Genomic DNA, 122,797 nt, shown 5'->3' on the forward strand with positions numbered 1-122,797 from the left:
TTAAATTGTGCCCTTGTAGTTTTAGTCTTCCCTACCCTTGAGAAAAGATGTTTACTATCTAGCTGATCTATACCCCTCATTATTTTACAGACCCCTATAACATCACCCCTCAGCCTCCTATGCTCCAGAGAAAAAAATCACAGTCTATCCAGCCTCTCCTTATAACTCAATCCATCAAGTCCCAGTAGCATTCGAGTAAATCTTTTCTGTACTCTTTCTAGTTTAATAATATCCTTTCTATAATAGGGTGACCAGAACTGTACACAGTATTCCAAGTGTGGCCTTTAGTAGATTGAACCAGGGCAGAACTTACTCAGTTAATGGTAGGACATTGGGGAGATCATAGAATCTACAGTGCGGAAAGAGGCCATTGGGCCCATCGAGTCTACACTGACATCAATCCCACCCATGCCCTATTCCCTTCACCCCTCATATTTACCCTACTAATACCCCTGACACTAAGGTTAATTTAATATGACCAATCAATCTAACCCACACATCTTTGGACTGTAGAAGGAAACTGGAGCACTCGGAGGAAACCCACACAGATGCAGGGAGAAAGTGCGAACCCCACACAGACAGTGACCCGAGGATGGAATTGAACCTGGATCCTTGGTGTTGTGAGGCAGCAGTGCTAACCACTAGAAGGTTACAGAGCAAAGAGATCCAGATGTGCAGGTTCATAGCTCCTTGAAAGTAGAGTCACAGGTGGACAGAGTGGTTAAGAAGGCATTCAGTATGCTTGGTTTCATTGGGCAGAAATTGAATACATGAGTTGGGATGTCTTGTTGAAGTCATACAAGACATTGGTAAGACCACACTTGGAATACTGTGTACAGTTCTAGTCACCCTATTATAGAAAGGATATTATTAAACTAGAAAGAGTGCAGAAAAGATTTACTAAGATATTACCGGGACTTGATGGTTTGAGTTATAAGGAGAGGCTAGATAGACTGGACTTTTTTCTATGGAGCATAGAAGGCTGAGGGGTGATATTATAAAATAATGAGGGGCGTAGTATAAAATAATGAGGGATATAGATCAGCTAGATAGTCAATATCTTTTCCCAAAGGTAGGGGAGTCTAAAACTAGAGGGCATAGGTTTAAGGTGAGAGGAGAGAGATACAGAAGTGTCCAGAGGAGCAATTTTTTCACACAGAGGGTGGTGAGTGTCTGGAACAAGCTGCCAGAGGTAGTAGCAGAGACGAGTACAATTTTGTCTTTTAAAAAGCATTTAGACAGTTACATTGGTAAGGTGGGTATAGAAGGTTATGGGCCAAATGCAGGCAATTGGGACTAGCTTAGGGGTTTAAGAAAAAGGCAGCATTGACAAGTTGGGCCAAAGGGCCTGTTTCCATGCTGTAAACCTCTATGACTCTTTACTATTGCAGTCCATCGAAATTATCCTTCAAAAATATAAATTACCCTTCAATATCCTGACCTTGGTCATCTTGTAACAGGTCTCAAACGACTATCAGGTCATATACATTCATTTCTATTTGCGTTGTCAGTTCATCCATTTTGATGCTTTGATAGATTTCAGAACCCACAGTGCTTTAGGGAGGGTGGAACCCTCACAACATTTAAGCAGCATTTAGATAAGCACTTGAAATGCAATTACATGCAAGGCTACAGACAAAGTGTTGGAAAATGGGATTAGAACAAATAGATGTTGATGGCCAACATGGACATTGGGCCAAAGATCCTCTTTCTATGCTGTAAAATTCGATGTGGAGATGCCGGCGTTGGACTGGGGTAAACACACTAAGAAGTCTCACAACGCCAGGATAAAGTACAACAGGTTTATTTTATAGTAATCCCACAAGCTTTCGGAAATGCTGTTCCTTCGTCAAGTGTGTGGAAGGTTCTGATCAGAGAGGGGCTGGTGTTGTGAAACTTCTTACTGTAAAATTCTATGGCCAGAATTTTACCGGCATGCCAGCCCCGATTCCGGGGGCAGGCTTGGCTTGGAGAACAGCATTCTCCATTGGCCTCCAGCGAGATCATGCGAATCTTGGGCAGATGTGCCAGTAAAATTCCACCCTATGACTCTGCTTGAGGTTTAAAAGCTGTAACTGTGTCAGGAGGAATCCCCGTTGAGGGCGGGTCCTGGGAAATGGATAGTTATTGAACATAGAACATAGAACACTACAGCACAAACAGGCCCTTTGGCCCACAAGTTGCGCCGATCATATCCATACCTACCAAGCCATAGAACTATCTGTAACTCCCAATCCCATTAAATCCCATGTACTCATCCAGAAGTCTTTTAAAAGACCCCAGTGAGTTTGCCTCCACCACCACTGACGGCAGCCGATTCCACTCACTCACCACCCTCTGAGTGAAAAACTTACCCCTAACATCTCCTCTGTACTTGCTTCCCAGCACCTTAAACCTGTGTCCTCTCATAGCGACCATTTCAGCCCTGGGAAATAGCCTCCTAGAATCCACCCTATCTATTCTTCTCAACATTTTATAAACCTCTATCAGGTTGCTTCTCAATCTTTGTCTCTCCAGGGAGAAGACACCTAGCTCCCTCAACCTATCTTCATAAGGCATGCCACCCAATCCAGGCAACATCCTCGTAAATCTCCTCTGCACCCTTTCAATAGCTTCCACATCCTTCCTGTAGTACTCCAAGTGGGGTCTGACAAGGGTCTTATAATTGGAATAAACACAATTTCTAATTGAAGATAGGCTGGCATTGTGTATGAAGCAATAATATCAATAATGTTCAGTAAGGAGAGCAATCTGTTATGTGTGTGTGTAATGGGCTGATGTAGCAGCAGGAGGCGCTGCTGCCACCAGCTGCACCATCCAGCTGCTCGACAGGCGCTGAAATTTCGGCTAAACGCCGATCCCTTTAACAGCGGCGTGCTGACGTCAGGGGGGCTGGGTCACAAAGAGGCCGATGACGGGGCAGGTGCCGCCAGCGCCGTCACTGGTCAGAGCAGGGACAGCAGCCTGTGCTGCCGGGGAACAGCAGCACCACCCCATGGCCGTACCGTGAATGGCAGCAGCTTCCCACAGTCTGGGCGGCGGGCGCCCAGTACCAGTGCCAGAGGCTCGGATAGCCCTGGCTACTCGCTACACAGACTTCAAAGACCAGATCCAGCAGGTCCTGGGCTGGAAGAAAGGGATAAAACACCAGACATCAGCAGCAGAATCACGGTCAGAGCAGGGCACCCACCTTGTCCTGGGGAAGGGTGCTGGGTTAGACCAGGGCACCCACTCTGTCCTGGGGAAAGGTGCTGGGTCAGAGCAGGGCACCCACTCTGTCCTGGGGAAAGGTGCTGGGTCAGAGCAGGGCACCCACTCTGTCCTGGGGAAAGGTGCTGGGTCAGAGCAGGGCACCCACTCTGTCCTGGGGAAGGGTGCTGGGTTAGACCAGGGCACCCACTCTGTCCTGGGAAAAGGTGCTGGGTCAGAGCAGGGCACCCACTCTGTCCTGGGGAAGGGTGCTGGGTTAGAGCAGGGCACCCACTCTGTCCTGGGGAAGGGTGCTCGGTTAGAGCAGAATATTCAACCTTCCCTGGGTAAGGTTCCAACATCAGACATGAACAGCCAGCCAGTGGCCATTGGTGATTCAAAAGTTGAACAAAAAATCCAAGCAATAAATTGGAATTCTGAATTGGAACCAACCAACTATCAAACCATGGATTCAGGATCAGAACAGGTTACTCCAGGCTTTGACTGGAGAAACAGATCAAAGCAGGGCACCCAGTCAGTACTGGGAGAGGGTGCTGTATTGCAACAGGGCACCCAGTCAGTACTGGGAGAGAGTGTTGTATTGCAACAGGGCACCCAGTCAGTACTGGGAGAGAGTGCTGTATTGCAACAGGGCACCCAGTCTGTACTGGGAGAGAGTGCTGTATTGCAACAGGGCACCCAGTCTGTACTGGGAGAGAGTGTTGTATTGCAACAGGGCACCCAGTCAGTACTGGGAGAGAGTGCTGTATTGCAACAGGGCACCCAGTCTGTACTGGGAGAGAGTGCTGTATTGCAACAGGGCACCCAGTCTGTACTGGGAGAGGGTGCTGTATTGCAACAGGGCACCCAGTCAGTACTGGGAGAGGGTGCTGCATTGCAACAGGGCACCCAGTCAGTACTGGGAGAGGGTGCTGTATTGCAACAGGGCACCCAGTCAGTACTGGGAGAGGGTGCTGCATTGCAACAGGGCACCCAGTCAGTACTGGGAGAGGGTGCTGCATTGCAACAGGGCACCCAGTCTGTACTGGGAGAGGGTGCTGTATTGCAACAGGGCACCCAGTCAGTACTGGGAGAGGGTGCTGCATTGCAACAGGGCACCCAGTCTGTACTGGGAGAGGGTGCTGTATTGCAACAGGGCACCCAGTCAGTACTGGGAGAGGGTGCTGCATTGCAACAGGGCACCCAGTCTGTACTGGGAGAGAGTGCTGTATTGCAACAGGGCACCCAGTCTGTACTGGGAGAAAGTGCTGGGCTAGATCAGGGTGCCCACCCTGTTCTGACAGGGGATGCTGAGCTAGATCAGGTCACCCAATCTTTTGTTAGTTGCAATTTAGGATCAGAAAGAATGATTCAGTTTGTTGTTGAAAATCCAATTACGGAAAAATATGTTCTTCTGAAATGTATGGGTGAGGGGAGAGGGTCCGAGCAGGGGGCCCAGCCTGTCCTGAGTGAGGGGAGAGGGTCCGAGCAGGCGGCCCAGCCTGTCCTGAGTGAGGGGAGAGGGTCCGAGCAGGGGGCCCAGCCTGTCCTGAGTGAGGGGAGAGGGTCCGAGCAGGGGGCCCAGCCTGTCCTGAGTGAGGGGAGAGGGTCCGAGCAGGGGGCCCAGCCTGTCCTGAGTGAGGGGAGAGGGTCCGAGCAGGGGGTCCAACCTGTCCTGAGTGAGGGGAGATGGTCCGAGCAGGGGGTCCAACCTGTCCTGAGTGAGGGGAAAGGGTCCGAGCAGGGGGCCCAGCCTGTCCTGAGTGAGGGGAGAGGGTCCGAGCAGGGGGCCCAGCCTGTCCTGAGTGAGGGGAAAGGGTCCGAGCAGGGGGTCCAACCTGTCCTGAGTGAGGGGAAAGGGTCCGAGCAGGGGGCCCAGCCTGTCCTGAGTGAGGGGAGAGGGTCCGAGCAGGGGGTCCAACCTGTCCTGAGTGAGGGGAAAGGGTCCGAGCAGGGGGCCCAGCCTGTCCTGAGTGAGGGGAGAGGGTCCAAGCAGGGGGCCCAGCCTGTCCTGAGTGAGGGGAGAGGGTTTGAGCAGGGGGCCCAGCCTGTCCTGAGTGAGGGGAGGGAGTTCGAGCAGGAAGTCAGAATGAATCTGGGATCCAGTCCAAGGATTCCGAATGTGGATGTGAAGTTGGGATCAGATGAAAAGCCACAAGCAGCTACAGATTCTCAATGTACACAGCCAACTGTAGACCGAGACGCACAGTCAAAGCAGCGAACCAAACCTGTTGTACTTCGCGATGTGAGGTCAGCACAGCACATACAATCGTTTCTGTCCTGGGAGAAGAGGTCAGAACACTGCATTCATCTCCCTTTGGATGTGAATAGGATCAGCAAACAGCACAAGCAACCGCTCAAGTGCCATAGTATGATCGGATTGGAGCCTTGGGTGCAGCCTGCACCCAATGAGAATGCAGGTCTGGAGCGACAAATCTTCATTAGTCTCACTCGAAACCTGAGCTACATTTCAGGTCTGTACGATAGTGTCCGCCTGGCTGATGGATTCGGCCCACCTGAGGAGCACAGTTCTCCAGATGGATCGCACCTTGGTCCAGGTAAGAAGGATTTGCTACCACAGCCAATTGTGCGGAAGAGGGCAAAATCCTGCCCAGGTTCCCCAACAGAAAGACAGGCACGTAAGGATAGCATAAAACATAACAATAACAGAGTGAGATTTGCTGATTCACTCGGCTTAGAGTTAACTGAAGTTCGAAGCTTTAACTCAACAGATGAGCCAAATGTACCTGATTACGCATTCAACAGCCTTACTAACCGGGAGCCTATTACACAGCTGATTTGGGTGCAGAATTTTAAAAGGGAATTTACCAATCCCAAGGAAGATGTAAATTTTGATGAGCGTGTGAATAGGCAGAAGGTGTGCCTGGAGGCAGTGACAGACACAGAATTGGTTCTTAATGGTACTATCCTGGTGCTAAATCTGGCATATCATAAGGAAGTGATAATCCGTTACACCTGCAATGATTGGAATATGTTCACTGATGTTCCAGCATTATTTGAAAGCAGCATTGAAGACAAAACTGACCGCTTCACCTTCACTTTGAACTTATCAGTTCATGTTCTGAAGCCAGGCTCCTGTGTCCAGTTTGCTATTAAGTACACAGTCAATGGAGTAGACTTCTGGGACAACAATTACAGTAACAATTATAAGATGATTTACCAGCCTTTTCAGATCACAGTTCCTGTCAGTGATGACAGCTTGGTTAATTCCAACTGACCATTATCGTTTGTGAACTGAGAACAGTGAGGCAAGCACACACCAGGAAAAACTTCTAGCCTTCAGGAAAATCCACCCCAGATGGCCACAGCGCACAAAGCAGCCCGAAACAGGCACAGGCAGAATTCACTCAGGGCTGTCATGTGTGTTAATTGAAGGCCCACGGACAACTCAACTTACAATCAACTCAACAAAAAAGAGCAAGATACGGTTGACTGGCTTGGCTGAAATTGTCTGGGACCTTGCGACAACAGCAGAATGCACTTTTGTCTCAGACTCTGTTGAAAGTGTGGCCACATTCAAATTGCTGATCAGCATAATTACCACGCAGCAATATTTGGTTCCAGGATATGTCTCACTTGGAGATCTCAGTACTGGTGTCAATACATACGCTGTTCTGCACCTTAAGTAACAGACCCGATCTGGGGAATGATGGGAAAAGCCATTCTGTGCACCTGTCAATAATATTTGGATAAGCTCTCATAATGACCTCTGAACTATGGCACATTCTGACCTTGAATTGATGATTAAACTCTTAGTTGATATTCAGGACTGACAGAATCATTATTATACAAGAGAAATGTGAAAGAGCGTTTCAAGCTCCAATTTCTGGACTGATTGGTAAATATCTCCTATTTTTGAGATATCATTTGCATCAGATTTCACCCTGACATTGGGTGAAGAATTCTCCATGTCCCTAATAAGACAATAAGATTTTGGAGCAAACATAGGCCATTCGGCCCATCAAGTCTGCTCTGCCATTCAATCATGGCTGATATGATTCTGATCCCCATTCTTTTGCCTTCTCCCCATAACCCTTGATCCCCTTATCTCTTCCTTAAAACCACTCCACAGCCCCCTGTTGCAATGAATTCCACAGATTCATCACCCTCTGGCTGAAGAAATTCCTCCTCATCTCAGTTTTAAAGGAGCGTCCCTTCACTCTGAGGTTTTACCTTCGAGTTCTAGTCTCTCCCACTAGTGAAAACATCCTCTTCACATCCTATCTGGGCCTCTCAGTATTTTGTAAATTTCAATTAGATCCCCCCTCATCCTTCTAAGCTCCATCAAGTATAGACAAAGATACCTCAACCGTTCCTCATATGACAAACCCTTCATTCCTGAGATCATTCTTGTGAAAGTCCTCTGGACCCCCCTCCAAGGCCAGAACTTACTTCCTTAGGTATGGAGCCCAAAACTGTTCACAATATTCCAAATAGGTTCTGACCAGAGCCTTATATATAATGTATAATCCCATTTTCAGGGTGTTTGTTGCACATGTCCATTCCTTTGGACACTGGGAAGTGGGTGTTTAAAACCCCAGGTATTTTATATATATTTAAAAATAAGTTATTAGCAGCTTCATAAGGTGTTGCAACATGGCAGGGATCTGGTTACAATGGGCACTTAATTGTTCCATAGAATTTTGCGATATTAAGCAATCTGATAAAATCAATATTAGCATGAGCAGAGAGAGTGAATGAAATCTTGTAAAACATCAGCAATAAATGTTAAAAAATTAAATGATTAAATTGCTTGTAAACAAAGCAGCAAGTTGGGAATGACAGTGAACAGTGACACAGAAATATAAACGACAGGCAACACATGTTTCTAATCTGAGCTAGTTAATTTTAGCACAGGCAGCATTTGCTGTTTTGACTCAATGTCAGTACACTCGCCTCAGACATCAGAGTTTGCTTTGAGGAGCTCAGACCATAATCCAAGCTGAAACATGTGGAGTACTGAGGGAGTACAGTACTGTTTCAGTCAGGATGTTGAGCTGAAGTCCAGATTGTCGGCCCAAGTGGACGATACTATCAATATTTTAAAATATAAGTAGAAGCAGGAGTAGATCAGTCAGCCTTTTGAGCTGCTTCCCCATTTACTATGCTGACATCTGCTCTTTGTCCTCAGTTCAATTTCAATATTAAAACAGTGACGCCATACACTTCAAAAGTAATTCATTAAAATCATTACCCTGTCCATTTCCCTTAATTCTCTGAGACAAAAAACTGTTTATCACAGCATCAAATTTATTATGGAGCGTCTGCTGGGGCAGAGAATTCCAAAGATTCACAAACCCCCTCTAAGAGTGATGAATTTTCTCCTTATCTCGGTCCTAAACGATCGGCTCCTGATTCTGTGCCTCTGTGTTTTAGATTCCCTAACCAGCGGAAACAATCTCTCAGCATCCACCCTATCAAACCCCTTCAGAATAGTGTAGATTTCAATGAAATCACCTCTCAGTCTCCTAAATATAATCCCATTTACTCAGCCTGTTCTGAACAGGTGAGAAGAGGTGAAATGGCTCCTCTCTATTTGTCCTCCTCATTGGTCACAACAAAATTTTAAGCATCTGTTTCACGAGGAAAAACCTGCTCCAAATTAGACTGTATTTAACTATTAGCGTGGATAGAGGACTGGTTGTCAAATAGGAGGCAGAGAATCGGGGTCAATGGGTGCTATTCGGATTGGCGGATGGTGACTAGTGGAGTGCCCCAGGGGTCGGTGCTGGGGCCTCAGCTATTTACCATTTATATAGATGATCTGGAGGAGGGAACCGAGTGTAGGGTGTCGAAATTTGCTGATGACACCAAGATTGGGGGAACGGCAAATTGTGCGGAGGGTGTGGAGAGTCTGCAGAAGGATCTAGATAGGCTGGGCGAATGGGCCAGGAAATGGCAAATGGAATTTAACGTTAGCAAGTGCGAGATGGTCCACTTTGGTAGGAATAATGGTAGGAAGGATTATTACTTACGTGGCGAAAAACTGCAGCAGGCGACGGTGCAGAGGGACCTCGGGGTCCTTGTGCATGAGTCGCAAAAACCCAGCTTGCAGGTGCAGCAGGTGGTCAGGAAGGCGAATGGGATGCTGGCCTTCATAGCGAGGGGGATTGAATATAAAAGTAGGGAGGTCTTGCTGCGGCTGTAAAGGGCATTGGTGAGGCCGCAGCTGGAGTACTGTGTGCAGTTTTGGGCGCCGTACTTACGCAAGGATATTTTGGCCTTGGAGGGAGTGCAGAGGAGGTTTACTAGGCTGATGCCGGAGTTGAGGGGGTTGAGCTATGAGGAGAGGCTGAATAAACTAGGCTTGTACTCGTTAGAGTTTAGAAGAATGAGGGGAGATCTCATTGAGACGTATAAGATGATGAATGGGATGGATAGGATAGAGGTGGAGAGACTCTTCCCGCTCAGAAAGGATATTAGGACTAGGGGGCACAGCCTCAAGATAAAGGGGGGGCGGTTTAGAATGGAATTGAGGAGGAACTTCTTCACTCAAAGGGTGGTGAATCTCTGGAATTCTCTGCCCGTTGAAGTGGTGGAGGCTGCCTCGCTAAATATTTTTAAGACGCGGGTTGATGAGTTTTTGATAAGAGAGGGGATTAAGGGTTATGGGGAGAGGGCGGGAAAGTGGAACTGAGCCACGACAGATCAGCCATGATCTTATTGAATGGCGGGGCAGGCTCGAAGGGCTGGATGGCCTACTCCTGCTCCTGTTTCTTATGTTCTTATGTTCTAATGCATTGTGCAATAACAAATGATCAAACACCATTTTCTCAAGTTAAAGAGCAAATTTATTAACCACTAAACCTGAGGAAAAAAAAGAATGCAATGTCTCACAAACACACATACTCACCATACGCTGTCTCTCACAAACACACACACTCACACACACGTACTTACAGATACACTCACACTTTCGCACACTCCTGCACACAATCTCTCACATACAGTCTCTTGCACACGTGCACACACACATACTCTCGCAAACACGCTCCCCACACACATATATTCTCGCAAACACACCACACACATGCTGTCTCACATCCACGCTTCCCCTTGCTCACACAGAGAAATACATATGATCTCTCAGGGACAGGTAATGTGTGTAGATGGAGGAGTTGGAATCCTTGAAAGTGGAAAGGTCACCAGGATCGGATGGATTCATCCCTAGGATGTTTAAGGAGGTCAGGGAGGAAATAACAGATGCTCTGAAGATTATTTTCTAATCTTCACGAGACAAAAGTGAGGTACTGGACAAATTGAGGACTGCAAAAATGGTTGCTTAAAAACGGTATGAAGGAAATGCCAAATAATTATAGGGCAGTTAGTCTTACTTCAGTGGTAGGCAAATTGTTAGAATCAATCCTGTCACTGAGACATGGAATAGTCAGGGATAGTCAAAATGGCTTTGTTGAGGAAAGGCCATGCATTACCAATTTGATTGAATTTTTCGAGGAAGTGACCAAGAGGATCGATGAAGATAGTGCAATGGATGTTGTCTACGTGGATTTTAGTAAGGCATTTGACAAGGTTCCACATGGCAGACTAATCAAAAAACTACAAGCCCATAAGACACAAGGTAATGTGGTGAATTGGATCGAAAATTGACTTTGTAACAGGAATCAAAGATTAATGGTTGTCCTTGCGAATGGAAAGATGTTTCAAGTGGTGTTGCGCAGGGCTTGGTGTTGGGACCGCTGTTGTTATTTTATATATTAACAATTTGGGCTAAAACATGGGGACACAATTGGAAAATTTGCACACAACACAAAAATTGGCAGTGTGCACAACACACTGAACCCTGTCCTGATTTATAGTGTGTCACACTGAACACTATCCTGATTTACAGTGCATTACACTGGCCACTGTACTGATCTACAGTGTCACACTGGGCACCGTCCTGATTTATAGTGTGTCATGTTGAACACTGTCCTGATTTAGAGTGTGCCATACTGGATACTGTCCTGATTTACAGTGCATCCCACACATACTGTCGTAATTTACAGTGCATCACTGCCCTAATTTAGTGTGTCCCACTGACCACTGTCCTGATTCACAGTGGGTCCAAATGAGCACTATCCTGAATTATGGTGTTTCACACAAGAAAATGTCCTGATATACAGTATATCACACTGGAAAATGTCCTAATTTACAGTGTGTCACACTGTGGATTGTTCTGATTTATGGTGTCATAGTGCACACAATCCTGATTTGCAGTGCATTACACTGAACACTCCTGATTAACAGTGCGTCACACTGGAAACTGTCCTGATTTACAGTGCATCACATTGGACATTGTCCTGATTTACAGTATCACACTCAGCACTATTCTGATTTATAGTGTATCACACTGAGCACTGCCCTGATTTAGTGTGTCCCACTGACCACTGTTTGATTTACAGTGTGTCAGTCTGGGCTTGGCCTGAATTACAGTATGTCACACTGGGACATGCACTGACTGACAGCGTGTCACACTGGGCACTGTCCTGATTTGCAGTGTGTTACTCTGGGCACTGTCCTGATTTACAATGCATCACACTCAGCACTGTCCTGTTTTACAGTGTATCACACTCAGCACTGCACTGATTTACAATGCGTCACATTGAGCACTGCACTGATTTACAGTGTGGCACACTGGTCACTGTCTGAGTTGCAGTGTGTCACACCGCGACTTGTCTTCATTTAGTGTGCCATTCTGGGCACTGACCTGATTTACAGTGCATCACAAAGAACATAGAACAAAAACAGCTCGGGAAACAGGCCCTTCGGCCCAACGAGCCCGCGCCACTATTTTAATATTACCAGGCCCCCCCCTCCACCCATGACCCCTATTTATTGTTTTATGGCAATTCACATTGAGGGAAACTAATTTAGGGACAATTTATTACTTCCAATCAGCCTAACAGCACATCTTTGGGGTGTGGGAAGAAACCGGAGCACCCGGAGAAAACCCACGCAAGCACGGGGAGAATGCGCAAACTCCCACAGACACCGGCCCAAATCCATGTATCTGCACAGCAAACAGTGATAGTCACTGAGCTGTCGTCTTGCCCAGCATCTGGTCCAGTTTAAGCACACACTAACGACATGAAGCACTAGGCCAATCTCGAACATCCAAGAGTAGCCCCAAGTACGACCCATCGCGTGTATGCCCCTCGTTGGACAACAAGGCGGACCAATTTAAAACCTGTGAATTAAAAGAGAAAAAACATTATTATCATACCATATCCTTTTCCATTACCAGGGTCGTCCCACTGTTTATGAACTTTATTTAAAACAATCTCCTATATTCTCCCATCTCCAACCCACTCATGTGCCTGTCTAAGTTACTCTTAAACAAATCTAGCGTGCCTGCCTCCACCACCTTACTTGGCAGAGCATTCCATACCCCCACTACCCTCTGTGTGAAAAACCTCCCTCTAATATCTGTGTTATTACCTCTCCCCCCTCACCTAAAGCCCGTGGCCCCTCGTACTGTGTGTCTCTAACATAGAACAAACATAGAACATAGAACATTACAGCGCAGAACAGGCCCTTCGGCCCACGATGTTGCGCCGACCAGTTACAAAACAATGACCCACTAACCTAAACCAATCCCTTCTCGTCCATAAACCTATCCACGGATCTCTTAAACGCCCCCAAACTAGGCGCATTTACAACTGCAGCAGGCAGGGCATTCCAATCCCTCACCACCGTCTGGGTAAAGAACCTACCCCTGACATCCGTCCTATAACTACCATCCCTCAATTTAAAGCCATGCCCCCTCGTGCTAGATTTCTCCATCAGAGGAAAAAGGCTATCACTGTCCACCCTATCTAAACCTCTAATCATCTTATATGTTTCAATAAGATCCCCTTTTAGCCGCCTTCTTTCCAGCGAAAACAACCCCAAATCCCTCAGCCTCTCCTCATAGGACCTCCCCTCCATACCAGGCAACATCCTGGTAAACCTCCTCTGCACCCTCTCCAAAGCCTCCACATCCTTCCTATAATGTGGGGACCAGAACTGCACACAGTACTCCAAGTGCGGCCGCACCAGAGTTGTGTACAGTTGCAACATGACGCTGCGACTCCTAAATTCAATCCCCCTACCAATAAACGCCAAGACACCGTATGCCTTCTTAACAACCTTATCTACTTGACTCCCAACTTTCAGGGATCTATGTACACATACACCTAGATCCCTCTGCTCATCCACACTATTCAAAGTCCTCCCGTTAGCCCTATACTCGACACATCTGTTATTCCTACCAAAGTGAATTACCTCACACTTCTCCGCATTAAACTCCATCCGCCACCTCTCGGCCCAGCTCTGCAACCTGTCTAAGTCTTCCTGCAAACTATGACACCCTTCATCACTATCTACCACACCTCCGACTTTGGTGTCATCAGCAAACTTACTAATCCACCCAACTATACCCTCATCCAGATCATTAATAAAAATTACAAACAGCAGTGGCCCCAAAACAGATCCCTGAGGCACACCACTCGAAACCGAACTCCATGATGAATATTTACCATCAACCACCACCCTCTGTCTCCTATCCGCTAGCCAATTCCTGATCCAATTCCCTAGATCACCCCCAATCCCATACATCTGCATTTTCTGCAGAAGCCTACCATGGTGAACCTTATCAAACGCCTTACTAAAATCCATATACACCACGTTCACTGCCTTACCCCCATCCACCTCTTTGGTCACTTTCTCAAAAAACTCAATAAGGTTAGTAAGGCACGACCTACCCGCCACAAAACCATGCTGACTATCTCCAATCAATTCTTTACTCTCCAAATAACTATAAATCCTATCCCGAATAATTTTTTCTAAAACCTTGCCCACAACAGAAGTGAGACTCACCGGTCTATAATTCCCGGGGAAGTCTCTGTTCCCCTTCTTAAACAATGGGACAACATTCGCTAACCTCCAATCTTCCGGTACTATACCAGAGGCCAACGACGACCTGAAGATCAGAGCCAGAGGCTCTGCAATCACTTCTCTTGCCTCCCAGAGAATCCTGGGGTAAATCCCATCCGGACCAGGGGACTTGTCTATTTTCAGACCCTCCAGAATATCTAGCACATCCTCCTTATCAACTGCAACACTGTCAATTCTACTCCCCTGCAATCCAGTGTCCTCCTCAGCTATATCCATGTCCCCCTGCGTGAACACCGAAGAGAAATATTGGTTCAATGCCTCTCCAATCTCCTCCGGTTCCACACATAACTTCCCTCTGCTGTCTATAACTGGCCCTAATCTTGCCCTAACCAACCTTCTGTTCTTAACATACCTATAGAACGCCTTAGGATTCTCCTTAACCCGATCAGCCAAAGTCTTCTCATGTCCTCTTTTAGCCCTTCTTAGCTCACTCTTCAACTCCCTCCTAGCCAATCTAAAGTTTTCTAGTGCACTACCCGAGCCCTCACGTCTCATCCGAACATAAGCCTCCTTTTTCCTCTTAACCAACGAAAAAACTTTTTTGGTGCACCACGGTTCCCTAGCCCTACCAATTCCTCCTTGCCTGACAGGGACATACCTATCACGGACTCGCAGTAGCTGCTCCTTGAAAAAACTCCAGATTTCAGACGTTCCCAGTCCCTGTAATCTCCTAGTCCAACCTATGCTTCCTAATTCTCTCCTAATAGCCTCATAATTACCCTTCCCCCAGCTAAAACCACCAGCCCGAGGTTCATTCCTATCCCTTTCCATCACTAAGGTGAACGTAACCGAATTGTGGTCACTATCACCAAAATGCACACCAACTTCCAAATCCAACACCTGATCTGGCTCATTTCCCAGCACCAAATCCAATATAGCCTCACCTCTAGTTGGCCTATCTACATACTGAGTCAAAAAACCTTCCTGCACGCTTTGTACAAAAACTGACCCCTCTAACGAGCTAGAGCTATAACAATTCCAATCAATATTAGTAAAGTTAAAATCCCCCATAACAATTACCCTATTACTTTCACTCCTAACCAGGATCGTCTCCGCAATCCTTTCCTCAACCTCTCTAGAACTTTTAGGAGGTCTATAAAAGACTCCCAACAGGGTGACCTCTCCTCTCCTATTTCTAATCTCCGCCCATACTACCTCAACAGACAAGTCCTCATCAAACTTCCTCTCTGACACTGTGATACAATCCCTGACCAATAAAGCTACCCCTCCCCCCCTCCTACCTCCTTCTCTACTCTGACTAAAACATTTGAACCCCGGGACCTGCAGCAACCATTCCTGCCCCTGCTCTATCCATGTCTCTGAAATGGCCACAACATCGAAGTCCCAGGTACTGATCCACGCTGCAAGTTCATCCACTTTATTGCGAATACTCCTCGCATTAAAGTATACACATTTCAAACCCTGCTCCACCCCACCCCTGCGATGCTGTGCATTGCAGTCCCCATCTATGCCCCCCTCACTTTCAACCCCTCTACTCAGGATCCCACCCCCCCTCCGAATCAGTTTAAACCTCCCTGCATAGCCTTAGCAAATTTACCCCCCAGGATATTGGTCCCCCTCTGATTCAGGTGCAGACCATCCCTCATATAGAGGTCCCACCTTCCCCAGAATGAGCCCCAATTGCTCAAGTACCTGAACCCCTCCCTCCTGCACCAACCCCTCAGCCACGAGTTCAAACTTTCCCTCTCCCTATTCCTCTCTAAACTATCCCGTGGCACAGGCAAGAGTCCGGAGATAACCACTCTTTCTGACTTGGCCTTCAGTTTCCACCCCAACTCCATAAATCTCTGCTTAATATCCCCTTCCCTTAACCTCCCTATGTCATGTGTCCCCACATGAACTATAACTTGGGGTTGATCTCCCTCTCCCTTAAGAGTCCTGAATACCCTTTCCGATACATCCCGGACCCCAGCCCCTGGTAGGCAACACACCAGCCCTGAGTCCCTACCTTTACTTCCAACTCTCTTATCTGTCCCTTTAACTGTGGAGTCCCCAATCACGAGGCCCAATCTTTTACAGCCCCTAACCACCTGAGCTTTCACACTAGGCTCTCCCCCAGCAGCCTGCTCCCTTTGGCTATCCCCAGTTGATTCCTCCTCAACTGTAGCCTCCAGGACCGAAAACCTATTTTGGAGGGGAACAGCCCCAGGGGATAGTCCCCCCACCTGCTTCTTTCCCCTCCTCTTGGCAGTGACCCAAGACTCATTTCTAGGAGTGACAATCTCCTTATAACTCCTATCAATGTCCTCCTCCGCCTCCCGAATTATGCGGAGTTCCTCTAACTCCACCTCCAGCTCCTTTACACGCTCCTCCAGAAGCTGCAATCGAACACACTTCTTACAAGTAAAATCACCTGAAACACTACTAGATTCCCTCACCACATACATCCCACAGGAGATGCAGCACACTGCCTGAACTGCCATCCCTGAAACAATTACCAGCAGAAAAATAAAAAATATAATAAAAAAAACTTCCCCCACACTTATAATTAGGTTAGAGGAGGTGGGAGGGTGGGATTCTCTACCAGTGTAGAGGATCGGGTATCCTCTCTACACTAATTTATAGGGTTAGGGGCCCGAGAAAAAAAACTACAAATACCAGCAAGCGTCCTAGTGACGACTTCCTATTTCTAACTGATTTTAAAAAAACCGCCGAAACTCGCAACTTTGAAACTATAAATAAAACGTTAAACAATAAAAACAGAAAAATGTACCTGTTTGCTGCCTCCTCTCACGCCCAAAAATCGCTGCCTCTCGATACTGCTCCTCAGGAACAATGAGGCCGATACACGGAGGTAGGTGCTCATAAACCCGAGAAAAAAAAACTACAAATACCAGCAAGCGTCCTAGTGACGACTTCCTGTTTCTAACTAATTTAAAAAAATACCGCCGAAACTCGCAACTTTGAAACTATAAATAAAACTATAAATAAAACATAGGAAATAGCTTACCTCTGTTTACTCTATCTATACCCTTCATAATCTTATATACCTCTATTAGATCCCCCCTCAGTCACCGTCTTTCAAAGGAAAACAGCCCCAATTTGCTCAATCTTTCCTCATAACCCAGTCCTTCCATACCAAGCAACATCCTGGTAAACCTCCTCTGCACTCTCTCCAGGGTCTCCATGTCCTTCCGGTAGTAAGGCGACCAGAACTGGACGCAGTACTCCAAATGCGGCCTAACCAACGTTCTATACAACTGCAACATTAGACTCCAGCTCTTATATTCTATACCCCTTCCTATAAAGGCTAACATACCATAGGCTTTCTTCACAACCTTCTCCACTTGTACTGCCACCTTCAACGACTTTTGCACTTGCACCCCCAGGTCTCGCTGCGTTTCTATACTCCTTATGGGCTTTCCCTTTATCATATAACACCCCCCTACATTATTCTGGCCAAAATGTATCACCTCACATTTATCCGGATTAAACTCCATTTGCCATGTATCTGCCCAATCAACCAGCCTATCTATATCCCGTTGTATTGCCAGACACTGCTCCTCACTGCCCGCCAATCCAGCCATCTTGGTGTCATCAGCAAATTTGCTGATCACACCACCTACTCCCTCTTCCAAATCATTTATATACACTACAAAGAGAAGAGGTCCCAGTACTGAGCCCTGCGGCACACCACTAGTAAAAAGTCTGACAACACCAGGTTTTAGTCCAACCTATTTATTTAATAATATACTCGCAAGCTTTCGGGTTAGCCCCTTCGTCAGGTGAATGGAGAGTTCTGGCCTCAGACAGAGCATATAAAGCACAGACAGTTTAGAGATTACTGATTAGAATGCGAATCCTTACACCTAACCTGCTGTTCAAGACCTGAAGTGGCTGATAATGTGAGTGGAAGGAGCACTGATCACAGGTTAAAGAGATGTGTATTGTCTCCAGACAGTACAGTAAGTGAGGTTTTGCAAACCCAGGCAAGTCACGGGGGTTACAGATAGTGCGACATGAACCCAAGATCCCTGTTGAGACCATCCTCATGTGTGCGGAACTTGGCTATCAGTCTCTGTTCAGCGACTCTGCGCTGTCGTGTGTCGTGAAGGCCGCCTTGGAGAATGCTTACCCGAAGGTCAGAGGCTGAATGCCCGTGACCACTGAAGTGTTCGCCAACAGGAAGGGAACAGTCTTGCCTGGTGACTGTCGAGCGATGTTCATTCATCCGTTGTCGTAGCGTCTGCATGGTCTCCCCAATGTACCATGCTTTGGGACAACGGATGAATGAACATCGCTCGACAGTCACCAGGCAAGACTGTTCCCTTCCTGTTGGCGAACACTTCAGTGGTCACGGGCATTCAGCCTCTGACCTTCGGGTAAGCATTCTCCAAGGCGGCCTTCACGACACACGACAGCGCAGAGTCGCTGAGCAGAGACTGATAGCCAAGTTCTGCACACGAGGATGGTCTCAACAGGGATCTTGGGTTCATGTCGCACTATCTGTAACCCCCGTGACTTGCCTGGGTTTGCAAAACCTCACTTACTGTACTGTCTGGAGACAATACACATCTCTGTAACCTGTGATCAGTGCTCCTTCCACTCACATTATCAGCCACTTCAGGTCTTGAACAGCAGGTTAGGTGTAAGGATTCGCATTCTAATCAGTAATCTCTAAACTGTCTGTGCTTTATATGCTCTGTCTGAGGCCAGAACTCTCCATTCACCTGACGAAGGGGCTAACCCGAAAGCTTGCGAGTATATTATCAAATAAATAGGTTGGACTAAAACCTGGTGTTGTCAGACTTTTTACTGTGTTTATCCCAGTCCAACGCCGGCATACCCACATCATGCACACCACTAGTGACAGACCTCCAGCTAGAAAAGGACCCCTCCACTACTACTCTCTGACTCCTCTTAGCAAGCCAGTTCTCTACCCATCTAGATAGAACAAAGAACAAAGAACAAAACAGCCTGGGAAACAGGCCCTTCGGCCCAACAAGCCTGCGCCGCCATTTTTATACCTGGGCTCGTATCCCATGAGCCTTAATCTTTTCTACCAACCTACCATGAGGGACTTTGTCAAACGCCTTACTAAAATCCATATAGATGACATCAACGGCTCGTCGTTCGTCGACCGTTTTTGTCTCCTCCTCAAAAAATTTTACTAGGTTCGTAAGGCAAGACTTCCCCTTTACAAAGCCATGCTGTGTATCCTTAATCAGATCACAACGCTCTAAGTGCTCGTACATCCTATCCCTAAGAATCCTCTCCATCAACTTGCCTACCACTGAAGTCAAACTCACCGGCCTATAGTTACCCGGGTTATCCCTCCTACCCTTTTTAAACAACGGTACCACGTTCGCTATCCTCCAGTCCTCTGGCACCTCACCTGTGTCCAAAGAAGAGACAAAGATTTGTGTCAGAGGCCCAGCAATATCATCTCTCGCCTCCCTAAGCAGCCTAGGATAAATGCCATCAGGCCCTGGAGATTTATCAGTTTTAATGCTACCTAAAAGCCCTAACACTTCTTCCCTTGTAATCGATAGATCTTTCAATTGGTCTACAGCTCCCTATCACACCAATCACTGGCCTGATTTACAATGTGTCACACTGAAAAATGTCCTGAATAATTGTGTGTCACATTGGAAAATGTCCTGATTTACAGTGTGGCATAGTGGGCACTGTCCTGATTTACAGTGCATCATATTGGACACTGTCTTGATTTACAATCTGTAATACTGAACACTGTCCTGATTTACAGTGTGCCATACTGGGCACTGTATTGATTTATAGTGTGCCACACTGGATACTGTCCTGATTTACAGTGTGTCACACTGGACACAGTCCTGATTTATGGTGGGTCCAACTGTGTATGAACTGATTTACAGTGTGTCACACTGGGCACTGTCTGAGTTACAGTGCGTCACACTGGGCCTTGTCCTCATTGACAGTGTGCCACTTATTTACACTGATTACTGTCCTGGTTTACATTACACAACATTAAATACGGTCCTGATTTACCATGCATCACACCGAACACTGTCCTGATTTACAATTTGCCACACTGAACACTGTCCTGATTTACAGTGCGTCACACTGAACACTCTCCTGTTTTACAGTATGCCATTCTGGACACTCTTGATTTACAGTGCATCACACTGAGCACTGTTTTGATTTACAGTGTGTCACACTGAGTACTGTCACAAGAACTGTCACTGAACACAAGAAAGATGTGGAGGCATTGGAAAAGGTGCAGAGGAGGTTTATAGAACATAGAACATAGAACATTACAGCGCAGAACAGGCCCTTCGGCCCACGATGTTGCGCCGACCAGTTACAAAAACAATGACCCACTAGCCTATACCAATCCCTTTTCGTCCATAAACCTATCCAGAGATCTCTTAAACGCCCCCAAACTAGACGCATTTACAACTGCAGCAGGCAGGGCATTCCAATCCCTCACCACCCGCTGGGTAAAGAACCTACCCCTGACATCCGTCCTGTAGCTACCCCCCCTTAATTTAAAGTCATGCCCCCTCGTGCTAGCTTTCTCCATCCGAGGAAAAAGGCTATCACTATCCACCCTATCTAAACCTCTAATCATCTTATATGTTTCAATAAGATCCCCTCTTAGCCGCCTTCTTTCCAACGAAAACAACCCTAAATCCCTCAGTCTCTCCTCATAGGACCTCCCCACCATACCAGGCAACATCCTAGTAAACCTCCTCTGCACCCTCTCCAACGCCTCCACATCCTTCTTGTAATGCGGGGACCAGAACTGCACACAGTACTCCAAGTGCGGCCGCACTAGAGTAGTGTACAGTTGCAACATTACACTGCGATTAATACTGTTTACCAGGATGTTGCCTGGTATGGTGGGAAGGTCTTACGAGGAAAGGCTGAGGGACTTGAGGTTATTTTCGTTAGAGAGAAGAAGGTTAAGAGGTGACCTAATTGAGGCATACAAGATGATCAGAGGGTTAGATAGGCTGGACAGTGAGAGCCTTTTTCCTCAGATGGTGATGGCTAACACGAGGGGACATAGCTTTAAATTAAGGGGTGGTAATTATAGGATGGATGTCAGAGGTAGGTTCTTTACTCAGAGGGTAGTAAGGGCGTGGAATGCCCTGCCTGCAGCAGCTGTGGACTCGCCAACTTTAAGGGCGTTCAAATGGTCAGTGGATAGGCATATGGATAACATTGGAATAGTTTAGGTTAGAGGGTCATTAGATTGGTTCCACTGGTCGGCGCAACATCGAGGGCCGAAGGGCCTGTACTGCACTGTAATGTTCTATGTTCACTGTCCTGATTTACAGTGCATAACACTAGGCCCTGTCCTGATTTACAGTGTGTCACTGTGGGCTTGGCCTGATTTACAATGTGTCACACTGGGACATACGCTGATTGACAGTGCATTATACTGGGCATGTCCTGATTTACAGTGCGTCACACTGGGCACTGTCTGAGTTAGTGTGTCGCACTGGACCTTGTCTTCATTTATAATGTGTCACTCTGGGCGCAGTCCTGATTTACAGTGCATGACACTGAACATTCTCCTGCTTTACAGTCCCTCACACTGAGCACTCTCCTGATTTACAATGTTTCGCACAGGGCTCTGTCCTGATTTATAGTGCGTCGTACAGAACACTATCCTGCTTTACATTGCTTAACACTAAATACTGTCCTCATTTACCACACATCACACTGAGCACTGTCCTGATTTACAGTTCACCGCACTGAACACTGTCCTGATTTACAGTGTGCCACACTAAACACTGTCCTGATTTACAGTGTGCCACACTAAACACTGTCCTGATTTACAGTGTGCCACACTGGGCACTATCTTGATTTATAGTGCGCCACACTATGCACTGTTCTGATTTACAGTGCATCACACTGAACACTGTCCTGGTTTACAGTGTGCCACACAGGCACTATCCTGATTTACAGTGCGTCACATCAAGCACTGTCCTGATTTATTGTGTGCAATACTGAGCACTGTCCTGATTTACAATGTGTCACACTGGGCACTGTCCTGGTTTACACTGCATCATATAGGCATGGTCCTGATTTACAGTGTTTGATTCTGAACACTGTCCTGACTTACAGTGCATCACACTGAGCACTAATTTAGATTCAGTAACTGCTGATTTATTATGTTTGTCAGAGGCAAGAGAAGTCTTTATATTTTATTGTTTTACTGTGGTGCTTGGCAGGACCCAGACCTGGGATTAATCTAAGGTCCTGGAATCCATCAAAATGGGCTGTTCCATTGCTTATGGAAGCAGATTGAGTATAGTGCAGCTCTGGCCAATTCAGACTGAAAATAGGATTCATGGGTGGCACGGTGGCACAGTGGTTAGCACTGCTGCCTCATAGCACCAGGGACCTGGGTTCAATTCTGGGCTCAGGAGACTGTCTGAGTGGAATCTGCACGTTCTCTCCGTGTCTGCGTGGGTTTCCTCCCACAGTCCAAATATGTATGGGTTAACTTGATTGGCCATGTTAAATTGCCCCTTCGTATCAGGGGATTAACAGAATACAAAGAACAAACAAAGAGAACAAAGAAAATTACAGCACAGGAACAGGCCTTTGGCCCTCCAAGCCTGCACCGACCATGCTGCCCCCATAAATACGTGGGATTAAGGGAATAGGGCCTAGGTGCAATTGTTGTCAGCGCAAGTTCGATGGGCCAAATGGCCTCCTTCTGCACTGTAAGGATTCTACGATCTGATTCATATTGCTTGACTCAGTTTCCATACTAAAATAGTACACTACTGTGCAGAAAGAGGCCCTTCGGCCCATCGAGTCTGCACTGACCACAATCCCACCCAGGCCCTACCCCCATATCCCTACATATTTTACCTGCTAATCCCTCTAACCTAAGCATCCTAGTACACTAAAGGGCAATTTTTTAGCATGGCTAATCAACCTAACCCACACATCTTTGGGCTGTGGGACAAAACCCATGCAGACACAAGGAGAATGTGCAAACTCCACACAGACAGTGACCCAAACCGGGAATCGAACCCAGGTCCCTGGAGCTGTGAAGCAGCAGTGCTAACCACTGTGCTACCATGCCGCCCCACAGTTAAGTTGATTAAAGGAGTTGATTGCTTGAAAAAGACACTGAGATGGGGATGTGGTTGGACACCTATTTGAAAATCATCACTGTTGATGAAGTGCGAAGGCCACCCATTCCACTGTGAGACATTAACCATTAACAGCAGACTATGGCAGAGACATCCAGCTCACCCTAAGATGTCGTATAAAATCTATCTTGTCTAAACATGGTGTCCAGGTGTGTGTTACAGTCTGGGTACAGACTGAATCATGAATACAACACTGTCCTGTCTCTATAAACAGTGAATGCTCCACATTCCTGGGATTTTGATTCCCAGCTCCAATCTACCACTGAAACCTCCATGTGATCCTCCTTAGACCTGGTTATATTTTTCCAATATATTCAGGCTTGAGTGATCATCCGTTCATAAACCCAGAGTGGGTCATGCTAAGTATTTGCAATCTACTAACACACTGCAGTGAACAACAAATTGGGCGAACTGCAGTGAAACTGAAGTTAACCTGCAGAAGCTAAGTACAGCATCTGCTATGTATCATCTTGCAGAAGTTAGATTGAGTCTGCAGTGTGATACCGGGCAGGATACAGACTGATAAACAGGTACACACAAACAATTGTAGACAGGCTGCCTTGTCCTGTATTACAGTTCAGATACAAGGGTACTACAGCATATGCATTCTCCATCAGTTCCTACATTGCTGCTCATTGCTGCTGTTTCTTCTGTGTAATCAGTGGTTTAAAGAGATGCCACAACTGTTTCTTCCGGTCATTGATGCAGCCTGCAAATAAAACATAACCAAATGAGACATAGGCTGCAGTCAGCGTTAGGGACAGTTACTAAGGAGAACATGCACTCGAGATTTCTCACATCATTTAACATCATTTGCTTTGAACAGCATTCATTTGATGCCAACTGCACCCAATTGCAAGAATTTTACCATCATTTACTCTGGGCCAAATGTGAGAAATTGGCACCAGCTTAGGGGTTTAAAAAAAAGGGCATGGACAAGTTAGGCCAAAGGGCCTGTTTCCATGCTGTAAACCTCTATGACTCTATGACTATATGACTTGCATTCAGGAGCAATCATCTGGTTATCATTCTACTCCATTTTCACCAGAACCATATTGCGATGTCAACTGACATAATGTTCATCAGTCTTCCGTCTTGCAGTGATCACAATGAAATGTGACTATATACAGCCAAAAGCATTCTCAACTCCCAGCTGATTATGAATGCACTATGTAGGGACACACTCTTCCTCCTGCTACTATAAACACCCCAATCCAATTCTTCATCTCCCCCTCTCCTACAACCTTATTCCCCTTTCCTTCTCCTCTTTCCCCCATCTTCCTTTTGCCTTCCACTCTTTTGCGTCCCCTCCAACCCCTCTTACCCTCTTCCCTACTTCTCCCATTTTCCCCATTCACTCCCTTCTCTTTCTCTATCCCTTCTCCTCTTTCCTATTTTCTCCCTCACCTCTTTCACCCACCTCTGACCCTCCCCTCGTTTCCTTCTCTTCATCCCCCACTAACCCCCCAGCCAGAGGTTGCTGATCTCAGGGAAGTGATGTTTTTGTGGTGAAGATCTGAAACTAGAGCAGGAGCAGTGAGGATTGTGGTGAAGAGGAAGTATTGGGGAATGCAGGAGCAGAGGGGTGACGTTGAGGTGTCATCTATATAGAGTTTGGGTGGGTGGGGGAAGGTTGTTTGAGAGAAGTCGGTGAGTCCTGAAGCACGGAGGCTGGTAGGAGAGGAAGAAGGGGGAGCATTTGGGGCCATGGTTTGGAGGCTGGAAAGAGGCAGTAGATACAGGAAGGAGACTTTAGACCCCTGATATTGGAGGCGCAGGGTGCAGACTGGAGGAGTTTAGGCTCAGAGATTTGGGAGATTTGGACCCTGAGACCTGGGCGGTGGGTGGGTGGAAAGTCTAGATCCTGATATTAAAGTGAATTAAGCAACTGGGAATCAATTAAAAGCACTTGAAAGTGGAATGATTTATTTTGACAAAATGAAAATCTAAATACATTCAGATATTACTTAAGTAATTAATTTCCTTGCATTTTTCAATATAAACTGCTTAGTGCATTTGATAGCTTTAAGCATGCTGGATAACTGACAAGCAAAAACTGGAAGGAATCCTCACTCAATTTGGGTACTTTAACGAGTTTTAATGTCAGTGAAGGCCCTGATGTAAAAGCTACTGGTCTGCCATTCTGGACATAAACTATGCAGGTACGTGGGAGTACAGGTCAAAATATTGTCATACCAGTGGGGCTGATTGTGCCTATTTGAGCTTGTTGAATGCAATAGTGTGGTGCTCCTGCTAACAGCATTCATCAGCTTGATGAAGAGCTGATGAAGGGGTTCGGTGAGATCACTGCACCATTGTACTTGGAAAGATAATTTGTCATACCAAGGAAACACTGTAAAGCATGCTCATTCACAGGAATGGCCATTTGTTGTATAGCCATTATCTTGAATGGATTTGGCTTCACACCATCAGCTGTGAGTCAGTGACTCTTGTAGACTGGTTGACTTTGAATCTGCACTTAGCATGGTTGAGCTTTAACTATATGGTCCCGATTCTGTTAAGGACTCCACGAAGACATACGACGATTTTTCAGGGGTTGGCCTGCGAAGAGTTGCTACAAACACCATTGGAAAACCTCACTGCCAGTGGTGATCTCATAAGTATATGTAGAAAACTGTATTTGCTTTCTGGAATGTGCTGAGTTTTGAGTGTTCTTCATCCAGCAGGATTTGCCAGAACCCGCAGAACCCAAGGTGAAAACCTTGTCATTGACTATGTCAGCTATAACATGTTCAACCATTTTCACAGGGTGATGAGTACTGGGTTGATGCAAATCCTGACAGTTTTACTTACTGCAGCCACCGCTGCTGAAACCCACTGTGTGGCCTTGTCTATGGCGGCTATGATACCCAGTGTTGTCATCTGGTCCAGCTCATCCACTAATTCTGCTTCATCGCTACAGGAACACTTCTCACATCACACACTGCTGGTGGAATTAAGTGATCTAACCTCATATGATTACAGGTAGCTTCCCACTGACAACATAGTTCAACTTGTGTTTATATTCTATCATTTCCGGGGCCTGGTGCTGCAGACTGTGTACACCTGCACCATGGTAGATTAGCCCCAACTGTTCCAAAGGCCCAAGAGTGGCTTACATTTTGGTCAATGACATGAAGCTCGATGCATGCAGTGGAAAGTGACCACACCTTCCATATGGGTAGTTTGTCTGCCATATGCCGTGAAGTCCAGTTGAGCATTCGGGTCTGGTGCTGCATATGAGTCAATTCTTGTAACATCTTTCTGGGCAGTACATTGCACTTTGCTCCAACGTCGACATTTACTATTAGCTTTGTATTGCTGTAGGCAACGTTTAACATGGTAAAATCTCACTTCCTCGTAATGGTATCAACACTCTCACAGTAGAGTGCTGTTAGAGAGACTCAGTGGTTTGGTTGCTCTGAGCTCCAATTTGTTTACCTTATTCATGCTTTGAACCCTGGAATAGCGACTGGCTGCAATGCGACTGATGGCTTAAGCAGGCTGATGTGGCTTTGATATGCAGCATTTCACAAAATGGTTCCATTTGCCACATTTGTTACAGCATTTACCAAATGCCAAACATGCAATTCTGTTCTGAGTGATGGCCCGCACAGTTGGGGCAGGGTGTGCCTTGTACCACAAAAACTTCTGTTTCCAACTTAGTTCTTTGCTGTTTCTTCCTGACTGCTCATTCAGTATTACAGATGCTGATGGCTGATTCCAGTGTTAAATCTTTCTCATGAAGAAGCTGCTTGCAGACAACATCAATATGGACCCCACACACAACATGATCTCTCTCAGATTGTTGAGGGGGTCAAATGCACATTTCTTTGCAAGGATTTTAGAGTTGTGGTATGTGACTGAAACATCAAACTTTTGGTTGGTAGTATTGAATGCGTTTCTATCCAACATGATGTTTTTTGTTGACGTGGATATGTACTCGGACATTTTTAACAATTTCTGAGTCCTCCTCTTTTTCCTATTGATAAATAAAAGATTCAAATTTCTCAACGGCCTCAAGGCCTGATAAGTTTGATAAAGTGTATGCCTGTACCTGCCTGGATTTGTCTGACAGACTGGCACCACAGTAAATATGCCACTCTTTCTCAAATTTTGTCCAATTGTCTGCGATGTTTTTGCCCAATACAAGTGGGTCAATGCAGTGAAGTTGCTATGTCATTCTGCCAAGTCCTGACATCATGTACAAGTGCCACGTACCCAAAGACTGGTGATCAAGACTGAGAACAACCATACTTAGCTGAATAATTTGAGCAGTTGTTACTTGCTGTGTATATGCCCACTCCACGGAGAATCGCTGTGCTCCCATACGTGAATCCGCCTGTACCTTTCATCACCCTGGCGTTCACATGAACACGCAGTCTACCCCCCCACCCCCGGTACTAAATAATATTTGAGATGGCTGAGTGGTTTATTTGTATCTTTTTATCTCTCACAGATTCAACTACTTTTTACCTCCAACTTATTAATTTATATCTCCTCATTTGAAATCCAAAACTCAATGTGAAGAATTCCAAGTTAATACAATAGTCCTCTTTACCCTCTGTAAGTAACTGATCTATATAACCTCCCACAGAAATGTTACAGTGCAGAATAAGACCATTCGGCCCGTCTGACTGCACCAGCTCTCTAAATGAGTTTTTCACTTGCGGCCATTCAAACTGCCATCCTTTTCTAAATAAGTTATAATTAATTACCTTGGATTTCATTTCCAGATGAAACATCATCAGCCCAACTTCAAATCCTGCCAGGTACTTCTAGTCCGGCATCCACAATCTGGTCACCTCATTGTCTCTTTCTGAACTTCTCTCCTCTTCCATTTATTGGCCTTCGCCTAAAGGGTTTCTCAAGAAGTTACTGGGCACCTGCATCATGTCCTTTCCTTGTATTTTATCTAATACAGTGACTATTGGCAGCTATCTTGCCTGTGGAGAGCATCAGAGTCTAGGATACAGGGGTAACTAGGTAGTGATCAGGTTTGAGAATAGCCCTGACTGGGATTACCCTTTGTTACCATTATAGCCAACCAACATACAAAGTTGGAGCAGGAGGCCGCTAATATGGCCATTCAAATCTGCTCCTATGGCCATGATTTCCTTAACAAGCAAACTGGGAACTGAATCTGAATCTGCTCTGCTGGCTCAGTCACATAATGTCTTGACAACTGAATTATCAGGGAACACTTTTTCTCATTATAGCTGTCAATTCTGGCAACTGTTCCCTCACTGGTAGCTCCTGCCCTGTCTAAAAATGTTAACATTGTTTTTGCTTTCATGTGTATTTAATGTTCTCAATTACAATTTGACATCAAAAGTTCTAATTTGGAAGTAATTTGACATCAAATTTGATAGCACACTCAAAGCTATTCAGTACACTGATAATTATCCAGCACAGTTAAATTTATCCAGTACGCTGATAATTATCCAGAACAGTTAAATTTATTCAGTACGCTGATAATTATCCAGCACTGTTAAATTTATTCAGTATGCTGACAAATATCCATCACAGTTAAATTTATTCAGTATGCTGATAATTATCCATCACAGTTAAATTTATTCAGTATGCTGACAAATATCCATCACAGTTAAATTTATTCAGTACGCTGATAATTATCCAGAACAGTTAAATTTATTCAGTACGCTGACAATTATCCATCAAAGTTAAATTTATTCAGTATGCTGACAAATATCCATCACAGTTAAATTTATTCAGTACGCTGACAATTATCCATCACAGTTAAAGTTATCCGTCACAGCTGAAATTATCCAACATGCTGACAATTATCCAGCACAGTCAGAGACACCCAGCTCACTCAAAACTATCCAGCATAGTTAAAGTTATCCAGTATGCTCACAATTATCCAGCACAGTTAGAGATACCCAGCACACTCAAAGTTATCCAGTCATGCTCAAACTATCACTTGTCAGAAACTGCATGCCTTCATCCTGTAAGTGTTGGAACTGAAAATCAGCCACTCATAACTGTTCTAAAAGAAGTTTCTTCACACTGTGTCTGCACAGCCGCCACTGCACCTACATGAAGCCTGGACCTCCCATGGTCACTTACGGCAGCTGATATTTTCGAATACAGTCCTGGTCAGCGCACATTCTGGGCAGTTTGAACTATAAAGATTGCTCAGGGATAACAATAAACCTTTATTGTTCTAAGTCCTTGGATGCCAGTCATTGCAACCAGTACATCATTAGGGCTTGTTATACACAATGAAATTGGTATAAGATGGACTGTCCAATCAATAAAGGGATGAAAGGATATATAAAAATAAGGAAATTATTTTAATGGAAGACTTCTTTCAACCTTATTCAGTTATTCAAAGCAGTAGAGAACCCAAGTTGGTAAATGTAACAAACTATTTCATGCATCAGGGAAACATGGAAGACATCATTCAACTGAACTTAAACAAGCTTAACACGTTAAAGTTACATAGAGATGAAATTCTTTGGAGACGTTCACATTTCAGATCAAGATTCTGGAAAGTTTTGCCTGCAATAACCATAATCTGCTTGATGAACTCAGGGCTGGAGTAGTCAGCTTCAGTAAGTGGCTGGCCTCATATCTGAATATCAGGGAGGGATAGGTTTAATAGATATATTAGAGAATGAAGGTGGGAGTGGGAGAGGAGACCCCAATATCTGGAGAGGGAGAGAGGGCTGCTGTTAGGAAAGTGAAAAGGATTCATGGTCAGGTAGTGTGGCAGTGCTATCCTTAGTATTCTTCAATAGTGCCTGCCTCTAGAAATGGTGTGGAAAGATGAGATAGCTGCAAACACAAGGCTGAGCCACTGGGGCAATGCAGGGGTATCAGAGGAGCATCTGCAATTCGCTGGCACAAGGAAGGAGTCTCAAGTGAGGATATGCCATGAGCTAGGGGAATGCAGAGGGAGTAGGTAAAAACATAGCAAAGCAAATGCTGCATCAATGGATCTGATTATTCAGTTTACAGGTAAAAGTCTGAGATTTTTGTGTCAGTCTCGATCAAGCCTTTGTCAAGTTAACAACTATTTAATAAACCTGTGTTGTTGCTTGCACCCAATTCTACATGCTACAGCTCCAAGTTCTTTTATCCTACAAGTGCAGTTTCTAACAGTACGATATCTAGATTTCTATTGCTGCATCTACCTGCCCACCCTTTAGGCAAAAGCTGCATTGTTTTAAGTTCTGGTATGTACTATGTGTGTGATTTGATTCTAAAATCCTTACCCTCTCCCAAGCCCCAACCATAGTCCCTCAACTTTGGACTTGAATGATGTGAATTAGCATGCTATTACACCCACATTCAATGACAGAAAAATAAGTTATTTATAACACAAAGGGTTATCCAGACTCGAAATGTTGGCTATATTTTCTCTCGATGTGGAGATGCCGGCGTTGGATTGGTGTAAACACAGTAAGAAGTCTCACAACACCAGGTTAAAGTCCAACAGGTTTATTTGATAGTAAACGCCACAGTAAAAGCTTGTGGTGTTTACTATCAAATAAACCTGTTGGACTTTAACCTGGTGTTGTGAGACTTCTTACTCTATTTTCTCTCCACAGATGCTGTCAGACCTGTTAAGATTTTTCAGCGTTTTCTGTTTTTGTGTTAGATTCCAGTAGTTGCAGTGTTTTGCTCTTATATTATTAAAGTTATGTATAAAACTTCCACAAGCATAAAATAAAACAGTAATAAATAGAAGAAAGAATATCATTGTGCTATTACCTAAGCGAGTGTTAGCAATGAGATTGATGCCTCCATCGAAGTTCCCATCGTCACTGTACACAGGACCATCATTCCACATCAGGTCAAATCCTCCAATCTGTTTCTCCTTCCCAGACAGTCTGTCATGTGAAGTACATGCCACATCAATAAAGATTCTTCTGCAGTAGGAACATTTTTGACAATATGTTCCATCACAAATTCATTAGCACTTCTCTCCTGCCCTTTATGGTCTTCATTGCATCACCTTTTTCTCCTGCTTACTCTCAGTGCATCATTCCTGACTGAGATTCACTAACAAAGTCTCGACCAATTAGTTTCACTTGAAAGTTAATGGTTGAATATTGGGGATTCTGTGGCTGAGGGCTTGTGTCATGTAATGTACTTCTCTCATGTGCTACAAAACCTACTCAGGTCCCAAAATAGCAGTAAGGAACAGACACACACTTTCACCACACTGATAGAGTGAAGAAGGTAGCACCTGTGTCAGTGCACTCACCAGTTGTATTTAAACTCAGTCTTGGGGGTATTAGGCCCACTCCACTGCGACCCCTTCTTCAGAGCAGAACTCAGCCCTATAGGCTCACCAAGACTCTGGCAACTGTTCATTTAAGTGTTGCTGAAGGTTCTCAATGCAGGTTTTGAGCTGCCTCTTGTCATGGTATTTGAGGAGGAGGTGTGGCTATACCATTGCAGAGTGGAGGAAATGGTCAGGACATCTGGTGGACACTAGAATCTATTCAAACCTTCTGGGTCTTGGAGATAGGGTCCAGTCTGAAGGCAATAATATTGATCATAATGAGAGAGGTGGAATCTATGGAACTGCTAAAGGGTACAAAACGCCTTCTGTGAAGGAGTTCCCTTTTTACATTATCCGCAATCTTATTTGGTGATTAACAAAGGCTGTGCAGACGCTTGGTAGAAAACCTCAAGAGTTACGACATCCATTTTACTTGAAGGCCAGGAACCATACATGATTCCTCAATCCAAATCCTTCAATAGCATCTTCCAAATGCACAAACTCTCCAACCTAGAAAGACAGGAGCAGCAGACACCTGGGAACACCACTACCTGCAAGTTCTCCTCCAAGTCACTCACCTTCTTGACTTAGAAATATATCAGCTGTTCCTTCACTATCGATAGGTCAAAATCCTGGAAGTCCCTCCCCAACAGCACCATGCGGGTACCTACACCTCAGGAACTTCAATGGTTTAAGAAGGCAGCTCACCACCATCTGAAGGGCAATTAGGGATGGACAATAAATGCTGCCTTAGCCAGCAATGTCCAAATCTCATAAACAAAAAATAGGCTGTTTACTGTTCATGCTCCACATTTGGGAGGCTCAATCCCTTATTTCCATTTTGGAAACTGAATATGCTTGAGGTATTTTCATGTCATTATATGGTGTTGTATTCAACTCCGTCCTTTATATGATCTCAAGTATTGCGTACTAACAGCTCACAGGTTTGCATATTTAAAATTGGGAGAAATGTGAAGGCCTCAGAACACTGTGACTGATAACATTTCCTTAGCATTTCTCTACAATTAGTTCATTCCTGTTCCTATATTACAAATCACAGGCTTGATGTAATAGCTTCTGACACTCCTGTGCAGTACCAGGAGAGTGCTGAATTGTTGGTAAGTTCCACCTTCTGGATCATCTGGATGGTGAAAAGTTATGGGTTTTTTTGAAGATTTTCAAGACTTGTGTTCTGGGCCACCTCCCCGACTTAGGGGGAGATGGTGGCATAGTGATAATGTCATTGAACAAGTAACCCAGAGGGCCAGGTTAATGCTCTGGGTCATGGATTCACTTCCCACCATGGCAGCTGGTGGAATTTCAATTCCGTCAATAAACATGAAATATAAAGCTAGCCTCAGTAATGGTGATGATTGTTGTAAAAACCACTTTTGACATTCATTTCATCCTTCAAAGAAGGAAATCTGCTATCCTTACCTGGTCTGGCGGCCTACATGTGACTTCAAAACCACAGTAATGTATTTGACTCTTAAACATCTGAGCAAACCAAGGATGGACAACACAGTCATTCCTGTGTGCAAATTGGCCACTCCATCTGTCTACAACTCCACAAGAATGATTCATCAGCTAGGAAGCATTTTAGAATAATCTGAGGACTTGGGAGACTTGATATAAACGCAAAGCCTTCCAGTACTCACCTTCCTTCCATGTCTACAACATGCACTGTATCCTCCAGCAAACGGCACTTCAGCTCATAATCTTCCTGGCTGCTAGCTATCAGTGAAGGGGAAGCATTCACCTCCAAAAGCCACCTGAAGAAACAGAAAGACATTAAAGATGTTTGTCAGATTGGCTAAAGGGAGGAGATAGGGACTTTGTTTGCTGGAGCAGAAGAGTGAAGGAGCAGAGAGAGAGATAAGAATTTACCTGTTAAAACTGTCTAAATAAGTTTAAAGCACTTTGTTCCTTGTTGAACTGTTTAAATCATTTAAAAGCATTTTTGTGGGCTTTTTGTATTTACCGCTTTAAGAATTCTGAGGGAGTGTTTAGAAGGGAGTTGTGGGCCAGCAAGCTTTAAATCAGCGCCAGGTTTAAAAGGAGGCCTGATATAGACAGCGGGCAGCGTCAAAGCGGGCAGCGGAGTGAGTGGGAAGCAGAGTGAGCTAATAGGGCTTAATATCAAAAAGGGCTTGAGTGAAAAACGGCCAGGTGAGTTTGTTTGAAAAAACAAGGAAAAAAAAAATATTTTTCAATACTACTACAGTGAATAATGGAGGGGCATGTGATGTGTGGTTTCTGTATGATGTGGGAACTGGTGGACCCCAGGGTCCTTCCCAGTGACCATGTCTGTAGTAAGTGCAGGTTGCTGGAGGAGCTCCAGCTCAAAGTGGATGAGCTGGCCTCTGAGCTACAGACACTGAGGCTCATCAGGGGGAGAGAGGGTGCCAATGTCAATGGGGTGCAAGTCACATCCACCCCCCCCTAGACTGGCTAACTCTAAGGGTCAGGGACAAGAGGGGGCTGCTGGGAGGAGGAAGGGGGGTGAGGAGCGGAGGCCTCAGCCTCTTAATCTGCATAACAGGTCTGAGGTTCTTGCTTCCAGTCTGGAAGAGGACGAGGCAGGTGAGGTTGGTGAGCAAACTGCACACGGTACAGTGATGCAGCAGGACATAGGCAAAGAGAAGGGGAAAAGGAACGTAGTAGTGATTGGGGATAGTGGGGTGAAGGGTATTGACACTGCCCTTTGTCACAATGACAAAGTGCACAGAAGGGTGTGTTGTCTGCCTGGTGCTCGGGTACAGGATGTCGCAGCTGGGCTGCATAGGAACCTGGAGTGGGAGGGTGAGAATCCGGTCGTTGTGGTACATGTGGGTGCCAACAAGGTAGGCAAAATGCGAACTGAGGATCTGGGGAGGGAGTATGAAAAGCTGGGAATGGAATTAAAAAGTAGAACCGACAAGGTGGTTGTCTCTGGGCTACTGCCTGAACCGAGTGCAGACGGGCGTAGGGTTGATAGGATTAAGGAAGTGAATGGGTGGCTCAGGGAAGGAATCGGTTTGAATTTATGGGGCATTGGCATCAGTATTGGGGTAGGTGGGACCTGTTCGGGCGGGATGGGGTTGGTCTGAACCGTGCTGGGACCAGAGTCCTGGCGAATCGAGTAAAGAGGACTGTAGACAGGGCTTTAAACTAATTAGGGGGGGGAGGGTGAGGGTGCGAGGGTAGGTGACATTACGAGGTCTAAAGTTAAGGAGAGGGTACAGGTAAGGGAAGAGGCCGAGGATGTCCCAATAATGAAGGGAGGAGGGGGCATGAGTATGGTTGGTGGCGTTCCGGCAGATAGGGTCCAGGTGAAGGCTGGGATGAAAGTACTTTATCTGAATGCACGAAGCATTCGGAATAAAGTGGATGAGCTGGTGGCGCAGATCAGCACAAATGGATATGATCTGGTGGCCATTACAGAGATGTGGCTGCAAGGTGACAGGGACTGGGAGCTGAATGTCCAGGGGTATCAAGTGTTTAGGAAGGATAGGCGGGAGGAAAGAGGGGGTGGCGTAGCTCTGCTGATTAAGGATAGCATCAGGGTGGTAGCAAGGGATGATATTGGAGCCAAAGAGCAGAAAGTGGAATCGTTGTGGGTGGAGATTAGGAACAACAAAGGGAGGAAGACGCTGGAGGGTGTCATCTATAGGCCCCCGAATAATGATCTGGAGGTGGGGCGGGCTGTTAACGTGCAAATAAGTGCGGCGTGCAGGAATGGGATGGCCGTAGTTATGGGGGATTTCAATCTGCATATTGATTGGTCGACCCATGTTAGACGCGGTGGGCTCGAGGAGGAGTTCTTGGAATGCTGCCGGGATAATTTCCTTGAACAGTGTGTGTTGGAGCTGACGAGGGAGCGAGCTATCTTGGATCTGGTGTTATGTAATGAGGCAGGTAGAATTAAGGACCTTGCGGTGAAGGATCCTCTTGGAGAGAGTGATCATTGTATGGTGGAGTTTCTGGTGCAGATGGAGGAGGAGAAAGTGGGTTCCCGGACACGCGTACTTTGTTTGAATAGAGGGGAGCACGGTAGGATGAGAGAAGAATTGGCGAATGTTGACTGGGGGAGCGCGTTGGAAGGTAGGTCTGCTGAGGAGCAGTGGAGGATCTTTAAGGAGATCTTTCTTGGTGCTCAGCAGAAATTTATTCCGATGGTCAAAAAGGACCGTAGGAGGAGAGGTAATAAGCCGTGGATAACGAAGGAGGTGAAGGAAAGTGTTAAATTAAAAGCGGAGGCGTTTAGAGTAGCTAAGAGTAGTGGGCGAGAAGAGGATTGGGAGAGGTTTAAATGTCAACAAAGATTGACAAAGAAGTTGATAAAGAAGGGTAGGAGAAACTATGAAGCTGGGCTAGCGCTTAATATAAAAAAGGATAGCAAGAGTTTTTATAAATATATAAAAAGGAAGAGGCTGGCTAGGGTGAACGTTGGTCCTTTAGAGGATGAGAAAAGGAACCTAGTGGTAGGGGATGGGGATATGGCTAAGGTCTTGAATAACTTTTTTGTTTCTGTCTTCACGGAGGAGGACGTGAATAATTTGCCGGGTGTTAGCGATGGAAAGGTGGTAGCACTGGAGGGTCTTAATGACATTAATGTTACTAGAGAGGCGGTGCTCGACAGACTGGAGGGGCTGATTGTGGACAAGTCCCCAGGACCGGATGGAATGCATCCGAGGGTTCTGAAAGAAATGGCGGAGGTGATAGTGGATGCCTTGGTGGATATTTTCCAGACGTCGCTGGATTCCGGGGAAGTGCCGGAAGATTGGAAAAAGGCTAATTTTACGCCGTTGTTTAAGAAGGGTGCCAGGCAGAAGGCGGGGAATTATAGGCCGGTTAGTTTAACGTCTGTGGTAGGTAAAATGTTAGAATCTGTCATTAAGGAGGAAATTGCGAGGCATCTAGAAGGGAATTGCTTGATAGAGCAGACGCAGCACGGTTTCATTAAAGGGAAGTCATGTCTGACAAATTTACTGGAGTTCTATGAGGATGTGTCTAGGGCGGTGGATAGAGGAGAGCCGGTGGATGTGGTCTTTCTGGATTTTCAGAAGGCGTTTGACAAAGTACCTCACAAGAGGTTATTGCAGAAGGTCGGGGGACATGGAATTGGGGGTAGGGTGTTAGCGTGGATAGAGGATTGGTTGTCAAATAGGAGGCAGAGAGTGGGGGTCAACGGGTGCTATTCGGATTGGCGGATGGTGACTAGTGGAGTGCCCCAGGGGTCAGTGCTGGGGCCTCAGCTATTTACCATTTATATAGATGATCTGGAGGAGGGAACCGAGTGTAGGGTGTCGAAATTTGCTGATGACACCAAGATTGGGGGAAAGGCAAATTGTGCGGAGGGTGTGGAGAGTCTGCAGAAGGATCTAGATAGGCTGGGCGAATGGGCCAGGAAATGGCAAATGGAATTTAATGTTGGCAAGTGTGAGGTGGTCCACTTTGGTAGGAATAATGGTAGGAAGGATTATTACTTACGTGGCGAAAAACTGCAGCAGGCGACGGTGCAGAGGGACCTCGGGGTCCTTGTGCATGAGTCGCAAAAACCCAGCAAAAACCTAGCTATGGTTGATTCAACTTTCCTGTTTGATTGTTGTGTTTAAAAGCAGAGACGTTGGTCAGACTTTTGCCATTTCGCCAGAGAGTTCAGCTGGAGAGAGTGCAGAGGAGGTTTACCAGGATGCTGCCTGGTATGGAAGGACTGGGTTATGAGGAAAGATTGGGTAAACTGGGGCTCTTTTTCTTAGAAAGACGGAGATTGAGGGGGGATCTGATAGAGGCGTATAAAATAATGAAGGGTATAGATAGAGTAAACAGTGGCAGGCTTTTTCCGAGATTGGAGACAAATATCACGAGGGGCCACGAGCTTAGGGTGAGGGGGGAGAGGTGTAATTTGGATACTAGAGGGAGGTTTTTCACACAGAAAGTCATGGGGGTATGGAATACACTACCAAGTAAGGTGGTGGAGGCAGGCACACTGGACTTGTTTAAGGTTTACTTAGATAGGCACATGAGCGAAACAGGGATGGAGGGTTATAGGAGACGGTTTTAAATAAGGGTCAGAGCCTCGGGACATTACTGGAAATCTAATGCTACATGTGTTGATGTTTTGTCTCTTTTACTGTGAAGGTGCTTCGGTCCACCTTGTTGTCTAACGAGGGGCATACACACGGTGGGTCATGCGTGGGCTGCTCTTGGATGTTTCGAGGGTAGCCCAGTACTTCACGTCGATGTGTGTGTTTAAAACTGGACCAGCAGATGGGCACCACAACAGCTCAGTGACTATCACTGCTAACTGTGCAGATACATGGATTTGGGCCAGTGTCTGTGGGAGTTTGCGCATTCTCCCTGTGGTTGCGTGGGTTTCCTCCGGGTGCTCCGGTTTCCTCCCATACCCCAAAGATGTGCTCTTAGGCTGATTGGTGTAACAAATTGTCCCTAAATCATTCTCCCCGAATCTGGTTTCCAATGGTGGTACCATAAGCATAGACACGGGTCGAGGGAGGTGTAGGAAAAATGCATTGTTAATATGGCGGCGCGGGCTCGTTGGGCCGAAGGGCCTGTTTCCTGTGCTGTGTTGTTCTTTGTTCTTTGTTCTCTCAGTGCATTGGATTGTCAACCTTAACTTTTACGCTCAAGTGGGATTTGAACTGAGAAACTTGTGATCCAGCTGAGTTGCAATGGGCACTCAATTTAATACTCGTATTTCTTCATTCTTTTCACGGGATGAGATTTATTGCCCTTGAACTGAGTTGCTTGCTGGGCCATTTCATAGGGCAGTTAAGAATCAACCATTGAGTCTCATGTCATACGTAGGACAAACTTGTTAAGAAACTAGGTGAGTCCAAAGATACGCGAGCTAGATGGATTGGCCAAACTAAATTGTCCCTTCGTGTCAGGGGGACTCACTAGGATAAATGCATGGGGTTATGGGGATAGAGCCTGGGTGGCATTGTGGTTGGTGCAGACTCAATAGGACGAATGGCCTCTTTCTGCACTGTAAGATTCTATGATCTATGAACATTAGCAAGCCAAATGCTTTATTTTTAAAAACAATCAATGATGGTTTCGTGGCAACAATTACTCATGGTTAACTTTGTATTCCAAATTTGGATTTAAATTCCACCAGCTGTCTTTGAATTAGGGCATTAGCCTGGGCTTCAGGACTGAAAGTTAGTGGATCACCACGACATCACCAACTCCTCAATAACAAGTCATACAAAACCACACAATATTTATAGACGCACAGATACAGGGAAACAGATGGAAACAACGCCTATAGTTATACACGTTTACAACTAATAACACAATCACACCAGATTTGATTCACACAGTAACACACACTCAGTGTCCTCACGGTTTCAGGCTCCGGTCGATCAGAATGTCGTATCCATACAATTCAAAGCAGTGCTTGTCATTAATGATCACTGTTTGGACGCTCTGCAAACTTTTGATGAAGATATTGTCCATGTCTTTAAAGAGCATTTCCACGGCCTCAGTTCCATGTTTTGCGGTCAGGTACTGTCGCAGATGTTGCATCAACCACTTGCAGCCCTACAAGAGAGTGCAGTGTTGTGTAGAGTATCGCAGTATATCACAGTTTCATGTATATTTCACAATGAGACACAGTATATAACACAGCCTCAATGTGTCACAGTATATCAGTGTCACAGTGAGGCTCAATATGTTACACAGATTCAATTCACTGAACACTATCCGTGTGCACCCCTAAATCAGTGTCCCTCCCATCAGTGTGTCCCTCTCCCATCAACGTGCCGCCCTCATCAGTATGCACCCCCATATCAGTGTACACCACCACATCTGTGCCCCCTCCCATCAGTGTGCCCCCCAAGTGTGTCCCCAATCAGTGTGCCAGCCCCCCACATCAGTGTGCCCACCACATCAGGGTGCCCCCCACATCAGGGTGCACCCCCACATCAGTGTGCATCCCCACATCAGTGTGCACCACCACATCAGTGTGCACCACCACATCAGTGCCCCCTTCCATCAGTGTGCCCCCCACAGTGTGCCCCTCATATCAGTATGCACCCCCACATCAGTCTTCCCCCCCGACATCAGTGTGCCCCCAAGTGTGCCAGCTCCCCCATCAGTGTGCCCACATCAGTGTGCCCCCCATCAATGTCCCCTCCACATCATTGTGCCCCACATCAGTGTCCTCCCCACATCAGTGTACTCCCACATCACTGCCCCCTCACATTGGTGAGCTCCCACCCCCATCAGTGTGCTCCCCACAGTGTACCTGCGCCACATCAATGTGTCCCCCTGACATCAGTATGTCCCTCCCATCAGTGCCCTCCCCTCAGGTTTTCCTCCCTCTATGTAACTGCACATTAGTGTGCTCCCATTAATGCCCTCCTTCCCTGTCCTAGGACCATATTTCCATTTCATTGATGAATGCTTTTTACCTTTTCTGGATCGTAGTCAGGCGCAGTTTTCTGCACTGCCACATTTGTTAGATGTATAACTGCATAAGGAACTCGTTATGGAAGAAAATGGAGTCATAGTATAAACAACAATGCCTTCATATACATCAACCACTTCAATTAACTGCAGAAATACTTGTACTTTATCTGTCAAATTCACTCCCGGTTAGAATGGTGGAGACAAAAGCTTAGAGATATTTAGTTCCGACAATATAGAAATATACGGGTCTCTCTACAAGGCTTGAGTTATCTTCCTTGTCCAAAATTGTTTTGTGATCTCACATAAAATGTTGGCCCATAATTACCAGTGAAGGATCCCTGCGGCAGGTTTGAGTGTGTCAGCGCTATAGTACCAGAAGTTAGAAGTGGTTTCAGTTCTGCTAATTTTTCTTTGGGTAACTATCATTTTAACCGAAACAGCAAATGCTAGAAAATCTCAGCAGGTCTGATGGTATCTGTGCAGAGAGAATAAAGCCAATGTTTTGAGGCTGGGTAACTCTCCGTTCTCTCTCCACAGATGCTGTCAGACCTGCTGAGATTTTCCAACATTTTCTCTTTTTGTTTCAGATTCCAGCTTTTGCAGTATTTTACCTTTTCTTTAACCCAGTTGGAATCACCTCAAATTTGCAATATTAATCATATTTTTGGATTGTCCCCAGCACAGGGCAATATCCGAGAGGAAGCTTGAAATTCTTAGGCAATTGCCTAAATTAAATTAGGGAGGGGAGGGTGCAGGGGTGGGAGAAATTACAAAATCTAAAGTAAAGGAGAGGGTATGGGTGCAGGAAAATGTTGACGATGTACCAATAATGAAAGGAGTAGGGGGCATGAGAGAGGTTAGTAGTGTTTCTACAAATAAGGTCCAGATAAAGGCTGGTATAAAGACACTTTACCTGAATGCACGAAGCGTTTGGAACAAAGTGAATGAGCTGATGGCGCAAATCAGCACAAATGGATATGATCCAGTGGCCATTACGGAAACGTGGTTGCAGGGTGACGGACTGGGAGCTGAATGTCCAGGGGTATCAAGTGTTTAGGAAGGATAGATGGGAGGAAAAAGGGGGTGGGGTAGCTCGGTTAATTAAGGATAATATCAGGGCGGTAGTAAGGGAAGATATAGGCTCCGAAGAGCAAAACATGGAATCGTTGTGGGTGGAGATAAGGAATAGTAAGGAATAGTAAGACACTGGTGGGTGTGGTGTATAGGCCCCCAAATAATAATGTTGAGGTGGGGCGGGCTATAAACAAGCAAATAATTGATGCATGCAGAAACGGAACGGTGATAATTACGGGGGATTTTAATCTGCATATTGATTGGATGACCCAAGTCGGACGCGGTGGGCTTGAGGAAGAGTTCTTGGAATGCTGTCGGGATAGTTTCCTTGAACAGTATGTGACAGAACTTACAAGGGAGCGAGCTATCTTAGATCTGGTGTTGTGTAACGAGGCAGGTAGAATTAGGGATCTTCTTGTGAGGGATCCTCTTGGGACGAATGATCATAGTATGGTTGAATTTTTGATGCAGATGGAGGATGAGAAAGTCGGGTTCTGAATCTGTGTCCTCTGTTTGAACAGAGGGGAGTATGATAGGATGAGAGCGGAATTGGCGAATGCAGACTGGAGGCGCAGATTGGTTGGTACGATGGCTGAGGAACAGTGGAGGATTTTTAAGATCTTTTTTGGTACTCAGCAGAAATATATACCAATGGTAAAGAAGGTCAGCTGTGGTTATCGAAGCAAATAAAGGAATGTATTAAATTAAAAGTTGATGCGTTCAGAGTGGCTAAAAATAGTGGGCAATTAGAAGATTGGGAAAGATTTAAAAATCAACAAAGAATGACTAAGAAGGTGATAAAGAAAGGAAAGATAGACTATGAAGCTAAACTAGCACTAAATATAAAAAATGACAGTAAAAGGTTTTACAAATATATAAAGAAGAGGAGGCTGGCTAGAGTGAATGTTGGACCCTTGGAGGATGAGAGAGGGGGATTTAGCGGTGGGCGATGGGGAAATGGCTGAGGCTTTAAATAAGTTTTTTGCCTTGGTCTTCATGGAGGAGGACACGAATAGTTTGCCAGGTATTAAAGATAGAAGAATGGTAGGAGTTGAGGGCCTAAATGCGATTACTGTCACTAGAGAGGTAGTGCTTGATAGACTAATGGGACTGAAGGTGGACAAGTCCCCAGGACCGGATGGAATGCATCCCAGGGTTCTGAAAGAAATGGCAGAGGTGATAGTGGACGCCTTAGTAATTATTTATCAAAATTCGCTGGACTCCGGGAAAGTGCCGGAAGATTGGAAAATGGCTAATGTTACGCTGCTGTTTAAAAAAGGTAGCAGACAAAAGGCAGGGAATTATAGGCCGGTTAGTTTAACGTCTGTAGTTGGAAAAATGCTAGAATCCGTCATCAAAAAAAGAAATAGTGAGGCACCTAGAAAAGAATGGTTTGATCGAGCAGACGCAGCACGGATTTGTTAAGGGGAAGTCGTGTTTGACGAATTTATTGGATTTCTATGAGGATGTGACTAGTGCGATAGACAGAGGGGAACCGGTGGATGTGGTGTTTTTAGATTTCCAAAAGGCGTTTGATAAGGTGCCTCATAAAAGGTTGCTGCAGAAGGTTAGGGTGCACGGAGTTGGGGGTAAGGTGTTAGCGTGGATAGAGGATTGGCTGTCTAATAGGAAGCAGAGAGTTGGAATCAATGGGTGCTATTCTGGTTGGCGTTTAGTGACTAGTGGAGTGCCGCAGGGATCGGTGCTGGGGCCTCAACTATTTACCATTTATATAGATGATCTGGAGGAGGGGGCTGATTGTAGGGCGACGAAATTTGCTGATGACACGAAGATGGGTGGAAAAGCAAATTGCGTGGAGGGTGTGGAAAGTCTGCAGAGAGATCTGGATAGGCTGAGCGAGTGGGCGAGGACCTGGCAGATGGAGTATAATGTTAGCAAGTGTGAGATTATCCACTTTGGCAGAAATAATGGTAGGAGGGATTATTATTTAAAAGGCGAAAAGCTGCAGCATGCTACGGTTCAGAGGGACCTGGGGGTCCTTGTGCACGAGTTGCAAAAACCCAGTCTGCTGGTGCAGCAGGTGATCAAGAAGGCGAATGGAATGTTGGCCTTTATAGCGAGGGGGATAGAATATAAAAGTAGGGAGGTCTTGCTGCAACTGTACAGGGTACTGGTGAGGCCGCAGCTGGAGTACTGTGTGCAGTTTTGCTCACCGCACTTGCGGAAGGATATATTGGCCTTGGAGGGAGTGCAGAGGAGGTTCACTAGGCTGATACCAGAGATGAGGGGGTTGGACTATGAAGAGGGACTAGGTCTGCAATTGTTGGAGTTTAGAAGGATGAGGGGGGATCTAATAGAGACGTATAAGATAATGAAGGGGATGGATAGAGGTAGAGGTAGAGAGATTCTTCCCACTTAGAAAGGATAGCAGGACTAGAGGACACAGCCTCAAGGTAAGGGGGGAGGGCAGTTTAGATCAGAGTTGAGGAACTTCTTCACTTAAAAGGTGGTGAATCTCTGAAATTCTCTGCCCGTTGAAGTGGTGGAGGCTACTTTGCTAAATATATTTAAGTCACGGGTAGATAGATTTTTGATAGACAGGGGAATTAAGGGTTATGGGGAGAAAGTGGGAAAGTGGAACTTATCCACTTCAGATCAGCCATGATCTTATTGAATGGCGGGGCAGGCTCGAAGGGCTAGATGGCCTACTCCTGCTCCTATTTCTTATGTTTGCCAGATTATTCTTAGCTGGAAACTGAAATACCTTACAGGAGGAGAAACAAGCACCAAGATTGGAGATTAAATCATCATTTTTATCACATACAAATGAGATTCTAAAAGAGGGAATCATTTTGTTAAGATTGTGTTAGGACAGCTGAGACCTGATATTTGTGATTCCTGCGGCAAGTCGGAATCTCAGGACATGTGCAGAACAGTGTTGCAAGAGTGAAGTCCAGAATATCTGAACCTGAGTGGCAGCTGGAATCAATGCAGAATACCATGGAGGACTGAACATTCCAGGAGTAAGAGATATGCAGAAGAGTCAACAGGACTGGGACAATGTTCCCATGGGAAGCTCCATTAAAGTCGCAAATTTAGAGTCACATTAGACTCACAAATTTGATTGAGTTTTTTGAAGTGGTAACCAAGAAGATTGATGAGGGCAATGCAGTTGATGTTGTCCACGTGGACTTTAGCAAGGCCTCTGAAAAGGTACCGCATGGTAGGTTGCTGCATAAGATTAAATCTCACGGGATCCAGGGTGAGGTATTTAAATAGATACAAAATTGGCTTCTTGACAGAAGCCACCTTGACAGAAGCCACAGGGTGGTTGTAGAGCATTGTTTTTCAAATGGGAGACCTTTAACCAGCAGTGTGCCTCAGGGATGAGTGCTGGATCCACTGTTATTTGTCATTTATATTAATGATTTGGATGAGAATACAGAAGGCATGGTTAGTGAGTTTGCAGATGACACTAAGATTGTGGCATAGTGGACAGTGAAGCAAGTTATCTCCAATTGCAACGGGATCTTGATCAATTGGGCCAGTGGGCTGACAAATGGCAGATGGAGTTTAATTTAGACAAATGCAAGGTGATGCATTTTGGTAGATTGAACCAGCGTAGGACTTACTTAGTTAATAGTAGGACACTGGGGAGAGTTACAGAACAAAGAGATCTAGGGGTACATGTTCATAGCTCCTTGAAAGTGGAATCACAGGTGGACAGAGTGGTGAAGAAGGCATTTGGCATGCTTGGTTTCATTGGTCAGAAAATTGAATAAAGGAGTTGGAATGTCTTGTTGAAGTTGTACAAGACATTGGTAAGGCCGCACTTGGAATATTGTATGCAAATCTGGTCACCCTATTATTGAAAGAATATTATTTAATTAGAAAGAGTGCAGAAAAGATTTACTGGGATGCTAGTGGCACTTGATGGATTGAGTTACAAGGAGAGGCTGGATAGATTGGTACTTTTTTCTCTGGAGCATAGGAGGCTGAGGGGTGATCTTATAGAGGTCTACAAAATAATGAGGAGCATACTCAAGGTAGATAGTCAATATCTTTTCCCGAAGGTAGGGGAGTCTAAAACTAGAGGCCATAGGTTTAAGGTGAGAAGGGAGAGATACAAAAGTATCCAGAGCGGCACTTTTTTCACACAGAGGGTGGTGAGTGTCTGGAAGAAGCTGCCAGAGGTGATAGTACAGGTGGTTACAATTTTGTCTTTTAAAAAGCATTTAGACAGTTACATGGATAAGATGGGTATAGAGGGATATGGGCTAAATATGGGCAATTGGGATTAGCTTAGGGGTTTTGAAAAAAGGGTGGCATGGACAAGTTGGGCTGAAGGGCCTGTTTCCATGCTGTAAACCTCAATGATTGTATGGATGGGGAAGGTTGAAAGTAAATTGAGCACCAGAATATTGAAGCAAAACAGAGGAATAAGGTGAATAAATGTCACGCAGTGCAATGAACCAGGTTCGATTCTGGCCTTGAATCACTGTCTATGTGGAGTTTGCACATTCTCACTGTGTCTGCGTGGCTTTAATCCAGATGCTCTAGTTCCCTCCTACAGTCCAAAGATGTGCAGGTTAAGTGTTTTGGTCGTGCTAATTTTGTCCTTTAGTATCCCAAAATAATTATGTTAGATAGATTAGCTGTGGTAAATGCGTGGATTTGTTTCAGAGATTCGGTTCAGTCTCCTTGAAGTGAATGGCCTCCTGCACCTTAGGGATGCTATGGTCCGATAATTACAATAAGCAACAGAGGTTACTGTGGGTTACAGTTAGTCACACAGAGGTTAATGTGGGTTAGTGATTTACGCACGGGTCACTGTGGGTTACAGTGAGTTATGATTTGGAGATGCCAGCATTGGACTAGGATAAGCATAGTAAGGAGTCTCACAACACCAAGTTAAAGTCCAACAGGTTTATTTTTCAGCACTAGCTTTCAATATCTCAGGCTCCTTCATCAGGTGAGTGAGGACTTGTGTTCTCAAACAGGTCATTTCCAGACACAAACTCAATTTACAAGCTAATAGTGGAATGCGAGTCTTTACAGGTAATCAAGTCTTAAAGGTACAGACAATGTGAGTGGAGAGAGGGCCAAGCACAAGTTAAAGAGATGTGTATTGTCTCCAGCCAGGTCAGTTAGTGAGATTTTGCAAGCCTAGGCAAGTTGTGGGATTGCAGGCAAGTCTGAGACTCCGAAAGCTGGTTCTGCTAAATAAACCTGTTGAACTTTAACTTGGTGTTGTGAGATTTCTTACTATGTTTTCAGTGAGTTACACAGAGGTTACTGTATTACATTGGGTTAACACAGCAAGAAGTCTCACAACATCAGGTTAAAGTCCAACAGGTTTATTTGGTAGCAAAAGCTACTGGCTTTCGGAGCGCTTGCTGCCCCTTCGTCAGGTGAGTGGGAGTTCTATTCACAAACAGGGCACATAAAGACGCAAACTCAATTTATAAGATAATGTTTGCGAATAGAACTCCCGCTCACCTGACGAACGGGTAGCATGCGCTCCGAAAGTTGGTGGCTTTTGTGACCAAATAACCTCTTGCACTTTAACTGGTATTATGAGGCTTCTTACTGTGTTTACCCCAGTCCAGCGCTGGCATCTTCACATCATGACTTACATTCGGTTTCCCCACTCACCTGACGAAGGGGCAGAACCCCAAAAGCTAGTGGCATTTGCTACCAAATAAACCTATTGGACTTTAACCTGGTGCTGTGAGACTTCTTACTTAGAGTGAGTTACACAGGTTACTGTGGGTTACAGTGAGCTATACAGAGGTTACTGCAGGTTACAGTGAGGTACACATAGGTTACTGTGGCTTGTACTGAGTTAGTAAAAAGTCTGACAACACCAGGTTTTAGTCCAACCGATTTATTTGATAGTAAACTCACTAGCTTTCGAGGGGATTCCCTCTTCTTCAGGTGAATGGAGAGTTCTGGCCTTAGACAGAGAATATAAAGCACAGACAGTTTAGAGATTACTGATTAGAATGTGAATCTTTACACCTAACCTGCTGTTCAAGTCCTAAAGTGGCTGACAATGTATGTGGAAGGAGCACTGATCACAGGTTAAAGAGATGTGAGCGCGGGCTCAACAGGGATCTTGGGTTCATGTCGCACTATCTGTAACCCCTGTGACTTGCCTGGGTTTGCAAAACCTCACTTACTGTACTGTCTGGAGACCATACACATCTCTTTAACCTGTGATCAGTGCTCCTTCCACATACATTGTCAGCCACTTTAGGACTTGAACAGCAGGTTAGGTGTAAAGATTCACATTCTAATCAGTAATCTCTAAACTGTCTGTGCTTTATATGCTCTGTCTGAGGCCAGAACTCTCCATTCACCTGAAGAAGAGGGAATCCCCTCGAAAGCTAGTGAGTTTACTATCAAATAAATCGGTTGGACTAAAACCTGGTGTTGTCAGACTTTTTACTGTGTTTACCCCAGTCCAGCGCCGGCATATCCACATCATTGTACTGAGTTACACAGTAGTGGGTTATAATGAGGTATGCAGAGGTTACTGTAGGTTATAGTGAGTTACACATAGGTCACTGTGGGTTACAGTGAGTTATACAGAGGTCACTACAGGTTACAGTGAGGTACACATAGATTACTGGGAGTTACAGTGAGTTACACAGAGGCCTTTGTGTGTTACAGAGAGGTACACAGGGGTTACTGAGGATTGCAGTGAGTTACACAGGTTACTGTGGGTTACAGTAAGTTACACAGGTTACTGTGGGTTACAGTAAGTTACACAGGTTACTGTGGGTTACAGTGAGTTAGAGAGAGGTTACTGTAGTTAACAGTGACTTACTCAGAGGTTAATGTGGGTTACAGTGCGTTACAGAGAGGTTACAGTGCGTTACAGAGAGGTTACTGTGGGTTACTGTGAGTTACAGAGAGGTTACTGTGGGTTACTGTGAGTTACAGAGAAGTTACTGTGGGTTACAATGAGTTACGGAGAAGTTACAGTGGGTTACAATGAGTTACATAGGCGTTACTGTGGTTTGCAGTGAGTTACACAGGCATTACTGTGGGTTACAGTGAGTTAACAGGCATTACTGTGGGTTACACAGTGAATTATATGTGGGTTACATGAGTTACATAGCATAGAACATAGAACATAGAACATAGAACATTACAGCGCAGAACAGACCCTTCGGCCCACAATGTTGCGCCGACCAGTTACAAAAACAATGACCCACTAGCCTATACCAATCCCTTTTCGTCCATAAACCTATCCATAGATCTCTTAAACGCCCCCAAACTAGGCGCATTTACAACTGCAGCAGGCAGGGCATTCCAATCCCTCACCACCCTCTGGGTAAAGAACCTACCCCTGACATCCGTCCTGTAGCTACCCCCCCTTAATTTAAAGCCATGCACCAACCTCCTCAGAAGACAAGCACGGGATGTGGAGGACAGAGTACTCTTCGTTGTCCAGTACTTCCCCAGAGCGGAGAAGCTGCGACATCTTCTCCGGAGTCTTCAACATGTCACTGATGAAGATGAACATCTCACCAAGGCCATCCCCACACCCCCACTTCTTTCCTTCAAACAACCGCACAACCTCAATCAGACCATTGTTGGCAGCAAACTACCCAGCCTTCAGGAGAACAGTGACCACAACATCACACAACCCTGCCACAGCAACCTCTGCAAGACATGCTGGATCATCAACATGGATGCCATCATCTCACGTGAGAACGGGTAGCAAGGATAACCCGGATAATTATGGGACGGTGAGCTTGATGTCCGTGGTAGGGAAATTGTTGGAGAGGATTCTTAGAGATACGATGTATGCACGTTTAGAATGGAATAATCTCATTAGCGATAGACAGCATGGTTTTGTAAGAAGGAGGTCATGCCTCACAAATTTTGTTGAGTTTTTTGAGGAGGTAACAAAAACGATTGATGAGGGAAGGGCCGTGGATGGCGTCTACATGGATTTTAGTAAAGTGTTTGACAAAGTCCCTCATGGCAAGTTGGTGCAAAAGGTTAAATCTCACGGGATATAAGGAGAGCTAGCTAGATGGGTGGAGAACTGGCTTGGCCAAAGAAGACAGAGGGTAGCAGCGGAAGGGTCTTTTTCTGGCTGGAGGTCTGTGACTAGTGGTGTTCCGCAGGGCTCTGTACTGGGACCTCTGCTGTTTGTGATATATATAAATAATTTGGAAGAAGGTGCAACTGGTGTGATCAGTAAGTTTGCGGATGACACAAAGATGGCTGGACTTGCAGATAGCAATGAACATTGTCAGAGAATATAACAGGATATAGATAGGCTGGAAAATTGGGTGGATAAATGGCAGATGGAATTTAATCCAGATAAATGAAGTGATGCATTTTGGTAGAACTAATGTAGGGGGAAGCTATACAATAAATGGCAGAACCATCAGGAGTATAGATGCACAGAGGGACCTGGGTGTGCAGGTCCACAGATCCTTGAAGGTGGCAACGCAGGTGGAGAAGGTGGTGAAGAAAGGATATGGCATGCTTGCCTTTATAGAATGGGGCATAGAGTATAAGAGTTGGCGTATGTTGTTGCAGCTATACAGAACGTTGGTTCAGCCACATTTGGAATACTGCGTCCAGTTCTGGTCACCACACTACCAGAAGGATATGGAGGCTTTGGAGACAGTACAGAAAAGGTTTACCAGGATGTTGCCTAGTATGGAGGGTCTTAGCTACGAGGCGAGATTGGGTAAACTGGGGTTGTTCTCCCTGGAAAGACGGAGGATGAGGGGCGACCTAATAGAGGTGTATTAAATTATGAAGGGCATAGATAGGGTGAACAGTGGGAAACCTTCTTCCAGCTCAGAGGTGACGAATACAAGGGGTCACAGATTCAAGGTGAGGGGGGCAAGGTTTAACACAGACGTCAGAGGAATGTATTTTACATAGAGGGTGGTGGGGGCCTGGAATGCACTGCCAAGTAGGTTGGTGGAGGCAGACACGCTGGGATCATTTAAGCTTTATCTGGATAGCCACATGAACAGACTGGGAATAGAGGAATACAAACGAATAGTCTAGCTGGAAGCATGAGCAGCGCAGGCTTGGAGGGCCGAAGGGCCTATTTCCTGTGCTGTATTGTTCTTTGTTCTAACACCATCCACCAGGTGCATGGTACATACACTTGCAACTCGGCCAACGTTGGCTATCTCTCCGCTGCAGGAAAAGATGTCCCGAGACGTGGTACGTTGGAGCGACCATGCAGACGCTATGACAACAGATGAATGAACACCGCTCAACAATCACTAGGCAAGACTGTTCTCTTCCTGTTGGCGAACACTTCAGCAGTCATGGGCATTCGGCTTCTGATCTTTGGGTAAGCGTTCTCCAAGGCGGCCTTCACAGCATATGACAGCGCAGCATTGCTAAGCAGAGACTGTTAGCCAAGTTCCGTACACGAGGAAAGCCTCAACTGGGATCTTGGGTCCATGTCACACTATTTGTAACCCCCAATGATTTGCCTAGGCTTGCAACATCTCTTACAGTCCTGTCTGCAGACAATACACATCTCTTTAACCTACACTTAATGCTATCTCCACTCACACTGACTGCACCTTTAAGACTTGATTAGCTGTAAAGACTCATATTCTAATCAATATTCTGTAAACTGAGCGTGTGCCTTTATATGCCCTGTTTGTGATCAGGACTCCCCACACACCTGACGAAGGGGCAGAGCCCCGATACCAAATAAACCTATTGGACTTTAACCTGGTGTTGTAAGACTTCTTACGGTATTTACCCCAGTCCAACACTGGCATCTCCACATCATTACATGAGTTGCACAGAGGTTAATGTGGGTTAGTGAGTTACACAGAGAATACAATGAGTTACATGAACGACACAGAGTTTACTATGGGTTACAGTGAATTACACAGGGGATATTATAGGTCACAGTGAGTTATACAGAGGTTACTATTGGTTACAGTGAGTTACACAGAGGTTTCTGTGGGTTACAATGAGTTATATAGAGGTCACTGTGGGTTACAGTGAATTACAGAGAGGTTACTGTCGATGACAGTCTGTCACACAGAGATTAAACTGGGTTACAGAGAGTCAGTGATTGCTCACAAGATAGCTGTGACACTTCATACCTGTTCAATATATGTCAATGCCCCAGGCTTTTTTTCAGACGTAATAAAGGATACAATGATCGTCGATGCTGCTTAGTGAAAATCGGGTGTTTGAAAATCGAGCAAAGCCATCTCTGTACAACCAGGCTTTCAGAGGTATATACTGTGCATGGGAGAGAGGTGATTACATGTCAGTAAACATGTAGCCCACATTCCTGAACAATATCTACAACCTGACTGTATTTAGCTGGGATACATCTACGTCTTTCACAGAATCCTCCACTTATCGCATTCTCTTAGATATTTCCAGTTAAAGCTATTGTTGAATTTGCATTCACCAGCCAATCACAGTGTAGACCAAATCTTAACCATACATTGTGTCCAAAAAAACCTTTCCCGATGTCAACTCAGATTATTTTGCAATTAATTTAAATCTGTGCCCTGATAATGAACCCTATTAACTTAGATGTGGAGATGCCGGCACTGGACTGGGGTGAACACAATAAGAAGTCTCACAACATCAGGTTATAGTCCAACAGGGATTATATTCCGTTACACAGAATCAGCAACTGCTTGCAATAAAGCTATGACACTTTATGCCTGTTCAATATTTGTCAATGCTCCTGGTTTTTTTAAGACATGATAAAGGATATAATGATCATTGATGCTGCTTCATGAAAATCAGGTGATGAAGGACCTGATGGGTCACCTGGTGAAGGAGCAGCGCTTCAAAAGCTCATGATTCCAAATAAACCTGTTGGCCTTTAACCTGGTGTTGTGAGGCTTCTTACTGTCCTCATAACTTAGACAACGGATGGATTAAAGAGGAAGGTATTGAATAGGCTGGCTGTATGTCAAGTAGATGGCTGAGCTGTGGCCCAGTTGGCTGTCCTCTCACCTCTGAAACACAAAGTTCCAGATTCAATCTCACACCAGAACCCAAGCACCAAAACCAAGGCTGACACTTCACTTCAGTACAGTGGCAGTATTGCACTGTCAGAGGTGTTGGGTGCGATCCTACTGGCTCACCTCACACTTACAACCTTCCCCAAATCCCCAGCATGACAAGCTTGGAAGATAGCAGGCAAGGGGGAAAATCTAATTCACACATTTTGCTATCTCCCAGCCCTGTTTTGCCAGCAATAATGGCTTTGAGCCTGAAGCTTATTAATGTCAATTTAAAAGCACTTACCTGGTTTTGCACAACAACATCCACCCTCTCGGATGCTTTTGCCGTCGCTGGCTCTACAGTAGCAGAGACCAGACATCATGGCCACACTGGTGGGATTGGAAGCCATTGTAGCCCCCATGTGGTCCAGGGAATGGCAGGGCAGTGCCTGGGTCAACAGGGAAGCATGGTGGCACAGTTGTTAGCACTGCTGCCTCACAGCTCCAGGGTTTGATTCCTGGCTTGGGTCACTGTTTGTGTGGAGTCTGCACACTCTCCTCATGTCTGTGTGGGTTTCCTCTGGGTGCTCCAGTTTCCTCCCACAGTCCAAAAAACGTGCTGGGTTAGGTGCATTGGCTATGCTAAATTCTCCCTCAGTGCACCCGAACAGTGCCGAAGAGTGGCGACTAGGGGATTTTCACAGTAACTTCATTGCAGTGTTAATGTAAACCTACTTACGATACTGATAAATACCTTTTTTTAACCATAAGTTTGGTGGGGCAGTGCACAGTGGGTAGGCCTATGATTCAGGGAGGGGAGGGATTATGCAAAAGGCGTGGTCGTTCAGGGGGGAGTTCTGCAGGGTTATGCATGGAATCGTTCAGTGGCAGGGGGTGCTATGCAGGTTGGTATAGAAAAAGTCATAATGAAGTGGTGCAGGACATGGTGGAGTTCCACCAGGGGATTCATCGGGTCCCAATGCCAGTGATCTGTGTTGGTGGGGTGACAATGCTGCCAATGATGGGGGTAGGGATGGGGTGAGGTGGGGGGGGTATAGTTTCTCCGTTCAGTTGGATATCAGGGTGCCCTGCACGATGTTGCCCAATCACTCCTGCAGCTGGCTTCCCCAGCACACTTAACCCCCAAAGTTCCCAACTGTCAGAAAAACTGACAGAATGACAGAAGATTGCAAGTCCAAGCTCACCCAAAAGACCGGTGTGGAACACTCCCCTTTTCACTTCTATGTCATTCAGAATTTTTTTCAAAGATTCTGCCCACTATGTTTTGGATCAGACTTAGACCCCATCTACGTGCAAAAGATGCCAGGACATTGTTTCAAAGGTGAGGCAAGAGAGTTCTCGCCAGTGTCCTGACCAATACTAATCCCCCACTTAGTATCTTTGAATCAACATCACAAGAAATAGATTATCTGGCCATCATTACATTGCTGTTTGTGAGAGTTTGCTAAGCTCAAATTGTCCATCATGTTTCCTACATAAGTGACTACACTTCATTGGCTGTAGGACACCTTGAGACATCCAGTAGTTTTCTCATCAGGATCTGTTGTGATGCTTCCAAAGAAAATCAGGGAAAGTGAGAGTGGGTTTTGCCAAAATTACCCAGTCTTCCTTAAATACAAGGATGGTGCCAGAGGACAGGAGAATTGAAAATGTTACACCCTTGTTCAAAAACGGATGTGAGGGTAAGCCCAGCATCTAAGGCTGGTCAGTTTAACTTCAGTTGTAATTAATAGTTACATGGACAATCAGCATGGATTTGTTAAGGGTAATAAAAAGTTACATTTAACCAGCTTGTTTAAATTTTTCTCATGAGGTGGGGCATGTTGGGGGTCCACCAGGGGACTCATCGGGAGGGTCTCGATGCTAGTGATCTGTGTTGATGGGGTTACAATGTTGCCAGTGATGGGGGTAGGGGTGGGGCGAGGGGGGGGGGGGGCGCCATCTCTCCATTCAGTTGGACATCAGGGTGCCCTGCACAATGCTTGATGTTGTTGTGCACGTGGACTTCCAAAACGGATTTGACAAATTGCTACACAATAAGCTTATGAGAAAAGTTGAAGGGACAGTATCAGCAGGGGCACAAAGTTAGCTGAGTAACAGGAAACAGAGAGTAGTGCTAAATATTTGCTACTGGGCTTGGAGGAAGATATACTGTTGATTTTTAAAAAATTCATTCATAGGATGTTCTGTCACTTGCAAGGCCGCATCTGTTTCCCATCCCAAATTGTCCTTGAAACTGAATGGCTAGCTAGGCTATTTCAGGGCAGATAAGGGATAACAACATTGCTGTGAGACTGATGTCACAGGTAGGTCAGAATGGGTAATGACAGCAGAGCTCTGAACCAGATGGGGTTAGTCATGCCCACTATTACAGAGACCAGCTTTCAATTCTAGATTTATTAATTGACTTTAAATTCAACCAGTTGCCGAGATTGGATGTGAACCGAGAGCACTAGTCTGGGCCTCTGGATTACTATTAGAGTGACATTACCATTGTACCTCCTCTCCTCCTGGTTTCCCAGAGTCAGTCTTAGGACTGCTGCACTTCTTGGTCGATATCAACAACCTAGACTTTGGTCTATAGGGCACAATAATGCAAAACTTGGAAGTACTGTGACGTCTGAGGACAGCAGCAAACTGAGGGTGGATGCAGACAGGCAGGTGGAATGGGTGGACACGTGGCAAATGAAGTCCAATGCAGAGAAGAGTGAAGTGAGAAATTTTGATAGAAAGAATTAGGATAGGGATGATATATGGCTTTGAAAAGGGTATCGGATAATTATAAGAACATAAGAAATAGGAGCACGAGTAGGCCATCTAGCCCTTCGAGCCTGCCCCGCCATTCAATAAGATCATGGCTGATCTGTCGTGGCTCAGTTCCACATTCCCGCCCTCTCCCCATAACCCTTAATCTCCTCTCTTATCAAAAACCCATCAACCCGCGTCTTAAAAATATTTAGCGAGGTAGCCTCCACCACTCCAACGGGCAGAGAATTCCAGAGATTCACCACCCTTTGAGTGAAGAAGTTCTTCCTCAACTCCGTTCTAAACCGCCCCCCCTTTATCTTGAGGCTGTGCCCCCTAGTCCTACTGTCCTTTCTGAGCGGGAAGAGTCTCTCCACCTCTATCCTATCCATCCCATTCATCATCTTATATGTCTCAATGAGATCTCCCCTCATTCTTCTAAACTCTAACGAGTACAAGCCTAGTTTATTCAGCCTCTCCTCATAGCTCAACCCCCTCAACTCCGACATCAACCTAGTAAACCTCCTCTGCACTCCCTCCAAGGCCAAAATATCCTTGCGTAAGTACGGCGCCCAAAACTGCACACAGTACTCCAGCTGCGGTCTCACCAATGCCCTATATAGCTGCAGCAAGACCTCCCTACTTTTATATTCAATCCCCCTCGCTATGAAGGCCAGCATCCCATTCGCCTTCCTGACCACCTGCTGCACCTGCAAGCTGGGTTTTTGCGACTCATGCACAAGGACCCCGAGGTCCCTCTGCACTGTCGCCTGCTGCAGTTTTTCTCCACGTAAGTAATAATCCTTCCATTATTCCTACCAAAGTGGACCACCTCGCACTTGCCAACATTAAATTCCATTTGCCAGTTCCTGGCCCATTCGCCCAGCCTATCTAGATCCTTCTGCAGACTCTCCACACCCTCCGTGCAATTTGCCGTTCCACCAATCTTGGTGTCATCAGCAAATTTCGACACCATACACTCGGTTCCCTCCTCCAGATCATCTATATAAATGGTAAATAGCTGAGGCCCCAGCACCGACCCCTGAGGCACTCCACTAGTCACCAACCGCCAATCCAAATAGCACCCATTGACCCCCACTCTCTGCCTCCCATTTGACAACCAGTCCTCTATCCACGCTAACACCCTACCCCCAACTCCATGCCCCCTTACCTTCTGCAATAACCTCTTGTGAGGTACCTTGTCAAACGCCTTCTGAAAATCAAGAAAGACCACATCCACCGGCTCTCCTCTATCCACCGCCCTAGACACATCCTCATAGAACTCAAATAAATTTGTCAGGCACGACTTCCCCTTAACGAAACCGTGCTGCGTCTGCTCTATCAAGCAATTCCCCTCAAGATGCCTCGCTATTTCCTCCTTGATGACGGATTCTAACATTTTACCTACAACAGACGTTAAACTAACCGGCCTATAATTCCCCGCCTTTTGCCTGGCACCCTTCTTAAACAACGGCGTAACATTAGCCGCTTTCCAATCTTCCGGCACTTCCCCGGAATCCAGCGACGTCTGGAAAATAACCACCAAGGCATCCACTATCACCTCCGCCATTTCTTTCAGAACCCTCAGATGCATTCCATCCGGTCCTGGGGACTTGTCCACAATCAGCCCCTCCAGTCTGTCGAGCACCGCCTCTCTAGTAACAGTAATGTCATTGAGACCCTCCAGTCCTACCACCTTTCCATCTCTAACACCCGGCAAATTATTCACATCCTCCTCCATGAACACCGAAACAAAAAAGTTATTCAAGACCTCAGCCATTTCCTCATCCCCTATCACTAAGGCCCCCTTCTCATCCTCTAAGGGTCCAACGTTCACCCTAGCCAGCCTTTTCCTTTTTATATACTTATAAAAACTCTTGCTATCTCTTGGTTTTGTAGCGGGTAGGTCGTGCCTTACTAACCTTATTGAGTTTTTTGAAAAAGTGACCAAAGAGGTGGATGGGGGTAAGGCAGTTGACGTGGTATATATGGATTTTAGTAAGGCGTTTGATAAGGTTCACCATGGTAGGCTTCTGCAGAAAATGCAGATGTATGGGATTGAGGGTAATCTAGGAAATTGGATCAGGAATTGGCTAGCAGATAGGAGACAGAGGGTGGTGGTTGATGGTAAATATTCGTCATGGAGTTCGGTTACGAGTGGTGTGCCTCAGGGATCTGTTTTGGGGCCACTGCTGTTTGTAATTTTTATTAATGATCTGGATGAGGGTATAGTTGGGTGGATTAGTAAATTTGCTGATGACACCAAAGTCGGAGGTGTGGTAGATTGTGAGGAAGGGTGTCATAGTTTGCAGGAAGACTTGGACAGGTTGCAGAGCTGGGCCGAGAGGTGGCGGATGGAGTTTAATGCGGAGAAGTGTGAGGTAATTCACTTTGGTAGGAATAACAGATGTGTTGAGTATAGGGCTAACGGGAGGACTTTGAATAGTGTGGATGAACAGAGGGATCTAGGTGTATGTGTACATAGATCCCTGAAAGTTGGGAATCAAGTAGATAGGGTTGTTAAGAAGGCATACGGTGTCTTGGCGTTTATTGGTAGGGGGATTGAATTTAGGAGTCGCAGCGTCATGTTGCAACTGTACACAACTCTGGTGCGGCCGCACTTGGAGTACTGTGTGCAGTTCTGGTCCCCACATTACAGGAAGGATGTGGAGGCTTTGGAGAGGGTGCAGAGGAGGTTTACCAGGATGTTGCCTGGTATGGACGGGAGGTCCTATGAGGAGACACTGAGGGATTTGGGGTTGTTTTCGCTGGAAAGAAGGCGGCTAAAAGGGGATCTTATTGAAACATATAAGATGATTAGAGGTTTGGCTCTGCTAGTCAAGATAAATTGGTTAGACCGCATTTGGAGTACTGCGTCCAGTTCTGGTCACCTTACTACCGGAAGGACGTGGAGACCCTGGAGAGAGTGCAGAGGAGGTTTACCAGGATGCTGCCGGGTATGGAAGGACTGGGTTATGAGGAAAGATTGGGTAAACTGGGGCTCTTTTCCTTAGAAAGATGGAGATTAAGGGGGGATCTGATAGAGGTGTATAAAATAATGAAGGGTGTAGATAGAGTAAACAGTGGCAGGCTTTTTCCTAGATTGGAGACAAATGTCACGAGCTAAGGGTGAGGGGGTAGAAGTATAATTTGGACACTAGAGGGAGGTTTTTCCACACAGATGGTCGTGAGGGTATGGAATGCACTACCAAGTAAGGTGGTGGAGGCAGGTACGCTGGACTTGTTTAAGGTTTACTTAGATAGGCACATGAGTGAAACAGGGATGGAGGGTTATAGGAGATGATTTTAAATAAGGGTCAGAGCCTCGGGGCGTTACTGGAAATCTAATGCTACATGTGTTGATGTTTTGTCTCTTTTACTCCGCAGGTGTGTCGGTCCACCTTGTTGTCTAACGAGGGGCATGCACACGGTGGGTCGTGCGTGGGCTGCTCTTGGATGTTTCGAGAGTGGCCTAGTACTTTGCGTCGTTGTGTGTGCTTAAAACTGGACCAGCAGATGGGCACCACAACAGCTCAGTGACTATCACTGCTAGCTGTGCAGATACATGGATTTGGGCCAGTGTCTGTGGGAGTTTGCGCATTCTCCCTGTGGTTGCGTGGGTTTCCTCCGGGTGCTCTGGTTTCCTTCCACACCCCAAAGATGTGCTCTTAGGCTGATTGGTGTAACAAATTGTCCCTAAATTATTCTCCCCTGAATCTGGTTTCCAATGGGGGTACCATATGCATACACACGGTGTAGGAAAATGCTTTGTTAAGATGGCGGCGCGGGCTCGTTGGGCTGAAGGGCCTGTTTCCTGTGCTGTGTTGTTCTTTGTTCTTTGTTTAGATAGGGTGGACAGTGATAGCCTTTTTCCTCGGATGGAGAAAGCTAGCACGAGGGAGCATGGCTTTAAATTAAGGGGGGGTAGTTATAGGACGGATGTCAGGGGTAGGTTCTTTACCCAGAGGGTGGTGAGGGATTGGAATGCCCTGCCTGCTGCGGTTGTAAATGCGCCTAGTTTGGGGGCGTTTAAGAGATCCGTGGATAGGTTTATGGACGAAAAGGGATTGGTTTAGGTTAGAGGGTCATTGTTTTTTTAACTGGTCGGCGCAACATCGTGGGCCGAAGGGCCTGTTCTGCGCTGTAATGTTCTATGTTCTATGTTCTATCCTTTTTTATATTAAGCGCTAGCCCAGCTTCATAGTTTCTCCTACCCTTCTTTATCAACTTCTTTGTCAGTCTTTGTTGACATTTAAACCTCTCCCAATCCTCTTCTCGCCCACTACTCTTAGCTACTCTAAACGCCTCCGCTTTTAATTTAACACTTTCCTTCACCTCCTTCGTTATCCACGGCTTATTACCTCTCCTCCTACGGTCCTTTTTGACCATTGGAATAAATTTCTGCTGAGCACCAAGAAAGATCTCCTTAAAAATCCTCCACTGCTCCTCAGCAGACCTACCTTCCAACGCGCTCCCCCAGGCCACATTCGCCAATTCCTCTCTCATCCTACCGTACTCCCCTCTGTTCAAACAAAGGACGCGTGTCCGGGAACCCACTTTGTCCTCCTCCATCTGCACCAGAAACTCCACCATACCATGATCACTCTCCCCAAGAGGATCCTTCACCGCAAGGTCCCTGATTCTACCCGCCTCATTACATAACACCAGATCCAAGGTAGTTCGCTCCCTCGTCGGCTCCAACACACACTGTTCAAGGAAACTATCCCAGCAGCATTCCAAGAACTCCTCCTCGAGCCCACCGCGTCCAACATGGGTCGACTAATCAATATGCAGATTGAAATCCCACATAACTACGGCCGTCCCATTCCTGCACACCGCACTTATTTGCGTGTTAACAGCCCGCCCCATCTCCAGATCATTATTCAGGGGCCTATAGACGACACCCACCAGCGTCTTCCTCCCTTTGCTGTTCCTAATCTCTACCCACAACGATTCCACTTTCTGCTCTTTGGCTCCAATATCATCCCTTGCTACCAGCCTGATGCTATCCTTAATCAGCAGAGCTACATCCCCCCCTTTTTCCTCCCGCCTATCCTTCCTAAACACTTGATACCCCTGGGCATTCAGCTCCCAGTCCCTGTCACCTTGCAGCCACGTCTCTGTAATGGCCACTAGATCATATCCATTTGTGCTGATCTGCGCCACCAGCTCATCCACTTTATTCCGAATGCTTCGTGCATTCAGATAAAGAGCCTTCATGCCAGCCTTCACCTGGACCCTATTTGACGGAACGCCACCAACCATACTCACGCCCCCTACTCCCTTTATTATTGGGACATCCTCGGCCTCTACCCTTACCTGTACCCTCTCCTTAACTTTAGGCCTCTTAATGTCACCTACCCTCGCACCCTCCCCCCCCCAATTAGTTTAAAGCCCTGTCTACAGTCCTCTTTACACGACTCGCCAGGACTCTGGTCCCAGCACGGTTCAGACCCACCCCATCCCGCCCAAACAGGTCCCTCCGACCCCAATACTGATGCCAATGCCCCATAAATTCAAACCCATTCCTCCCACACCAATCCCTGAGCCACCCATTCACTTCCTAAATCCTGTCAACCCTACGTCCGTCGGCACTCGGTTCAGGCAGTAGCCCAGAGATAACCACCTTGTCGGTTCTACTTTTTAATTCCATTCCCAGCTTATCATACTCCCTCCCCAGATCCTCAGTTCGCATTTTGCCTACGTTGTTGGCACCCACATGTACCACAACGACCGGATTCTCACCCTCCCACTCCAGGTTCCTCTGCAGCCCAGATGCAACATCCTGGACCCGAGCACCAGGCAGACAACACACCCTTCTGTGCACTTTGTCATTGTGACACAGGACAGTGTCAATACCCTTAACCCCACTATCCCCAATTACTACTACGTTCCTTTTCACCTTCTCTTTGCCTATGTCCTGCTGCATCACTGTACCGTGTGCAGTTTGCTCACCGACCTCACCTCCCTCGTCCTCATCCAGACTGGAAGCAAGAACCTCAAACCTGTTGTGCAGATTGAGAGGCTGAGGCCTCCGCTCCCCACCCCCCTTCCTCCTCTCCCCACCCCCCTTCCTCCTCTCCCCACCCCCCTTTCTCCTCTCCCCACCCCCCTCCCTCCTCTCAGCAGCCCCCTCTTGTTCCTGACCCTTAGAGTTAGCCAGTCCAGGGGGGGTGGATGTCACTTGCACCCCATTGACAATGGCACCCTCTCTCCCCCTGATGAGCCTCAGTGTCTGTAGCTCAGAGGCCAGCTCATCTACCTTGAGCTGGAGCTCCTCCAGCAACCTGCACTTACTGCAGACATGGTCACCTGGGAGGACCCTGGGGTCCACCAGTTCCCACATCATGCAGAAACAACACATCACATGCCCCTCCATTATTCACTGTAGTAGTTTTGAAAATTTCCACACAAACTTACCTGGCCCTTTTTACCCGCAAGCCCTTTTGATCTTAAGCCCTAATAGCTCACTCTGCTTCCCTCTTACTCCGCTGCCCGCTGTCTACACCAGGCCTCCTTTTAAACCTGGCGCTGATTTAAAGCTTGCTCCCACTCAACTCCCTTCTAACCACTCCCTCAGAATTCTTAAAGCGGTAAATACAAAAAGCCCACAAAAATGCTGTTAAATGATTTAAACAGTTCTACAAGGTTAGTTCTTACTACAAAGTGCTTTAAACTTATTTAAACAGGTTTTTAACAGGTAGTTTCTTATCTGTCTCCCTGCTCCTTCACTCGTCTGCTCCAGCAAACAATCTGAAAAGATTATCTGAAAAATTATCTGAAAAGAAAATAACTTGCAGGAAAATGGGGAAAAGATGGGGTGTGGGATTAAGCGAGTTGATCTGGCATAGATTTGAGGAATGGAATAGCCTCCTTCTGTTCTGTATAATTCTCTGATGGCAGATTCCTTTAGTCTATTTTTCAGTAAACTCAGTAGCGTGGTACGGTAGCGCAGTGGTTAGCACTGCTGCTTCACAGTTGACCTGGGTTCAATTCCTGGCTTGGGTCACTGTCTGTGTGGAGTTTGCACATTCTCCTCGTGTCTGTGTGGGTTTCCTCTGGGTGCTCTGGTTTCCTCCCACAGTCAAAAGATGTGCGGATTAGGTTAATTGGCCATGCTGAAATTGCTTCCTAGTGTCCTGGGATGTGTAGGTTTGAGGGATTAGTGGGTAAAATATGTAGGGATATGAGAGTAGGCCCTGGGTGGGATTGTGGTTGGTGCAGACTCAATGGGCCAAATGGCCTCTTTCTGTATTGTAGGATTTCTATGATAAACTTTTTTTTTACTCTTATTAAAACCCAGTACCTTTATCATATTTTCTCTTGGCCTTTTCTACTCTAAGGAGAACAACTCCAGCTTCTCCTGTCTATTCAAAAAACTTTAGAACCATAGAAAATTACAGCTCAGAAACAGGTCTTTTGGCCCTTCTTGTCTGTGCTGAACCATTTTTTGCCTAGTCCCACTGACCTGCACTTGGACCATAATCTCAGCACTGGAACAATGCTAGTAAATCACTTCTGTGTCATCTTCAAACCCTTTACCATCTCCCAGAGTCAGAAAACCAGAATTGAACACAACTCTCCTAGCTGTAATATTTCATATAAGTTTTGTTTTTATTTGTTCACAGGATGTAGGGGTCACTGGCTAAGCCATCAAAGGAGTCTTGTTGAGTTCCTGCAATATATCTTGTAAATGGTACAACCACGATGAATGACAATGGAGGGAATGAAAATTTAAAATGATGGATGGGGGACAATCAAGAAAGCCTGGTATTAATCCTCTTCAATGTTGGAGCTGGATTCAGGTAGATAATTAGGTGATATTCCCAAGACAGTCCCACAAAGCAACAAGGATACTTAGCATACAGTTCTAATGCAGAGAGAAGAGAAAATGGGTGGCATGGTTGCACAGTGGTTAGCTCTGTTGCTTCACAGCTCCAGGGATCTGCGTTCGATCCCCAGCTTGGGTCACTGTCTGTTTGGAGTTTGCACATTCTCCTCGCGTCTGTGTGGGTTTCCTGCGGGTGCTCCAGTTTCCTCCCACAGTCCAAAGATATATGGGTTAGGTTGATTGGCCATGCTAAAATTGCTCTTAGTGTTCTGAAATGTGTAGGTTAGAGGGATTAGTGGGTAAAATATGTAGGGATGTTGGGGTAGGGCCTGGGTGGGATTGTGGTCGGTGCAGACTTGATGGGCTGAATGGCCTCCTTCTGTACTGTAGGGTTTCTATGATATTCTATTTCTAAGTGGGGGAGAAAGAGGAAGACTACGTGAGTTAGAGGTGAAGCTAGTGCAAGAAAAAAGAGAGACAGAAAAGGGAAGGTGAAAGGCTAAGAGGGAAATGGTAAATAGGTGAGAAAATCTTGATATCCACATTCCACATCAGCAGTCAGTCATTAGTCAGTCAGTTGGTCAACTCATTCATTAGTTCATGATCGATGAAGGGTTGCGCACCTTCTAGAATTTTCTTCTTGCTCTTGTGTTTTCAGCCTTTACCATCTATCTTGCTTTAAAGCCAGCTCCAATGTGTTGAAGCAAGGATCACCATAGTGGGCAGTCCAGTCCACTTCCCAGCTATTGAGGTTGACACCAATATTCTTGAAGTAGACTTTCAGGGCATCTTTGAAACATTTCTGCCTTCTGTCCTGTGATCTTTGATCAGTCATGAGTTGGGAGTAGAAAGTGTACTTTTAAAGGAGAGCATACTTCTGAAGGGAAAGAATCTGACAAAAAGTTATCCAGACTTGAAATATTAGCTATGTTCTCTCTCCACCTGCTGTCAGACCTGCTGAGATTTTCCAGTATTTTCTGTTTTTGTTTCAGATTCCAGAACCCGCAGTAATTTACTTTTACCTTTCAGACTAAAGGTCACAGTGAAATCACCTCTCATTCTTCTAAACTCTGGAGAATATAGCTCCAGTTTACTCAGCCTCTCATCATAAGACCCTCATCCCAAGGACCAATCCAATGAAATTTTGATATATCGCCGCCATATCCTTTCTTAAATGTGGAGACTAAGACTGCACACAGTATTCCAGATGTGGGCTCCCTAAATCCTAAACAACTGTAACAAGACAATTTCATTCCTGTACTCCAATCCCTTTGCAACAAAGGCCAACATGCCATTTGTCTCCCTAATTGTTTGCTGTACCTGTATGCTAATTTTGTTCTTTGTACAAACATAACCAAATCGCTTTGAAAATCAACACTCAAGAATATGTTTTAAAGTATTCTTTTCTATTCTTATGACCAAAGTGAATAACTTCACATTTCCCACATTATACTCCATTTTCCATCTTGTTGACCATTTGCCTAACTTGTTTTTATCCCTTTGTAGCCTCTTTATATCCTCCCTACAGCTTACCTTCCTACTTAGCTTAGTGTCAAGCAAAGTATTCAGCAACCCTAAATACATTACTCTTTTTTTCTTCATAAACATTATTAATAGAAATTGTAAATTATTACTTTTTTTGTTACGGGCTCCAATGGTTTCTTATTTGATGGTCTATCCAATGCTGTAACCACTGTTAGAGGCTATAAACAACTCTCGCCAGTGTTTTCTGACTTTTGCTATTCCAATCTCCATTCATATTGAATCTACTTCATGATTTTCAGAGGTTAGATCCTTTCTAACTAAATATTCTTGTGTCATTCTTATTCCTCTTCCAATGCTATACTGTCTTTCTGAATTATGAGATATCTTAGCATATTCATTTGACTCACTGAACACTCTGGTAATTAGATATAAATCATTTATTCTATTTGTGTCACTCATACATCTACCTTATTGATGAACCAAGAATAGGATCATAGAATCCTTACAGTGCCGAAGGAGGCCATTGGGCCCATCAAGTCTGCACTGATCAAAATCCCACCCGGGCCAGTAACCTCTCACGTTTACCCTGCTAAGCCCCCTGACACTTGGATTAATTTAGCATGGCGAATCAACGTAACACGCATATCTCTGGACTGTGCAAGGAAACCAGAGCACCCGGGAGAAACCAGCACAGACACGGGCAGAATGTGCAAACTCCACACAGACAATGACCCAAGCCGGGAATCAAACCCGGATCCCTGGCGCTGGGAGGCAGCAGTGCTAACCACCATGCTGCCCATCCAATGCTTTGTGCGGTCAACCAAATCCCTTTCATTTCATCTTTACTCCTGTTTCCTACAATGACCTTATTCATTGATGCATAAAACTTGTTAACTCTCTGTCCCTTCCTGTCTTATCCATGTTGCTATACTTTTTGGATACCTTGACCATTCTTTTTGGATCTCGAAATCTCCCTTCATCCAAACCTTCCACCAGCTCCCTGACTTCAAGAGACCAAAATAGAATTAATCTGTCAACATTTAAATCATTCTGACACAGAATTTGGAAAGTCCTTTGTACCTGGTCTGATCTGCATGATCTGTATACAACTGACTTTTGTTCTGGACTCCTAAACAATTGAATCTACTCTGTCACTTTGTAATTTAAATATGTGCATGCGCATGGATTTGTGTGTGGGCTTGCATGTGTGCATATGGATTTGTGTGTGGTCTTGAGTGTGTGGGCTTGCGAGCATTTGTATGGATTTATGTCTGGTGTACAAACTCTTCAATGCAAGGATGAGAACTGGAACAGTTTTATTATTATTTAAATGAAATGTTAAGCACAACAAATACAAATCCCTTTTTTTTGAAAGCCCTTGCAAGGAAACCTGTTTATGTGTCTTTTACAGTCATGGTTTAAACAGTTGTACACTCACTGATTTGTCAAGCGTATTAACTCCAACAGCTTGTTTTGGGTTTATTCTTTCAGTCAGCAGCACATCTGCTTGAGGCACATCTTTTTTTGACCCATCACCATTCCCTTTGGCCCAGAAAACTAACTCCTATGTCATTCAATCTTTGTTGTTTATAACCCTATCACAGATCTGTTGTCCTCGTCCAACCCATCCCTTGATCAAAACCTGTTACATTTCTAACTTTGCCAATTTCCAGTGAGAGGTATGACTCCAAACAGTGAAGAATATTTATTCCCTTTGATCCCAATTGGCTGTCATCCTGCATCCAGAATTCAGCTGTTTTGACCAGGCTTTAATGAAGTCAGAAACTCAGTGGTCCTGCAAGAACCCAAATGGAGCATCAGTGAGCAGACTGCTGCTGCGTTAGTGCCGCTTGAAAGCACTGTCAATATCATCTTGCACTGATGGGACAATAATTGGATTTGTCCTGCATTTTATGGATAAGATATACCTGGGCACTTTTCCACATGGTCAGGTAGACAAAAGTTTGTAGCTGTTCATCATCTGCAATCTCTACCCTTGCTTCTCTCAACAACCTAGAACACATTCCATCAGGCTCCAAATACCAACCTTTTGAGCACCTCCTTTTTTTTAACCTATTTTTGTTTCATCCAATATCCCAGCAACTGTTTTTTCAGAGACTGTAGATGTCACTTGCTGGGCCAGTATTTATCGCCCCCTAATTGCCCTTGAGAACTTAATGGTGAGCTACCTTCTCCATGTGTTGCAGTAATACCCACAGTGCAAAGGGAGTTCCAAATTTTTGACCCAGTGACAGTGAAACAATGGTTCCAAGTCAGGATAATGTATGGCCTGGAGGGGAATTTGCAGGTGATGGTGTCTGCTGTACTTATCCTTCTACGTGGTAGAGGTTGTGAGTTTGGAACGTGCTGTCTAAGGTGCTGTCTTGGTGCGTAGCTATAGCAAATCTTACTTATGGTACACACGGCTGCCACTACTCATCAAGCGGGCTGCTTTGTCCTAGATACATAGAGCTTTCTAAGTGTTGTTGGAATATTGGTTCATAAGCTGCAAGGAGACAGTACGAGGTAATCATAGAATCATAGAACCCTACAGCGCAGAAAGAGGCCCTTCGGCCCATCGAGTCTACACCGACCATAATCCCACCCAGGCACTACCCCCATATCCCTACGTACTATTACCTACAAACTATAATCCCTCTAACCTAAGCATCTTAGGACACCAAGGGGCAATTTCAGCATGGCCAATCAACCTAGCCCGCACATGGCCAATCAACCTAACCCACACCCGCCCTAATCAGCAGGAGATTTCCTTGTTCACCTTTGACCTGAAGCCATGAGGTTTCATGGGGCCCAGTGTTAACGTTTAGGCAACTCCCTCCTGACTGTATACCACGGTGCCACTAGCTCTGCTGGATTTGATACAATGGTGGGACAGGACATACCTCAGAATGGTGATGCTGGTGCTGGTTATTAAGAGTTAAGAGTTGAGTCAAACACATTGCTGTGGATCTGGGGTCACATGGAGGCAGATCAGGTAAAGACAGCTGAATTCCTTCCCTAAAGGACATTAGGGAACCATGGGTTCTTATGACACTCATTTCATTGTTACTATCACAATCACTGAGATGTTTTGTAATTCCAGATTTATTAGCTGAAAATAAGTCCCACCAACAGCTAATGTTCTACAGGCATTCAAAGCTATGACTATAGAACATTAGCCCTTAGCCTCCAGATTACTGCTCCAGTGATATTATTATAGCCCCCATAGTTTTGCATTATCCTCTTGCTCAGTTAATCACAATGCAAAATAATTGTTTTGTATCATGACCACACAGCCTCCACTACAGAATAATAGAAACCCTACAGTTCAGGAGGAAGCTATTTGGCTCATCAAGTCTGCACCGATTACAATACCACCCAGGCTCTATCTCCGTAACCTCACATATTTACCCTGCTAATCCCTCTAACCTACACATCCTGAGACACTAAGAGGCAGTTTGGCATGGCCAATGCACCTAAACTGCACATTTTTCGACTCTGGGAGGAAACCAGAGCACCCGGAGGAAACCTACGCAGACACAGGGAGAACGTTCAGGCTCCAATCCAGGAATCAATCCCAGATCCCTGGAGCTGTGAGGCAGCAGTGCTAACCACTATGCCATCATGCCACCCACACCCCCACCCTCTCACCCCTACCCCCCCCCACCTCCCCAATCCCTGTGCCACTGTGCTCTCCATTGATCTCCATTTTAGTTCTTAATTGACCTCACCAACGTAGAACAATCCTTCTACTAAATCACAGAATTGTTACGGTGCAGGAGGCCACTTGGCTCATCATGTTCACATTGGGTCCTGAAACGAGCATCGTGACTTACTGCCTTTTCCCTGAACTCTGTTATTGCTCCTATTCAAGTAATCATCGAATGCCCCAATGAGTACCTTGATTGAACCTGCCTCCACCATACTTCCAGGCAGTGCATCCCAGGCCCAACCACTCATAAGAAATACTTCCTCACATCACATTTCTTCCTTTTACAAATCACTCTTGTTCTTGACCCTTCTACGAGTTTCTCTCTCTCTTTTCTGTTCAGCCCTGAACATTTTTAACAAGTCTCCTCTTAGCCATCTTCTCTCCAAGGGGAACGCTTTCTTCAATCTATCCTCATAACTGAAGTTTCTCATTCGTGGAACCATTCTTGTAAACCTCTTCTGCACTCTCTTCAATGTATTCACGTTCTTCCTAATAACGTGGTGCTCAGAACTGTGCACAATATTCTAGCTGGGACCTAACTAGTGTCTTGCACAAGCTCAGCATAACCTCCTTGCTCTTGTACTCTTATTAATAAAACAGAGAATACTATATCTTTTTAACTTCTCCCTCCACCTGCCCTACTGCCTTCAATGATCTATGCACATATATACCCAGGTCCCTCCATTGACTCTCCATTTTCTTCCTCCCAAAATGCATCGCCTCATACTTTTCCACATTGAATATCATCTGTTACCTATCTGCTCACTGCACCAACTGTTCGTAGTCCTTTTGACAATCTACGCTGCCCTCTTCACAGCTTGCAATGTTTCCAAGTTTGGTTGTTGTAGTGGAAATTTTCCTTGCTTCTTGACTGTGGTAGAGAGAGACTCAACAAAATTCGTTCCAACAAAACAACTTATCTTTATTTCCGAAAAACTACATGCAGTATTGGCAAAATCTTGGAAACAGAGAGCAGTCTGCACAAACTGCTGAATCTATCCCAAGACCGCATCAGCTACAAGAATCAATTCAATAGTTATACCTTTTTCTTATCATAGAACATAGACATAGAACATAGAACATAGAACATCAGCTTACATGACTTCAGGAATTCAATTAGTAATACAAGCAGTAATACATCATTAATTGTATTATGATCCAGTGACCTCTGAGAACTCTTTGTCTCATCAATAATATCATTATCTTGTCCTTTAGATAAAACAGAAGAAGGTCGATGACTCCGTCATTTCTGACCTTATCTCGCCTCACTCATACATCACTAAGTCATGTGGAATCAGCCTTATCAGGTCTTGACCTTCTCGGTCTTATTCATGTCTTACGTTATGCGAGTCAGTGTTCTTTATTTTGTTCCAAATACTTGACCAATTTTCCCATCATGCCACTATTTCATTCATAACTTCACACTGTCTCCTGCACACCAAAATACAGATCATTAATATTTATCAGGAAAGGTAAGGGTCCTTCATATGTTACCCATCCAGTTTACACAGGTGACATCGCCCCTGGACCAGTTCCAGTGTCCCAGGAATCTAAAGCTCTCTCTCCTGCATCATCTTTCCAGCCATGCATTCATCTGCCTTATCCTCCTATTTCTGCATTTCTCACACTTGGCATTGGCAGTTTTCTGGAGATTTTTTGAGGTCCTGTTTGCTAATTTTCTACTTATCTCTCTAAATTCTGATGGCAGGACCCCATCTCCCTTCCTACCCAGGTCACTGATACCAATGTGGACCACAACCTCTGACTGTTCACCTTCTACCTGAAGAGTGTCCTGCAGCCTGTTGAGGGTATCCTTTACCCTGGCACCAGAGTGACCACATCCTGCAGTCATGTCTATGGCCACAGAAATGCTTGTCTGTTCTCTTAACTAATGAGTCCCCCATAACTATTTATCTTCTCAACTTCTTCCACCGCTTCTGTACAGCCGAACCCCTTGTGATGCCACAAACCTGGCTCTGATTGCAGGAATCAGTTCCTTCACCAGCTTCCAAAATGGAAAAAACTATTTCTGATTTAACATGCCAACAGAAGAGCACTGGATTCCCATTTTTATTGTTGCAGTCTATGTGGTGATTGATTGATGATGCTGACGATTTCTGAGTTTCAGTCCAGGTCCATGTGTAGCAAGGCCTGGACAACACTCAGGCTTTAACTGATACATAGCAAGTAACAGTTGCATATTGGGTTTTTACAACAATCAATAATAGTCTCACGGTCACAGAAATCTCAAGCCACGTAAGTGCCAGAAAATTACTATACTAACAAGAGAGTATCAAACCATCTCTCCTTGACATTCAACAGCATTACCATTAGAATTGGTCAGAAACTCAACCAAATCAACCACATAAATACTGTGACTACAAGAGCAGGTTAGAGGCCAGGATTTGGAGTGAGTAACTCATCTCCTGACTTTACAATGTCTGTCAACCATCAAAAAGGCACAAGTCAGGAGTGTGATGGAATACTCTTTCACTTGCCTGTGAGAACAGCTCCAACAACACTCAAATAGCTCGACATCATCTAGGACAAAGCAGTACACTTGATTGGTACCACATCCACAAATATTCACGACTGCCAGCACTGACGCACAGTGGCAGCCATGCATATCATTAGCAAAGTTCACTGCAGTGACTCACCAAGCTTTCTTTGACGGCACATTCTAAATGTGTGACCACCTAGGGACAAAGGTGGCAGATCCTTGGGAACATCACCACCTGCAAGTTCCTCTCCACATCATCTTGACTTGGAAATATATCGCCAATTCTTCACTGTCATTGGGTCAAAATCCTGGAGCTCCCTCCATACCAGCACTGTGGGTATACCTACACCACATGGTCTGCAACAGTTCAAAGTGGTGAGTACAACCGCCTTCTCGATGGTAATGATGGATGGGCAATAAATGCTGCCATTTTCAATGAAAGAGTAAATGTAAAGCTCCTCAAAGATTCTAATTGGGTTGCAAACAACCCAAATTTGTCCAATTAACAAAAGACTCAACAAACAAATAAGGAGGCTACTTCACAAAGGACAATAAGACCATTCAGGATATTCTCAATTTAACTATGTAGTGAACATGCTATATGATATTATTGTAAAATAATCACTTTTCTTTTTCAGATGTGTGGTAACTTGTACAATTTAGAGATGAGCTGGGAATCCAATGATCATTTATTGCAAGTGGAATGATAATGATAATTGGCTGTAAGAACAGTCTAGAGTGTGTTCAGGTAACTTCACTTGTTAGGACACATATATACCTAGTGTGGTCCCACAGATATGGTGAAAACTACAAGTTTAGAATCTGTCAGATGGGCTTATACACTGCTACCCTGTTTAAAAGTTCACTTTCTGAGATAGCCTTGTACAAATCAGAACAAACATGAAATGGCATTATCAAGTCAGAAATGAAGTAAGCCTTTCCTCAATGTCATTTAAAAACACCTTGCAACTAATCCCAAACCTTAACATTGAGGAATGTTGTCTCTATTTAAATGATTCACAACATGTGAGGGACTTCAGAAAGAAAATCTACTTACAGACGTCACCAGTACATAGACACGTAGATCAAACTTTCTCCCTGCAAATAACCAAAGATCTCATTAGTAAACTGTATACAAACAATTGTAAGTAAATGTGAAAGTTTCTCCAACAGGAGAGAAGCTGGAGGTTAGAAAAGATGTTGGATTGTGTAGTGCAGTGGGTCCCAGCACATGGGCTGGGAAGTGGAAGCCCAGCCACACATTATTGGAGCATTTTCCAATTGACATCACCTAACTGAGCATAGGCGTGTGCGTGTCAGAGTGTGTTAGTGAGAGAGGGAGGTGTGAATGTGCATGTGTTTATGTGCGTATGTTTGTGTGTGTGCGCACGCATCTGCGTGTGTGTGTGTACACAACTGGACTAGAGTTAATGCTGTGCAGAGGAACATGTTGTAGGAGTAGGAGGCCATTCAACCTCATGAGCCTATTTCACCACTTAATAAGATCATGGCTGAACTGCATCAGTGAGTGAGAATGGGGAATGCAGAAAAGGGAGGAAACAGTATCAGAAATCACTAGATAAGCGGGAGAACGAGCAGAGAGATCAATGTGAACAGAGATAAGTCAGAGTCAGAAAACTAACAGCAGAAACCTAAGAAAGAAGATTTACTGTGAGAACATTGCTGTGGAGTCAGCAAATTGGAAACAGGCAAGTACTAGTTTCCTTTGTACTTTGTACTGATGGAGAGATTTCTAGGGACTTTAGTGAGGTAGGTCTGGTTAGCTTTTTACTATCACAGTTCTTCAGAAGTCAGTTTTTTTGTCCAGCTATGTCCTCTCCAAAAGAAAAGAGCAGGACAAATTCAATTTGGCCAGTTAGATTTCATTAGATAGGAAAAGGGAAGAAGTCCTGAAAGGAGAATATAGGGAGTTAGGGAGGGAGTTGAAAAGAAGGACCACAAAGGTCGTGATCTGGGGATTGCTACCTGTGCCACGAAACAGTGAATCGACAGAGTAGGAATGGAATGAGGTGGAAGATAAATGTGTGGCTGAGGGATTGGAGCGGGGGCAGGGATTCAGGTTTCTGGATCATTGGGACCTCTTTTGGGGCAGGTGTGACCTGTACGAAAAAGACGGATTGCACTTGAATCCCTGGGGGACCAATATCCTGGCGGGAAGGTTTGCTAAGGGTCCTGGGAAGAGTTTAAACTAGAAAGGTTGGGAGGTGGAAATCAAATTGAAGTGACTGGGAGAGAGGTTAGCTCACAAATAGAGAAAGCTTGTCGACAGTGATAGGGAAGGAGGGTGCTCAGACCGAAGGTTTGAGATGTGCCTATTTTAATGCAAGGAGTGTTGTGAACAAAGTGGATGAGTTTAGAGCGTGGATCACTACTTGGAAACGTGACGTGGTGGCCATTACAGAGACTTGGATGACTCAGGAACAGGACTGGTTACTTCAAGTGCCAGGTTTCAGATGTTTCAGAAGGGACAGGGAGGGAGGCAAAAGAGGTGGGGGACTGGCACTGTTGATCAGAGATAGTGTCACAGCTGTAGAAAAGTTGGATGCCACGGAGGGATTGTCTACGGAGTCTCTGTGAGTGGAGGTTAGGAACAGGAAGGGGTCAAAAACTTTACTGGGTGTTTTCTATATGCTGCCCAATAGTAATAGGGACGTTGAGGAGCAGATTGAGAAGTAGATCCTGGAAAGGTGTAATAATAACAGAGTTGTCGTAATGGGACATTTTAATTTCCTAAATATTGATTGGAATCTCCCTAGGGTACGAGGTTTAGATGGGGAGGAGTTTGTTAGTTGTGTTCAGGAGGGTTTCTTGACACAGTATGTGGATGAGCCTACAAGAGGAGAGGCTGTACTTGATTTGATATTCGGAAATGAACCTGGTCAGGTGTCAGATCTCTCAGTGGGAGAGCCTTTTGGAGATAGTGATCATAATTCTATCTCCTTTACAATAGCATTGGAGAGAGATAGGACCAAACAACTTAGAAAAGTGTTTAATTGGAGTAAGGGGAATTATGAGGCTATCAGGCAGGAAATTGGAGGCTTAAATTGGAAAGAGGTTTTCTCAGGGAAATGTATGGAAGAAACATGGCAAATTTTCAGGGAATATTTGTCTGGAGTTCTGCATAGCAAGTTCCATTGAGACAGGGAAGTTATGGTAGGTTACAGAAACCGTGGTGTACAAAGGGTTTAATAAATCTAGACAAGAAAAAAAGAAAAGCTTACAAAAGGTTCAGAGAGCTAGGTAATGTCAGAGATTTAGAAGAGTATACGGCGAATAGGAAGGATCTTAAGAAGGAAATTAGGAGAGCCAGAAGAGGTCATGAGAAGGCCTTGGCAGGCAGGATCAAGGAAAACCCCAAAGCATTCGACAAGAATGTGAACGGCAAGAGGATAAGATGTGAAATAATAGGACCTATCAGTATGACAGTGGGAAAGTTTATATGGAACTGGAAGAAATAGCAGAGGTACTTAATAAATATTTTACTTCAGTATTCACTATGGAAAAGGATCTTGGTGGTTGTAGTGCAGACTTGCAGCGATTGAAAAGCTTGAGCATGTAGGTATTAAGAAGGAGGATGTGTTGGAGCTTTTGAAAAGCATCAAGTTAGGTAAGTCGCTGGGACCGGATGGGATGCACCCCAGGCTACTGTGGGAGGCGAGGGAGGAGATTGCTGAGCCTCTGGCGATGATCTTTGCAACATCAATAGAGACAGGAGAGGTTCCGGAGGATTGCTGATGTTGTTCCTTTATTCAAGAAAGGGAGTAGAGATAGTCCTGGAAATTGTAGACCAGTGAGTCTAACCTCAGTGGTTGGTAAGTTGATGGAGAAGATCCTGAGAGGCAGGATTCATGAACATTTGGAGAGGTATAGTATTAAGAATAGTCAGCATGGCTTTGTCAAAGGCAGATCATGCCTTACGAGCCTGATTGGATGTTTTGAAGATGTGACTAAACACATTGATGAAGGAAGAGCAGTAGATGTAGTATATATGGACTTCAGCAAGGCATTTGATAAGGTGCCTCATGCAAGGCTTATTGAGAAAGTGAGGAGCCATGGGATCCAAGGGGACATTGCTTTGTGGATCAGAACTGGCTTGCCCACAGAAGGCAAAGAGTGGTTACAGATGGGTCATATTCTGCATGGAGGTCAGTCACCAGTGGAATGCCCCAGAGATCTGTTCTGGGACCCTCACTCTTTGTGATTTTTATAAATGACCTGGATGAAAAAGTGGAGGGATGGGTTGGTAAGTTTGCTGATGTCACAAAGGTTGGAGGTGTTGTGGATAGTGTGGAGGGATGTCAGAAGTTGCAGCGTGACATTGATAGGATGCATGACTGGGCGGAGAAGTGGCAGATAGAGTTCAACCCAGATACGTGTGATGTGGTTCATTTTGGCAGGTCAAGCAGGATGGCAGAATATAATAGTAATGGTAGGACTCTTGGCAGTTTGGAAGATCAGAAGGATCTTGGAGTCCGAGTTCATAGGAAGTTCAAAGCAGCTGCGCAGGTTGAAGCTGTGGTTAAGAAGGCGTATGGTGTGTTGGTCTTCATTAATCGAGGAATTGAGTTTAGAAGTCTGGAGATAATGTGGCAGCTATATAGGACCCTGGTCAGACCTCACTTGGAGTACTGTGCTCAGTTCTGGTCGCCTCATTACAGGAAGGATGTGGAAGCCATAGAAAGGGTGCAGAGGAGATTTACAAGGACGTTGCCTGGATTGGGGAGCATGCCTTATGAGGATAGGTTGAGTGAGCTCGGCCTTTTCCCCTTGGAGAGACGAAGGATGAGGGGTGAACCGATTGAGGTGTATAAGATGTTGAGAGGTATTGATCGGGTGGATTCTCAGAGGCTTTTTCCCAGGGCTTAAATGGTTGCCGCAATAGGACACAGGTTTAAGGTGCTGGGAAGTAGCTACAGAGGAGATGTCAGGGGTAAGTTTTTCACTCAGAGAGTGGTGGGTGTGTGAAATGGGCTGCCAGCAACGGTGCTGGAGGCGGATTCGATAGGGTCTTTTAAGAGACTTTTAGATAAGTACATGGAACTTAATAAGATAGAGGGTTACAGGTAAACCTAGTAATCTCTAAGGTAGGGACATGTTTGGCACAACTTTGTGGGCCGAAGGGCCTGTATTGCGCTGTAGTTTTTCTATGTTTCTAAGTGTGAAGTGGTTCATTTTGGCAGGTCAAATAGGATGGCAGAATATAATATTAATGGTAGGACTCTTGGCAGTGTGGAAGATCAGAAGGATCTTGGGGTCCGAGTTCATAGGACGCTCAAAGCAGCTACGCAGGTTGAAGCTGTGGTTAAGAAGGCGTATGGTGTGTTGGCCTTCATCAATCGAGGAATTGAGTTTAGGAGTCGAGAGACAATGTTGCAGCTATATAGGACCCTGGTCAGATCCCACTTGGAGTACTGTGCTCAGTTCTGGTCGCCTCATTACAGGAAGGATGTGGAAGCCATAGAAAGGGTGTAAAGGAGATTTACAAGGACGTTGCCTAGATTGGGTGGCATGCCTCATGAGGATAGGTTGAGAGAGCTCGGCCTTTTCTCTTTGGACAGATGAAGGATGAGGGGTGACCTGATAGAAGTGTATAAGATGTTGAGAGGTATTGATTGAGTGGATAGTCAGAGGCTTTTTCCCAGGGCTGAAATGGTTGCCACAAGAGGACACAGGTTTAAGCTGCTGGGGAGTAGGTACAGAGGAGATGTCAGCGGTAAGGTTTTCACTCAGAAAGTGGTGGGTGCGTGGCGGGTGCATGCCGGGGCTGCCAGCAATGGTGGTGGAGGCAGATTCAATAGGATCTTTTAAGACACTTTTAGATAAGTACATAGAACTTAATAAGATAGAGGGTTATAGGTAAGCCTAGTAATCTCTAAGATACAGACATGTTCGGCACAACTTTGTGGGCCGAAGGGCCTATATTGTGCTGTAGTTTTTCTATGTTTCTACGTTTCTAATCAGCCATGATCATGATGAATGGGCAGAGCAGGCTCAGAGGACCAAATGGCCTCCCCATTCCATGAAGGAATGAAGATAAAAGGTCTAAAGTGAGAAGCCTGGTGTGGGCAGGTGTTGATGATGGACTCACTGATCTGATCAATGAATCAGGCTGTTGTTGATGGGTCAACACAGTAAGAAGTCTCACAACACCAGGTTAAAGTCCAACCAGTTTATTTGATAGTAAACCCACAAGCTTTTGGAAATGCTGTTCCTTCGTCAGGTGTGTGGGTTTACTATCAAATAAACCTGTTGGACTTTAACCTGGTGTTGTGAGACTTCTTACTGTGTTTATCCTATCCACATTGATGGGTCACCCATCCTCCTGGCTTATTCACTGGGGCAGTGTCACCTCTGCCCTACCCCAGGAGCAGTGCAGAGGCAGGAAGTGGTGGGACCAGGGCACTTGGTGCCACCCTTCATGCATGAGTGCATTCCTGATTGAATTTTGAGCAGTCCCCATGGCTGGGGAACAGGCCTCTGGACCAGCAATTCCATTAGTTTAGCGTCCCAGATTGCCATGGACTGCCTTTCCATAGAGGAAAAGCACAAGGACGGCAGCTCGGTGAACTTCTCACAGTGGGCATGTTTTTCCAAGTAGCGCAATATGTTGTAAATGTTCACCAAAGCCCTTGTGGAGAAGCTAAACAAACAGCCTGGCACTCAAGCCCAAAGGGAGGTTTCCAATTCAAGACACTTAGATGCCCTTTCCTAGGGTAGAATTTCAAATACTCAGGGACATAAGTTTAATGTGTGGGGAAAAACTTAGAGGAGCTGCATGAGCAAGTTTTTTTACACAGAGGATGATGAATGTCTGGACCGAGCTGCCTGGGGAGGTGGTGGGACCAGGTACGGTAGCCTCATTTAAGGGCAACTAGAATGAACACATAATAGAATGGGAATGGAAGGATATGGACTCTGTAAGTGCATACGGTTTTAGTTTAGGCAGGCATCATGATCAGCGCAGGCTTGAAGGGCCGATAGGCTTGTTCCTGTGCTGTAAAGTACTTTGTTGTTTGTTCTCTCAATCATAAACAAAATGATAGATGGTGTCATTAATTTGCTTTTTACATTTTCTCAGAGAACTATTTGTCTGTGTGAGTTAGTATCAGACTGGAGACACGTGCATGTGTTGGTCTGACAGAGGTGCGTGTTTGTCTGTGTGAGTTAGCACTAGGTTGGAGACGTGTGCATGTTAGCCATGGAGAGTTATTACCAGACATATGTGTCTGCGTGCATGTGCGCACGTGTGTGTGTGTAAGTTATCAAGGTTTCAAGCACTGCACTTTTCCATGAAAATTTTCCCTAAATCATATTTCTTAGGTAAAACATTATAACTCTTAATGGAACCATGTGCTGAACTTTGCTCGGTAACACTCCTGTGAAAGCTGATGCTAATGCAAACATTTATTTTCTGTTTGAGGGATAAGATACAATACCTCCAATCAGGTAGGGGTTCTCAATATAGCGCTGTACAACATAACTTTCCACAGCAACTTCATCTTTAGTGTCATCAGCACGATTCCCATCCTGGAAGATAGAGACTCATTTTGATATCATTTGGTAGATAGACCTTTTCATTAAAATATAAACAGTTAAGGAGATAGAGGGCAGAATCTTCTCATAAGAACTCTAAGTGTGTGGGACCTCTGTATGTTTTGCTCAGTTGAAAGGCTTCATTGTAATTTGTGCTATGTTTTAAGCTAATTTAAGCTAATTTGGCCACATCAGCTTGGAATTCTGGGTCCAGCCTGGAAACTTAGCTACATTCTCTGAAAGTAGAATGTAAGGTAAATAAGCTGGCTCATAAGGTAAACAGAAGCTTCCATGATCGCAGCTGCAAGTGTTTTTGATGCAGTGACATAGAATAAAGAACAAAGAGCAGTACAGTACAGCACAGGAGTAGGCCGTTCGGCCCACAAAGTCTATGCCAATATAGATGGCTCTCTAATCTAATTTCTTGCCTCTAAGTGGTCCATATCCCTCTATTCCCTGCCTATTTGTGTATCTATGATGTGGAGGTGCCAACGTTGTACTGGGGTAAACACAGTAAGAAGTCTCTCAACACCAGGTTAAAGTCCAACAAGTTTATTTGGTAGTAAACGCCACTAGCTTTTACAGCGCTGCCCCTTTGTCAGAACTCCCTACTCTCCTGACGAAGGAGCAGCGCTCTGAAAGCTAGTGGCATTTACTACCAAATAAACCTGTTGGACTTTAACCTGGTGCTGTGAGACTTCTTACTGTATTCGTGTATCTATCCAGATACTCTTGAATGTTGTTACAGAATCTGCTTCCACCACCACCTCCGGCTGCGCGATCCAGGCATTCACCACGCTGTGTGAAAAACTTGCCCCGAACATTTCTCCTAAACTTTCCCCCCTCACTTTCAACCTATGCCCCCGAGTAATTGACTTTTCGACCCTGGGAAAAAGACTTTGACTATCCACTCTATCCAAGACTGTCATAATCTTGTAAACCTCTATCATGTCCCCCCTCATCCTTCGACACTCCAACGAAAACAATCCTAATGTGTGCAACCTTTCTTCATTGTCTATGTCCTCCAAACCAGGCAACATCCTGGTAAATCTCTTCTGCACTCTTTCCAATGCATCAACAGTGGTGTGGCAACCAGAATTGTACATAATACTCCAAATGTGACCTAACCAAAGTCTTATACAGCTGCAACATGATTTTCTAATTCCTATACTCAATGCCCTGGCCAATGAAGGTCAGCATGCCAAATGCCTTCTTGGCCACCTTGTCCACCTGAGTTGCCATCTTCAGGGAACTGTGGATCTGCACACCTAGATCCCTCTGGATACTAATATTTTTAAGAGGGTGTATGGGGTGTCAGGGAGGGGTAGTACCTCTGGTGGGGGAACATATTGCATCCTTTTCAAGGCAGTTTGTCCACCCTTTGTCCTACCTGGCACTGAGTTCTCACCTGTGGCTCCCTGTAGCTGTTTGCATGCGACAGCAGCCACACTCCGGGCAATGGCTTCGATAAGCTGACTAAATCAGGTGAGGGTAGCCGACGGGTCTCAACCCTCAGTGAGATAGGGAGATGTCTATCCCAGCATGTGAAGACAGACTCCGGCGGATTGAGCGGATGAGATCAATGGAAGGTCCAACAGTCAAAGCAGTGGTCTTTGCAAGCATCGTGGAACGCGAAGAGCAGGATAAGATACAAAAGACATCCTGGTCATCCACTGCGCCTAGTCCCATCTCCAGCCATCGTGACTCTCGTCTTGCCACTGGATCCAGATGGGAATTGAGAAGAGAAAGTGAGGCTGACGCTGCATAACTCTCCCTCACTTTAATCCAAATCAAGTGCTCAACACCATCATCATTATCATCATCCTGTTCAAACTTTGAAGTCCTGTGGCGATGGGTGAGCGACGAAGCAGGTGCGGATAGAGCTGTAGTCATGGACCTGCACGCAGACGGCTCAGGTCTAATGGTCATTTTCCGCTGACTGAACCAGCAGCAAAACTCAGCGTCTACCTGGGCGACTAAGCAGTCCTCTTCAGGAATGCACTGCTCACCTCTATAGAATGAGGAAGGGTCTAGAAAAGATACCCTAAACATTGCCTGCTTCGCTACATCCTGGCCAGTTTACCATGGCTGGCAGGGATCCCATCTTGCGGTCAAAGAAACACAATAAAACACAAGATGACACCGCTCACCACTGGCACTTGGAACGTGCGCATGCTTCTGGACAACAGACAGACCAGAGAGAAGAACAGCCTTAGTTGCCAGACAGCTTGCAAGATACAACATTGATACTGCAGCCCTGAGTGAAACTCGTCTTGCCAACGTAGGTCAGATGACTGAAACTGGAGGTGGATACACTTTTTTCTGGAGCGGTCGCGGCAGCGACGAGTGTCGTGTTGCTGGGGTTGGATTCACCATCAGGAGTCACCTTGTTCGGAAACTTGATAGTCTACCCAAGGGTGTGAATGACCGGCTTATGACATTGCAGCTTCCGCTACAGAAGTCAAACCCCCTGATCACAGCCTATGCCCCTACAATGAACCCGGACGAGGTGAAGGACAAGTTCTACGAAGAACTAGATGCCCTACTATCAGCAGTGAGCAGTACCGACAAGCTGATCTTGCTTGGCGATTTCAATGCAACAGTAGGTTGTGACTCTGCAATCTGGCAGAGAATCATTGGGAGGCATGGAGTGGGTAAGTGTAATAGTAACGGCCTACTCTTAATGAAGACCTGTGCAGCACACGACCTCCCCATCACTAACACAACCTTCTGTCTGCCTACCCATAACAACACCTCCTGGATGCACCCCCGCTCTAAGCATTGGCATGTTATCGACTATGTCATTGTCAGGAGAAAGGACAGGCAGCATGTCAGAGTGACCAAGGCCATGTGTGGTGCTGACTGTTGGACAGATCACAGGCTCATTGTCTCCAAAATGAGGCTCTGCATCAGGCCGAAGAGGCAACCACAAGGAAGCAAGATTATGAAAAGAATCACTGCGGCCAACCTAAAGAACCCCAGCATAGCTTCGGCACTGCTGAAGACTTAGAAATCAAGCTTGCTGACCTACACCTCAGGCAGCGCAGAGGACGAGTGGGAACACGTCAGGGATGCTGTCCATTCATCTGCACTGAAGATGCTTGGGCCCTCTACGCACAAGCAGCATGACTGGTTTGATGAGAATGATGAAGAGATGCAGGGTCTACTTGTTGAAAAGCACCATCTTCATCGGGCCTGTCAGAACAACCCATCATCAGCTGCCATGAAAAATGCTTTTATTAGTGCTTGCAGGACAGTCCAGAATAAACTGCATAAAATGCAGGATGCCTGGCTGAGCGCCAAGGCAGATGAAATACAGGGATACGCTGATAGAAACAACTTGAAGTGGTTCCATAAAGCCCTCAACACTCTCTACGGACCTCAATCTCTTGGGAGATCCCCCCTCCTGAGTACAGATGGTACAACTCTCATTACAGAGAGGGCTCAGATCCTGCAGAGATGGGCTGAACACTTTCAAGCCATCCTCAACTAACCGTCATCTACTAAAGATGAGACAATAGACAGGATTCCCTAGGTCGATATCAACAGCGCCATGGATTACCCGCCGGTAGTAGCCGAAGTCACGAAAGCTGTCAGCCAGCTATCCAATGGCAAAGCCCCTGGGGCAGATGCCATACCCACAGAGATCTACAAAGCTGCTGGTCCTGCACTTATCGAGAAGCTCACCGAGTTGTTCCAGTCCTTTTGGAAGCAAGGATCCATTCCTCAGGAACTTAAAGTTGCTTCCATCGTACATCTGTACAAGAGGAAGGGCAGAAAGGCAACAACCACTGAGGAATCTCGCTGCTCTCCATCACAGAAAAAACCCTCGCAGGAGTCCTGCTAAATCATCTGGTCACTCATCTGGAGCTGGACCTGCGTCCAGAGTCACAGTGTGGCTTCTGCAAAGGTCGTGGGACCACAACATGATTTTTGCTGCGTGCCAACTTCAGGAGAAGTGTCAGGAGCAGAATCGCGAGCTCTACACAACCTTTGTTGACCTCGCGAAAGCCTTCGACACTGTCAGCCAACAAGGTCTGTGGAGGATCATGTCAAAGTCGGCTGCCCCCCCAGATTCATTCAGATGGTCCGCCAGTTCCATGATGGCATGATGGCCAGAGTACTGGATGACAGAGAATCCTCTGAGGCATACCCAGTCACCAATGGCGTCAACCAGGGCTGTGTGCTTGCACCCACACTGTTCAGCATGATGTTTACTGCCATGCTGAATGATGCCCTCCAGGACATTGTTGCTGGAATCAGCTTCAAGTACAGAGTGGATAGGAAACTCTTCAACCTGAAGAGACTCCAAGCTATTACCAAAGTGAAGGAGACTGTTCTGAGAGACTTCCTCTTTGCTGATGACTGCGCCCTGTATACTGGCTTAGATCCAGAGATGCAAGTCAGTATGGACAAATTTTCCATGGCTTGATGGACTCACCGTCAACATTAAAAAGACCGAAGTCTGCGCCAGCCTGCTCCTCATGCATTGTACACAGAACCCATAATCACAATCAAAGGGCAGAAACTACAGGCAGTGGACCAGTTCACTTATCTTGGCAGCACCCCCTCCTAAGCAGTGACTATTGATACAGAAGTTAACTGCAGAGTAGCAAAGGCAAGTTTTGCTTTCGGTAGACTGCTCTCCACTGTATGGGAACGTTGAGGAATCAGCCCAGCAACAAAACTGAAGGTCTACAGTGCCACGGTACTCACTACCCTCCTGTATGCCTGTGAAGCATGGACTGTGAATTGAAGGCATGCAAGACAGCTCAACCATTTCCACATGACTTGTCTTCGCAGAATATTACGCATCAGATGGCAAGACAAAGTATCAGACGTTGAAGTTCTCTCCAGAGCAAGTTTACCATCAGTCCACACACTGCAGATGACAGCACAGACTCTGTGGGCAGGTCATGTCATCCGTAAGCCAGACAAGCGCATACCCAAGTAGCTCCTTTTTGGGGAACGCTCTGCTGGAAGACGCTCGCACAGAGGGCAGAAGAAACGTTACAAAGACACACTCAAGTCCTCCCTGATGTCGCTTGACATAGACACGACCATTTGGGAAATGCTGGCACAAGACTGGCCTACCTGGCGCTGCCTCATCCACAAGGTCTGTCAAGCTCACGAAGCAAGGTGCATTGCTGAAGCACAACTTAAGCGCAAGCTGTGCAAGTCCAGAGCCACCAGCACAACAAGTACAATGTCTATACAAGTCTGTCCAATATGTGCCAGGATATTCCATGCCTGAATTGGCCTGATCAGTCATCTTTGGACACATTGCATCCAGCCTCAAAATGACAAATGGTGTCGAGGTCTTCATCGACGACGATGGACGAACAACATTCAATATTTTTAAGGGCTCTATCATTTACTGTATACTTTCCTTTTGCAGTAGGCCTTCCAAATGGCATCACCTCAGTTGTCTGGGTTAAATTCCATCTGCCATTTCTCCGGCCAAGTCTCAAAACGGTCTATATCTCTTATTGTATCCTCTGATAATCCTCCTCACTATCCGCTATTCCCCCAATTTTTGTTATCACCTACAAATTTACTAAACAGACCACCACCTACGCCTTCCTCCAAGTCATTTATATACATTGCAAACAACAGACACCCCAGCACTGATCCACAGAACACCTCCAGTTACAGAAGTACCCTTCCATTGTTACTCTCTGCCTTCTATGCCCAAGCCAGTTTTGTATCCATCTTACCAGCTCACCTCGGATCCCATATTCACCTTCTGAATCAGCCTGCCATGAGAAAGTTTATCGAAGGCTTTAATAAAGTCCATGTATACAACATCCACTGCCCTGTCATAAAAGTCTGAAAACAGGAATGTACCACACTGATTTTTTGGGTGAGTTCAGCAAGGCAATCTTCCCACACTGTCAGTTTTTCTGACCGCTAGGAGGTTGAGGGAGGGACCTAAATACACCGGGGAAGCCACATCAGAGCGCTAGGATATGGTTGCGCAGGGCGCAACGATCTCCCAATGAACTGGGAGACCTCCTGTCACTGCCCCCCACAACACTGGAGCACCACCCCCATCATCAACATGTTCTTCCCCCACACCAACATGGGCTGCCAGCTTTGGCATGACCTTCGAGTCCCCTGGCAGATCCCATATGCCCCCCTCAGGCTCTCCTGCTCACTGTTATGTATGTTGGGATACGGTCTTATAATAGAATGGGTCAGGTGACTGGAATTTGCCTAGCCAGTGTTGTGCTGACTCTGCTAGGACATAATCATGTTAATAAATAGTTCCAGTTAGTTTACTCCCATGTACCTCGTCAGTATATCAGAACTCATGCATAATGATTGGTGACGTGGCTGAGTCACTACCCATGGCCTAACACTGCTGATTTTTCGGGAGACAGAGAAAGATTGATGTCATCCTGGACTCCGAAAATGACACAAATTGTTGAGGTAGATTAAGGGAACAAGCCTAGATGTTGAGGGAAGCGGTAGTGAGGGGACTTGGACCGCATTTGGTGCCACAAAAGCTGGAAAACGGGCTGAAGGCAGTGGTTGCAAGGGCACTCGGGCTACAGTCGAAGGCCAAGTATAGGACAGGGATTTCTCCACCGGGAGCACCGAGACTGTCAGGAAGGAAGCACTTGCGAGAGTATTTGGATTGCAACCAACAGGAAGAATAAGAGAGCACACTCAGTGAGGGGGCGGCGATGCAATGAGTGGCAAAAGTACACTAAAAAGTGGCTACAGAACCCTCACCAATAGAAACAGAAAAGGGTGGGTCAACAAAGATATGCAGAGCTTGATGCTATAAATGGAACGTTTCCACTCTTATTTAAAGCAAATAAGGTAGATGATGAACTCACAGTAGCCGTTTTCTTAAGTAATTTGGGAGTAAAATGTTTGTGACATTAAGAAGCCTCACACAACCTGAGAAAGCTGCAATGCAACCCCCAGTAGAGTTGTGCAAAATACTAAGAAATTATTATGCTCCAAGGCCACTTATGATAGCAGAATGCTTTTGATTTCCTAAGAGAGTGTAATTGGAAGGTGAATCCATCGTGCCATTTGTGGCAGTGTTAAAGAGACATGCTGAGCAATGCGAAATAATCCCACGTATTTACCCTAGCTCATCCCCCTGATAAAAAGGGGCAGTTTAGCACGGCCAATCCACCTAACCCGCACATCTTTGTATTGTGGAGGAAACCGGAACACCTGGACGAAACCTATGTAGACAAATTCGCATTGCTCAGCATGTCTCTTTAACAATGCCAAATTCTGCAAGGCCACTGCATAGGTACAGTGTTCCGGAACTGTCAACCTCTGGCGTGAATAGAACCCGCTCCTCCCGAGCTTTTAATTATATTCATGTTTGTGGGAGATTCAAGTCTGAAGTCACACTGAAATAAAACAAGTGTGATTTACACCAATTTTCTTGTGAATTTGACACTTCGAATTTTTTTGGGAGAATCATGGCCATTACGTCCATGTAGACTTTTAAATGAATGTTGATACTGCCACTTACATTTGTGTGTAAGATGTGTATGTTATAATTGAATTTTGTTAACAATGTAAATGTATTATTTGAGGGAGTTTGAAGTAATAAGGAGGAGTGTTCCGTAGTTACGCATGCTCCTTTAAGAGAATAGGTCAGGTGACCTGGGACTCATGTCCATCCTGGGTGGAGTTTGAATAGTCAGTCTTATGTTGACTGTGCAAGAAAATAGATGCGTTTATAAACGATTCCAGTTTGTTTACTCCCACCTACCTCGTGGTCTTTTATTAGTCTTTACATCAGGCCTCAAACAAAGTAACAATCATCCCGCCTTGTATATCTCATCCCCCCTCTGCATAGCTCCCCACACTTACATATCACCCTTGCACATCTCCTCCCCTACATAAGCCCCCCCTGCCATTCTACATACCCCCACACCATCAAAGCCCTGCCTCCCTCCCCACTCATGCCCCATTCCCTTGGCACTACCCTTGGCACATTCATGGTGCCCAACGAGACCCTCAGCGTGTCAGATAGGCACTGTCAGGTACCATGTTCAATGGGCACTGCACAACCATGCCTCTGACCACCTAAGGGATTCAATTGCCTACGACTCCTCCCACCTCCTCCCCCTGGATATGGCCATGATGCCCCTTGATTCTGGCCAACATAACATCATGGTGGCAATGGGGGCAATATTCCAGGAGGCTGGAAGATGCTGAATATAAGTGTTGCTGAAAGAAAGAGATATGCTTCAAAGCTTTTCATCTTGCACTCATCAGGACAATTCACAAGAATACATATAGTAAAGGAACAATCATTCATACTGCATGAGAAGAGAGAGCTGATTGGTTGGGTAGTGTACTCTGATTGGTAGAGGTGCTGCCACAGGGAATGAACCAGGGAACAGTTAACCATCAAGCTCAGATTCAAATCAGTCAAGTCAACACTGATTGGTCAGCGTACTAAAATAAAGAGTCTCATGTTACCTTTTGTCACACGAGGGGTGGTGAGTGTCTGGAACAAGCTGCCAGAGGTGGTAGTAAAGACAGGCATAATTTTATCTTTTGAAAAGCATTTGGATACTTACATAGGTACAACGGGTATAGAAAGATATGGGCCAAATGCGGGCAATTGGAATTAATTTAGGGGTTTTAAAACAAAGGGCGGCATGGACAAGTTGGGCCGAAGGGCCTGTTTCCATGCTGTAAACCTCTATGGTTCTATGACCTGATAACCCATTAGATAACATGAGGAAATAAACGCGGAATAATACATCTTGACATCTAGTATACTGTTTCTTAATTAGGTTCAGTGTTCCATGAACAGATTGGGTGAATATACCCTCCTACAGAGATCCTGTCTGCCTCTTTCTCACTATTCTATCAGTTTGTCCTGCTCCGTGCCACCTCTACCAATCAACTCCATCATGCTGTAGTCTAAGAGCAACACAAATCAATACACCCACCTGGGAGCAAGTGCTTTGTGCCTGGAAGTCAGGAGAAAGATTCACAGTACCTGCCACACCACTCTATGTGGACTCCAGTGATTTTAAACAAATCTGGACACAACCACTGAAAGAGCCAGTAATAATCAGGACAAACTGCATCATGATGATCCTTTTAAATAGCACTGCCTGGGTGTCTTTGCTGCTACTAAAAACATATTAAGCTGTGTGTGATTAAGAGAGGAAACTACTTGGAGCAATGTCCTTCTGGAGGAGCGTGTAAAGGAGCTGGAGGTGGAGTTAGAGGAACTCCGCATAATTCGGGAGGCAGAGGTGGAAATCGATAGGAGTTATAAGGAAATAGTCACTCCTAAAAATGAGTATTGGGTCACTGCCAGGAAGAGGGGAAAGAAGCAATCGGGGGGACAATCCCCTGGGGCGGTTCCCCTCCAAAATAGGTTTTCGGTCCTGGAGGCTACAGTTGAGGAGGAAACAACTGGGGATAGTCAAAGGGACCAGGTCACTGGGGGTGAGCCTAGTGTGAAAGCTCAGGTGGTTAGGGGCTGTAAACGATTGGGCCTCGTGATTGGGGACTCCACGGTTAAGGGGACAGATAGGAGGGTCGGAAGTAAAGGTAGGGACTCAGGGCTGGTGTGTTGCCTACCAGGGGCTGGGGTCCGGGATGTATCTGAAAAGGTATTCAGGACTCTTAGAGGAGAGGGAGATCAACCCCAAGTTATTGTTCATGTGGGGACACATGACATAGGGAGGTTAAGGGAAGGGGATATTAAGCAGAGATTTATGGAGTTGGGGTGGAAACTAAAGGCCAAGACTGATAGAGTGGTTATCTCCGGACTCTTGCCTGTGCCACGAGATAGTTTAGAGAGGAATAGAGAAAGGGAAAGTTTGAACTTGTGGCTGAGAGGATGGTGCAGGAGGGAAGGGTTCAGGTACTTAAGCAATTGGGGCTCGTTCTGGGGAAGGTGGGACCTCTATAAGAGGGATGGTCTACACCTGAATCAGAAGGGGACCAATATCCTGGGGGGTAAGTTTGCTAGGGCTATGCAGGGAAGTTTAAACTGATTCGGAGGGGGGGGAGGGATCCTGAGTAGAGGGGTTGAAAGTGAGGGGTGCATGGATGGGGACTGCAATGCATGGCATCGCAGGGGTGGGTGGAGCAGGGTTTGAAATGTGTATACTTCAATGCGAGGAGTATTCGCAATAAAGTGGGTGAACTTGCAGCGTGGATCAGTACCTGGGACTTCGATGTTGTGGCCATTTCAGAGACATGGATAGAGCAGGGGCAGGAATGGTTGCTGCAGGTCCCGGGGTTTAAATGTTTTAGTCGAAGTAGAGAAGGAGGTAGAAGGGGGGGAGGGGTAGCATTATTGGTCAGGGATTGTATCACAGTGTCAGAGAGGAGGTTTGATGAAGACTTGTCTGTTGAGGTAGTATGGGCGGAGATTAGAAATAGGAGAGGAGAGGTCACCCTGTTGGGAGTCTTTTATAGACCTCCTAAAAGTTCTAGAGAGGTTGAGGAAAGGATTGCGGAGACGATCCTGGTTAGGAGTGAAAGTAATAGGGTAATTGTTATGGGGGATTTTAACTTTACTAATATTGATTGGAATTGTTATAGCTCTAGCTCGTTAGAGGGGTCAGTTTTTGTGCAAAGTGTGCAGGAAGGTTTTTTGACTCAGTATGTAGATAGGCCAACTAGAGGTGAGGCTATATTGGATTTGGTGCTGGGAAATGAGCCAGATCAGGTGTTGGATTTGGAAGTTGGTGTGCATTTTGGTGATAGTGACCACAATTCGGTTACGTTCACCTTAGTGATGGAAAGGGATAGGCATGAACCTTGGGCCAGTGGTTTTAGCTGGGGGAAGGGTAATTATGAGGCTATTAGGAGAGAATTAGGAAACATAGGTTGGACTAGGAGATTACAGGGATTGGGAACGTCCGAAATGTGGAGTTTTTTCAAGGAGCAGCTACTGCGAGTCTGTGATAGGTATGTCCCTGTCAGGCAAGGTGGAATTGGTAAGGCTAGGGAACCGTGGTGCACCAAAAAAGTTGATTCGTTGGTTAAAAAGAAAAAGGAGGCTTATGTTCAGATGAGACGTGAGCACTCGGATAGTGCACTAGGGAGCTTTAGATTGGCTAGGAGGGAGTTGAAGAGCGAGCTAAGAAGGGCTAAAAGAGGACATGAGAAGACTTTGGCTGATAGGGTTAAGGAGAATCCTAAGGCGTTCTATAGGTATGTCAAGAACAGAAGGTTGGTTAGGGCAAGGTTAGGGCCAGTTATAGACGGCAGAGGGAAGTTATGTGTGGAACCGGAGGAGATTGGTGAAGCATTGAACCAATATTTCTCTTCGGTTTTCACGCAGGGGGACATGGATATAGCTGAGGAGGACACTGGGTTGCAGGGGAGTAGAATTGACAGTGTTACAGTTGATAAGGAGGATGTGCTGGATATTCTAGAGGGTCTGAAAATAGATAAGTCCCCTGGTCCGGATGGGATTTACCCCAGGATTCTCTGGGAGGCAAGAGAAGTGATTGCAGAGCCTCTGGCTCTGATCTTCAGGTTGTCGTTGGCCTCTGGTATAGTACCAGATGATTGGAGGTTAGCGAATGTTGTCCCATTGTTTAAGAAGGGGAACAGAGACTTCCCCGGGAATTATAGACCGGTGAGTCTCACTTCTGTTGTGGGCAAGGTTTTGGAAAAAATTATTAGGGATAGGATTTATAGTTATTTGGAGAGTAATGAGTTGATTGGAGATAGTCAGCATGGTTTTGTGGCGGGTAGGTCGTGCCTTACTAACCTTATTGAGTTTTTTGAGAAAGTGACCAAAGAGGTGGATGGGGGTAAGGCATTGGACGTGGTGTATATGGATTTTAGTAAGGCGTTTGATAAGGTTCACCATGGTAGGCTTCTGCACAAAATGCAGATGTATGGGATTGGGGGTGATCTAGGGAACTGGATTAGGAATTGGCTAGCGGATAGGAGACAGAGGGTAGTGGTTGACGGTAAATATTCATCATGGAGTTCGGTTACAAGTGGTGTGCCTCAGGGATCTGTGTTGGGGCCACTGTTGTTTGTGATTTTTATTAATGATCTGGATGAGGGTATAGTTGGGTGGATCAGTAAATTTGCTGATGACACCAAAGTCGGAGGTGTGGTAGATAGTGAGGAAGGGTGTCATAGTTTGCAGGAAGACTTAGACAGGTTGCAGAGCTGGGCCGAGAGGTGGCGGATGGAGTTTAATGCAGAGAAATGTGAGGTAATTCACTTTGGTAGGAATAACAGATGTGTTGAGTATAGGGCTAACGGGAAGACTTTGAATAGTGTGGAGGAGCAGAGGGATCTAGGTATATGTGTACATAGATCCCTGAAAGTTGGGAATCAAGTAGATAAGGTTGTTAAGAAGGCATACAGTGTCTTGGCGTTTATTGGTAGGGGGATTGAATTTAGGAGTCGTAGCGTTATGTTGCAACTGTACACAACTCTGGTGCGGCCGCACTTGGAGTATTGTGTGCAGTTCTGGTCCCCACATTACAGGAAGGATGTGGAGGCTTTGGAGAGGGTGCAGAGGAGGTTTACCAGGATGTTGCCTGGTATGGAGGGGAGATCCTATGAGGAGAGGCTGAGGGATTTGGGGTTGTTTTCGCTGGAAAGAAGGCGGCTAAGAGGGGATCTTATTGAAACATATAAGATGATTAGAGGTTTAGATAGGGTGGATAGTGATAGCCTTTTTCCTCTGATGGAAAAATCTAGCACGAGGGGGCATGGCTTTAAACTAAGGGGGGGTAGTTATAGGACAGATGTCAGGGGTAGGTTCTTTACCCAGAGGGTGGTGAGGGACTGGAATGCCCTGCCTGCTGCAGTTGTAAATGCGCCTAGTTGGGGGGCGTTTAAGAGGTCTGTGGACAGGTTTATGGATGAAAAGGGATTGGTTTAGGTTAGTGGGTCATTGTTGTTGTTTTTTTTTTAACTGGTCGGCGCTACATCGTGGGCCGAAGGGTCTGTTCTGCGCTGTAATGTTCTATGTTCTATTTAAATGACCACACTGGTTGTCAGAATAGTGTTATAAAGCATGTACAGACAATTGATTGGTGTCATAATCACCATTTTGGAGGTCAAATGGGTCACCCAGCATAGGGAAATTGGCATAAAGGACATGAATTTACCAGTGAGGAAACAGACAGCAGGGAAATCAATTTCACTCCGCACTGAGAAAATGGGCAGCAGAGAGATCGATCTCACTCACAGCAGAGATAAGACACTAAGGACATCATTACACAACCTCCAGAAATTGAAGTAATATTTTCTAGAATATTACCTTTCTCCACTCCATGATATCTTTGAGTTTTCGAAATAGAAAGATTCCTTTGCCTTGTGACCTTGCGACCTAAGTTGAAGAGAAATGCTGTGTCAGTTACTAAGCAGCATGACATGTGAAATCACTAGCTTTCCTCAGGCTGATTACGGGTAGAATGGAACACATCATCTACTTCCTGAAAAATCATTGGCTGATGTATGGCTGTTTGTATTGCACAGGCTCATTGGGCAATTGCTCACTCACCGAGGTGACCTTAAACTACACAAATACTCACATTCTTTACCAATTTCTCAGCTTCCTTTCCTCTACCAGAAAGCAATCTCAATGTATTATCATCATCAGTTTCTCTTTGTACTGTGTACTGGTTAATCTGTGTGGAGATTCACAAAGGAGCTGATCCCACCATGGAACCAAAGTCAATGGCATAAGAGAAGCTTAAATCTTTGAAGAAGCGATGTAGAATCATCAGTTGGTCTTACGTGGCTGTGCAGCCGATTTCAGACCATGGTTTTCCAGAGGGTAGAACATTTTTCGATTTTGTCTTTCTACCTTGTCATTTGTCCATAGCTGCCAGTTCAACAGAAATAACATCACTTGATATCACTCCCCACATACAGTCATAGAGGTTTACAGCATGGAAGAGGATGAGAGGGGGGACTTAGTGGTAGGGGATGGGGAAATGGCTGAGGTCTTGAATAACTTTTTTGTTTCGGTCTTCACAGAGGAAGACGTGAATAATTTGCTGGGTGTTAGCGATGGAAAGGTGGTAGGACTGGAGGGTCTCAATGACATTATTATTACTAGAGAGGCGGTGCTCGACAGACTGGAGGGACTGACTGTGGACAAGTCCCCAGGACCGGATGGAATGTATCCGAGGGTTCTGAAAGAAATGGCGGAGGTGATAGTGGATGCCTTGGTGGTTATTTTCCAAACGTCGCTGGATTCCGGGGAAGTGCCGGAAGATTGGAAAACGGCTAATGTTACGCCGTTGTTTAAGAAGGGTGCCAGGCAAAAGGCAGGGAATTATAGGCCGGTTAGTTTAACGTCTGTTGTAGGTAAAATGTTAGAATCTGTCATCAAGGAGGAAATAGCAAGGCATCTTGAGGGGAATTGCTTGATAGAGCAGACGCAGCACAGTTTCGTTAAGGGGAAGTTGTGTCTGACAAATTTATTGGAGTTCTATGAGGATGTGTCTAGGGCGGTGGATAGAGAGCCGGTGGATGTGGTCTTTCTTGATTTTCAGAAGGCGTTTGACAAGGTACCTCACAAGAGGTTATTGCAGAAGGCATGGAGTTGGGGGTAGGGTGTTAGCGTGGATAGAGGACTGGTTGTCAAATAGGAGGCAGACAGTGGGGGTTAATGGGTGCTATTCGGATTGGCGGTTGGTGACTAGTGGAGTGCCTCAGGGGTCGGTGCTGGGACCTCAGCTATTTACCATTTATATAAATGATCTGGAGGAGGGAACCGAGTGTATGGTGTCGAAATTTGCTGATGACACCAAGATTGGTGGAACGGCAAATTGCGCGGAGGGTGTGGAGAGTCTGCAGAAGGATCTAGATAGGCTGGGTGAATGGGTCAGGAACTGGCAAATGGAATTTAATGTTGGCAAGTGCGAGGTGGTCCACTTTGGTAGGAATAACGGTAGGAAGGACTATTACTCACGTGGCGAAAAACTGCAGCAGGCGACGGTGCAGAGGGACCTCGGGGTCCTTGTGCATGAGTCGCAAAAACCTAGCCTGCAGGTGCAGCAGGTGGTCAGGAAGGCTAATGGGATGCTGGCCTTCATAGCGAGGGGGATTGAATATAAAAGTAGGGAGGTCTTGCTGCGGCTGTATAGGGCATTGGTGAGGCCGCAGCTGGAGTACTGTGTGCCGTTTTGGGCGCCGTACTTACGCAAGGATATTTTGGCCTTGGAGGGAGTGCAAAGGAGGTTTACTAGGCTGATACTGGAGTTGAGGGGGTTGAGCTATGAGGAGAGGCTGAATAAACTAGGCTTGTACTCGTTAGAGTTTAGAAGAATGAGGGGAGATCTCATTGAGACATATAAGATGATGAATGGGATGGATAGGATAGAGGTGGAGAGACTCTTCCTGCTCAGAAAGGACAGTAGCACTAGGGGGCACAGCCTCAAGATAAAGGGTTTAGAACAGAGTTGAGGAGGAACTTCTTCACTCAAAGGGTGGTGAATCTCTGGAATTCTCTGCCTGTTGAGGTGGTGGAGGCTGCCTCGCTAAATATTTTTAAGACGCGGGTTGATGGGTTTTTGATAAGCGAGGGGATTAAGGGTTATGGGGAGAGGGCGGGAATGTGGAACTGAGCCACGACAGATCAGCCATGATCTTATTGAATGGCGGGGCAGGCTCGAAGGGCTAGATGGCCTACTCCTGCTCCTATTTCTTATGTTCTTATGTTCTAAACAGGCCCTGCAGCCCAACTTGTCCAAGCCACCAAGTTTCAATCATTAAGCTAATCCTAATTGCCCAGATAGTTCTTTCTTGCTCATTTTTCTGTCAGGTCATGGTGGTCATGCCACGTTTCCTGGGATTCATCTTCAAGGAGTTCTAGAACTTTAGCCTCTTCCTGTTGGGGAACACTTCAGCGGTCACAGGCATTCGGCCTCTGATTTTCGGGTAAGCATTCTCCAAGGCAGCCTTCACGACACACGACAGCGCAGAGTAGCTGAGCAGAGACTGATAGTCAGGTTCTGCACAGGTGAGGACAGCCTCAACCGGGATCTTGGGCTCATGTCGCACTATCTGTAACCTCCCACGACTTGCCTCCACTTGCAAAATCTCACTGTCCTGTCTGGAGACAATACACATCTCTTTAACCTGTGCTAAACATGCTCTCCACTGACATTGTCTGTACCTTTAAGACTTGATTAGCTGTAAAGACTCTCATTCCAATCATTATTCTGTAAATTGAGTTTGTGTCTTTATATGTCTGTTCCGCGCTGTAATGTTCTATGTTCTATGTTCTATATGCCCTGTTTGTGAACAGAACTCCCACTCACCTGATGAAGGAGTGGTGCTCCAAAAGCTAGTGGCATTTGCTACTAAATAAACCTGTTGGAGTTTAACCTGGTGTTGTGAGACTTCTGACTGTGTTTATCCCAGTCCAATGCCGGCATCTTCCCATTTTGGAAAAATAGAATTTAAACAAGAGAACATGGAAAAAGAACAGATTTTTAAGATTTTCTTGCTACATTCCTGGTTGACATTGCAGTTTCAATATCTTTTTTTTCACAAAGTCATCAATTATATCATCATAGGTAAAATCTTGTAAAGGCGCACTTTCAATCATCAATATTGCTGAACGTCAAATGTTCCTGACTCATCCTACTTCGCAAATAATTTTTAACTGTTTTCAACACAGACAAAGAATGTTCACTGGAGGCATTTGTGACAGGTATTGTTCAAAATATTTTCAGAATGGTTTCCACATTTGGAAAGATTGCCAGCAAACCATCATGTACAAGTCAGTACTAATCAACTGGTGATCTCAAATCAAAGAGCTCATCATTATTGATGAAATGAATGAATGTTTCACTTCATCACAGAAATTCTTATCATAGAAACCCTAGAGTGCAGAAGAAGGCCATTCAGCCCATTGAGTCTGCATTCACGACAATCTCACCCAGACCCCATCCCTGTAATCCCACATATTTACTCTGCTAATCGCTCTATCCTACATACCCCGGGACACTAAAGGGCAATTTAGCATAGCTAATTTACCTAACCCCCACATCTTTGGACTGTGGGAGGAAACCAGAGTACCCAGAGGAAATCCACGCATACATGGGGAGAATGTGCAAACTCCACACAGACAGTGACCCTGGGAATCGAACTCAGGTCCCTGTAGCAGTGCTGATCACTGTGCCAGCAGCAGGGAAGAAGCTGTTTTTGAGTTGGTTGGTACGTGACCTCAGACTTTACCTCCCAGGCAGCGCATTGCAGACTGTCACCAGCCTCTGGGTAAAAAGGTTTTCTCTCATATCCCCCCTAAACCTCTTGCCCCTCATCTTGAACATTTGTCCCCTCATGACTGACCCTTCCACTTAGGGAAACAGCTGCTCCTTATCCACTCTGTCCATGTCTCTCATCTTCAAAAGGACTTGTCTTTATGTCCTCCCAATATAATTCACTTAATTTTTTACTGCAGTGGCTTTTAACATTTCATCCAAACTTCTGTTGAAAAGCACGCAAAATAAATTTTTCTTTAGAGGTGCACTTTTACTCTGCAATTGCACCATTAATGTGCCGCAAATAACATTCACAGTTTCAACGATGATCTTCTGTTTCGCTTTTAAAGTGATTTCACTGTCTCTAGTTTCATCAAAAAATAACTTGCTGAATGCTTCTCATCATCAGAGACACCTGTATTTTTTGCTAATGTTAGTGCCTTGGCTTCCATTGAGATAGTCATTTCAAACTTACATGACAAAACCTTTAACTGAGGCTCACAATTGTGCAGCATTCAATAAAGGTGTTTCAACATTTTGCAGTGATTTCCTGATGGCATTAATTCTTTGAAGTAATTGATTCTACACAAGAGTTAAAAACAACAATATTGTACTTTTTAAACTTCTCTACTAAGGATTTTGCTTCAGCTTTCACACAGAGTTTCTCTGAATTTAATGTGGCTACGTCTACTCAGGTTTTACTTTATATCAGCAAAGTTCATTTTCAAAGTCAAAACAGCAAATGCACAAGTGGACCACCTGCTGTCACCATCAAATGTTTTCCACTTGCCTGCTCCAAGGGTGATTGCAATATATGTGGAAACTGAAAGAAAGGCATACATGCTTTGAACAAAGTAAAAAAAATGTACAGTTCCTTCACAGGATTCAGCTACAGCACCGCAGATTAAATTTGAGGAGTGACTGGAATGTGAGATGAATAATGCATAGGAGCTTGCATTGTTCAGCCTTGCTCGTAGACCTGAATATTTTCCTGCCATACTTGCAGCAGTATTGAAGCTCTGCCCATGACAATTTTTGATGTCCAAACCTAAATTTGCAATGATTTCCAAACAAATTGTCTTCTAGGCATTCAGAAGCGTGAGACTGCAGCTGGACAAAACAGAGAAATCACTCTAGAACTTCACCATCGGTGGTCATATATCTTAAAATTAATGTTAACTGGTCCACATGACTCACATTTGGCATTGAATTAACTATTATGGAGTAGTATTTGGCATCTTTTACTTTATTAGTAAAGTGGTTTCTGAGCTGCTCTACTATTCGAGTGATGAAGCCATTATAGGTTCTGTGTATTAAAAAGTTGGTCTTCCCTGAGCCACAATATTGATAAATTTCCAAATGCTCTTTCAGAAGCTCATCTGATTCACTGAAACAGTCAAGGCAGGCTTAAAAATTATCTCTTTGAGTTGACAATGATGGTTCATCATGTCCTTAGAAATAGTCACAAGGAAGACAGAAGTTTGACTATATGTAACAATACGTCTCAGCACTTTCTTCCAAAAAGAGTACTTCCAAACTCAGTCGATAATGCAAAATCAATTCTTCCAGATAATGTACACCTTTGAGCAAATGCACACATAGCTTTAATATGAGCTTTGGATCAACAAGGTCTCTTCCAGCATTTCTCCAGTTTGACAAATGCTCGTTTCCCTTTACGAGAGTCAGGAACTAATTTGCAAACATAACAGTAGACTGCCTTTGAGGTTTCTGAAAAAAAAACAACCAATTTTTCCTTTCCATCATCCTATTTCCCTTCATCCTCAGGAAGTGGGGCATATGAAGACTTCTAACTCACTTTTAGCCTCCAACCTCAAACTCTTTTCTCAAATTTTCCATATTACTAATGCTCTCTGGTTTATTTAGTATGAAATATTTTATCATAGCCAGTGAAACAGGTTTTGGCTCTAAGGCAATTTCTTCTGGGTAGGTTTCATCTCTCACTTCAGTTTAAGGTATAACATTATTTATTATTGTAACAAGTAGGCTTACATTAACACTGCAATGAAGTTACTGTGAAAATCCACTAGATGAATCTACATCAACAGACAAATCAGCAAAATCATGTAGTTCTGCTGTCATTTTAGTGTCCATTTCTTATTCAACTTTTTCATACAGTATGATATCTCCAGAAATCAGAAAGTCTAAATCATTAGATAGTTCACCCATATTTTTGGTGGATGAGAATGAATGTACAATTTGTGCACTGTTCAATACTTCAAGCTTTTGAAAGTAAATTGACAAACCGTATTTTTGTCTAACTTCATCCTCTTGCCTTGCCTTCAATTTTCTGTGGGTTTTGACTGTCAGACTGATAATGAGACTTCATATTACAAATGAAACTGATCTTGATTTTTATGAAATGTCTGAAAGAGCAGGCATTTGCACAGTCAATCCCACATTTTTATCAGTTTCAATTCAAGCTTTGCAAAAATCAGATTCATCTTTTAACTAAGAAGCTTGATTGGACTTCAAACAACAGTCATACTACTTTTCTCCTGCCCATTCCCCCTAAGGCTCACAAACTCTCCCTTCCCATAGATCCTCAAACCTATCATAACATCTCCTTCCCTCCAAAGTGCAACTTGGCCCTCACACACTCCACTCCCCTCTCCCATCCTCCGCAAGTCTATAACCCTGGCTTTCCTCCTCACATGATGTGGAGATGCTGGTGTTGGACTGGGGTAAGCACAGTAAGAAGTTTATTTGATAGCACAAGCTTTCAGAGCTTTGCCTCTTCATCAGGTGAGTGGGAATTGTGTTCACAAACAGGGCATATACAGGCAAAGACCCGGCCTTCACGGCACATGACAACGCAGAATCACTGAACAGAAACTGATAGCCAAGTTCCATACACATGAGGACGGCCTCAACCAGGATCTTGGGTTCATGTCACACTATCTGTAATCCCCACGACATGCCTGGGCTTGCAAAATTTCACTAACTGCCTAGCTGGAGACAATGAATACCTCTTTAACCCTCTCGTCACTCACATTGTCTGGATCTTTAAAACTTGATTACCTGTAAAGACTCGCAACCCAACCATTATCTTGTAAATTGAGTTTGTGTCTATATATGCCCTGTTTATGAACACAACTCCCCCTCACCTGATGAAGGGGCAATGCTCCGAAATCTTGTGCTACCAAGTAAACCTGTTGGACTTTAACCTGGTATTGTGAGACTTCTTACTGTGGTTCTCTTTACACCCAGAGGAAGCATGGACAGGGGTATACTATGGGTAGTGTGTGGAGTAACCGGTTAGAGCAGGAAGTGGGGTACACTAGGGCAATGCGTAGCATACCCTGGTGAACCAGTGATTGGGATTTATTGTGAGCAGTTTATGAGGTTCCCTGGGGGGAGAAGTGGTAGGGTGTGAGGGGTGGGGGAAGCAGGGCTGAGATATACTGTGGATAGTGTGTGGTGTACTGAAGGAGGGAGGGAGGGAGGAAGAGAGTAGTATGTGGGATGCCAAGATGCAGCAGGGACTCGGACACTCAATGGCCAGGTAGATCAAGGACTGAGGTACAGTGTGAGCAGTGCCTGGTGTACCCGGGTAGAGCAGGGACTGGGGTATACTGTGGGCAGTGTGTGGGGTACCGGGTAGACCAAGCACTGGGGTACACTATGGACAGTGTGTGGGGTGCTGGAGAAGGGCAGGGGTGGGGGAAGGAGCAGTATGTAGTGTGCCCAGATGCAGCAAGGATTGGGACAGTGTGTGGGCAGTGTGTGGGATACCCGGGAAAGATGCAGAGCAGGAACTGGGGTACAATGTGGGCAGTGTGTGAGGTACTGGGAAGAGCAGGGGCTGGGGTACAGTGCAGGGAGTGTGTGGGTACCCAGGTAGAGCAAGGACTGGGGTACGCAGCGGGCAGTGTATGGGTACCTGGGAAAGATACTAGCAGGGACTGGAACACTATGAGCAGTGTGCGGGATATTCGGGGAAGGTATGGTGCAGGGACTGGGGTTACACTGTGTATGGAATACCCGGGAAAGAAACAGAGCAGGGACTGGGGTACACTGTGGGCAATGTGAGAGATAGTGGATGGAGCAAGGACTGGGGTATGCTGTGGGCAATGCGTGAGATATCCGGGTACAGCAGGGACTGAGATACACTTTGGGCAGTGTGTGGGTACCCAGGTAGAGCAGGATCTGGGGCACACTGTGGGCAGTGCGTGAGATATCCGGGTACAGCAGGGACTGAGATACACTTTGGGCAGTGTGTGGGTACCCAGGTAGAGCAGGATCTGGGGTACACTGTGGGCAGTGTGTGAGATACCCGGGAAAGGTACGAAGTAGGAACTGGGGTATGCCGTGGGCAGTGCATGAGATACCGGGTAGAGCAGGGGCTAGAGTACACTGTGGGCAGTGTACGGGGTACTGAGTAGTGCAGGGATTGGGATACATAAGAACATAAGAACATAAGAAATAGGAGCAGGAGTAGGCCATCTAGCCCTTCGAGCCTGCCCCGCCATTCAATAAGATCATGGCTGATCTGTCGTGGCTCAGTTCCACTTTCCCGCCCTCTCCCCATAACCCTTAATCCCCTCTCTTATCAAAAACCCATCAACCCGCTTCTTAAAAATATTTAGCGAGGCAGCCTCCACCACTTCAACGGGCAGAGAATTCCAGAGATTCACCACCCTTTGAGTGAAGAAGTTCCTCCTCAACTCCGTTCTAAACCGCCTCCCCCTTATCTTGAGGCTGTGCCCCCTAGTCCTACTGTCTTTTTTGAGCGGGAAGAGTCTCTCCACCTCTATCCTATCCATCCCATTCATCATCTTATACGTCTCAATGAGATCTCCCCTCATTCTTCTAAACTCTAACGAGTACAAGCCTAGTTTATTCAGCCTCTCCTCATAGCTCAACCCCCTCAACTCTGGTATCAGCCTAGTAAACCTCCTCTGCACTCCCTCCAGGGCCAAAATATCCTTGCGCAGGTGCGGCGCCCAAAACTGCACACAGTACTCCAGCTGCGGCCTCACCAATGCCCTATACAGCTGCAGCAAGACCTCCCTACTTTTATATTCAATCCCCCTCGCTATGAAGGCCAGCATCCCATTCGCCTTCCTGACCACCTGCTGCACCTGCAAGCTGGGTTTTTGCGACTCATGCACAAGGACCCCGAGGTCCCTCTGCACCGTCGCCTGCTGCAGTTTTTCGCCACGTAAGTAATAGTCCTTCCTACCATTCTTCCTACCAAAGTGGACCACCTCACACTTGCCAACATTAAATTCCATTTGCCATTTCCTGGCCCATTCGCCCAGCCTATCTAGATCCTTCTGCAGACTCTCCACACCCTCCGCACAATTTGCCTTTCCCCCAATCTTGGATACGCTGTAGGCAGTGTGTGGGGTATCCAGGAAAGGTACAGAGCAGGGCCTGGGACACTGTGAGCAGTGTGTGAGATAGCCAGGTAGAGAAGAGACTGGGGTATGCTATGGGCAGTGTGAAAATTTGAAAAAATATTCTCCTTCCTCCCTTGCCGTGTATTTTCTCACCGGTTTCATAATCCAGGTAATTCCAGGATTCCTCTTGAATTCCTCGACAAAGAGGTGGTACTCGACCGGGAGCTCAAAGGTCTTTGGAAAGAAATCACATTTGGCTGCCTCCAGTTTGCCCTGCTCACGTTCCAGCTGTTTACGAAACCTCTTGAGGTTTTTTACCATGAAGTTTTTCCGTGTCAGCTTGCATGTAAGAAAAGAAGACTGTGAAGATCTAAAGCTTAGATATGTCAATTTATATACCAGTGTAAGAACTAATTAGGTTACTGTTCACCTATAACAATTCATCAAAACACATTTCATTAACTGTGGCCTGTATGTAATTCCAAGGCGTGCAGGGTCGGGCAAGGGCACAGCAGATGGAAACGGGACTATTGTTAATGTGAATGATAAACACAGAATCCTTAGGTCGGTGCAACATCGAGGACCAAAGGACCTGTACTGCGCTGTAATATTCTATGTTCTATAATACAGAAGGAGGCCATTAAGCCCATTGAGTCTGTACTGGCCACAATCCCAACCAGGCCTTAATCTTGTAAACCCATGCATTTACCCTGCTAATCCCTCTGACACTAGTCAAATTAGTATGACCAATTAGCCTAACCTGCACATCTTTGGGAGGAAGTATATGCAGACACAGTGAGAATGTGCAAAATCCACACAGACAGTGACCCAAGGCCAGAATTGAACCTGGGTCTCTGGCACCGTGAGGCAGTAGTGTTAACCACTGTGCCACCATGCCACCTGAACTTGATCTAACAAAACCTTTGTAAGTGCGTTGTCAAGCCTCTTAACTCTCGACAACAGCTTGGATATACAGACACAGTCAACTCCTGGGTCCACTATCCTGGTGTGGAGATGCTGGCGTCGGACTGGGGTAAACACAGTAAGAAGTCCGACAACACCAGGTTTAAGTCCAACCGATTTATTTGATAGTAAACTCACAAGCTTTCGAGGTTTGCCCCTTCATCACCTGAGGGGCGGGGGTGGTGGCGGCATCTGGTGGACTGAAATGCGTTTGTTTCAAATGCGAGAAAGGTAAGGCAAATAAACTTAGAACTTGGATCAGTACTTGGAACTATGATGTTGTTGCTATTACAGAGATTTGGTTAAGGTAAGGGTAAGATTGGCCACATTACTTTGGCTACATACTGTCTTATTTTACTAAAATCTACTTCTACTTTAATCTACTTTACTAAATCTATTTCCTTGTCCATAACAAGCTTAAATTGTTTAAAGATGTATTTAAATCTACTAAAGTCTACTTCCTTGTCTATAATAAGCTTAAATTGTATTATGTTGTAATCACTATCACTAGAATGCTCCCCCACCACCACCTCAATCACCTATCTGGCTTCATTCCCCAGAATTAGGTCCAGTACAGCTTACTTCTTTATTGGACCCTTCAAATATTGATTTAAGAAGTTCCCTGTATACATTTCAAGAAATCTACTCCATCCAAGTTCTTAACACTATGTACATCCCATTTAATTTTGGGAAAGTTGTACTCACCAAATGTAATGCAATATTGTTATTGTTTTTACATATTTCCACAAACCGAGCACATATTTCCTCCTCAATGTCCCTCTCACTATCTGCGAGTCTATAATAAAAACCTAACAATGTAACTGCCCCTTTTTTATTTCTAAGCTCTAGCCACAAAGCTTCATTTGATGCCCCCTCCAAGATATCATCTCTCCTCAATGCAGTTACTGACTCCTTAACAAATAATGTAATGCCTCTTCCTCTTTTAGCTCCTCCCTTGTTTCGCCTGAAGATTCTATATCACAGAATGTTGAGTTGCCAATCATGTCCTTCTTTCAACCATGTCTCAGTGATGGGTACTGTGTTAGACTTCCACGTATCAATCATTGCCTTCCAACTCATCCATTTTGCTTGCAAAACTCCTGGCATTAGAGGCCATCCAGCCTGGCCTTACTCCCTTAAAACTCAATACAGCCGCACTCTTTCTGATTTGTTTGTTTTGCTGTATGATTCTGTGCCCTTATTCTGCTAATCATCTGTGTCCTCCTCCCCTTGCCAAATTAAACGCCTCCTAACAGCACTAGCAAACATCCTGCAAGGATGTTAGTCCTGTTCTGATTCAGATGTAGACCATCCCACTTGTACAGGTCCCACCTGCCCCAAAAATGGTCCCAGTGATCCAGGAACCTAAAACCCTCCCTTCTGCACCAACTCATTCATTCATAGAAACATAGAAGATAGGAGCAGGAGGAGGCCATTTGACCCTTTAAGCCTGTTCTGCCATTCGTTACGATCATGGCTGATTGTCCAACTCAATAGCCTAATCATTGTTTTTCCATATAACCTTTGATCCCATTCACCCCCAAGTGCTATATCTAGCTGCCTCTTGAATACATTCAATGTTTTGGCATCAATTACTTCCTGTGATAATGAATTCCACAGGCTCACCACTCTTTGGGTGAAAAAATGTCTCCTCACCTCAGTCCTAAACCGTCTACCCTGAAATCTCAGACTGTGACCCCTGGTTCTGGACTCTCCCACCATCAGGACCATGCTCCCTGCATCTATCATGTCTAGTCCTGTTAGAACTTTAGAAGCGTCTATGAGGTCTCCCCTCATTCGTCTAAACTCCAGCAAAAGCAATCCTTATCTAGTCAATCTCTCCTCACACATCAGTCCTGCTATCCCTGGAATCAGCCTGTGAACCTTCACTGCACTCCCTCGGGGGCAAGAATATCTCTCCTCAGAAAATGAGACACAATACTCACACAACTGCACACAATACTCTGGGTGTGGTCTTACCAAGGCCCTGTATAATTGCAAAAACATATCCCTGTTCCTGAATTTGAAACCTCTCGTAATGAAGGCCAACATACCATTTGCCTTCTTTACCACCTGCTGCACCTGCATGCTTAACTTCAGTGACTGGTGCACAAAGAGACTCAGGTCCTGCTGCACACTCCCCTCTCCCAATTTACAGCCATTCAGGTAATAATCTGCCCTCTTGTTTTTGCTTCCAAAGTGAATAACCTCACATTTATCCAAATTATACTGTACATCTGTATAGTACAGTTCATCTGCACTATCCGCTTATTTCTGTGCTTGCTAGCATGTGGCACTGGGATAATCCCGAGATTACAATCCGAGAGGTCTTGCTTTTTATTCTACTGCCTAACTCCCTGAATTCTTGATGCAAGACCTCATCTCTCTTTCTATGGCATTGGTAACAACATGTACCAGGACGTCTGCCTTATCACCCTCCTCATTCAGAATGCCCTGCAGCAGCTCAGTGACATCCTGGACCCTAGCACCAGGGAAACAACATACCATTCTGGAGTCACGTTGTACCCTTGAGTACAGAATTCCCTATTACTATTGCTCTGCCTCTCTTTCCACCTCCTGTGCAGACAGGCTTGTGGTGTCAAAAGCTTGACTCTGCCCACATTCTCTGGAGGAACTAGTGCCCTCATCAGCCTCCAAAATGGAATACCAATTTGCGAGTGAAACCCAACTGGACTCCTGAACTACCTGGCTAGATCTCTTGGACAGCATGGTGGTCACCAATTCCTTTCCTTCCTTAAGTCCCTTCAAATGCAGTGTGACCAGCCCCTTAAATGTGCTATCCACAGTAATATTTGACAATGAGCCACACAGAGAGCTTAGAACAGGTGATCAAAACTTAGTGGGAGGCTGAGTTTTAGAAAGGTCTGATGGGGGAGTCAGGTGGAGAGATTTAAGGCGAGAATTTCAGTGGCTGAAGGAAAAGTAACCAATAGTGGTGTGAATAAAAACCAAAGAGGCCACAGAGATTTCAGAAGGTTGTAGGGCTAGAGGAGGTTACAGAAATAGAGAAGGACAAGCTCACAGGGGAGCCTGAACATCTCCCCTCCTTAAAACTCAACATTTTGACCAGGTTTCTGGTAACAGCCCCCTCCTCAATAACCTGAGGAGCAACTGCAACTTTGTAGCTATGTTAAAAGCAAGCTGATTCAAGGTGAGGAGGAAGGCAAGGTGGAGGCAGGGTTGGGGGACGAGAGTAGAGTAGGTGGGTAAAGCATTATTGTCCAGGACCAATGTCTCCTTGTTATTTTTAAATTAGCTTTGTTCTGACAAGCTCCATTTTCTGGGGATTATTTCTACCATGCGAGTGAACACTGGGATTCAAATTTCATACCTCATAGTGATTGCGGAAATGACAGACACGGACATGCTCATCCATATATGTGTAGCCAAAATTCTCTCGTAGCCAGCTGATGTCACACCAGTAAAAGTCCCACTCCCCTTCACTGTTGACAAAGGAGACTGGAGTGAGAGGCAGGATGTGGACAGTAACAGAGTACAAACACAGACCTAAACACCTGCCCATAAAACGCAGAATCCTAAAATCCCTACAGTGCAGAAATAGGTCATTCAGCACATTGAACCTGCTCTGACAACATTCTCAGCCAGGCCCTACCTCCATAACTCCATGTATTTAATTAATCTCCCTGCTATTAAGGGTCAACTTAGCATGACCAGTCAACCTCACCCTCTCCTCAGCTTTAGACTGTGGGAGAAAACGGGAGCAGACAGAGGAAACCCCCGCAGACACGAGGAGAACGTGCAAACTCCACACAGTTACCCAAGAGTGGAATTGAGCCCGGGCCCCTAGTGCGGTGAGGATGCAGTGCTAACAATTGCGCCACTGTGCTGCCCATTGTTGTGAATCACTATTTCATTAAACAGGAGAGAGAGAAATTTCACGGGTACCCAACTAACTAAACTGTATAGATCCAGACAGTTCAGGCTTAAAGTCTTGGCTATACATCTCTGTTCTTTGAGCAGAGATTTTCACTTGGGAGAAGAGAATGTTTACAGGAATTTAGACATCCCTTCAAAACTATATCAGGGCCAAAGTGAAGCTCAGCATCACCATTTATTTTTAACGTTTATGTGCTTTCCAACGCTCCACAACATTTGCACAAATTCTGCTAGGTACTGTGCAGGATGCCACCTTGTGTCCAAATGGATTTGGACACACATACCTAACATCTGGATAATCAGTGTGCTGATTGGATATCAGCAGCCAATTTTAGTCAAGTCATGCTCCAGCCTACACCATCTCAAATATATTTAGCAGAACACATGAAGGACTGCTCATTCTCCCTCTCCCCAGCTCTGCCTAAAGGATGGTTTGAGTTATAAGGAGAGGCTGGAAAGACTGGAACTTTTTTCTGTGGAGTGTAGGAGGCTAAGGGGTGATCTTACAAAGGTCTATAAAATAACAAGGGACACAGATCAGCTAGATAGTCAATATCTTTTCCTGAAGGCAGGGGAGTCTAAAACTAGAGGATGTAGTTTTGGGGTGAGAGGAGAGAGATACAAAAGTGTCCAGAGGGGCAATTTCTTCACACAGAAGGTGATGAGTGTCTGGAACAAGCTGCCAGAGATAGTAGTAGAGGCAGGTACAATTTTGTCTTTTAAAAAGCATTTAGATAGTTACATGGGCAAGATGTGTACAGAGAGATATAGGCCAAATGTGGGCAATTGGGATTGGCTTAGGGGTTTTGAAAAAAGGGTGGCATGGACAAGTTGGGCCGAAGGGCCTGTTTCCATGCTGTTTCTATGACTCTATGAATCAGGAGCTCTTCTGCTCCTTCTTTGTCTCTCAGGATCAAGGGTGACTTGTTTCAACAGCAGTTCTAGGGGTTCTAAGATGGCTGATAAGTCCAATGTGTGATCTGTGAATTCTGCCACAGGACAGGTGGTTCTTGGAGGGCTGGGTAGATAGTTGTTTGGAAGTTTATGTCCTACCTCCAATACCTCTATTTCATCTCTGTGTTCCTAATGGAGTCCCTCACAGCATCCTCCCCAATAAATCATTTTGCATGGTCACAAGCCAAGGAACTCTCTCGGGAGGAGGGGGAGGGGGATGGGAATTGTCAGTCATGGCTGAGTTTTGAATGGAACAGCTCTGGGAGTCTGGTCCCAGGTGTGGGAATGAGGTGTCCTGTCCAACAGTGCTGGTTTTCATAGAAACATAGAAAACTTAGAAACTTAGAAAACATAGAAAACTTCTAATGATGACCCTGAAACCACTGTCGATTGTCATAAAAACCCACCTTGTTCACTCATGTCCTTTAGGAAAGGAAATCTGCCATCCTTACCTGGTCTGGCCCAAATGCAACTCCAGAGCCATAGCTCCATAGGTAGCATATCTCATTTGTATGCCTGACACCCTGTAAATGAATTTAAAATAAACTTCCATCTTCTGTACAGCTCTGGAGGAGTCCCACACTACTGAGAGTATCAAGATCCCCTGCATGCTACAGTGTAGCCAATATGAGATTACCAATCAGGGAAGAAGCTGAGGATCAGGAGAACAAGCAAGATTTTGCCTCTGCCTTAATCCTCATAGCTTCAGATTCTGAGCTCTTGGTTTCAAATGTAAGAATAAGTGACAGTGACTCTTCATCTTCACTGTATTCTTCCTCCTCCTCCTGTAATTGTGAAGGTTCTAGGTCTTGGCTACCTAAACTGAGAAAGGGGCAAGACTGGGTTGTGATGAAGAGACAGGAGAAAGTGTAGGCTTATGCCATCCACAGTTTGCATTTGATTGGATGTGGGGTAAGTTGAATGACTTGAAAGTGGAAATTGATCTAGCACACTACTTCAAATGTGAAAAGCACACTGTCCTCCTTCACTACTTCCTCTTACCTCTTGTTAGGCACCAACTTTTCCTGTTTAAAAAAGAGTAACAATCCTGAAATAAGTTTAGATCATCTAGCTGCACTGGAACATGTGCCAATGTATTCAAACGGTGAGATGTGGGTACGAGACTTGCAATAAGGTGCGAGGGTGGCATAAAGCATATGAATGTTAGAATTGAGTCCAGGTTAATAGAGATACGTGATAGGTGAGTGATACATTGGTATGGTGAAGTGAGAAGTAAGGGCAATCATATAGTTGGCAGTCACTCATTCACATTCTCTCACACCTTCACACATTCTTGGTACACACGCTCTCAAATATTTTGATTTGATTTGACTTATTAGTATTAACATTTGGTGAAAGTATTGTTTGTTGTGTGCCATTCATAGAGAAGGAAACGAGAGAGTAGAGTTACAGTCATAGCTAGGGTGGAGAGAAAGATTAACTTAATGCAAGGTAAGTCCATTCAAAAGTCTGACAGCAGCAAGGAATAAGCTGTTCTTGAGTTGGTTGGTATGTGACCTCAGACTTTTGTATCTTTTTTCCAACGGAAGAAGGTGGAAGAGAGAATGTCCAGGGTGCGTGAGGTCCTTAATTATACTGACTATGAAGTCAGTTACTGTAGTGGCGCACTCATTCAGGCTGGTCACAGAGTTTTTAAATACTGACCAGTCCACTAACTCCAAGCAGATCTCCGAGATCATCTGATTCCTCAGACCAACATTGCACCACTTTCTTTGATGGATTCTCCTGCTTCAGTTTTTGCTTATAAGCTGGGAGCAGCAAGGCCTTGTGGTCTGATTTGCCAAAGTGTGGACGGGCGATAGAGCGGTAGGCATGTTTGATATTTGTGTAGCAGTGGTCTAGAGGTGTTTGGGCCTGTGGTGGAACAGGAGATGTGTTGGTGGTAACTTGGTATACGCTCTTGAACTTGGCCTGTTTGAAGTCCCCGGCCACAATGAACAAGGTCTCGGGATGTTTCACCTCAAGGCTATTCATAGTGGTGTATATTTCGTCCAGTGCAATCTTACCATCCAAATGGAGTGGGATATAAACTGCCATTAGGATAATGGAGGTAGTAGGGATGGCATTTTAGCGTCAGCTATTCTAGGTCTGAGGAGCAGAAAGTTGCCAGTGTTGCTACGTCTAGGTACTGATTAGGAAGCAGACCCCACCTCCCCTAGCCTTGCCCGAGGCGACTGTGCAGTGCATTCGATGGATTGATAAGCCCTCTGGTTGTCGGGCACTGTAAGAAGTCTGACAACACCAGGTTTAAGTTCAACCGATTTATTTGATAGTAAACTCACAAGCTTTCGGGGTTTGCCCCTGCGTCAGGTGAATGGAGAGTTCGGGCCTCAGACAGAGCAATTAACAGCACAGACAGTTTACAGATTACTGATTAGAATGCGAGTCTTTACAACTAACCTGCTATTCAAGTCTTAAAGAGGCCAACAATGTGAGTGGAAGGAGCATTAAGTACAGGTTAAGAAATGTGTATTGTCTCCAGACAGTACAGTAAGTGAAGTTTTGCAAACCCAGGCAAGTCATGGGGGTTACAGATAGTGCAACTTGAACCCAAGTTTTGTCTGCGCTGTTATATGCTCTGTCTGAGGCCAGAACTCTCCATTCACCTGAAGAAGGGACAAACCCTGAAAGCTTGCGAGTTTTCTATCAAATAAATTGATTGGACTTAAACCTGGTGTTGTCAGACTTCTTACTGTGTTTACTCCAGTGCAACACCGGCATCTCCACATCATGACTACTGTCGGGCACTGTCCAGTGAAGCAGGAATGAGCCATGTCTCCATGAAACTGAGTCCTTAATTCTTTTAGAAAGTGAGAGTGACTCTAAGTTTGTCTAGCTTGTTTTCCTGAGATTGAATATTTGCAAGCAGGAAGCTGGGGACCTTGGGACTGCATCGTTTCACTCTCATCTGTAGGCCTGTATGTTTTCCACACTTCCTGGGGTGTGTGCTTCTTTTCGAGCCTGGGAGACAGTGAGAGTGGTTTGCAGTGTTAAGGGTATGGGGTTGTGTCCAATGAGGTTCTTCCCTCTGGTCAGTGTGTGGATGGAAGATTTGTTGCCTTGCTTGCAGTTCCTGTGTCGGTAGGTTGCCCTGTGCGGTTCCTCTTAATAGTCCTCTAGAGGGTGTTCCTCTCAATAGTCACACATTCTTGGTGTATATGCTTTCAAATGATCATACATTCTTAGAACATACTCACAGCTTTACTCATTCGTTTCACACATTCGTACACATTCTCTCACTGTTGGTCCATGCTCTCTTACACCTTCACTCACTCATTAAATCTGTCACAACTGATTCCTCTCTTTGATGGATTAGTAAGGAAAAGGTATTAGATCAGTTAGGATGTAAATGAATAACAGGAGCAAGGAGCTGAATGGCTTTCTTCTGTTTCTTCCTAAAACTCTAAAACATTCCTTTCAATTGAAAGGGCTTGGGTGGGATAGTTGTTGGTGCAGACTCAACAGGCTGAATGACTTCCTCTCGCACTGTAAGGGTTCTTTGATTTTATAATATAATGAAACAGACCTCACAGCTAATGTATTTAATGGTAAGGGGTGTTTGTGATAAGGAATGAAACATTATCTTTCTGGGGTAGCCAGCACTCTCAGGATAGCCACAGTTCAGATCTTCATTCTGTAGTCTTTGTGTTATCTGGAAGGCCGTGTTACAGGATTAACAATGGTTTCATAACCATCACTTGACTTTTAATTCCAAATGTTTTATTAAATTAAATTCCTCACTGCAAAGGCAATGGACTCTGACAACATTCCAGTAATAGTACTGAAGATTTGCAGTGCCCCTAACCAAGCTGCTCCCGTATAGCTACAACATTTGCATCTATCAATGTGGAAACTTGCCCAGGTGTACCCTGTACACAAGAAACAAAAAATTTCAAACTGGCCAATTACTGCCCCATCAGTCAACTCTTGATCATCAGTAAAATGATGGAAGGGGTCATCAAAGGCGCTGTCAAATGGTACTTACACAGTAATAACCTCTATGGGAGAGAGCAGTTCTCACATGATTCATTGATCATATGAGAGCCAACATATCCATAAATTTTTTGTAGAACTCAATGGGGTACCCATTCAGTCCCGGACATTTCCCACTCGGCATAATTCTGGCTGCCCTAACAATTTATTCAACGTCGATTGGTTTCTCCAGTGCCCAAAGAACTCCTGAAAGACCGCCTCATTGGCAATCCGAGCTATAGAGGGTTGAGTAAAAGTCTCTAAACAGTTCGTTAATTCATTGTGGATCAATAGAGACCTATTCGGAGTCTGCTTTTGTGGTATTAGATATTTGATGATGAGCTAGTAGCTTGCTTGCCTTGTCCCCATGCTCATTTTGTGTATACTTAGATTTGAACAGCATCTCTTCTGTTTGACGTGAGGACAAGGTCTCAAACTCTACCTGTAGTAGTAAACATTCCTTATATACTTCTGGGGACGGGCCCGCAGCATGCGCAGCATCAACTTGGGCGAAATGCCCCAGCAAATCCGCTAACCTCCCACCTCTCGGTCTCGCCTCATGCACTGAATAAGGTGTGATCTGGCCCCCTAAATAAGCCTTCAATGTCTCCCATAAGGTAGCTGTCCAGACTTCCAGAGCACCATCTAACTCTAAGAAATCATTAATCTGGATTAACAGAAATCTAACAAAGTCATCATCAGAGAGCAGATGAGTATTAAATCGCCAAGGCGTACGGGGGCCCACCCTCCTCCTCACGACCAAGTCCCATTAAGGGAGCATGGTCCGAGATTACAATGGTTTCATAGGAGCATCAATGCACAGCCGGCAGCAACTTATTATTTACCAAAAAGTAATCTGTACGTGAATACGTTTGGTGGACAGGTGAAAAAAAAAATTCCCTATTAGTTGGGTTAAAAAAGTCTCCATGGGTCTGACATCACATATTCCGTGAGAAATTATTTACTAATTCCCCCGACTTGGAAGGTACAGCAGCGCTGGGGGAGGAGCGATCCAGGGCAGGATTCAACTAATAGTTGAAATTTCCATCCAGTATCAACCAATGTGAATTCAAATCTGGAAGTAACGCAAAAAACTCCCAGAAAGTTTTCACAGTCTCAGTTTGGGGCATATACATTGGCATCTCATATAATTTACCCGTGACAATGACGTATTGGCCATTTGAGTCAGAAATGACATTGACTACTACCAAGGGTAAGGACTTGTGGAAGAGGATTGCTGTTCACCCCCTGCGTCTTCGTGTGGAAAGTTGAGTGAAAGCATTGAACACCACCACCACCCCCGCTTCCCCCCCACCCCCCGCAACCGCCATCCTCTATGGAGCCTAAAATGGTCCACTGGCCTGATATGGGTCTCTTGGAGGAATGCAATTTGGGTACCAGTTGTCGCAGATGCTAACTGCGCTCAACCGGTGTGACTTTCTCTAATGTAAGGCCCTTGTGGCACTGTCATATCCACAACATCTTGATAGTTTGGTGCCCATCTTTCAATGAAGTATTGAACCACGATCACCAGGGCCATCTTCCTGCTGCAGCTTTCTTAGATTATTTGATACACAATCTTCCTTTGCCCATCCTACCACTGAGGACTTTATGGTCTGCATTTTCCTTGACCTTGTCACCACGGGCAGCACTAGCAGGAACAAGGAGCTTCCAATGGCAGCACTCAAGCTGTCAGTATGTCCAACATTACTACAGTGACTACACCTCAAAAGTACTTCATTGTAGAAAGTGTTTACAGCATTCTGAACTCATTAAAGGCGCTGTAAGAATGGATGGTTTGTTATATAAATTGCCCAGACCTTGACAGTCAGATATCCAGAGCCTGGCAGCTGTGTAAGACCACTGGCTTGCAGGTCACTATAGGAGGAACAACTATGGGAGGAACATGCTCTAACCCCAATCAACTATTTCACTAGTTCCCACAACAGCCATTTTATGGCTATGAAGTTCCTCTGTTTAGGAAATGTCATCTAGAGCTTGTTTCTCAGAAATACAAGAAATTGAGACCTTGCACCCAACCTCCACAACCATCAGATACAGATAAAGAAAGACTCACTCTTTGACCTCTATCCATCCAGGTCGCTGTCGAAGGACATCCAGGATAGTATTCGTCAACACACATTTGAATCGAATGCAATTGCGCTGTTCCCTTAAATCAAAGATGTATTGTTATTACATCTTCAGTAACCAGAGCATACAGTTAGGCCAATATCCAGAACATAAAACGGGGTAGCATGGTGACACAGTGGTTGGGGCAGCTCGGTGACACAGTGGTTAACACTGCTGCCTCATAGCACCAGGGATCCAGGTTCAATTGTAGCCTTGGGTCACTGTCTGAGCGGAGTCTGCAGGTTCTCCTTGTCTGCGTGGGTTTCATCCAGGTGTTCTGGTTTCCTCCCACAGTCTCAAAGACAAGCTGATGAGATACACTGGCCATGCTAAGTTGTCCTGCACTGTACTTGAACAGGCATCAGGGCGTGATGATTAGGGGATTTTCACGGTAACTTCATTGTAGTGTTTACGTAAGCCTACTTATAACACTACAACATACACTTCAAAAAATACTCAGAATATACAGTTAAGAAATAACCAGAAAGTGCAATAGTTCCAATAACCAGAACTCACAGTTAACCGGGACGGGACGGGACGGGGCGGGGAGGGGAGGATGAGGGTGGGGCGAGGGAGGGATCAGGGGTTGGAGAAAGGGGAGTGGAGTTGTGGGTGAATACAGGGAGGAGGTTGGTTTCATTTCTCTCGTTACTGTTGTTCACACATTGTCCAGTGTGAAAAATGAGATCCCCGAGTCCTCTCCATTCACACGGACAGGACACTGAGCCAGTCACCTCACCTGACAGCGCCACTCGCCTCCTCTGCTTGACAGCATGTCCCCCCACACTGACATCACTTGGCCCCCTGCCTGCTTGACAGCACCACTGCACCACCCTGCCATCTGACAGCACCGCTGCACCACTACCCCCCCACCCCCCTCAGCTGACAGCACTGCTGCACCACCCCCACGCCTGACAGCACCTGTTCACCTACTGTCCACTCATTCAACAACTCACCTCTGCTTCACATTACTTGATGGACCCTTGTTCCCAACTCCCTGTGGAGAAAACAAGTCACTTACTGGACAGCTTAAGAAAGCAGCAGAACTGGAGAAAGCTGTAACGAAGGGAGAGGGGGCGGTGAAAGGGGAGGGGACGAATGGGTAAAGGGGGACGAACGGGGGAAAAGGGGGACGAACGGGTGGAAGGGGGCATGAACGGGGGGAGGGGGCACGAATGCGGGAAGGGGGGACGAGTGGGGAGGGGAGATGAATGGGCAAAGGGGGGACAAATGAGGGAAGGGGGATGAATGGGGAGGGGAGAACAAATGGGGAGGGGGAATGAATGTGGTGGGGAATGTGCGATGGGGGAGGATGGGAAGGCGGATGGGAATGAGGAAGGGGGAATGGGATGGGATGTTGGTCTGGGGGGGTGAGGCTGGGGAGGGAGTCAACAAATGGGGGGCATCAAATGGAGAGGGGGCAACGAATGGGGAAGGGGCAGTGAATGGCATGGGGGGATAAATGGGGGAGGCGGATGAACAGGGAACGAATGGGGAAGGGGACGAATGTGGGACAAATGGGGAAGGGGCGAATGGGGAAACAAACAGGGGAAAGGGGGACGAATGGGTTGGGGGTACGAGGGAGGATGGGAAGGGGGGAATGGGATGGGTTGTTGGTCTGGGGGTGGGGGGAGGGAGAGAAATGGGGGGAGGAGTGGGAGGAGGGGGCGGAGGGACCTAAACCCCGAACCCTGCCCCTCTGACCCCTGACCTTGCCACGGTTCATGTTGCTGCTTTCACTCCGGTGTTGCGAAAGCGTGCTCGCGGTTACCATGCCAACGGCTCCGAAAGTCGCTTCAGCACGCGTGCTCCAGTGGGCCGTGAACTGCGATTGCGCAGTGCGAGCTGGCCGGGTCCGTCAACTGCGATTGCGCAGTGCGAGCTGGCCGGGTCCGTCAACTGGGATTGCGCAGTGCCATAAAATTGTTTAATGGGTTGGGAGTTCCTCTGGAGTTCGCTCCCTAAACTGAACAAAAAATTAAATAAACAATGAAACCAATTCTCCACATCTGCTGACAGAGTTAGCAGGGCGGAAGTAGAGGTGTAACAGGTTTGAAGCATTGTTGAAGCAGTGAGATGTGGAGAGGAGAGTGAAACTGTGAGGGACTGGGCTTGGACCCCAGCACAGCCAGCCTGGTCCCCACTGGACCCCAGCACAGCCAGCCTGGTCCCCACTGGACCCCAGCACAGCCAGCCTGGTCCCCACAGGACCCCAGCACAGCCAGCCTGTTCCCCCCAGGACCCCAGCACAGCCAGCCTGTTCCCCCCTGGACCCCAGCACAGCCAGTCTGTTCCCCCCTGGACCCCAGCACAGCCAGCCTGTCCCCCCCTGGACCCCAGCACAGCCAGCCTGTCCCCCCCTGGACCCCAGCACAGCCAGCCTGTCCCCCCCTGGACCCCAGCACAGCCAGCCTGTCCCCCCCTGGACCCCAGCACAGCCAGCCTGTCCCCCCCTGGACCCCAGCACAGCCAGCCTGTTCCCCCCTGGACCCCAGCACAGCCAGCCTGTTCCCCCCAGACCCCAGCACAGCCAGCCTGGTTCCCCCCCCAAACTCCAGCACAGCCAGCCTGTTCCCCCCCCAAACCCCAGCACAGCCAGTCTGTCCCCCCCCGGACCCCAGCACATCCAGCCTGTTCCCCCCTGGACCCCAGCACATCCAGCCTGTTCCCCCCAGACCCCAGCACAGCCAGCCTGTTCCCCCCCCAAACCCCAGCACAGCCAGCCTGTTCCCCCCCCAAACCCCAGCACAGCCAGCCTGTTCCCCCCTGGACCCCAGCACAGCCAGTCTGTCCCCCCCTGGACCCCAGCACATCCAGAGTGTCCCACCCGGACCCCAGCAAAGCCAGCCTGTTCCCCCCCCAAACCCCAGCACAGCCAGCCTGTTCCCCCTCCAAACCCCAGCACAGCCAGCCTGTTCCCCACTGGACCCCAGCACAGCCAGCCTGTTCCCCACTGGACCCCAGCAAAGTCAGCCTGTTCCCCACTGGACCCCAGCACAGCCAGCCTGTTCCCCACTGGACCCCAGCAAAGCCAGCCTGGTCCCCCCGGACCCCAGCAACGCCAGCCTGGTCCCCCCTGGACTCCAGCATAGCCGGCCTGGTCCTGCCTGTGAGATATTAAGGGGTTGGCATCCCATGAATCTCCTATGATCTTGGCCATTTGTAAAAAAAGTTTTGCAAGCTGAGATCCTGCAAAATTGAAAAAGGAACTGGTTGCTTTAAGATAAAGTGAAAGGTCTCCATTAGCTTAAAAGCTGTGATTAACTGCATCTTGTTTGAAACAACTTGTGCTGATATCAGTACAAACTCTATTCTGAACTGTCACCCTGGCCTTGTAAGTAACAAAACTCTCACTTTATTAAATCAGTCTAGACTGGACGTGGCTAAATGCTGTCCTTGTTTGAAGGAGATAACATTTGCTTTATGGACAAAGTAACGTCCCAAGATACATATGAGAACTGTTGCTATCTCACACTCGAGCAATGGTGGACATGCAGTTTTGATAACAACTGGGCATGGGTTTTTGACGTATTTTTACTTGTGTAATTGTACTTACTTTTGCTGTTGCTAAGCACGTGATCTGGGTGAAGCTATACTGTGTACATGACTAATTGCTGTAAAAAAAAGCATAAAGGGGGGGACCCCCCCACCCGTTCGAGGGAGTATTGCTTGGCTAAGCTCAGAACATTGTGCTGAGTTAGTAAAGCGATCCTCCATAAAGTTTGTACTTGCTTGAAAATAAAGGACTGGGTTTTCTTATACAGATCAGTGTCTTGTTCTTGCATCAAGTACGTAAGGGTCTCTGAAAAATGAACCTGACAATTTGGTGCCGAAACCCAGGATCCAAGATATACAGCTGTCCTCTGAAGTGGTCATCCGGGTGAGATGGATGGGTCCACAAAGTAAGATCTTTCTCACTGAACCTATTACTCAGTCGATCCCTCATCCCCCGAGGCTCTGTGATGACAGAATCCTGAGATGACTTACATCCTTGAACACTGACTAATCCGACATCGGGAGGTTCGAATCCCCTGGTTACCCTGGTGGTTAGAGTCCCCAGGTTTATTCAGTAAGAAAGTGGGTGGTTCATACCCAGTGATTAGAGTCCCCAGGGTTATTTAGTAAGAAAATGGGTGGTTCGACTTCTCCACATGTACCTGGAGGTTAGAATCCCCAGGGTTTTGGTATATTAAATCCGGGAGGTTTGAGTCCCCTGGTGGCCAGGGTTTGAGTCCCTAGGTCGGTAGAATTTGAGGTTTGAGTCCTCTGAGATGTAGTAATGGGTGGGAATTAACAGGGAAATATTATAAATTAATTGGCAAGATGGAAAATTGATTAGAGAAAATCTAAGGCTGACCAAATAATTTGAGTAGTTTTTGTGTTTCAGTGTGTTTGTGTGGCCTGGTTGCTTGTCAAATGTAGGTGGTTGTTGTTGCATTAGATTGAGAGCAGGAGTTGCTAAAGGCTGTTAGTCGTTGTGAAATATTTATTATGGGCAATAAATACAACACTTTGGTTAACTTCAAAGGGGCTGAGGAAGTGTTAAAGCTGTTAAGATTTAAGTACAAGATTTCTTGAATTTACATTTGTTTTTGAGTTTATTTACAGTTTGGAAGAAAGAAGAATGAAGGCCTTAATCAATTTTCTGTATTTTCTTTAAATGTTTTATTTTCATCCCAATTTAAAATGTTAAATTTGAATGAAAGAGGAAATGCTATGGAATGAAGGAAGCTTCCATGTGTGTCTGTGTGTGTTTAATAACGTGGTTGCGTGGACGGTTTTGTTGTTTGTTTTAATGTTCTTCCCCTACTTGTGATTTTACAACAGTGGGTTTGATACAGAGTTTAAATAAAAATTGGAAATTGGATTGGATTAAATTGAAATTTGAAATAACCAATTTGAACATAAGAAATAGGAGCAGGAGTAGGCCATCTAGCCCCTCAAGCCTGCCCTGCCATTCAATAAGATCATGGCTGATCTGAAGTGGCTCAGTTCCACTTTCCCGCTTTCTCCCCATAACCCTTAATCCCCTTGCCTACCAAAAACCTATCTACCCATGTCTTAAATATATCTAGCGAGGTAGCCTCCACCACTTCAACGGGCAGAGAATTCCAGAGATTCACCACCCTTTGAGTGAAGAAGTTCCTCCTCAACTCCATTCTAAACTGCACCCCCCTTATCTTGAGGCTTCATCATCTTATACGTCTCTATAAGATCCCCCCTCATCCTTCTAAACTCCTACAAGTACAAGCCCAGTCTATTCAGCCTGTCTTCATAGTTCAACCCCCTCAACTCCGGTATCAGCCTAGTGAACCTCCTCTGCACTCCCTCCAAGGCCAAAATATCTTTGCGCAAGTGCGGCGACCAAAACTGCACACAGTACTCCAGCTGCGGCCTCACCAGTGCCTGTACAGTTGCAGCATACCTCCCTGCTGTTATATTCAATCCCCCTCGCTATGAAGGCCAGCAACCCATTTGCCTTCCTGATCACCTGCTGCACCTGTAGGCTGGGTTTTTGCGACTCATGCACAAGGACCCCCAGGTCCCTCTGCACCGTAGCATGCTGCAGCTTTTCGCCCTTGAAACAGTAGTCCCTCCTACTATTATTTCTGCCAAAGTGGATAACCTCACACTTGCTAACTTTGTATTCCATCTGCCAGGTCCTCGCCCACTCGCTTAGCCTATCTAGATCCCTCTGCAGACTTTCTACACCCTCCGCACAATTTGCTTTTCCACTTATCTTCGTGTCATCAGCAAATTTCGACACCCTACACTCAGCTCCCTCCTCCAGATCATCTATATAAATAGTAAATAGCTGAGGCCCCAGCACCGATCCCTGGGGCACTCCACTAGTCACCAAGTGCCAATCCAAATAGCACCCATTGATACCTACTCTCTGCCTCCTATTAGACAACCAATCCTCTATCCACGCTAACGCCTTACCCCCAACTCCATGCCCCCTAACCTTCAAACGCCTTCTGAAAATCGAGAAACACCACATCCTCCGTCCACCGCACTAGTCACATCCTCACAGAATTCCAATAAATTCGTCAGACACGACTTCCCCTTAACAAATCCGTGCTGCATCTGCTCTATCAAACAATTCTTCTCAAGGTGCCTCGCTATTTCTTCTTTGATGACGGATTCAAGCATTTTTCCTACAACAGACGTTAAACTAACCGGCCTATAACTCCCTGTCTTTTGCCTGCTACCTTTTTTAAACAGCGGTGTAACTTTAGCCGTTTTCCAATCTTCCGGCACTTCCCCGGAATCCAGCGAGGTTTGGAAAATAATCACTAAGGCATCCACTATCACCTCTGTCATTTCCTTCAGAACCCTGGGATGCATTCCATCCAGTCCTGGGTACTTGTCCACCATCAGTCCCACTAGTCTATCGAGCACTACCTCTCTAGTGACAGTAATCGTATTCAGGCCCTCAACTCCTACCATCCTTCTATCTTTAATACCCGGCAAACTATTCGCTTCCTCCTCCGTGAAGACCGAGGCAAAAAACTTATTTAAGGCCTCAGCCATTTCCTCATCCCTCACCACTAAATCCCCCCTCTCATCCTCTAAGGGTCCAACATTCACCCTAGCCAGCCTCCTCCTCTTTATATATTTATAAAAACTCTTACTGTCCTTTTTTATATTTAGTGCTAGTTTAGCTTCATAGTCTATCCTTCCTTTCTTTATCAACTTCTTCGTCACTCTTTGTTGATTTTTAAACCTCTCCCAATCTTCTACTCGCCCACTACTTTTAGCCACTCTAAACGCATCAGCTTTTAATTTAATACTCTATTTCCTTCATTAACCACGGCTGATTATCCCTTCTCCTACAATCCTTCTTTACCATCGGAATAAATTTCTGCTGAGCACCAAGAAAGATCTCCTTAAAGATCCTCCACTGCTCCTCAACAGTTCTACCGACCAATCTGCGTCCCCAATCTACATTTGCCAACTCCTCTCTCATCCTATCATACTCCCCTCTGTTCAAACAGAGGACACAGGTCCGGGACCCTACTTTCTCATCCTCCATCTGCATCAAAAACTCCACCACACAATGATCTCTCTTCCCAAGAGGATCCCTTACAACAAGGTCCTTAATTCTACCTGCCTCATTACGTAACACCAGATCTAAGATAGCTCGCTCCCTCGTCGGCTCCAGCACACACTGTTCAAGGAAACTATCCCGGCAGCATTCCAAGAACTCATCCTCAAGCCCACCGCGTCCAACATGGGTCAACCAATCAATATGTAGATTGAAATCCCCCATAATTATCGCTGTTCCATTTCTGCACGCATCATTTATTTGTGTGTTTATAGCCCGCCCCACCTCCAAGTCATTATTTGAGGGCCTATAAACCACACCCACCAGTGTTTTCCTCCCCGTGCTGTTCCTTATCTCCACCCACAACGATTCCACGTTCTGCTCTTTGGCGCCTATATCTTCCCTTACTACCACCCTGATACTATCCTTAATCAGCAGAGCTGCCCCTACCCCTTTTTCCTCCCGTCTATCCTTCGTAAACACTTGATACCCCTGGACATTCAGCTCCCAGTCCCTGTCACCCTGCAACCACGTTTCCGTAATGGCCACCAGATCATATCCATTTGTGTTGATCTGCGCCACCAGCTCATTCACTTTGTTCCGAATGCTTCGTGCATTCAGATAATGTGTCTTTATCCCAGCCTTTATCTGGACCCTATTTGAAGGAACGCTACCAACCTTTCTCATGCCCCCTACTCCCTTTATTATTGGGACATCCTTGACCTCTTCCCGTACCTGTACCCTCCCTTTTGCTTTAGACACTGTAATTTCACCTACCCTTGCACCCCCCCCCCCCCCCCCCCCCCCAATTAGTTTCAAGCCTTATCTACAGTCCTAGTTATACGATTCGCCAGGACTCTGGTCCTAGCACGGTTCAGACCAACACCATCTCATCCGAACAGGTCCCACCTGCCCCAATACTGGTGCCAATGCCCCATAAATTCAAACCCATTCCTCCCACACCAATCCCTGAGCCACCCATTCATCTCTTTAATCCTATCTACCCCATGCCCATCTGCATGCGGTTCAGGTAGTAATCCAGAGATAACCACCTTGTCGGTTCTGCTTTTTAATTCCATCCCCAGCTTTTCATACTCCCCCTCCAGATAATTAGTCCCCAATTTGCGTAAGTCGTTGGCACCCACATGTACCACAATGACTGGATTCTCACCCTCCCACTCCAGGTTCCTCTGCAGCCCAGATGAGACATCCTGGACCTGAGCACCAGGCAGACAACACACCCTTCTGTGTTCTTTATCATTGTGACAAAAGACAGTGTCTATACCCCTAACTACACTATCCCCAGTTACCACTACATTCCTCTTTACTTCTTCCTCTTTGTCTTTGTCTTTGTCCTGTGTCTGCATCACTGTACCATGGGCAGTTTGCTTGTCAACCTTACAGCCCTCATTCTTGTCCTCACTGGGAGCAAGAACCTCAAACCTGTTGTGCAGATTGAGTGGCTGAGGCATTTGGGTCCCCCCCCCCCCCTTCCTCCCCACTCCCCTCTTTCTCCCCACCCTCCTCCTTCCTCCCCACCCCCCCTCCTTCCTCCCCACCCCCCCTCCTTCCTCCCCACCCCCCCTCCTCCCCACTCCCCCCTCCTTCCTCCCACCCTTCTTCCCCCCAGCAGCCCCCTCTTGTTCCTGACCCTTAGAGTGAGCCAGTCTAGGGGATGTGGATGTCTCTTGCACCCCATTATCTATGGTACACTCCCTCCCCCTGATGAGCCTCAGTGTCTGAAGCTCAGAGGCCAGCTCATCTACTTTGAGCTGGAGCTCCTCCAGCAACCAGCACTTACTGCAGACATGGTCACTGGGAAGGACCTTGGGGCCCACCAGCTCCCACATCATACAGAAACAGCACATCATATGCCCCTCCATCACACTCTCTTAGTAATTACTGAACATAGTCAACAAGTCAAACTTACCTGGCCCTTTTCTGCCAAGCCCTTTGATCCTAAGCCCTTACAGCCCACTCTGCTTCCCTCTCACTCCGCTGCCCGCTCCAACGCTGCCCGCTGTCTACAGCAGGCCTCCTTTTAAACGTAGCGCGGTTAAAAAAATCCCTTCCCACAAAGCCCCGCAGTCCACTTCCTTTGTAGTATTAAAATCTGAAAACGTTACTAAGCCCACGAAAATGTTTTTAAAGGTAATCTCTTACCTTGACTCTGTGCGACCTTCACTCCGCCTGCTCCAGCGAACAATGAATTTTGAATAATGCTGAGTTCAAATTTTGTTAAGAAGGGATTTAAACCTTGGAGGGAACCATGCGCTCTTTCCTTTGTCTTGAAGAAATTGTGACATTGTCACGTTGAAATGTGTTTTATTTCTTTGGTAGGCAAGGGAATTAAAGGTTATGGGGAGAAAGCGGGAAAGTGGAACTCAGCCACTTCAGATCAGCCATGATCTTATTGAATGGCGGGGCAGGCTCGAAGGGCTAGATGGTCTACTCCTGCTCCTATTTCTTATGTTCTTGTGTTTCTTTAACTGGCAGAGATTTCACCATCTTCGATTCCTAATATGGCAATTAAAAAATTATATACGTTGGAGGTTGTAAATTTTATTTTTGCTTTTGTTTTTAATTTGACAGATTTTGAGACCAAATGATTCATTTGGCTCCAAGCCGAATGTATTTTTTTGTGTTTTGTTTTAAATAGAAGATATTAATGTCATCTTGGAGAAAAAGAGCTGAGGAGTTAACTGAGAAGTCAAAGTTGGCCAGTTGGATGGATAACACACGTAGAAGAGGGATTAGCACCTGTGATAATGAGGGGAAACCCAAAAATTGGAAGGTTTTGAAGTTGCAGTGTGAGGATCATGAAATGAACAAAAGGGAAAGGGCTAAACAAGAAAGACTGGAAAGGGAAAGATGAAACAGAGAACAGGGATTAGAGCGGCAAGCCAAATTGATGAAAGAGAAAAAATCGGAGGTATCGCCTGGCATATTTGATCTGCCAATGATGTTCCAAAATCATGATAGGAATGAACAGGAGGAGGAGGATTGGCAGAATCGACCCAGTGCTCTGCTAGAACCATCACCCCAATCATTGTATCCACCTCTGCCATCACCAACTCAACCCCTATCCCAACTTCAACCTCAACCTCAGCCTCAGCCTAACCCCCACCCCAAGATATTAAGACTCAACAGCCAGATTCATCCCCACTTCTGTCACCCTATTCCCCTCAGACCACTGCCCCTGCTCTGACGCAGACCTCTACTGTGCCAACTCCGACCCCAGCCTCCTCCAATTATATCATGACAGACTGAGTCCTGTGCACCAGGCAATACTAAAGACAGGGCTGGTACCTTTTAACAATAATGATGGTTTGGAAAGTTGAGCAACGACTGTAAATAACCACCAGAAATCTAAGGTAGCTGGCGTTGCCCGATGAATATAACAGACAC

General features: G+C 45.7%; 2 protein-coding genes across 2 annotated transcripts; one reads left to right on the plus strand and one right to left on the minus strand.

Annotated features, from left to right (window-relative positions):
• Positions 1-5,242: 5,242 nt before the first annotated feature.
• On the plus strand, positions 5,243-6,978 carry LOC145353735 (protein phosphatase 1 regulatory subunit 3D-like). Its single transcript, XM_080204505.1, has one exon. The coding sequence runs from the start codon at positions 5,279-5,281 to the stop codon at positions 6,425-6,427; it is 1,149 nt and encodes a 382-aa protein (XP_080060631.1). The 5' UTR covers positions 5,243-5,278; the 3' UTR covers positions 6,428-6,978.
• Positions 6,979-23,868: 16,890 nt separating this feature from the next.
• ttll9 (tubulin tyrosine ligase-like family, member 9) lies at positions 23,869-114,131 on the minus strand. The gene is made up of 14 exons (XM_080205103.1): positions 114,053-114,131; positions 113,298-113,338; positions 112,289-112,381; positions 104,699-104,810; positions 100,537-100,722; positions 91,060-91,128; positions 77,708-77,798; positions 71,308-71,348; positions 51,144-51,231; positions 39,939-39,997; positions 38,870-39,066; positions 33,177-33,290; positions 31,002-31,120; positions 23,869-23,973 (listed from the first exon to the last, which is right to left on the minus strand). Exons 1-14 carry the CDS (start codon positions 114,113-114,115, stop codon positions 23,897-23,899), a joined length of 1,350 nt encoding a protein of 449 aa, XP_080061229.1. The 5' UTR covers positions 114,116-114,131; the 3' UTR covers positions 23,869-23,896.
• Positions 114,132-122,797: the final 8,666 nt, after the last annotated feature.

Source organism: Carcharhinus amblyrhynchos, chromosome 16 (genome assembly GCF_965287045.1).
Source record: "Carcharhinus amblyrhynchos chromosome 16, sCarAmb.v2.hapA, whole genome shotgun sequence".
NCBI classification, from domain to species: domain Eukaryota; kingdom Metazoa; phylum Chordata; class Chondrichthyes; order Carcharhiniformes; family Carcharhinidae; genus Carcharhinus; species Carcharhinus amblyrhynchos.

Bases quoted from the DNA above. Each gene is read 5' to 3' on its own strand.
- ttll9 (XM_080205103.1), bottom strand. From the start codon at position 114,115: ATGGTAACCGCGAGCACGCTTTCGCAACACCGGAGTGAAAGCAGCAAC. The intron at 113,339-114,052 runs GTCAGGGGTCAG...TTTTCTCCACAG, and splicing joins GCAACATGAACCGTGGCAAG to GGAGTTGGGAACAAGGGTCC. The intron at 51,232-71,307 runs GTAAGTAGATTT...TCCCATGCACAG, and splicing joins TCTATGTACTGGTGACGTCT to TATATACCTCTGAAAGCCTG.
- LOC145353735 (XM_080204505.1), top strand. From the start codon at position 5,279: ATGAATCTGGGATCCAGTCCAAGGATTCCGAATGTGGATGTGAAGTTG.